This window comes from Heloderma suspectum, chromosome 15 (genome assembly GCF_057233095.1).
Source record: "Heloderma suspectum isolate Gila_16-S chromosome 15, 16-S_ref, whole genome shotgun sequence".
NCBI classification, from domain to species: Eukaryota; Metazoa; Chordata; class Lepidosauria; order Squamata; family Helodermatidae; genus Heloderma; species Heloderma suspectum.
The window spans coordinates 10846035-10990213 of NC_139472.1; the positions used below are offsets into that span (position 1 = coordinate 10846035).

The window sequence follows — 144179 nt, forward strand, 5'->3', positions numbered from 1 at the left end:
GTGCTGATTTACAGCAAATGCCAACTACGTTGCCCCGGCCACAGGACTCCAGTGAGGATATATTTATTCATTAAAACCAGGGGTGAGCAACTTGTGGTCCTCCAGATGTTTTGGCCTAAAATTGTCATCAGCCCTAGCCAATGGTGAGGAATCGTGACAGTAGTAGGCCAAACATCGGAGGACCACAAGCCCATCCGATAAAACTGTTGCCATTCTCTCATTCACACACACAGAGTCTCTGTTTTACTTCCCTTGTTTAGGTCAGGTCACAGAAGAACAGAGATAACTAACAATTACTATTCCATTTAATTCTTGACTCGGCTCCCACTTCCGTTTGACAAGGGAGAGCCATGTAGGGAAAGAAAGACCACACTGACCTAAAAAAAGACACTTCACCTACATCCAGGGCTACCCAGGTGCTAGATGACTCTGCAGGAGCTGGTGCTACCCACCAGCTGGCTATCTACAGCACTGAGAACGGCAGCATCAAATACAATCAAGGTGGAGTTGGAAATATTGCAGGGAAGGTCCTTAGTCTTCTGTGCCTTGTCCTTGGACAGTCACTGCCCCCAATTTTGTACCATCTAGGCCAGAGGGGCAGAACCTGTGGCCCTCCAGGTACTGTTGGATTCCTCCATCATCCCTGGCCATTGGCCATGCTGCCTGGGGCTGATAGGAGTTGTAGTTCAATATCTGGAGGGCCACAGGTTCCCCATCCCTGACCTAGGCCAGCCTTCTGCAGGCTGGTGCCCTCTAGGTGGGTCGGCCTACGATTCTTGTTACCACTAGCAATGAGTCCTGTATCCTCACCTTTCCTTGGATCCACTTGTCCCCAGGCTATTTTGTTCCCACACAAGCAAATGTCCTTCCGGCATGATATGCTGAATGTACTCTTTCCTTTGGTGTCAATTATATAACATCAAAGCCCTTTGGAGTCGCATTTAGAAGCTGGTGTGGAGAGTCAGAGATCCAAAGGCCATGTTGACTTTCACTTGGAAACCAATTTCATCTTGAATCCTTAGGTGAGGAACCTGTGGCCCTCCAGATGTTGTTGAACTACAACTCTCATCAGCCCTAGTCGACATGGCCAATCGTCAGGGATGAAGGAAGCTGGAGTTGAACAACCCTGTCTTAGACTGGCCTGCAGGTCCAAGGTCACCAGGACCCTGGCCAGAGCTTCCCCAACCCTGTCTTAGACTGACCTGCAGGTCCAAGGTCACCAAGACCCTGCATCCATTGGCATGAATTTGGAACCATCCTGCTCTGCAGAGCCATTTGCGATCACCAGCTCAGACCACCCCCCACGTACTGAGGTTCTGTTATTTATGCCACAGCAGGAACATCCTCCTTTCACTCTGGCTTCCTTCTTCCTCCTCTTCTTGGTATCTTCTCTGCCTTGTACACACATTCAAAGTATTTACAATACAATGCTCATAAACACGCTGTGAAGGTTTCAGGCCTACAAAGGGAAAAAATAGTCAGGTTTAGAGACCTGGAGTTTTCTTTTGGGAGGGGGTAACCCTGAGAGGAGTAGTCTCATTTCTCCAGTTAAGTGTCAGTTTCATTTCTCCATTTTTCATTTCTTCAGGTTTGAAGCAGTACTTTCGGTTTTGAGGGAGGAGCGTATATAAAGAGAGCGAGAGAGACAGCCAGAGCCTGAAGTGAGAGCAGAGTCTGAAGAGTGAGCAGGAAGAAGCAGCCTAGAAAAGTCTAAGGATAGTTAGGGTAAAGGAACTTGAGTTTTGCAACTTTTATTTTCTTTTAATGCCTTCTGTATCGCATGGCTCTACAGCTCTACACAACCTTTAGTTGTGATTTGCTGGTTTTCATTTACTAGTAAAGTGTTGTGGTTAAACCCTCTGTCTGACCCCATGTCTACAGCCTAAAAACCACATTACTGGGAAGGGGAAGTTTAAAAGAAGGAAGGTGGGACTCTTACAGAGGCAAGAGATCCTTAAGGAGCTGCTCAAGAGTCCAGGTCGTAAGGGAAACCTTGACGCATGTACTGCTTCTAAATCAGTGCTTTTCACAGAGCGTTTTCATACACATTCGGCACAGCCCAACAGTTGACCAGTACTTTGATAACGTACTACAGTACTACACCCTTCTCTGAGGAATCCCTTCCCTCCACTACCATGCAGCCCCCAATCTGCCCTGGGTCTTGTGTGCAGACATTTGGTTCAAGCTCATGAGCAGTTGGAACATTTATAAACCTGTTTATCTGTGGCCAAGTCACAGATAAGTCTTGAGCAGACTCCTTTCGATCTACTCCAAGGCAGGGCTCTTACAGACAATACCTACCCAGGCTTCAAAAAGTGCAGCCTGTATTTACCTCAGAGTTTATCTGATTTGTGGGCAAAGTGGCAAAACCATGATCTCTCCTTAAATCTATGTGTTCTGACCTCGCCTCAAATACTGTGTCCAGTTCTGGACACCACCCTTTAAGAAGGATTCAGATAAAACGGAACGTGTTTAGAGAAGGGCAACAAAGATGATTGCGGGACTAGAAATTATATGAGGAAGGGTTGAAGGAACTGGGGAGGTTTAGCCTTGAGAAGAGAAGACTGAGGGGGGATATGATAGAACTCTTCAAGTACCCAAAGGGTTGGCCCACAGAAGAAGGCCGCAACCTGTTCTCTATCATCCAAGACTGTAGGACATGAGATAGCAGGGTTAAGTTACAGATCAGGAAAAACTTCCCAGTGGTCAGAGCAGTCAGACAATGGAACCAACTGTTTAGGGAGGTGGTGGGCTCGTTGGAGATACTCAAATGGAGACTAAACAGCCATCTGTCAGGGATGCTTTAAACTGGATTCCTGCACTGAGCAGGGAGTTGGACTCGATGGACTAAATGGCCCCTTCCAACTCTATGATTCTATGATTAAGTGGATACTTCCAGTGGCAGCGCCAGGATTTGCAGGGGGCAGGGTGTGCTTAGGGAAGACACCCTCAGCTCACCACTGTCCCCTCTATCCATTTGCTTGCCTTCTCCCTCTGGGCTCGATCCGCACAACCATCCACAGGGAAAGTACAATGCAAGAGGATGCTGCTGCTTCATCTCCTCATTCTTGTCCCTGCTGGCATGCTCAGTGAGGATGCTGAATGGGCAGTGACAACAAGGAGGAGGGTTAGTAGTGGCCCCTACAGGGATGGTAGCCTTGCCCGGTGCCTGCTGATGCTGACCGCTGGCGCTGGCCCTGGATCCCTCATTTCTCTCTGAACCATGTCGCTCTAAAAGATTGATCTACGCACGCACACACAGTTGACCAAAGAGGTGTGATTTTCAGCGGGGCCAGCCTGGACACTGATGTAAACAGCCTGTCGGGTCTGCAAGTCTTTACATTACAAAATATTCCACGTAACACACATTTATTGTAATAACTGGGTGCTGACATGCATTTGCATGCAGAGGCCACATGCTGGGCAGTGCAGGCTCCTACAGTGTAATTAGTGTCTTTTCTAGCACCACCCGAGGTGTGCAATTACCACCCTGGAACAGCCCTCGTCGCTCAGTGGCGGGGATGGAATGTTCTGCCAGCTGATCAGCCCGCGAATATAAACAGCCATTATCTGCCTTTCGCCGTGATTGACATCTGTTTGCAAAAGGCCTGGAATAACTTCAGTCAACTGAACTTCTGCGAGTGCTGTTACCAAAGCAGCTAGAGGGTGTGCGTGGGGATCTGTGGGTCAAACCATGGATTTTATCAGCTCGGGCCTGGAACGTTGCCCTGGTGTGCTACTTGAGATGGTGTGAGCTCAGATGCCAGAGCCCTCTTCCGGCACAGCAGGAAAACAAGGGGTTTGCAGTGCCGTCTCCTGCGATGGACTGAAAGGCCACATGATGCAGCCTTTGGAATCTCCATCGGAAGAGAAGAAAAGGGACGTTTCTTCATCTTTCTTGAGAAGAGGCAGCTTGGAGTTTCAGCTCGGTGGGAGCTCACTTGGTCACAATCCTGCCCATGAAGTAGACACTGTAAACTTCCTTGACGTCTCCTTTGACGGTCAGTGCGGCTGACCCCGTCACAGGCTGATTGGGCTGCAGAGACAAGATGGAGGAAAGTGCCAGGCAGAATGGCCCGCTGAGCAAAAATGCTGGTCCTATCTGGCCACAGTTTCCTTTTGGGGCTCGATCCCAAATTATAAAGCGGAGGCATAAACTTTCTTGTCACCATCCTTCCCGCAACCATATTGAAATGCCCTTCTAGATAGATACTCACAGCCTGCCATAAGCCAGTACAGTTGCTTCTCATTAAAACTTAAACCAGCAATTTTCAAACTGTCAAACCAGCAATTTTCAAACTTCAAGGAACCCTTCTGACATTGATTTCTTGAGCTCCTGCACATCTGTCGCAGAATCTTTGAACGTTGCAGATGACTGGAGTGGTGTTCGAGGGGGCATACTCAGTCTATGTAGGGCGCTGGACCAGACCCGTTGCTTTCACCATAGCCCCACTTAATGGAGGATGCGCCCTACAACACACCCGTGCAGCAGCGCAGCTCCCCGGGTGTGCTGTAGGGCACATCCCCCATTAAGAGCAGTCACAGTGGATGGTTTGTCTTTCTAGAAAGCTCACCCATTGGGATTGATTATCTCCTCCCTGATATACAGTTTGAAAACAGTGTTAAAGCTTACTTCTGCTCTGCTTGCACCTGGGGCACCAGATTATTGGTTTGCCCTGAATCTGGACCGGAGGGCAACTTGCAGCACAACCTTGAGTAACATGAAGATCCTTACTGTCTTCTCAAAATATATGACTTTTATGGCTGTAGCTGACTACATCACGCAGAGCAAATAACAATGCAATCCTGCACATGTCTACTGAGAAGCAAGCCCCATTGAGTTCAATGGGGCTTACTCCCAGGAAGGTGAGCATAAGATTGCAGTCTTAAAACTCTTGTTGCAAGCATGCCATTTGGAACTGCAAAATGACCTTTTTCCCAAGGCTGTTTTATAGTTTGCTAGCTGAAGATGGTTGCCTGACATATGGCCTTTGATGGCTGGTGGCTAGTAGCTACAGTAATTTGGGAGACACTTTGGGAGTGCAAGAAAATAGTTTGGAAAGTAGCCAGAGGTGGGGGGGGGGCAAAGTTCTGCAGATAGCTGGGAAGAAGCAGATGGGGAGGGAGCAGGGTTTGCCTACTGTTGTTTTGAGATGCTGAGTTTGCTTGAAAGACTAGCACTGTATACTTCCCTTGGGCCAAACTTACATAGGAAGTTAAATAAATGGTTGCATTTAATGTACAGTTTTGAAATGCAGGTTGTATCAGCTGGGGGCAGATGCTAATTACTGGGATTGCAGTAGGTGTGGAAGGGAAATTTAACCCTTTCCTCCCCTGCTATATCCCCTCTTCTGAAGCTAGTACTGGCTGTGAGTGGGAGTGGCCCTTTGCATGTATATTTTTAAGCAAAGAGATATTTCAGAACTGCCATACAGCACTCTCTCATACAGACATGCAAAACTGCTTTATAGAGACAAGGCACTGTGGCCCATCTAGGCCATAAATCGTCTACTTTGACTCGCAGCTGCTCTCAAGGGTCTCAGGCAACGATTTATTCCCAGTCCTCCTAACTGGATACCTTCCTGAAATAAGACATCAAGGACTGAACCTCGGACTTCTGCAGGCAAAGCGCTGAGCTATGCCCCTTTCTCCTCAGAGGGAGACTGACCCTGCAAACCCCCCCCCCGCCCCCCATCAATAAACTAAACACTTTAAACCTGTGACATACATTTGAGCCAGCAGGGGGCACCCAAGAAACAGTGATGGATTTGGTCTGCCCGCGATCTACGGTTCCTTTCACAGGGTCGACAGAGAATCCTTTTAGCTGCAGAAGTTGTAGGCTTTCCCAGCTGAATTCTACATTCTGCAGAAACAAAAGGTTTGCGACAGTCAGTTACTGCTGCTAGTGAAACCTCGGGGGACAAAAATGCAACATTCCCCCAAGATCTGCTCTGCTGTGCTCCCATTCATAGGCCCTATTCAAAGTAGTCTTTTAAAAAACGGAAACTGACAGAAATTCATAAGGGAGGATCTCAGCCTTCCATATAAAGCCCATCTACACCACAGATTCAAACTGGTTTAACAGTAATTCCCCACTCCACAGAGCACCAGGCAGAGCAAGGATCTCTAAAAGAATTCTCGGGATTCTTGCAGCCAAACTACAATTCCCCAGATTCTTTGGGAGAAGCCATGCCAGTTAAACTGGTATGGATCCAATACAAGTTTGCAGGGAAGATGTGCCATTACACGTGCACACAGTTCAAGGGGCAGCTGGAGACAAGGATTTGCAGAACTGGAATTTGTGCGCCAATTTGTCAAGGTTTGGAGGAGTGCAAGGGATCTCTACAGATGTGTCTGACATCTCCCCCAACCCATTTTTCTCTTTCGCAGTTCGTGCAGGGAAGCTGTGTGAGGTGGGATTTTCCCCGGGGGGAAACATCCCAGGCTACTATCCTATTTATTTATGTATTACATTTCTATACCGCCCAATAGCCGAAGCTCTTTGGGCAGTTTTCACAAAAATTGAAACCACAATCTCTCTACCATCACCTGTCTTTCTGAGTGTAGCTCCCTCAACCACGCTAACAAAATGGTTTATGAGAAAGCGGACAAAAAGCACAAATAGAATAGCAAATAGAGAACATGACTGAGATTTTTGTCCCAATACTGTATCCCTTTGTCTCTGCCTACAACCACTCTGAACTCCATCCTTTCCAGTGTGAATGCTCCTTAGAATAGGGTGAAGGTTTCCCACAACCCACTGTACTCAGGGCTCATGAACGTTGTTGATACCAGGGCCATTTACAAATGCCTGCTCTTTAAGGTGACAGTACCTTCTTGGATGGAAACTGGGTGGTTCGTATTCCTCCAACTTTCAGCTCTCTTACAGCTGGGATAACGAAGGTCTCCGACTGAACAGACTCCAGGCTGAGAAGAATGGAGTTTGTGGCCTTGTCACTTTCTGCAGGAGACACAATTCATTCATTTGTGGTGGGACAGAAGAAGTGGGTAAAAAATCTGTATAAGCCGAGATCACACAGGGGTCATAGCTATGGCTATTGGAGAGTGCACCTGCAGTAACAATACAATCCACATCATGAATACACAGCTGCAGCCAAAGGAATATCAAATACAACTGTTTGCGTCCATTCTGTTTCGCATAATAAAAATGCAAACTTGAGAGGTAACTCAAGCTGAGGGGGGGAGAGAGAGAGAGAGAGAGAGAGAGGAGAGAGACAGAGAGAGAGAGCGCATGTGTGAGAATGGTGTGTGCCTGAGTAGGGTACATAGAGTACATAGAATCATAGGGTTGGAAGAGGCCTACAAGACCATCGAGTCCAACCCACTGCACAATGCAGGAAGGCTGATTCCCAGGCAGTCTCCCATCCAAATACTAACTACGGCAGACCCTGCTTAGCTTCAAGATCAGCGGAGATCAAGGGCATCCAGCCCTTTGCTAGCTCTGCTCAATTTAGGCTCTAGCCATGCCTAGTGTGGCATGCAGCCCACATGACATTTCCTAGGTGGCCATCCAGCTCTTGGGCCAAAAAAGTTCCCCATCCCTGTTCTAGGAGTTAAGATGGAGCCTTTCTCCCTTGAAGAAAGTGCCTCATGATATGTATAATAATCCACATTTACATGGCACCTTTTGACTGGTCACAGGGTTTTGCATACTTTGTCTTACAACAGGCTGTAAGGCAGATAAGCATTCTTATGCCCATGCTGCAGGTTGGGGTGGGGTGGGTGGGGAGGCATTGGGGCTGAGACAGCAACTTGCCTAAGATCAAGTGAGAAGCCACTATATAAGACTGTATTTCTTGAGCTCCTTGTCTTGCTCCACCTCTCTTTGGCTGGGTTCACACCACACGCTAACCCACACTCACTGGTTGAGTGTGGGTTGTTGTCAAACTGTGGGTTGTTGGTTGAACCGTGGGTTGGCATGTCATCTGAACCCAGGACATTTTCCACAGGGTGGTTCGTTAACCATGTAGCGTGGCTTATTTTTCTTGAACAAGCCACCTCGAGAACCCACGGTTTGTTGTTGGGTTGTTCAGGGTGGTTAACAAGCCACACTGCATGGATAACAAACATGTTCAGACAACACGCTAACCCGCAGTTCTACAAACAACCCAGGGTTCAACAACAACCCACACTCAGCCACTGAGTGAGGGTTAGTGTGTTGTGTGAACCCAGCTTGTGTGTGGTTGGTCACTGTTCTGCCTTGCTTTCCACATACTCCCTCCTTTCTTTCTGAAGTGTAACACACATCCTGCACCTTCTCCCAGTCCTGATACTCAGCCCAGTTTTCACTCACTGCTTGCCTTGCTCCCTTGTCCTCTGGAGATCTGTTGGCCTGTGTCCCTTGACACAGGGGTGGGCAGAACATAGGAAGCTGCCTTCCGCCAGTGTTTAGTTCATGGGATCCATTAGTTTAATGGCACCACCCAAAGTTACTATTTTGCACCTGGCTCCTACTCTTCACCATTAGTCTGCACCTGGCTCTGGCTGGTGGACCTCTGGGTTCTAGTAAAAAAACCCAAGCAGATGCCAAAAGACTCAAGTCAGCCCACACTTCCCTTGAAAGATGCCTCTGTGTGACCCTCCTGCTGGAGAAGGCTGTGTGTGTATTCCTGCCGTAACCCACAGGAGTCCAGCTCTTGGCACCCTTTGCTTTCAAGCCAAAGCACAGAAGATACAGATCTGGGGCTGCCTTACCTGATTTGGCCGATTCTTCAGCCACAGACGTTGTTACAGCCAACGACTCTATGGACACATCCAGCGGCTCACCTCCTTCCACAAACATCATGTGGTTCCTTGCCGCCCCCTTCACCTGGATCACACGGATGACTTCCTAAAAGGAATGTAATGTTTATACCGCCGTATCACAGCTGCCCACGGTTGTTTCGGAAGGAACACAACAAGTAACCCTACTCGGCCACACTAAACTTCCTGCCAAGCTGGCAAAAAGTGGATGGGAGTTAGGAGACTTCTTGGCAATCCAGCTGACAGTTGTGGGGGATCTGAGCGGGTCTGCAACTGGAAGAGGGTCTCTCACTGCTTTTCCAAGTGCCCTTGAGTGTGCTGTGCCCTTTGGCCTGGCAGACACCAGGTGGCACTCAGTGTTCATGCTCTTGGTTCATTGCTGGCAAAGGAAGGGGGCAAGGCAGGGAAAATCAGACTCTTTGTCCACCCAGCCCAGTGGCGTCTGCTCTGACTGGCAGCAACTCTCCAGGGGCTCAGGCAGAGAAGAATATTTCCCATCACCTGCTCCCTGGTCCTCTGTAAGTGGAGATGCCGGGAACAGGACCTTGGACTTTCTGCACACAAACTACATGCTCTGTCACTGAGCTATGACCTTCCGAGGTTCTGTTTTTAGGAAGCACCTTTGGGACCCTGGCTTTGCAGCCTCAGCAATCCCCGCTCTCACCCAAATTGCTACAGTTTGGAATACATTCCTGTGTGTAGATTTGTGTGAGTTTGACTTTCCTCATCCTCTCAGGATATGTGTGTGCGTGTGTGTGAGAGAGAGAGAGAGAGAGAGAGAGAGAGAGAGAGAAGTAGGGTAGGGGTCCATGTGTCCTCCCCCACCTCTGTATTGTGGAAGATATTAATTAATGTTATTATGTATGATTCTTTAGAGAGTCTTTAAAAATAAAAAAGGACAGGATCCTGCCCCAAGGTGCTTACAGTTTAAACTGGAAGGTGGGGAGGACAACAACAGAGGGAGCATAGGAATAGGTTAGGCTAGTACAATATGGATGCAAGCAAATGCAGATACATTTTGGGAGAAAGCACAACCCACTCTGTCGGTTCTGCTGGGACCAGCTTCCACTTGGCTCCTCTCCTCCCAGACTGTCCCCCCTCGTGGCCATTCCACCTGGCCACTGTATAACTGGAATGTTTGGGGACCTGAATGTACTTGTTTTCTGCTTCCCTCCTTGTATCTTTTCCCTTCTGTATTGTCTCTTCTAGACTGTAAACGCGAGGGGAGAGGCGGTGTCCTTTTAAAAATCTTTCTATGGATTCTAGAAAGCTTTAGGCACTTTAGCAACACTGTCAGGCACTCAAGCCCAGGGTGGGCAGAAGGCAAGCTGGGGGGCAGAGGCCCGGTGGCACAGAGGGAGAACTGGGCAGTCTCCCCCAGTGACAACTTGCTCAGACTGAGGAGGGCAACGGTCTGCAGTCTTCAATCAACAGCGTGCATCGTTATCTCCCTCAATAGCACCAGATCGGCCCTCTGGCATTACCTGACTGCCCAGGAAGATCATGGGATATAGTGGCAAACTCCCAACTTGAAAGGGCTACAGTTCATTCCTCTGAGCAGTAGGCCCAGTGGCTAGTGCCTGATCTGCAGAGCTCCCAGTCTGCGCCCCAGTGGGGTCGTGGAACATTTTGAAGTGCAGGCGGTCATCATGACAGTCTCCAAAGCCACGTCCCTAAGGAGAGTCCAAAATGGCAGACAGCTCTGCTGGTCCATATCAACAAACCAGTTCAAGGAGTTTTCACCTGCCAGGAGCAGGTCTTTTGTAAAAGTAATGAGTCTTAATTCAAGACCAAAGTACCCCCAAATACTCTGTTGTAAAATAAGTAACAATATATTATGGCTGGGAAATTCATCCCCCACCTCTCCCAGCTCCTGTGAGGACTGCAGCTAGGCTTTGAGGGAACAGGGAACTCCTAAAGAATTCCCTGTGCTGCTTCCTTGCAAGCCCAGGCTCCACTACCCCACTGCTGAGCCCTACAACCCCTGAAAGATATACTTTGGCTTCATTTCAGTTGGGGATGAAGACTAAAGGCTTCCCCTAGAAGCTGGGTTTAGGGGACAGATTTAAAGGAAGAGATCAAGACGGCACATCATGTCGGTGTCCCGGGAGGGCGTTCCCAGCACCAGCATCCTGCCCAGATCTCCAGCTGGAACTCCATTCTAGTATGACAGGCCTTGCACCAGCCTCACCTTGCCAAAGAGCAGGACCTGGATGCAGTCAGAATAATAGAGGCTCTCATGATCAGGGCTGAAGGTGACGGTGAACTCCTGGCACTTTCCAAGACCGATGGTGCCCTCCACAGGAGAGACGCTGAACACGCTCAAGCCGCTGTAGTTTTGTGTACCTGAGAAAGGAATGAGACAGACACGTGCTGGCAGGGGAAAAGTGGCAGAAGGGCCGTGTCTCCTTGGCTGACATTTTAAACTCTCCCCGTTCTACAGCAGAGCCAAAAAGTCCAACAGCGAAGGAGGAAAATCTGGAAATTACACATCTTAACTTGGAGCCTGCTGTCAGCCTGTAAGAGTTACAAAATAAGACGAGCACTATGAGGGGCCTAGTGGACCAAATATCATCAATCTCATCAAATTAAAAATAGTAGCACTGTCACCTGATTAAAGAAAGCTTTATTTATAGCATTTAAAATAATTGTGTCTCGGGGTGGGGGGAACTTCAATAAGCCTACCTCTATCCTAGATACCCATCACAAAAGTACTACCCTGCTGTTTCATGAATCTTTTTTTCTTCCTTAACCTCTAGGCCAAGGATGGGGAACCTCAGGCCTGTGGGCCAAATCCAACCCTCTTGGGGTCCTGATCCAGCCCTCTGGGATGCTCCAGATGGCCATGCTCCCTTTCCCAGGTGCTGGTCCCTTTCTCCAGCCACTGATGGTTGGGTGTGTTCCCAGGTTTTGCACTGCTCTCCCCCTGCCCTTCTAAAAAGCAGAAATGCCTCTCCTACGGGCAGTAAGAGCTTCAAGTTAAAATATGCAGGAGTTTTTGGCCCTGCCCCTTTTGCCTCCAGCCACGCCGAACACTAGGATGCAGCCCCCGAGAGCTTCTCTGAAATGGAATTCAGCTCTCGGGCGGAAAGAGGTTCCTCACCCCTACTCTCAGTTTGCCTTACCCCCACCCTGTCTAAGCACTGGAGTATGCATCTACCCTGTTTAATTTTAAACATGTAATGGAATAGGAGTATAGCAACCTTCCCCAACTTGGAGCCCTTCAGATGTGTTGGCCTACAACTCCCATCAGTGGAGAATGCTCAGCTTCTAAAACAGTCAGTATCCATTTTAGTTTATCAGGGCAAAATCCTATCAGATCCGCCCTGGTTACTTGTAAGCCTCTGAACTTGCCCATCTAGTGGAGGCTTTGGGGAGAGGAAGGGGAGGAGGTTGGGAATAGCTCAGATCCCCGCATCCCCAGTCTCCTCCCCTGCCCGCCCACCGGCTCGCTCCCTTTCACCCCCTGTGAGCTCATGTTTGTGAGCTCTGAGAAGCGGCCGGTGCAGTTCTCTCCATGCCAGTTGCGAGGGGGCGGGGAGCTTGGTTTCCTGGCTCCGAGGTCGGAGTGCTGTCTCCAGCCTTGGATCCAGGAATCCAAAATATCCTGTGTCCCTCAGATACTGTCTAGGGGACATGGGATTGCTCTCTTAATTGATTATCAGTTAAAGTTTCATAAATATTTTACCTCCTTGATGTTTTACCCGCTCTGTATTTTGTTGCTGTTTTATTGGATTTTATTATATTTAATTGTGCTTGCGTTACTTTAAGTTGAGCCTTGAGCACCATTTGGTGGAAAGGCAGGATAGAAATTAAACAAACAAACAAACAAACAACATACATATGAGAAAAACAATAGTTGTGAAGAAGGGAAAGGAGGAAAACACATTTTGCTTTTAGATGAACTATGTCTGTCTCACAGCAGGAACCATCTTAGAAGAGGCATCCCCTTTCTGTCTCACCCAGGAGAGAATGCCTCTTAAGATGGCTCTTGCCATCTGCAGTTTTTATTGAGTATTTGTATTTTTTAAAAATAATTTTAAAAACATTGGAAAATCTGCTGCTCAGTTAATCAGGGCCCCCTTTGTAGGTGATTAGGGCTGGATACAGTTACCTGTTAGAAAACCCCATTGAACTCCATGGGTAGACATGTATAGGATTGCTCTGCAGATATATCCATTTAACACCGCAGCCCTACTGGATATCATATATTTATTCTGTAACAGCTTTACTGAAGTCCAAATATTAGATACATATTCCTAACAATGCCTCAGTGGGAAGCCAGTCCTATTTCAGCTGAACATTTGATTTATGAAGATTGCACTGATATGTGACCAACTGAGGTAGAGAACAGTCTACTTCCCCGTAGCCTCATAAGTCACAATGGACCCTGGGGGGCTGGGGGAATAATGCAAGAAGTAATTTGCAGTGAGAATTCTACATGTCCACTGGGTATACTCTTAGAAGCGCTCACTCATAATATAAGGATATTGATCAACACAGGCATGCCTCAGGGAGGCCCACAATTATTCTCATCGCTCCCATGCATTCAAAACCATAAGCTCAATTAGTTACCAACTAAATCTGTTTTCCCTTGAGATGCGAGGAAAGGGGGAAGCTTCTGCTGCTCTTGGTCGCTGTTTGGCGAGAGGGATTCCAGGAAGATGGTGAATTTCAGGGGCAGGGACGAAGTGTTCTCTATCTGCAAGATCACCCAACCACAGAGTCAAATGGTGCGTCCCTACAAACTGGCTGTGTTCACTAGCCTTTTCCCATAGTTGTATTTCTATTCCCCCATACATGGGCACCTTTATATGAACAAGCAATCTCAGAAGAAACAACTGAACATTTATACAGCACTTGCAAGTATCCAAAGTACTTCACCTGCATTAACTAGTTGTAATCCTTACAACAACCCTGAAAAAGCTAACTCAGGAATACTATCTTGACAGAGAGAGAGAAAGAAAGAGATTGAGGATGAGAGAGAGAGAGAGAGAGAGAGGGAGGGAGGGAGAGAGAGAGAGAGGCTGAGGCTGAGAAAGGGAGAAAGATACTGATGCTGAGAGAGATGAGAGAGAGGGAAAGAAGGAGAGAGAGAGAGATGCTGAGGCGGGGCGGGGGGGCTTGCCCAAGGCTACCATGGCAAAGGCAAGATTCAAAATAGGGACTCCTTGATTCATAGCTCAGTCACTTATAGGGATTGTTCACCCTGTGGTGAGATTTCCCTGTAAACAAAGATCGCATAAACTCACACTGATTTTCCCCACCACCTTGGACTTCTAACCGCTTCGGAAACTGAACACTACCAAAGAAGCACATTTCTCCCTGGCATCTCACCATTTTGAGAAAGAAGGGCACCCAACACTGAAAGCAATACTTTTTCTTTATAGGGTGGTAATGATTACCTTGAAGGTAGCAGTGGTCGTTTCTTTGGCAACTACGTATCCCATATTGAACACATCTCCTTCCACCGAACAAGTGATTGAGGGGATCACTCCCTGGCCAATCAAGGTAAGGGTTAGGGTAGCTTTCTCACTTCGGATTTCCAGTGTTTCAAAGAACTACGGAGAAAACTTTCTTAGTCAGTAAGAATGCATGGAAAGCATGAAACCCATTGTTCTGAACTGTGTGAGCTTTGTATGGGGCTCAATAAAGGTTGGGTGCAGGGGATCATCCGAGTATTTAGGGGTCACTAATATTAAAGGCTCTATAGATACTGTATTTCTTTTTTATTTTACTTATTTGATTTATACCCAGCCTTTCTACAAAAATGGCACTCAGTATAGTATGTACTGGCTTTAAGAAAATTCATTGATTGGAACAGCTCCCCCTCAGTCTACGAGTTGACAAAGTTCCTTGGCTGTTCCTTGGGAGGTGTTTTGTACAGGCAGCTGTGCCTCATCAGCAGTTTCCTTGCTGCCCCAGCTGGGTAGCAGGTAATTCTCTGCCTCAGACCCTGGAGACCTGCTGCCAACCAAGAGTAGGCAAATAATGAGCAAAAAATCTGACCTGTTTTCTTCCTATGTGGCTCCTACCATGCACGTATCGAGTGTGCTGGCCCGTACATGCACAGAGTTAACATCCCAGATATAGGCAGATGTGATGTGCTAATGCTACTTGTCTATGGCCCAACCCATGTGGCACGCATATTTAAATGTGGAACACTTCCATGCGTAAGTACTTTCCCTGGGGCCTGCAGATAAAATGGGGCCACCGGAGGGACACCCAGGTATGCCATCCCAAGGTCCTTGAAGGAAACATCAGGAGCTGATGAAATAATCTAAATGAATTCCTTGTCCAGAGACTCACCCACTTTTTCTCCTCTGGACAGAATGAGATTATAAGATCACAGGATTCTTCTTCCCGAAGTGTACAGATGGGATTTACCAACAGGAAGGGTCCAAAGGGATTCAGGAGGGAAAATCCCAGCTGAAAAAGCCAGCTCAAGGAAACACGAGTTTAGTGGTAACCAAAGCAACCATTTCCAAAAAAAGTAAAGGAGAGAGCCACGGCAATCTGTTACCTAGAGACAATTATAGAAATGCGCAAGAAACAGGTTATGAGGGGGCTTCCTGTCATGGATTTCAATCTGTAGATTGCTCTGTGTCTGGGGTATTGCTGAAAGCGATCTACGCCTGGGCTTGGTTTGGTTGCCAGGTATTCACTAACTGGATGGCAAGAGGGACATTGAGTGGTGGGCAGCTGAGGTCCAAGTTTGGGCAAAGTGCCCTCTGGTGGGACCCCTGCAACACGGGTGCCCACACCTGGCAGGCTGACTTGCTCAGGCTGGCGGTGGCAGCAAAAGACACCAGCAGCAGCACCACGACCCGTGGCGGAGAGCTACCCGCTATGTCTGTTATATCTCAATACTCCAACACAATATTGTTCCGGGGCATTGTAGGAAATAAAAATGGCAGGCGACTCACAGACCCGGCCACACAGCATGGAGGCCCAAGGGCGGAACCAGCATTGGACCCTGATGGTGTCCAGCGGCTGCCCAAGAATACCGAGCGCTGACACCAGTCCTGAGGGAGTTCTACTTCTGTACTACCAAACTGCAATCTATTGGGCCTGAACATGTGAACTGAACAGTGGGTAAAATGTGTGTGAAGTCATCTCGAATATAGCCCCAATAGGATCTGTTATTCAAAACATTTCCATCTGTGGGTAGAAATTCCACCACAGATCTAAACAATTCCAATAGCAATTCTCAGCACCCTCACCAAGCTACAATTACCAGGATTCTCTGGGAAAAACCATAACAATTCACGGAGTATCAAATCCATATGCATTTGTAGTGTAGGTATGCCCATAACGGTGATTCTAATCTGTGTTTGTGCAAACAGAACTGGAGGTGGGTATCTGGAATATTCTGGAATATTTAATAATATTTAATTATTCTGGAATATATTTAATATTTAGTAGAAGAGGGTGACCTTGTGAACACCCTGTTAAGAGTCCAGCTGATATAGCTGTGAAGATGTCTCCTGGTGAGGAACAACTAATTTTGAGAAGGGAGGAGAGGGAATGATTCAATTAAAGGATACTGTCAGTTGCTCTTGGGATATATTCTGTATCTTGACTTCTTTTTTAATTCTGTGCCCTGGTGGATGAGAGAGAGAGAGTTCCACATTGCCAAACAACAACCAGATAATAAAACCAGTGGACGATTATTTTAAAAAGCCACCCAGAAGCCATGCTTACATTGCTACAGAAAACTAGGAAGGAAGGATCCTTCCAATAGAGCAGAAGAAAGGATTCTTCCAATACTGGATGTTTCCTATAAAGAAAAATGGCAGCCACAGAAGCCCAGCTAATCCTATCTGGCTGCCCAATGTTCCATGCCCTTTAGATTGGACTACATCAGGAGTCAGAGTGTGTGGTCCCTGCAGTCTGGAACTGAGAACCAGAACTGAGGACAGTTTCTCAAACATGCCCCTCATCTAAACTTATGCTATTCCCTAGCACCAGTCATCTCTTTTACAGTCAGAGATCCTTGCTCACAGTCATGTGGCTAAAGCCCGCTGCTGCTGCACACGAGGATCTGTGAGTAGGGCACGACACGCAATGGCTGCATCAGAAGAGGAAGAGAACCAGCGTTGTTCCTGACCCTCTCCCTAAAGCCACGCAGAGGGAAACAGCGGAAGAGCCAAGCAGCAGCTCTTTCTCAAGCCCATAATAATGCTTGACATCTGCGCAGTGCTTTCCAGTGCCTAAAGAGCTTCACATGCGTGATCTAGTTGTAATCCTTACAACAACCCTGTAAGGTAAGTCAATATAATTCTCCCTCATATTGCAGATTGGGGGGGGGGGGGGCTGAGGCTGAGAATGAGTGGCACCTCATGAATTCGTGGCAGAAGTGAGATTCAAACCAGGGATTTGTAGCTAAGAGACTGAGCTCACCAGCTCTCATGTTAGGAGGAAGCAGGGAAATGGCTTCCACAAACTCTGTATGGATCAGTGCAGGTCCTCTGCCAGGGGCACTTAATTCACCCAGGTCTTGGCTGGAGCAAGAGAAACGCACCACATGACTGTGGATCGTATTCCTTCCTGGCCAACCCACAATTTCAGACCCACCGGCCAGAACCTGGAGCGCAGCAGCTGGGAAGGGCAGAAGGACAGGCTGCCCGGTTTATACCAGGGCCTGGCGAATCCAAAGGCTTCATATCATATTGCTTACCAAGCTAAGGGGCTGATTTTGCAGACTGCTGTCCTCTTTAATGGCTGAGGAGGGTGCTGGCACCTGAGCGCACATAGTCCTGGGGAAGCTCATGAATGATGCTCCAGCCTCAGACAGTTGAGGTGTCTCATTCAAGCCCTGGCTCTCCCGAGTCCCGACAGAACGCGGCTAATTTTGCTCTCCCCAAAACACACATCATCCCATACTGTAAGCTACCATCTGGAGCTGTAGGCTGACTGTGGATTAGCCAGAAACAACCCGACTGCGAAAGAACAATCCCTAACCCATGAGCAATAAACGGATAAGGGCTGTTGTTTTTAAAGGGTCGATCCTGGCCATGTAAGTAGCGCCTTGCCAATTACCATGCAACGAAGGGCCAAAGTCCATGTTACAGATAAATGTGCAATACAATCAAACATGTCTGATGGCGTTTCTTAAATAGCATCCAAAGAGGGATCAGGATTGGGATAGCAGCTGTGTGGTGGGTGGGTTAATGCTTTCTCGCTGCATCGTAGTCCTGACAAAAATACCGCCCCCCCTCCAGCTGCTATTTTACCAGCACCATCAACCAGGAGGGAAGTTGCTATTGGTGCCAATTAATAATAATAATAATAATAATAATAATAATAATAATAATAATAATATTGTCCCACCTTTTCCCCAATACTGGGACTCAAGGCGGCTTTACAACATTAAAAACTTTTACAGTTAAAACATATAAATAGAAATATACAAAAGTTAAAAATATAATTAAATAATCAGTAATATCAACATTTTAAAAGACAGCAACAAATAAACAATAGTATCAATCCATCATATTCTCATATTGTGGGAGGGAAACTACATTTCCTTCCCACAATATGAGAATATGATGGATTGATACTATTGTTTAGTATTTAGGAAGCTACATTTCCTTCCCACGACAAATGGCAGCTTGGGATGGGAAGGATTTTCGTCGACACCATGGTAAAATAACCACCTCTCCATGTGCGATGTTCCTAGTCCTGATCGAGGTCTCCACAGCTGCAACGTAAAAACCAGCCACCAAATTAAATACAATCATGCATTTAATATAACATGTTTGGCCCGGAGAGTGACTTTGAATGGTTTTAGTGGTAACTCTCATAGTATCTTTTCTGTTGATATTCTGTTGATATAATGCCATCCTGTATAGATCTTTAGATTTTTAATGTCATTGTATTTCTTTTTACCAGATGTTCATAAGAGCATGCTTAAGAGAACATGCTTAACTATCGCAGCTTTGCTAATACAAAACTCCCCTGTTTCTCTTTACTTCTGTTCTCTATGTATCAAGAAACCCGTGCATTTCACTCAAGGCTTGAAACATTTCCGGGTAACTGCTGGATTTTATATTTTTAAAAAGAGAGGAACAGCCATTTTGTGTTTCCTCGGGTGCTTCCAGACAAGGCTTTTATTGAGCCATTGTTCTGCCTCATGTACAGAATTTTATGGGGGATCCATATGACGACATCTTCTACTTTTAGCTGCCCAGTGTCCCCCCCCGCATCTTCCATCTTTTCTCTTACCGTGGAAAATCGGTTAAGTAAGAAAACACATAAAAGCTGTACAACGCTTTCTGACTGAACCCTGTGTCTGGAAGCACTCTTTGTCCCAGCAGTACTGGGTGTCACCCGGAACCTACCTAACGTCTAGTTGAGCCGAACTCTGCTACATCCTCCTGCACTCCAGGTGAAAACTCACTGACCGTAGACTTCGCTGCTTTAAACATCAGAAGCCAGTTTTCCCAGCATGGGCAAGCCTGATTAAGATTTCTGGGGAACTTGAAAGCTTGCTCACAGTTTGGGGCATTTTGGTCAGCTCTAATAAAGTTATTGCTTGAACATGAATTTTGGGACTTTTCTTATGGAAAAACCAACTGGTGTGTGTGCGCACGTGCGCACTTAACTGGCGAGACAGTAAGAGAGTGTGTTCTGCTCACTGTCCTTCTTCTCTCAAGCACGCGCCACTCTTCCTCCACCAGCTTTAGCCCTGGTTAACAGTTACATCTTGTATTCAAAATCGTTGCAGTTAAAGCTAACCATGATTCCCTCTTAACCAGGACTTGAAAACACCTTGAAACCCTGTCCAAGTGAAACATTATTACACTGCTTTGGGCTCCTCCTTGGCCTGCTCCTGTCTGGACATTCTGTATGCACCAGCCCACGGTGAGATTAAAAAAAAAGATCAGTGAAATTTCACATATTTACAAGGAAGAGAGGGGCCTTTGCGAATTTTTTTTCTCCAATTAGAAACACATAAAAAACCCCGATCTTTACAAAGCAACTAAAGCCAGCAAAAGGGGGCAAAAGCTTGCCAAAAGTTTTAAGTTCCATACCTACTGCAACATCCCCGAAGTTGAACACAGTTTTCCCATTATTTGAAATTACCACTACAGCGGGTGCCACAGCCGGGCAATGCAGCTCTAGGTACAAGGTATTATAAGGGCTGTGGATACAAAGAAATAAAAATAAATAAAACGTTGCTTGTGATCATACCATAGATAGGGGTGAATGCTCCTTCCTTGTTCTCCTCGACCTCTCAGCAGCTTTTGATCCCGTTGACCATGGTATCCTCCTGGACCGCCTGGAGGGGTTGGGCATTTGTGGAGATACCGTATTGAGGTGGTTCTGGTCCTTCCTCTCCAGCAGGTACCAGAGGGTAGCACTGGGAGAGGAGGTTTCGGACCCATGGCCACTTACTTGTGGGGTGCCACAGGGTTCCATCCTCTCCCCGATGCTATTTAACATCTATGTGAAGCCGCTGGGGGCTATCATCAGGAGGTTTGGGGTGCAGTGTCATCAATATGCGGATGACATGCAGCTCTACCTCTCATTCAAATCTTCACCAAGGTTGGCCGTAGAATCCCTGTCCAAATGTCTGGAGATGGTGAGTGGCTAGATGGGGAGGAATAAGCTGAAGCTGAACCCTGACAAGACCGAGGTACTTTTGGTGGGAGACAAGAGGAGGCTAGGGGATGTTGACCTGGTGTTGAATGGGGTACGGCTACCCTTGAAAGACCAGGTCCGCAGCCTGGGGGTCATTTTGGACTTCCAGCTGTCCATGGAGGCTCAGGTGTCAGCTGTGAGCTGGACAGCACTATATCAACTCCATTTGATACGGCGGCTGCGCCCCTTCCTTCCCGACCATCTGCTCCCATCGGTAGTACATGCCCTGGTCTCCTCTCGTTTAGACTACTGTAATGCGCTCTACGTGGGGTTACCCTTGAAGACGGTTCGGAAACTGCAGCTGGTACAGAACGCGGCAGCACGCCTGATTAAAGGCAGCTGCCGGCGAGATCACATCACTCCAGTGCTGAAGGAGTTGCACTGGTTACCAGTTGTTTTCCGGGCCAAATTCAAGGTGTTGGTTTTGACCTTTAAAACCCTATATGGTTCCGGCCCAGCCTATCTTAAGGAGCGCCTCCAGCAGCACCAGACAGGCCGCTTAACAAGATCAGCCTCGGATGGCCTTCTCTCTGTCCCATCAGCCAGGACAGCTAGACTGGTGGGGACGAGGGAGAGGGCCTTTTCTGTGGTGGCCCCCACTCTGTGGAACTCCCTCCCTAGGGAACTCCGCCATGCCCCCTCTTTAATGAGCTTCCATCGTGCATTAAAAATGTGGTTGTTCAGGCAGGCATTTGGGGTGGGTTAGGGTATTTTAGAAAATGTTTTTATTGTAGAATTTTATTGTTTTAAATTGTTTTATTGTATGTTGTACATCGCCCAGAGTGGCTGGGTGACCAGCCAGATGGGCGATTAATAAATTTAATAATAAATAAATAATAAATGAATACCATTAAATGTAGTTGGCTATTCGGTATATGGACTGCGAGACACCTCAGCAGTTTTTCAAGTCTGTGTGAAGATGGCTAGAAAAAGGCTGGCGTTTGGGGCGTTACTGCATTTTGGGGGCAGGGACAATATCTAATTATTAGATAATCGAATTTCTTAGGAAGTGCCAGTGGGAGTTTTTCCCCCTGGGGCTAATAGCAGTGGAGATGGGAGGCGGGGTAGTTTTTGGGATCACTGCAAAGGAGAATAGGGCTAAAAACTCTCCCCCCTGCACTTTATGGGTCCCAATGTATACCCAGGCCCACACCCCTCAGCACCTGCTACTGCCTGCCAAAAGCCCTAACATCGTTCCTAATGACATGCTTAGCACCACGTTTCCTTGGGCCCTCAGTAATGCTTACAACAACTTCATGCCTGAATTAGTATGCTTTCGGGCTCCTCCCTACGCCTTCTTCTTTTTGTATTGCAGCTATCAGATTGTAAGCCTACGGGCAGGGCCATTGTTGTTTTCTTAATCTTTGTGCAAGGGCCTAGAAAACGAGGTGCTTTATGAATAAAGAACATTAATCGTCATCACCACCAACAGTATAATTTTCCCTGTGCTGCACATGGGGCTGAGGCTGAGAGAGAATGGCTCATCTAAGGCCGCTGAGTGAGTTCATGGAAGAGACAAGATTTGATCTGGAGCTGTTTGAGTCACAGCTCAGACATTTAATCCCACTATGCTACATTAGCTAACTGACATTTGTAAATAAGCAGATGACGATGAAGAAGATAATGATGATTACTACAAAGATACCATAAATCTCCAATGTGCGCGCTTTCTCTCTCCCTCTCTCCTCCTAGGTTCAGCTTTCACCTAAACCTACGCCTGTGCATGGAAAATGTGAAACGATATGTGACAAAGTACACTTGAAAGTAAGACAAGTCTAGCCTCTAATTATGTTGTGACGCAAAGTAGTCTGTGTCTATTGCAACCGAGACGCAGACTACCTACTAATTTTAGCAGCCACAGATGTAGCTGTAGCAACACAGAGACACAGCGCCACCACCCACGCCACATGAACTGTACGAGAGGCTATGGCTTCGTGGCAGAGCATGTTCAGCATCACATTTCGCTTGGCTCTCAGTAATCGTTACAACGTAGAGCATGAATTTCAATCCCTCGCATCTCCTAGCTCCAGATTCACAGTACCTGCAATGCAGATTTTCAGCCCCTCTCTTCTCATCTATATCGCCACTCGCAACAAAACAAGGTATGACGTATTTGTCGAATTGGTTGCTGAAGCTCCGAACCAGAGACAGGTGTGCTGCGATATACTCTTCGGAACTAGAGAGGGACAAAAGAGGACCATGACCGTCCAAAAGCAATGCATCTTGCGTGGCCAGTTGCAAGCAGGCTGGTGAGGAGTCAAGGCTCGCAATTTTCCAAGTTCATGGTGGAGGAGAAATCTACCAAGAGTTCTTAGCCATGACAGCTAAATGGAACCTCTATGTTCAGAGGCAGTCTGTCTCAATGAATATCAGTTATGGGGGCAGGGAGACAACAACAGGGGAGGTCTATGGCTTTCAGGTCCTGCTTCTGGGCCTCTTGGAGGCATCTGGTTGGCCACTCTTGGAAACAGGATGCTGGGTTAGATAAACCTTTGGTCCAAACCAGCAGGGTTCTTTTTGTGTTCCCAAAGGGTGATTGCAACCCCACTGGGATCCCTAAGGGGGAGGAGTCCCTGACTGCTGCAGGCACTGGGAGCTCAGACTGGAGCAGAGATGGCTGTACTGGCAGGATTTTTGGTACCATGAAGAGCAGGAGGGTGGGAGAGAGGCAGATTTGGCGTCAGGATGCTCTTTTGCATGCCCCACTGAAAGGAACAGGAGCTCTGGAGTGGCTCCTCTGCATTCCAAGGAGGCTCCTAAAAGAGATGTTCTCAGCAGGACCAGGGGCCAAGACAAGGAGGGTGTAACAGCTTGATGGACATTCCCAATGAAGGCTCGAGGTGTGGAGACAGAGAGGACCTAATCCATTTACAAGGAGGCTATGGAATGGATGGGTGTGGAATACTTGCAAAAGATTTCACCTACAAGAATATCAGGGATATATCATTCTGTGAACAGGTAACCCAACAGGTAACCCAAAATTACAGAAGAAGAAGCAAATTCTGCAACCTGAATAAATGAACCAAGCCATGTTTGCATGAGATTTCTCTTCCGTTGCAGGCATTATTTGACACTCTTTCAATTCCATGAAGGCATAAGCAGCCAGTAAAGGACCACTAGTTGGAGGGCTGGGTACACAGCAACACTCCCAGTTCCCGTATTGTGGTTTTGTTGGGAAAATGTTCCTGGTAGCTTTGGCTCTAATCTATATGCCCGCCTTTGCCAGTAGGTTGAGAAAGATCTCAAGATGAGTGTGTGTGTGTGTGTGGGGGGGGGGGGGGAATGCAACCTGTGGTCCTTCCCCATCCCAACTGGATTACTGGGTGGGGAAGAAAATTCCAACAGCCGTTAATCAGACTGATGCTTGCACTGACCCTGCATTTCACTAACCTTGCATGTAGCAAAGTGAAAGTAAACAAAGCATGCAGACTGAAAGTCTGAATAAAAAGCAATGTCGGGATAAAGGAGAAAAATCCATGCCCCAGCCTTCAGTGTCACCTGGAAAGCCAGATAAAACCAGAACAGCAAGAACTGCTTAGCACACTGACAACTAACCCTCATTGTTTTGCTATGTAGCAGTTACAAACCAATCAGAAGTATTATGCAACTTGTCCTGACTCTGTAGTGTCTTGTATCCAATCGGTGTTGGCCAAAGCTGTGACTTGTCATTGAATGTATAAAAGCTTTGTTTTAACTGTGTTAGAGGATAACCTCCTTTCAAGATTTTTATAGGAATCACCGCATATGTATGCTTCATTTTCTTTCTTTTGTTTTCTTTGAATAAAGAGGTGAACACTCAGAATAAACTGTGATGTTTTCTTCAACATGGGTGGTCTATAAGTGTAATAAATAAAAATAATAATAAACTGCTTTTACTCACTAGGTGAGAAATGTGGGTGCGGGGAGGATGAGATACAGTTGTTAAAATGAGGGTTTACACAGGAGAGGGTTAAAGGGCCAGAAAGACTGCTGGAGAGTCCTTCATGGTGAAAGGGAACAAAGGAGATAAGACTGAAGTATTGTTTTTTAGAGAAACAAAGAGATCAAGAAATGGGCTTGGGGAACTCTGTAAGCTAAGGGCTGCTGGCAAACAACAGCATCAGCGAATCCAGGGGTGCCTCTCTCTGGAGATCTGACGTGGGGCAGTAGATTTGGCTGTCTGTCAGAGGGTTTTAAGCTGTACCTCCTATGCCCAACCTGTACATTTGTAAATAAACTCAAATACTGCAAAATGCCAAAAGCCACCAGTGACTTCCTTCCAAAGGGAACTGAATTCAGTTAAGCCTTGGGTCCCTGGAAATTCTCAATGCTCAGAGAAGTGGATGAGAGCTATCACTATGTTTTCACAGAGTTTGAGAAATGCTGGCGTTAAGGATACCAAGAAGATGATCTCTTTTGCAATACTACTTCATTTGCTTTTTCTTCCTTGCTATGTATTAATCATTCATAGTATCAAAGGGAATGTTAGTGAGAATTCATTGCAGCTCACATCTCATAAGCCATGGATCTCACTCATCAGAAGGGAATGGATCGATAAGTGAAGAATAGAGAAGCAAAAGAATAATACATCTCCATGGCACAGAAATTTGAAGTTTCAATACAGAACATCACACTGGGACAGACAATTTGAGTCTCTGGTGCTAGATTGTTTATCAAAAAGATACACCTTAATGATGTTCCCGTTGCATTTTTATAGTTTAATAAGCAATCCCAAATCCCCTCTTTTTATGGCTGCAGGGCTAACAGGTGCTTCAAAGCACCTCAGAGTAACCCTTCTGTCTGGAATGAATCCAGAGAGACAATTTCAGATTAAAAGAGCTAACAAGTTCTGCGGATATTGAACGGTCTGCATGGATTTTCTAATTCTTGCTAAGAGCAATAAGGCACCTGCTCAATAAAACAATGAAAATAAATGCTTTAATGCCTGAGTAGCTGTGTGGCCTTCACTGGGACTCACATACGTGAGCTTGTTGCAAAATAAAAATATGCTGTATAAAATTGGGTGGCTGTGATCTGGAGACAGCACAGCTGGAGCCATGAATCACACCCTGGTAAACTTCAACGTAGGATTCCTGAAAGCCCGAGCACTACATGGGGCTGTCTTTGACGTTTGTTGAGAAATAGCAATTAGTCTATCATGCATTGTCCCGACTTCTAAACGAACAAGTTATAGGGAATCACATCATACCTATCCTAAAGAATCTGCAGAGGTTACCAGGTAGCATATTTGCTTTTGACCTTGAAAGCCCTAAATCAGGTGTGGGGAACTGTTCTGGTCCCAGAGGACAGATTGCCTCCCAGAACACCCCCCAGGGGCCAGATGACCTCAGGAGGTGGGCCAAAGCCTCCTGACATCACCAGGACTCCTTTCTCTGTGCACAGAGAGGCACAGAGGTGATTGCTCCGTGCTTCTCTGTGCACAGAGAAGGGGAATCCCTTTCCCTTGTCATCGATAAAGCCTCCCTTTCTCTGGTGCTGACAAGGAAAACCCTGTTCTTATCCCCCATCATGGAGATAAAAACAGGGCTTTCCTTATTAGCGCTAGAGAAAGGCCACCTTCTTCGGCACCAACCACTGGGTGGGGCTGGGGAGAGGAGGAGGGCCAGGGATCTGACGGGCTGGATTAAGAACCCCTGTGGGGCCAGAGATTCCCTATGTCTGCCCTAAATGGTTTGTGATCTGGATATGCATAGGAATGTCTCCTCCCATACAAAAATCCCTTGAGGAGGCCCTGGTGAAAAACTGCTGCGGGGCATTGCAGGATATTGGAAAAAGACGTTTTGTAGCTACCTACCACCAGATCAGCCTGTGGCAGAGAGGACTCATGTAGGAAGGGGCCCATGGAGCCAGCCTGGGTAATGCCATTCATACTGTGATTTGCACCCTGGTTATGCCAGTCATACCATGGTTTGCACCGTTCATACCCTGGTTTGCACAGGTATATTCTTAATTCAGAAATTCATCAACAGCAGGACATGCCTTGGATTAATAAACCAGAAGGTGCTTTTTCATACTCACTCTGGACATATGTCTTCTGGGGTGGGTGGCTCAAATAGCTTGCCGGCATGTCTGTCCTTTGAGAGCTGAGCAAGGAAAGAAGTGCTTGTCTGTTTCTTCCCATCTTTCCGACTTATCATGGCCTCCTCTTTCTTTCTCTGCCATGAAAAGAGAAGTTGGGAAGTAAAACCTTCCATCCAAATAGCTGAGGGAGGATGTCAGGGGCCACCCTCACTTTGCTGAAGCCCCCAGATTAGGGTGGCTATGTGTCTTCTTTTACAGAGGAACAGTCCTCTATTTGAAGGACTACCAGAGGACTCTCCTTTAGTTTGAAGATGGAGGGCTGTCCAGTCCAAGTCTGTTTTAAAGATAAAGAACCATCAGATGGGTCTTGAAGTTGCCCGTCAACAGCACCTGGACAGCAGACCCAGCAGGCACGCAGGTCGCAGTCTTCCACAGATGTTCTGTGTTTCTATTTCAATTATAATAATTCTTTCTAAATTCCATCTCTATGTATAAATTAGCTTATGCAAAGGTGATGCAAATTGGTGTCCCCTTTTGTGTTTTTTCTATGATGCATTTCCTCTTTTTTGGTGATTTTTGGTGATTTTGGTGATTAAGTGGTCACCCTACCCAAATGCAGGAATGGAGTCTACGACGAGCTAGTGGAGAAGGAGGAGAAGAAAGATGCAGGTCAGAGGAGAAACGGGAGCCATGGAGGCAGGCAATGCTCCCCTCGTTGGCCCATTTCCAATGGGAGAGAGCCCTCCTCACAAATGGCTCCTTATAAATAAGGGCCTATTCATGAGCAAGGCAAGAAAGACAGGAAATGAGCATGGCTGGACAGAGTCAAAAATAAAAAAGAAGTGGAAGGAGGAGAGTGATGAGAAAGGAGCTCTGTGGTGCTCAATAGTGAGGGAGAGAGAAAGAGAGAAAGAGAGCTGCCAGGAGTTTTGGAGGAGGTGGAGGCATTGGGTGAGAATAATCCTCTGACTGGAGCCAAATGGAGCCCTTCCTAACAGCGAGGAAGCTCAAAACCATCTAAGAGCCACGCTACACATCAGAAAAACAGAAGGGGCGGCCCGCCAAGACATTTTGCTGCCTAAGGCAGAACAGCAAATAGCACCGCTGTCTACATAAAGATTAATAGCACCCGAGGACAGCCGGGCTATTTTGGCACCTCAGGCAGAAAAAAATCCCATAAGCACCTCCCCTCCTTCCTGGCAGAACCCCCCCCCCCCCGCCAACAATAATAAATTATATAACCAACAGTTCGCTACCTTTCATGATATCCAAAGCCAGCTGCCTGAGGCAGCCGCCTCACTGCCAAATGGTAGGGCCGGCTCTGGACCTCCATATGCTTCCCTTAGGGTGTGTGTTGTGTATTTTTAGTAAGGTTTGAAGGAGAAGCCGAAAACCTTTCCGGGGGCAAGCCTGGCACAAATTAAGCTCTGCTTCAATCCCTCTCTGTCATTTAGGTCTTTCTTTCAAATCCTAGTTGCTTGGGAACTAGAGGTGGTTACTTAGTGATAAGACAAATGTGCTCTAAAGATGCCCTGAGGCACCTTCTTTTAATCAGACTCTGGAACTTCTAAAAAGTCTTTTAACTTCTGAAAAGAAAAAGTTCTGGGGCCTAAATGGCATGCCCTTTTCTCTGAAAACCCTTGTTCTTTATCATCTTCATCACTTCTTATCTTACTTACAAGGTGCCTATTACTATACTAGGCCTAAGAAGAGCCATGATGGATGAGACCAAAGGCCTATTTAGTTCAGCATTCTGTCTGCACAGTGGCCAACCAGTTGCTTCTAAGGAAGCCCACAGCAAGACATGAATGCAACAGCACACTCCCATTCATGTTCCCCCGCAACTGGTATACAGAGGCATCCTGCCTCTGATACTGATACTGAAGGTAATATGTGGCCATCATGACTAGTAGCCACTGATAGTTTCAATTCATGGAGGATAAGTCTATGTTTCAGATTATAGTTTTATGACAGGGAGGCAGGGAGGAAAGAGTGCAGACTGAACGGCACACAGGATGAGGAGAAATTTACTCTTACTGGACATGGAAAGACCAATGATAAGGATCAGAAGAACTCTTAGGCATGTGCAGGGTGCCTTTCCTTCACGCCTTAAACAAAATCTAATAATTGACTATGGAGATGTGATCGAGAATTGGGAAATTGCTTTCCAAGAGAAAGGTGGCAAACAATTTTGCTTCACAGATGGAGCACAGCTCAATACTACTGTTAAGATAACGAAGTCATTTCAACCTAGGTTAGAAAGATGCGTGTTTTTGTCTTTCATTGTGGGATGCAACTTCACTTACTCAGTAGAGCCATCTCCTCTGACTTGATTTATTCAGTTGCAACTTTTACATTAATATTCTAGGTTACCTGAAGAATCGTCTCCTCCCACATGTACCTACCTGGACACTAAGATCATCCTCAGCAGACCTTCTCTGGGAGCCCCTGCCAGAGGAAGTGAGGTGGGTGGCTACCAAGAAGAGGGCCTTTTCTGCTGTGGCATCTCAGCTGTGGAAATGAGCTTCCCAGAGAGGCTCGCCTGGCACCTGCGCTGTGGTCTTTCCAGCACCAGGTGAAGACCTTTTTTATTTTCCCAGGCATTTTAGTCTTTTAGTTCTGTTGTTTTAAAACTGTTACTGTATTTTAAATCTCTGCACTGCTGCTGGGTTTTATTTGGGATTTACTTTTATACTACAGTTTTAAACTTTTAAATTTGCTATTGGATTTTATGCTGTATGTTGTGGTTTTAATTGTTGTGAACTGTTCAGAGAGCTTCAGCTATTGGGCGGTATAGAAATGTAATAAATACATAAAATAAGGCATTTCATTCAGTCCTGCCTTCCTGCTTGTGACATGCTTGTATTCGGAACTATAGACTGTTCCGTCTGGGCTTTCAGGCCACATCTCCTGCATGTTCACAGCAATGCCTCTATTTTCATCTGTGAAATGGTAGAGGGAATGTAGGTGCATGTTCCTAGGCCTCATGAGAGGCAGGATGCTCTGTTAGAAGTCGCCTGCCCCCTGCATTTCACAGGGCTCTGGAATTTCTAGAGCGGCAACCTGCCTCTCTGTGCTTTATTCCACGGGTACAACAGATGTTCTTTGCAATGAGCAACACAAGGGAGGCATGATTCACTCCCCCACTGACCTGCAGTTCCAGTTCTCGGATCTTCTTCTCCATCTGCACCTTCATGTCAGCAGTCTGACATAGCAGGTGAACTGCCTCCAGTCTGATCAGCTGATCGCACAACACCGGGCGGAAGGAGACTTCAACCAAGCACTTCTAGCATTGAAAGGCAGCCAGCAAGAGAAAGAAAGAGAATGCGTTACAAACTTGGAGAAATGAGAGAATACAAGACCAACTGTGCAGAGTTCAGACCGATACTCTTTCTAGTCAAATAACCCAATAGAGAACGGAAGAAGAGCCTTGCTGGAGCAAACCAAAGGTCCATCTAACCCAGCATCCCGTTTCCATTAGTCATCAGCCAGATGAAGCCTATAAGCAAGGCATGAAAATGGCGGCCTTCCCACTTTGTTCATTCCCAGTGTTCAATATAGAGGGGTAAACTGCCTCTGAACAGGGAGGTTTCATTTCTGCATCTTGGCTAATGGAGATGATAGATGCAAAGCCACCAAATGAAAAAACTAAAGAGGTGCAAGGAAATGATCTGCACAACCCTGGGCCAGTGGCAACATCCTGGCTAGGTACACCTGGGCTGACACTGTGAAGGCAGTGACACCATTGCATGAATGGCGAAAGGTAAACATGTGCCCAAATCAAGATTTTTCAGCATGCAGTACACAGAGCTTCTGCTCTGGCATGGGCACAGGTTCAACAATACGAATAGCAATAACTATCTATATTGCTCCACCCATTCCCTGTTCTGTCTCCGTCCCTCTCTCACACCCAAGTCAGGCTATTTGTCCATCCAGCCCAGTATTGTCTATTCTGACTGGCAGCAGTTGTCCAAGGTCACAGGCAGAGGTCTTTTCCATAAACTGCTACTCGATCCTTCTAACTAGAGATGCCAAGGATTTCACCTGGGACCTTCTGCGTGTGAAGCAGGTGTTCTTTCCCTGAGCTATGTCCCCTCAGTTTAAAAATCCCTCTTCCTCAGAATGCCTTATACCTGGTCCCCAACACACCCCATGGCCTGTCAATTCCTTGCCTTCCTCCAGACCCACAAAGGATGCCGTTTAGGACCATCAAATTAGGTCAATCCCATTCATATCCACGTTACGTTCCGATTGCCAGAATTGGGGACTTTACCCTTGCAGGGTAGGTTTTCTTAATTGGGAAATTTGAACGATATCCGATGCAGAACAAGGGCATTTTTTTTTCCAAAATCTGCTTAAACCTGTGTGTATCCAACAGTCTGTTTTCTACTAGGAACACACATTGGGTTTCAGTGCTCCTTCGGGAACTGAGGACATTTGCCTTCAGATCTTTAATGTGCTCGAAGGGAGTTTACCTTTCCAGGCAGAACAGTTCCGACACATGGCATGATCGTTATAGGAGAGTCTTCAGGTACCAGGAACTGGAAGGATGTTGGCCCAACGGGGACAACTTCTCCCTCGCCAATTCTTGGGCCAAAGCGAGTGAACTGATTGAGGCTGACATGACTGTTGACAACAAAGAGCGTTGCTGTCGACACATCGTTCAGAGCGGTGGCGGAAAACTGAACCAAAGAATGAGAGAGCTCCAGAGGAGGGTGGACTCCAACCGCCTTGCACGACAGCTTGAATTGCCTAAAAATGGAAACATGGCTGAAATGGCCACAGCACAAAACCCAGCCTCTTGCCAAGTCTTTAAATAAATCTTATCATGAGTCTGGTACCATCACCCCATTTCCCAAATAACAGAATCCCCCTGCTGCCCATTCTAAGCTGGGTGTCCCCTCTGTGGCCCAGGATTAAAAGGAATTCAAACCTTGATGATGGAAGATGGAATGGAATCCTAGATTTCAAATGAAAGATGCAGTTAATGCTGCTTGGCTGCAGACATACTGAAAAAGTCAGAATGCTTGCTGGTGTTATTAGTAGCACTGCATATTCGCACTCAGAGAAAAACTAAGCACACAGTATCAAATGCAGGACTTCCCTGCAACAAGAAGGGAAAGGTCAGCCATCACCTCTCCCCCACTCACGACTTCTCCCCTCCAACTAGAAGAGGGCAACAGTTTATTGCCTGCTGCCCTAGAGGGCAGGAGTAGATCTAATGGGTTTCCGTTAGAGGAAGGACTGTTCTATATTCAGATAGAACATTCGGAGAAACGTTTGAACGGTAAGAGCAGTTCAACAGTAGAACCAATTACAGGGGTGGGGGAGCTCTCCCTTGCTGGAAGCCTTCAAGCAGATGGGGATGTTCTAGCTCTGGATTTCCTGCATCAAGGGGGAAGTTGGACTAGATGGCCTTACAAGCCCCCCTGCAACTCTATGATTTCATGAAATCACTTTGCCTATCAGAGGCTAGCACTGGATTCTGGGGAGAAACGTCCTGACTGTTAGAGCAATACGACAATGGAATCAATTACCTAGGGAGGTAGTGGGCTCTCCCACGCTGGAGGCATTCAAGATGAGGCTGGACAGCCACCTGTCAGGGATGCTCTAACTTGGATTCCTGAATTGAGCAGGGGGTTGGACTCGATGGTCTTGTAGGCCTCTTCCAACCCTACTATTCTATGGTTCTATGAATCACCTCCCTCCCTAGGTAATTGATATCTAGTTCCTGCCTCATTGTGAGAATACCCACTGACTTCAACTTCTGCACAGACCTGTTGATCTCAGTCTTGCAAGTTAGCTCAAAGCTGTATTCCTTCGCCTCCTTGGCTTTGAAAATTATGTCCAGGTTCAAGCTTTCAAGAGGCAGGAGTATTCCAAATCCATCATTGGGCTGAACTTCTACAAACTTTCCAAAGTAATTAAAATGAAAAAGAAAAATGACTGTATTAAGGAATACAACCGAAAGAAAGAAAGAAAGAAAGAAAGAAAGAAAGAAAGAAAGAAAGAAGCATATACAATATATCAAAGGTAGAGGATGGAACACATGGCCTAAACCACTGATCTGGAGTGGACATTAACTTGATCCTTGTCTATATGTATTGTTTTAATCAGGTCAGTGTGTTTGCTATTCTGAGGAAACGCAGAAAAAGTGTAGAATTTAGTACCGGGCACAGAATTCTGCTTCCTAACAATATGCATTTAAAATAGGCAAGTTCTTAACCCACATGACTATAAAAAAGCATGCTTGAAAGTGTTCTGTTGAAACCAACATATCTCCTTGCCATTTCTCCAAAATGAGTAAAAATGGAATAAATTAATAGTGAAACTGGCAGAACATATTATGCAAGGTAAGAGAAATTATAGACATTTTCTCGATTTGCATAATTAATAGAGGTTGCACAATGTTGATTTTTTTTTTTTAAGCATGGAATATACACAACGCTGATCATAAACCTCTGGGCACAATTATCTGGGCACAATTATCTCCTTGACTACAAATTCCCAAGGAACATTTACTGTGCTAGAAAATGAGAAGCAGCCATTTACCTCATGGAGTCCTACAAAGCCAAACTCCTGGGGAAGGATGGCTTTGTTTGTCACTGTGATTGTTGTCCGGACAGCTTCATAGATAGAGCAGTACCCAAAATCCACTTCTGCTGGGCTGATCTCCAAATCCGAGGTGGTGACAATTGCATGGACGGTAAACTCAACTGGCTTACTCTGAAACAAGAACATGAGCCAACGTGGTGTAATAGTTAGACTGTTGGACTAGGCAAACTCAGGTTCAAATCCCCCACTCAGCCAGGAAGCTCACTGGATGATTTGGGCTAGTCACTAGTCTCAGCCTAACCTCACAGGACTGCTGTGGGGATCAAATGGGGGAACACCATATACATTGCCTTGAGTTCCTTCAACATTTTTATTAATGACTTGGAGGAAGAGGTGATAGAAATGCTTATCAAATTTGCAGATGACACAAAATTGGGTGGGATAGCTTGGAAGACAGAAACAAAACTCAAAATGGTCTTGATAGGTTAGAAAACTGGCCAGAAAATAACAGAATGAAACTTAACAGAGACAAGTGCAAATGTTCTGTCATTTAGGAAAGATAAATCAAACGCACAGGTGTAAGATGGGGGATACCTAGTTTGACAATAGTACATCTGAAAAGGGTCTTGGAGTTGTAGTCAATCAGAAGCTGAATATGAGTCAGAAATATGATATGGCTGCAAAACAGGCAAATACAATTTCAGGATGAATCAATAGAAGCATGGTTTCTAAATCACAGGAAGTAATAGTTCCGTTTTACTCTGCTCTGCTCTGCTCAGACCTCACCTTGAATACTCTGTCCAGCTCTGGACATCAAGCTTTAAGAAGGATTCAGATAAATTGAAAAGAGTCAAAGAAGGGCAACAAAGATTATCAGAGGACTAGAAACGAAGTCATATGAGGAAAGACTGAAGAAACTGGGGAGGTTTCACCTTGAGAAGACTGAGGGGGCATATGATAGCACTCTTCAAGTCCCTAAAGGGTTGTCACATAGGAAAGGGCCGCAACCTGTTCTCTATCATCCAAGACAGGCTTAAGTTACAGGAAGGCAGATTTTGGCTGAACATCAGGAAAAACTTCCTAAGGGTCAGAGCAGTCAGACAATGGAACCAACTGATAGTGGGCTGTCTGATGCTGCAGGTATTCAAGCAGAGACTGGACAGCCATCTGTCAAAGATGCTTTAAAATGGATTCCTGCACTGAGCAGGGGTTTGGACTCAGCCTAAATGGCGCCTTCCAACTCTATAATTCTATGAATGAATGAATGAATGAGATGTGCTGGAGTGTGAGAGCCATTTTCAAGGTGCTTGCTGGTAAAAGCAATAGTTGATTTCAGAATGGACAGAGTTTAAGAGAAAATATACTTTGAAAGAGTCCTGAAAATAGTCAGTGCTGGGCTGTAAGCAGCCACAGAGTAAGGGATAAGAACCAGAAGCCAGGTCCAGGAATCATAAACAAGGAGTTAGACAATGTCGATAAGATTGCTCAGGGAAAGTGCCAGCCTGACCTGAAAGCCTCTATAGTCCTTCCAGGTCAGGGGGGACCAATGGCCAGTCAGGGTGGGTGAAGTCATCCCAGAGCATAGGAACATGGCACAACCGAGGGACTGCTACAACCTATAGCCCCCTGTGGCTCAGCAAATGGGGCAGCAGCACTACAGATCTGTGGCCTTCTACTTCTAACCCTGGTAGCATCTGACAGAAACTGCACTGCACTGTCATTACCTAACAGCATGTATTATACACTTATTTTGACCTACCTCTAGGGATACCTAGAACCTCAGGCCCAGGAGTCAAATCTGGGACTCTGGAGGGTCCTCAGAAGCCCCCCCTTCCCCTGACCCCCCTTTGCCCCAACCACTTGTCGTTTGGTAATCTCCCAGCTTTTGTGCAGTTTCCTCCCCGCATTCTTAAAGGTTGAAATGCTGCTCCTAAGGCTTAGTGACTGGCAGGAAGAACCTCAAGCTAAAATATGCTGGTATTTTGGCCCCTGCCTCTTTTGTCTTTAGTGCTGCCCACCTCTGGAATGCAACCCCCAAGGGCTTCTCTGAAACGGAATTCGGCCTTTGGACTGAAAGAAGTTCTGCACCTCTGGCCTATTGTGTGACGCGTCACCCCTGGTTGTGACCCCAACCTAGGGGGATCTCATAGCCCCTGAATCCACTGGACACAGAGTATGAGGGGAAGCCTTCAGAAGACCTCTCAGAGGAGAAACCAGTCTCTGACTTCATATGGTCAACTCCTGCCACCCCTAGGTCTTGAAGAACCACATTCTGACCCTCTCCCTGTTTCTTACTGTTGCCCCTCTGCTGACTGATCTCTCAGTATTCGAGTCATTTTCCCCAGGCCTTGCCCAGCTCCTAGCAGGTTCTCATCCTGCCTGGAATAGCAGAGTTCCCCGTTGTTCAACCACAGCAAGTAGCTGAATTTTGCACCACTGACCTGATCGGAAACTGTTATTGTCATTGGGACTTCCAGAACTCTGTTTTTTTCATCAAAGTACTTTCCTGCATCTTCCAGAAGAGACTGCCTGAAACAGGAAAGCATTGCATGCGTGTTAAAGACCTAAGAAGTCCAGTCTGAAAATGCATTTAAGCTCTTTATTGCTGAGAAGACTTATGTGAATCCTTGGATAGTCCTTAGGTGCTGTGAACATTAGAAGAAGAAAAGCAGAATAATTGTCTTTGAAGGAACATCCAGAAGAGGAAGATGCCCTTCATTTCCACAACATTTTCCTTCTCTAGGTACCTGAATACAGAAAACTAGATCCTGTGGTCAGTGACCAGGCAAGAAACACCATGAGAGAGAAGCAAGAGAACCAGCCCAAAGAAGAGGTGAAACGAGCAATCAAGGGACAGGGAACCAGTAACCAAAGTTTAAAGAGCCAGATGAGTCAGGCCCAGGAGTGGAGCTCAGACTTCAGGATATAAGCCAGTGGGTCACACCCAAGGGGAGGGAGTTTGGATGGGAGGAGGGAAAGTTTCTCAGGAAGGAGGAGGAGGAGTGGGCAGAAGAGGAGGAGGAAAGGAATTGTACAGAGGAGGAGGTGGTGGTGAAAGAAGCAGTGCAAGAGGTGTATGGACCAGGGAGTGGCACCAGAAGCAGAGGAGCACTTAGGCACAGGCTGGCCTGACAAGACTTTGCAGTTGGAAGTGGCAGGCGCAGGCCCTACAATATCCAGCAGACTACCAGAAGTGGAAGGACTTGGAAGCCCAAGAGGCGGCTTTCTCTTGATCCATCGGGGCCAGGGCTGCCCATTGCTTAAGGGGCTGGTGATACTCACAACAGAGGAGGAGTAGCAGGCTGAAGTAACCACAGCTCATGACTGTATGACTGTGGACAATAAAGGTTATTATTCCAGAAATCTCAGTTTCATGGGAAGGTCTCTGCGGGAAACTGAGAGTACACCTCCCTATGATGTGGACCTCCACCCCCAGTGGGCAACGGAGCCTTAAAAGAAGGCCCCTGATGTTGATCAACTGGTTAAGTGGAAAAAGCCAGATTTAAGTCTATTCAAAGTACCTAATTAAGCACCGCAATTTTCAGAAAATTCTGGACTTTCTAGTTATTAATACATTCATCAGCATGTTTAACTCTGAAGGAGTAAAATGGCCAAGATCAAACTATTGGGTGAATGTGTTTTCAGATGGCATGTCTTACAGACATTCAGCAAATGCTTGAGCACATCCATTACATTATATCTGACTTGAAAGAACCAAGAACATTGCAGGGTCTTCTCAAGGACATAAGGATTACTTCACCCTTCAGTTCATGGTTCATAATGATGTATACACTGTTGCTTGCATTGCAGCAACACTACATTTCATTACCTTGTACAACCATACCTTGTATGGTTTCATGAGGATGTGGTCTGTTTTAAGGACATCCACATCATCACACTTTGCATGATCAGGATGTTTTTCAAGAGATGGTGTATTTCCAACATTCTCTGGTCTACCAAATACAATCTCTGCAGCGGGGTGTGTTGGCATCCAAGTGTCATCTTGGATGTTGTCATTGTCTATAATTACAATCCCTTGAAAACCTTCTGCAAACTCTTGAGAGCAAATGGCACTTCTTTCAATATCAAACTTTCCCCATGTATTATACAAGTTGAGGATGTCTTGGCAGATTATCCCAAAGCCAAATTTCTTCATCAGCTCCATAATCCCATGACTCCTGGTCAATCTATGTCGATTCAGTGATAACTGAGATGATATTTTGTCTCCAAATCTTTAATAGCAGGGTTCCTCACCCATGTTAGAAATTTGTGTAGATCATTATATTCTTTTGGATCCTGCTGTTCTTCAATATGCGGTGGCCAGATCAGCCCTGCTTCATCAGCCAGAGTGTTATTCAGCAACAGTGGTGAATAACTGCACAAGTGATGCTTCTGGAACAAATTGCTTCTACTGTCAGAGTGGAAACTGAGCTGATAGAACCCCAGAGCAGTTCTGATTCTGAGGAGGATCAGCAATCTGTGGGAGAGGAGCCAGCTCATCCCTCACAGGCACAGCAGCTGGCAGAGATTCCTCCTGCTGGCATTCCTGGGAGAGATAGTGACCCTGGCAGTGAGAAAGTGTGGGAGGGGGGCTTGCTAGACACTCGACGCAGACACACGGAGCGACGAGTGATGGAGGGCACGGAAAGGAGGCGTAGCGCCCGTTTGGCGCGCAAGCAATGGCCGCGTCCCATGGACCCAAGGGAAAGAGGGAAGATCTCTCCCTAGCCCATAAGTTCAGGGTCTTCAAGTGATTCTCCTTCAAACGGGGACCAACTGCCTACCCAGAGCATAGGCTACTCTGCTGTTCATTGCTTAGTCGCTGGTGATTAGAATCTGAAAGAGTCATTAAGTTGTAAAAGGATTAAAGCCTTGAAAAGAATCCTTTCATCTGTGTCTTGAGTTGGCTATTGGAGTGTACTGAAAGAGGCCGCTAGGGTGCTCCTGACATCTACAATGCAACTCTCACCCACTGATTTTTCATACTATATTGTGCTGCTCTTGTTCTTGTGGAAATAGTCATGAAAGGCATGCATGTTGGGAAACACCCTTCGAAACATCTCATTTGTCATGGTTGATTTTGACCCATGTTTGTAGCCAAAGCTTATAAGAAGGTGGGAGTAGTCCCTGAGAAGACTTTGTTCTTTCAGCTCAAATATACAATGATGTAGATGTGCCTGAAGAACATTTGCTGAACCTCTGCAAGTTACATCATCTGGAAACACACTCACCCTTCTCTTTGATCTTGGCAATACACGGCTGAAACACATTTCACCTAGCACACAAGTGCTCATAAAAGTGTTTCACATGACATGTTTAAAACCTGTGAACTGAGTTCTGTGTTGCCCACCTCTTTCAAAGCATCAAGTAACAACAGCCCCTGCCTCCATGCTGTGGAGAAACCATTGCAATTGATTTCGACAATGCAGATAGTTCAAATCCAGGCCTATTTCGTGCTACGGCATATTTTTAAGTACCAATTCCATGTGGGAATTACAAAGTAGGACATTAAAAGTCCTTGTCTGCTGTGTCTTTCACTGTCATTCCCATTAATGCTCTCCTAAGTGTTTTCGGCTTGCATTATTAAAAGGAGCTGATTATGGGGCCGTGTTGTATTTACCGGCATTTTAAGCAAGTATTAACCAATGTATTTCTCTTCCCTAGCAAAATACTGAGGACTATAAATAGGGTTTTAGAAAGTTGCTTGGTAATCAGTATGTAAGCTTCCTCAGGCCCAGCTGTAGTCAGGAGCAGAGATGAGATACCCATCTTGGGCAATCTGTTCCTTTTGACATTGACGTTAATTAATTACCAGCTCCTCTGAGTCAGTATCAATGGGACGGCAATGCCACGCAGTTACAAAAATAAGAGCAGGCTGTGAGGAGAGCCTTAAAGACCAACCCCGTCTGTCTGATTACCCACTAAGGAGAGGGGATGTGTAGGTATTGCTTGCCAGAGCCTCTTGCTAACACAAGCCCAGTTTGTGAGTTTGAGCCAAATTAGTACAAACAGGGTATCATTTTCAGAGATCGCTCCCAATTCATAATCCCTGGGTCCTAAAACAAAGAGTGAATTTTCCCATCATCATGTCTCCAGGGAGACAATGTTCTAAGCCAGGAGTCTCCTACTTTAAATGAATGTGCCACCAGTCAGGCTAGACCAGGTCACAAAAAATTGTTTCCTCCCCATGCATAATATAGTGTGAAGTGGAGGCAAAATTTTGAAAATGCTGCAGAGGTGTGCTTTAGAGAAGAATCTTGAACAGCTTCCAAGGAACACATTTATTGACCGAGTTGCCTAACATGTTTTGATAAAATCTTTTTCTGGGGCAATTGTAAATATCATTGGAACGTAACAACAAATAAGAGAAGACATCAGCGTTCTGTAAAATACTTAAATAACACTTATTTTTAAAACAGGATAGAGTCAGTAACTGATAATCGGAATACACATGAAATCCTTTTTTGCAGAAACTATTAGCAACAGATTTAGTTTGCAAACCTATATATACTTGCCTGGGAGTAAGCTCTACTGAAAAAAAAGGGGCTTAGTTCTGAGTAGACAGACACAAATAGTATTGAACAACCTGTGTTCAAAGCCAGCCATTAAGTAAGTGCCTTAATGCAAACCACGAGAAAAAGTCATTTGGTATAACCGAAGAACACGTTTGCACCATTAGTATTAAGTTACACGATATCGGAGATAGGCAATCTGAACTACAACCCCAATCAGGCCCAGCCAGCATGGCCAATGGTCAAGGATTATGGGAGTTGTGGTCCAAAAACATCCGGAGGGCACCAGGTCACCTACCCCTGCCCTACATGACGCAGTCAAAAAAAGCCCTATCTTTTTGAGAAGAGAGTAAGGATCTGTTCCTTCTATTCAAACTTGTGCTGGAACTCAGGGCTTCTCCACATGGGGATTTTATCCTGCGATTGAGATTGGTTACTCATGGACATTTGTGGGTCCTTTACATGATGTCATCAACCTCCAACGCCTCTCCCATGGTTTCCAACCATTTCCGTGGCTTAATTTGAAACGGAAATAATGAGCTAATAAAAAGAAGGGCTTTGAATCGGGTTGAATTTGTCCGTGTAAAGAGGAAGTAGCGCTAGAACAACAGCTCCATCTAGTGGGTGTATAATGAAACATATAGAGCTCGCCGATAAAGGGAAAAAAGGGGGGAAGGGAAACGCATGTCAAGGGCCGAACTTAACCCCGTAAAGAATCCGGAAGTAGAAGCGCCGGTAAAGTCGCAGGATAAAAAGCCTCTGTGTGGAGAAGCCCTCAGTCACAAACCCAGTAGTAAAAGTGTGCTTCCACATGGATAAATGCTAGACAATGTGGTGTGGTGGAATAGGGACATAGGAAGCTGCCTTGTATGAAGTCAAACTGTTGGTCCATCTAGCTCAGTATTGTCTACACCGACAGGCAGCCATCCTTCAGGGTTTCAGACCGGGGTGTTTCCCAGCCCTACCTAAAGATGCTGTGTATTGAACTTTGGGACCTTCTGCATGCAAAGCAGGGGCTCTACCACTGAGCTACAGCCCTACCCCAGCACTGACTTAGTGCTCAATTAGAGCTTGACTGGGCCAGGAAATCAGGGGTGTTCAGTGTGACAATGGTGGGAAAGAAAGAGCAGTCTTCTTTATTTTTTTTCCAACCACATTACAGCTCCATAAAATCCCAGTGCCTTTCTTTTGATGTTGCTGCTGCTGTACGAAGGACAGTGCATAAGGAAGTCTCTCATCATTTATCTTTCATTTGGAGAGGACTGGAGAACAATTTTCTATGAAAAAAAAATTGAGGATCCTTCCCCCCCCCCCCCGGTAAAAAAAAAAATGCAGCCCCCAAAATCAGTTAAGCAAAAAAAAATTCTGGGGAAAAAATGGTATCCATAGAGGTTACGGAGTGCCCAAAGGGTCAAAATTAGCTTGCAAACAAGCTATTCTTGATCTGTTCAGTGCTCTGTAGCCACTCTGGATGTCAATTTATTTATTTATTTATTTAAACAAACAAACAAACAAACAAACAAACACACCTTGGGGAGTTTTTTGGCACCTGCAAGGGGAAGGAGGGCAAAATGGCCCCTGAATCTCCTGCATTTGCCTACCCCTGCTCCAAGCCTTTTACAGGGTTGGTTATTTGTGAGTACATGGTACAGGACATATGGTATTTTGGTTATAACTTCTTAATTTACAAATATAATGGGACTTGCTCCTAAGTAAGTTTGCACAGGATCATGATTGCTAACCTGCTTCTCTTCCCAAATTCAAAACTGCCAAGCCATTTGGCCTAATTCAGACATTAGCTAACTACAGTTAGTTTAAACAAACCAGGATCAAACTGTAGTTTGATATCCTGGTTTGTTAACTAGCCCCAGCTAGACCAAATTGCAGTTCTAAATTTGGACATCACAAAGAACTGGGATTCTGATCTAAAGTGGAAGATTTTTATCCCCTCTTCCCACGTACAAAGGATAAGGAGGGGACATTCAACCTGAGACCTACGCAGGCTCACTCCCATAATTCGAAACGGTAGTTTAGCATTACGTCTGAATTAGGCCTCTCATTCTTGCCAATAATGCACCTAGGCAGAACACTGGTTTCAGCCCCCTCTTGCTGTTGGTGTGACCTATACATTCTAAAAGCCACAAGCCAAAGGCCGTTAAGCATACGACCAACCTATATAAAAGCAAGATGGTCAACTGTTCACCTAAGGCAACAGTAGAGAGCATACTGTTATGAAAATACCGAAGTGTGGCCATTAAAAATGGTGCCACATTCTGCCATCGGAGCCAATCTAGCGTTTTCACTAAAATGGCACAAACTCAGCATTTTCAACATCAAGCTTTTGTAAACCCACTCAGTAGCCTTCCCTCTGCCTTCCAGCCCCACTCCTTTTTAGCTGATCTTTGTTTCGTGAACCAGTCTGGGGCTTATTTCGTGAGCCTGAACTGCCCTAATCTCATCCAATCTCCTTTTGAAGCTTTCTCCCACTTCTTTATTTTTTTTAATGCAGATTAACATTTTTAATCCAAGCTGTGTGCCTCTATCCACTTGACAAAACTGTAGCACTGTTTCACAACTCTTGAAGTGTAGGGACTGGGAACTGTCATAATAACAGTAAGTCTGTCTCTACAATGGGATAGGAATTTACTGTGTAATGAGGCATGCAGCATTTGTGTATTTCCTAAAGGAATACTGCAAAAGAGCTCGGGTAATTTATTCTGGTCAGGATCCAAGGGACAGATATGAACAGATGAAGCTGCCTTCAATCTTGATCCATGTAGCCCAGGATTTCCTGTTTCGACTGGCACCAGCTCTCTGAGTTCTCAAGCAGGGTCTTTCCCAGCCCCGGGCGCCTTCACACAGAGGGTGTTGTTTTCTTAACTGTGATTGTCATTCTTCAGTCATGGTTTTTCCTGCGCGCTTTACACAACGTCGTAGCCCTGCAGGCTGTTGTCCTGCCTCTTCCCCTGTTTCCCCATGTTATTTCTTAATGGGGGAAAAAACTGTATTTTCTCAGGTAGTGCCATCAAACCGCCACCTCCCATGTACTTCTGCCATGGCGCAATGAGCCACTTTTGTGTGGGCGGTTGTTGGGGGTGTGGGTCTCATGATGACACCTGTGACAACGATGGGGTGGGAGTGTCACCCCGCCGCGCCTGTGCCCTTTTGCCTCTTTGCCATTCCACTATTTGTTGCCTGCGGAGCGCAACGTGGCAGGAGTCTGTAACCCTGGCAGAGCGGCTTTGCTGCCTCTCCTCCATTTTTCCTTCTTGCCTGCTCTCACCGCCACCCCTGCAATGCTTTACAACGGGGTTGGGGGATTGCTTTGCTCTGCAAGTGCTGCTGGGAAAGCTTTTAACCCTTTCTATTAAATCCCCATGTACACACGAACGAGAGAAGTGTAACCTCTTTCCATTCAATCCCCTCTCCCAGCGTATACACAAAAGAGAAAAATGTTACTGTGTGCTTTTACAAGGACAATACTGACTTGTGCATGTGTGAGTGTGTGTGGCAGGGGGGGGGGGCAGACTTCCAAAGTTGCGAAATTTTGGTGCTTCACAATGGGATCGGAGGATTGTTTTGCTCTGCAAGTGCTGCACAGAAAGCTTTTAACTCTTTTTATTCAATCCCCATGTACACACAAACGAGAGAAGTGTAACCTCTTTCCATTCAATCCCCTCTCCAAAGCTGAGAAATTTCGGTGCTTCACAATGGGATCGGGGGATTGCTTTGCTCTGCAAGTGCTGCCTGGAAAACTCTTTCTATTCAATCCACACGTACACACAAACGAGAGAAATGCAACTGCTTGCTTTTTGAGGGGCGGGGGAGCGGACTTCCAGTGCTGCGAAAGTACTGTGGAATACAGTGGCCAAGGTAGGGATCGGAGGCAGCAGAAGTGAAAAGGGGAAGCAAGGAAGTTGAAATGAAAAAGTTTGTGTCGAGAGGGGGAAGGGGATACCCCAGAGGGAGAGGACAGCGGGGCGTACCGTGCTGCTGACATCCGAACACTTCCCACCAGACTCCACCTACCAGTGTAAATGGCAGGTAGCCTTATGAAATAAAGAAAAACCAGGTGTGTAAAGAGCCAATTTAAAATCCCGCAAAGAATCCAGAAGAAGGAGTGGTAAATCGCGAGAGAAAAGCCTCGTGTCAAGAAGCCCCCCATGACCTGAGGGTTTTTAACCAGAGGTTGGGACTGGAGTTTGCTGGAGCTTTTGTGCGCAATGCTTGTGCTCTGCCAGTGAGGCATAGGTCTTTTTCTGCACAACTAGTTCTGTATGTCTGGGAGAGGGGAGGGTGTTGCACCTGTGGTTCTCAAAAAGTGATCCCCCCCCCCCGCCAAACTGAGGGCATTTGGCAAGAGCCTTGCTCTCTGCGCTATCGTGTCAGCTTGCCAGAAGAGGTTGCCGCCAGTCTGCTATCCGTTGTGCTAATGCCACTGGCCAAAAGGATGCAGTGCTGCATACCGAATCGGGGCCGAACTAAACATGAGGTAGTCACACGTCTGGTCCTTGCCTTGTTTTTTTTCTTTACCAGAGAGCAGCTCTGTTTGTGGGGGCGATCCAGACTGGGACCGCGATGGGGGGGGGGCTTTAATCCTTTGCCACTGCCACAATGCCTATCTGGATTCCCCACCTGCCCCGCACAGCTGCCATTTGCCCTAGAAGGAAAGCTGCTGTTAGCACCAAATGCGAGCTCCCTCCCAATGCACAAAACAGCTGAAGGGAGGCCCCAACCCAGATTGGGACCACAGCAGGCAAAGGGTTAACACCCCCCTCTACTATGGTCCTGATCTGAATCACACACTCCTGTCCTATGGCTATTTAGTAAAGAGAAGAACAAACAAGTGTGAAAGGGCTACTCATTTGATTAACATCACATTTAAGAACATAAGAACATAAGAAGAGCCCTGCTGGATCAGACCATCTAGTCCAGCATTCTGTTCACACAGTGGCCAACCAGCTGCCCACAGGAAGCCCACAAGGAGGACATGAGTGCAACAGCACCCTCCCGCCCATGTTCCCCATCAACTGGTGTAGATAGGCTCACTGCCTCTGGTCCTGGAGGTAGCACATACCCATCAGGACTAGTAGCCTTTTCCTCCAGGAATCTGTCCAGCCCCCTTTTAAAGCCATCCAAACTGGTGGCCATCACTACTTCCTATGGTAGCGAATTCCATAGTTTAACTATGCTCCATGTGAAGAAGTACTTCATTTTATCTGTCCTTAGTTTGGCCCCCAGCAGTTGTCAGGTGACACAAAAGGCCAATGGGATTTCACCTGGCCCCATCAGGCCTGAGACTCCAAACTGCCTCCTCAATCTGTGCCATTTATCTTCAGAACGAAGACCCCATTGCTATCATACCATCTGTTTATCACTGTCCCAGCTTCCTCCCCCCAGTCTGCAGATTGGCTCTCTGCCCACGTTGGCCCTATGGCTGTGCCTCCAGACCATCAGCCCCTGACTAGGGCATAAATATCTAACATGTTTAGGAGGCGGCATGTCATTCCATAACATTTGAGAAAGCAGTTCTCTCATGTGCGCATTAGATTGGTTGCAGAAAGAGTTTTCATGCTACGAACGGCATCACAGGCAAAGCATCACTGCACAGGAAAGTAATTCAAGTCAATTTCCTTCCTGGGCACCTGGTAACTCATAATTATGTTACAAAAGGAAGAGACTCATGAGGGGAAAGAGCCATACACCTTTTAAGCTGCACAGTAATCAGAGGAGTACTCTTATGAACACAGGGGAAACAACTGCTATCTAAACTACAAACAACATAGTTCATATCTGTGTTGTTTACATGCTATAATTACATACTATAGTAAATGAATTAATCTTTCCTTCTAATGAATGAATTACTCTTTCCTTCTAATTAACCTGAACACAGGAAAGGTAGCACATGGCCCCCCTGCAAACTCTTAGCCAAAGTCATGCAGTTATAGACCAACAGCATAATTCTATTTATTTTTGAATCATCATTACTACTGTATTATTGCTGGTTTTGTCCTATTTAGCTTAATGGTCTGGGGCCAGGATAGCTGAAGGATCACCTTCTCCATATAAACCTGCATGCATGCAGACACCTTGGTAGAAAGTTCTTTTCTGGATGCCTCCTCCCCACACTTCGGAGGCAAGCTGGATGGCAACCAGGTGCAGTTGGGTAATCTAGAATCTGGACTTATGGACGGCAGGGGAGGGGGGGCTCTTTAGATGGTAATGTATACTACTTCATTTACTTCAAACTGCAGTCAGACAGCCCTGCTGCTCATTGTGCCGAATGAGGCCCTGGACATCTGCCCCAAAGTCTGGCCCTGAATGCACCAGTGACCAGAAACAGGGCCTTTTCTGTAGTGGTACCCTGCCTAGGGTTCACCCTCCCCAGAGATATCTGTTTGGCCTTTCAGTGGTATCTCAAAATGGTTGTATTCTCTTGAACCTTTGGTGAGCCATTACACTGGCTGAATTCTACTTTTAATTCATTTTTATTTTGAAGTATTTCGTTGATTGTTTTAAAACTTTTGTAAGCCTCTTTGGGGGCTCTACTGAAGTAGAACAGTGGGTTATAAGAAACGGAGTGACGGCTGAAGCCTACCTCGGCAGGAACTTCAGCTGCACGCTGAAGGATGACTGGGCTTGGATGTAGCCCGTCTTTGGAAGCAGCTCCATGTGGTTGGCCAGTTCTTTGCAAACATCAAATTTCAAGCGCAGGGCACTTGTCGCTCTGCAAAGAGAAAGAAGACAATCTGAGAAGGCTTGACCCAGTGTGCCCTCGCCAGCTCTGCTGACAGATTCAAGCTGGGACCTCAGCGACTTTTTCTCCTCCTATTGCATAAACAGAGATAAAGAGAGAGAGAAGAGAAAGCCAGGGACCATGAAACCCCACAGGCTGGTGAGTGCTGAGTTGGCTAGCACCAGGCACTGCACCCCAATCATTGCCACAGCTGCCCAAACACTCATAGTTCCTTTTCCTTGGAGGAACACAGCTTGAACGCATAGGGCAGAAACAAGCAAAATGCAGGCAAGAGCTCCAATGGAATTTCCTACAAAGAGTAGTAGAAGGCATTATTTCAGTGGTCACGGTTTTGTACCAGTGAAGCTATGCCCAGCATGGGAATGGAGAAATGGGGAACACAACGCCTGCTACTCTGCTGTCCGTCATGCACCTTTCAAGGGCACAGAACTGGAGCCCTGGTAGGACAAGGAGGTAGATCACCCCATGTAATATCTGCTTTGGTTACAGAGTGTAAGTGAGGAAAACAGGCACTCCTATCCGGCAGATACCAGAAGAGCAAAGGGCAGCTTCCAAAACTGCACCTGCAGTTCTTGATCCCTCCAAGACACGCTCAGCTCTTTTTTTCTGCCCCCAGCTGTCTCTCCTTCTTAAACACACACGCACACACACTCATACTCCTGCCCACCCCGCCTCAGCTGGAGTGGTGTCACCTTCTCCAAACTCCTTCTTCGCCCATTGATTAAGGGCCTCACCACACGAGGGTAAAATCCCGCATCCTTACTGGGGCTTCTGCCTCCGGATTCTTTGCGGGATTAAGCTCAGCTCCTTTACGCAGGTTGACATATGCTGTTTTTATTTCTCAGCAAGTTCTATACATTTCATTTTACAGCCACTAGGTGGCACTGCTGTTATAGCACCATTATGGAAGTACACCTAGCAAGTAAAGTGCTTCATAGTGCTTCCTAGAGAAAAATAGGAATTCCCCTGTGCTTTACAAAGGTGAGATAAAGATAATAAACCATGGGAGGGGCCCTGAAGGTTGACGACTCGTGTCAAGGACCCACAAACTTCCATGAGTAACCAATCTTGATCGCACGGTATAACCCCCATGTGGAGAAGCCCTAAATATCAACTGACTACCTTGAACTAATAACCGTCTGCCTAACAAAGGAGCACTTGACCAGCATCTGTAACACTATCATATCTCCTTCATCACTCTTATCTCACAAGTTTCAGCTTTGGCAAACCATGGGCTGAATGCATGTATTTTGACAGAATTATATAGGATGCTACCTTATACCGGCTCAGATCATTGATCCATCTAGGTCAGTATTATCTACTCTGTTAGTGGCTCTCCAGGGTTTCAGACAGTTTGCTTGGGGTTTGGACATGAGACCATCTGCATGCAAAGTATGTCCCCCAGCACTCAGTTATGGCCACTTCCCCAAAGGCTAAGTCAACACAGTTGCTGTACTGAAGAGTATGGTTCCAGAAATTACAAAGTCAATGCTTATGACAACAAAAGCATCCCATCGAAAGAGCTACTTGGAAGTTGGCAGGAGAGGTTTCATCCCGTCCAGGATGCTTTGCTTAGTGCAGTCAGTGGCATATTAAAAAAGTGAAAATTGAGTGGTGCATATCAGGTATTAGACTAAGCAACTTGCCAGCTATCAAACAGGAACCCCTCAAAACCTGGGATTTGCACTGGAAGGATGAATCAAATTGATCTCATAGAAAAGTTATTCTGCCTCTGTATTTATAATCCCATTTTTGGTAGTGGGGGTTATCGAGACCCAGGAAAAATCTCTTACATAACTCGACACTTGTCACATTTGTGAGCTGAATTTCTGAGATAACAGTTTTATTCATTTCCTTCCAACTGTGAAGAATCTCAGTGGTGTCTAATTCTAGTAAGCAGTTTAGAATGTATGCCTTCCAACAGAAATAGTAAAAAAGGAAGAAAGAAAAGAAACAAATAAAATCAATCCTATTTACTTGCATTTAAATAGAATGTAAAGCAGTGGGGAGAAAAGGGAAGTTAAAAATAGCAAGACTCAACATCTAGCTAGCAGAATCCATGGACTGAGAGAAAGGTGAGAGTCAGCAACTGCTAGTCAGAGGAGATGACATCAATCTTTCTAAAAAGCTAAAATTTTGCACACAGGCCTTGCCGGGGGGGGGGGGCAGGGGGGATGCTAACTTACAAAGAGACACCCCTTTTACATAAAAATAATGCCCAAACTTGTTGAGGGTTATATAGCAACATATGTCTGAGAATTGTTGTCTCTGTGTGCTTGTAAGAAGTCACAGTTAGATCTGCTTTGTTAGTGTGTGTGCGCATTGGTTGGCAAGTACTTTACATCTGCAGCCATATTTTGAACTTAAAAAAGGCTGTAGGACCAACTGACGCACACTCCTGCATGAGGCTGAGATACAGGCAAAGGGCTATTTCACCCCTAGTCAGAGCAGCAGAGGGTTTAACAGAGCTCTCCTCCCTTCCTATGGACTTCAGCTGCTTCTGCTGACACCCCTACATGAGTGATCAAAGGGCTTCCCTACACCAGGATTTTATCCTGCCCCTTTACTGGAGCTTCTGCCTCCGGAGTCTTTGTGGGATTAAAATCGGCTCCTTTACATATGCTTACACGTGCTTTTTTCGGAGATCTCCTTTCTCTGCAAGTTCTATGTTTCATTATACTGCCACTAGATGGTGCTGGGGTATAGCAGAATTGTGGAAGTACATGCAGCCATTGTAGCGCTACATTGCACTTCTAGAAAAAATGCTGGACTTGCCCCGATCTTAAAAAAAACGGGACATAGGTCATAAAGCATGGGAGAAGCCCTGGAGGTTGATGCTGTCGTATATAGGACCCGCAAACTTCCGTGAGTGACCAATCATGAGCACATGATAAAAGCCTCATGTAGAGATGCCCAAGGAGTAAGCAGCTCCAAAGGTCTCCAACAGACTGCTTGCCAAAACCTCTATTGCTATTTACATTGGGGAGAAGAGGGTTAAACAGGCCTTTGCCTATATTTCTGGAGAAAGCAAATTATGATAAGGATCCTAATAAGTGGGGGATGCTGTGGGATTGGGAAGCCCTACATCCATAGAGTAGTTTTGTTTACTGAAAAAGGTTGAATGTGTTCTTGGTAAAAAAAAAAAAAAATCAGTAGTGCTCCAAGCTTCTTTTTAAAGGTAGATCAATCAACTAAGCCTTTAATATTAACAAATGAAGGCAAATTTTAGAATTGGTGAGACTGCTAGTTAAGGACACACTAGTTTACATTTGAGGCTAGTTTATTTTTTGGTTCTGGTATGTTAACTCTGAGTAATAACACCCAGCATTTACATGTATTCATTTATTTAGTAAGATAGTTTATACCCCTCTTTCTCACTCAGAGAATCTTCAAGGCAGCTTAACAACAAAAAACACAATAAAATATTTTAAAAAATCAGTGAAAAACAGCATAAAACCCAAGTTGAATAAGTAAAGTAATCGAGCAGAAAAGAAACAATTGAGAACTGGACTGGATGAAGGTTAATAAACTGAAGCTCAATCCAGACAAAACTGAGATGCTGTTAATGGATGGTTCTTCTGACTGGATGGAGGGTGTTCCACCTGTTCTGGATGTGGTTGCACTCTCCCTGAAGGAGCAGGTTTGTAGCTTGCGGTCATCTTTGTCGCTTGAGGCTCAGGTGGCCTCAGTGGCACAGAATGCCTTCTATCAACTTTGGCTGGTGGCCCAGCTACACGCCTATCTGGATAGGGATAACCTGGCCTCAGTAGTCTAAGTTCTGGTAACCTCCAAGTTAGATTACTGCAATGCACTTTACAAGGGGCTGGCCCTGAAGACGATTCAGAAGCTGCAGCTTATGCAACATGCATCAGCCAGATTGACTACAGGGACTAGAAAGTCTGAGCATATAATATCAATTTTTGCCCACTTGCACTGGCTGTTTGTATGTTTCTAAGCACAATTCAAGGTGCTGCTTTTGCCCTATAAAGCCTTACACAGCTCAAGACCGCAAAACCTGACAAAGCACCTCTCCCAACATGGGCCTACCCACACACTACTATTGTCATCTCAGGCCCTCCTCCAAGGGAGGTTTGGAGGATGGCAACACAGGAGAGGGCCTTCTTGCTGGTTGTTGTTGTTCAGTCATTAAGTCGTGTCCGACTCTTCATGACCCCATGGACCATAGCACGCCAGGCCTTCCTGTCCTCCGCTCTCTCCCGGAGTGTGCTCAAGTTCATATTCATTGCATTGGTGATGCTATCTAGCCATCTCATCCTCTGCCGTCCCCTTCTCCTTTTGCCTTCAATCTTTCCCAGCATCAGGGTCTTTTCCAGTGAGTTTTCTCTTCGCATTAGGTGGCCAAAATTTTCCATGGGGTTTTCTTGGCAAGAATACTGGAGTGGGTTGCCATTTCCTTCTCCAGTGGACTACATTTTGTCAGAACTCTCCTCCATGACCTGTCCATCTTGGGTGGCCCTGCACAGCATAGCTTATGGCTTCACTGAGTTACGCAAGCCCCTTTGCCACAACAAGGCAGTGATCCATGAAGGAGTTCTTGATGGCAACCCCCCACAATTGTGGAACGCCCTCCCCACAGAGGTCCACTTGGCACCAACATTGTCAACCTTTCAGTACCAGGTTAAGACTTTCCTCTACTCTTAAGCATTTGATTGCATATGATAAGATTTTTCACTGGTCCTGGGATATTTATTGTTGAGCATTTTAAAGTGTTTGTAAGTAAATGGTTTTTATATTATATTTTATATTTTGTTTTTAAAGGTTTTAAACCTCTGTAAACTGCCCAGAGAGCTTTGGCCACTGGGTGGTATAGAAATGTTAATAATAATAATAATAATAATAATAATAATAATAATAATAATAATTTTAGCCACTACACTACATCAGCTCTGTGTTATGATTTTGAAATTATCTAAGTTGTAATAAAACAAGTCAATGCGAATAAACTGGGGAATCAGCTACGTTTCCAGGTTGCTCACCTGCTTTGAACAACAATGCAGTCCTGATAAAGCCTGTCATACATGCAGATTTTGAGGTCAACGTCTGGATTGGGCACCCACACCGGCACGGCCACAGAAACAGCAATGACATTGAAATGTAACTAAATATGAATAAATACAAACTAAAATTAGGAGGTGCCGGTCAGTCTTGGTAACTTAAAAATTGCCATTCCAAGCATTTGGGTTCATACTGTAGCTAGTGAGGGCTGCCCTGGGACTGCAGAGCAGAAGGATGCTGGCCAAGAACACTGGGAAGCTGCAGCTCCTGCCTTGCAGCAAGGGGAAGACCAGATCAGCCCCATCTGCTGGCCAGGGAAAGAGCAGGAGGGAACGTCCTTCCCACATCCCCAACCGAAAGACCACTTGGCTCCAAGGGCCAGTTGCCCCAGGGCTGAAGAAGTGGATGGAGGGGCCCTTTGGCCATTACCACTGATGAGAAGCACAAGGGCTGAAGAATCAGCTGCAGCACCTCTGTCCAAGCCGGACCACCAGCAAAGGGGGATCAGGCTAGTCCCAACGGGATATAAGTGCTTGTTTACAACTCACCCCTTGGTTCTGACATTATCAAACCAATCTCCCTCCTCTGCCTTTTCCCTCCACTCCCCTTCCTTTGTGTGTCATGACTGTACGGTTTGTACGACTGAGGACAGGACTTCTCTCGCTCTCTTTTTAACTGATGTGAACAGTTTTGGGAGACAATATTTGTCTGGAAAGCAGGATAAATATATAATAAGAAAATAAAGATGTTCTCACCCTGAATTCCTTTGAATTTTCTGGGTCAATAACACCTGCAGATCTTAGGGTGAAAATACACATCTGGAGGCAAGCCAGGGGACCAAAGGAAGAGCATGATTTACACTGGAGAAGAAGTGAGTAGGTGCTTAATGATTTCTTTGCCCACTGATTTCCCCCAGCCAGGTTTATGGATGTGTGTTTGCTACACCAGGAGAAAAAATGGCTTGGGAGTGGCACGGATTAGAAGAAGGAGATGCAGGGGAAAGAGGTAGGCAGGAAACCCATTAAGCCTGCTTCTTCCAGCTGCCACTTCTCCCTTTCAAAGCATGTCTTCCCTTGCTGCTTTACAGCTGTTTGGCAGAGACCGAGGTTCCCAGACTTGGGCAGGATATGCGTTTCTGCCAAATGTGCACTTCCAACCTTTGAGAAGAGGGTTTCAAACCCATTTTTTCTTGACCATATTTTTTCCAGAGCATTTCCTAGAATCAGCAAAACAACAACAACAAAAACCCAACAGCCACTCACTGGTTTGCAGTCTGGGTTGTCAAAGGTGATCTCGAAATCAGCCTGTACATCCCCAGGAATTGCTGGGGTGAAAATAATCTGAAGTTTGATGGAGCTGAAGGGTCCAATATCACCTTCTGTAATCTGAATGATAAGCAAAAGGAAAAGTGATAAAAGCTCAACGTTCTAAAGGGGGTTCACAATTACTGCTTCCCTTCAGTGTCTTTGTTTTGATTCTGTATCCTTTCTGACCACATTTTTAGAGTATTTCTTCCCTCCAGAATGAAAGAACTTTATGAAGACAATATTTAGGCAGGTGCATACTTTATGCAATCCAAGCCAATGGATCCTGCTTAATGGGTCTCACAGCCAGGTAAAGGACTACAACTTAATGGCCAGAGTGCACACTTTGCATGTAGATGCTCTCAGTTTCAGCCCCTGGCATCTCGGGTTAACAGGGTCAGGTACCAAGTGATGGAAAGCCTTCTCTCTGCCTGAGACCCTGGAGAACCACTGCTAGTCAAAGTACAGGGCCAGAAAGAGCAGTGACCTGACTTGGTAGTAGGCAGTTTCCTATGTTTCTAAGTGCACATACCAGTGAAACCTTAGAATGAAACATAAAATGAATTTTTCCTGGACTCCTGAAAAATGACAGAAAGCTATGAATCCTACAATACTGGGAATATTAGCAGATCTCTTCAATGAAATGCACTTCATGCACTTCTTCAATGCACTTCAATGAAAAAGTTTCATATGTCATTTAAGTTGAGTGCAAGGGAGGTAGAAATCCCTTGCTTCTAAAGAAGAGAACATACAAAAGTACAGCTATCCAGCTAGGTAAGTCCATTCCATTCCTTCAGTCGGTCAGTCATTCCAGGAGTGGGGTGCATACACAGGATTAGGCCTAAGGGTTTGCATACAGGATCAGGACCAGGGAACCTACCCTGGATCTGGGGTCAGGCTTATAAAAGGGTTTGGAGAATCAAGATTTTGAACACTAGCTGTCGCTGAATATTCCAGGGGCACAGGCACCAGAGTATTGCTGAAGGTAAGCAGGGCAGACCTGATCAGAAACCTGGGAGCCCCATGCAAGAGTACCATAATTGAAAACAAATCTCCTACAGTGGAGGAGTTGTCATTCAAGGCAAACTGTTAACTTTCCTTAGAGGCGATTCATTCAGCTGTATTTTTCAACAGAGGCTGGTGATAAATTAATGTGTAGCTCATTAACTGTTGAGTAACCATCTGAGGAGACAGCAAGTGACACAAACATGCATTGTTGGGGAATACCTAGAACATTTTGGGAGGATTCTTAGCAAAAGCTTGTCTTGCTGTGGCAAGGAGATCACGATTAAGCCTTGCTGATTTGTTATACCAAGGACAGCTCCTTTTTAGAACTACAAATGTCTCCTCCAACTGAGTCAAAATTTTGCCCATACAGAAATTTGTTCCCATCAGTTCTCAGTGACATAATAAAGCCCAAGCAAAGGGGCTTCAGAAGGTCAGTTAATAAACTCTGATATTTGGGGTTTATCATATTATTCGTGATACCATACACAGGGCTGGTGCAGATGGAACACTAAACCATGGTTGACAAACTAGGATATCAAAGTATACTTTGCTTTAATCAGCAATAGTTAGAACAAACCACAGTTCCCCAAGTTCAAATGTCATAGGAAACTGTGATTAGTTCTAAAGCAGATGCATAAGCTTTCAATCTCCTCATGCACACAAAAGAGGAAAAGAGTGGAGGGGAAGTGTCTGAGCCAAAGGCTCATGAAGGCTCATTACTATAATGACAAAACATGGTTGAGCAATATGTCTGAACTAGGCCAAAGAGTCAAAAATGGACAATAAATAGAACTCTCAGTACTATAGAGTTACCAACCAAGTATTTGGGCCAATAAAACCAGCATTCAAAATACTGTGAGGCAGCCACTCTTGAGGATGTCTTCCTTGTGGCCCACTCTTCTCAAGCTTTTCCAACATCTAGGTAAAAGATGGCTACCAAATTTGCTCACCACAGATTCTGATGTTTCTAAACTTTCAGGCTGTAGTCCTATGTCCACATACCTGGAGTAAACCCCACTTAATACAATGAAACTTACATCTGGGTAGACACGTACAGGATTATGCTGTAAATCTTCTTTGCTGGTTTCTTAAGGATACCTTCTATGTACTTGTTAGTAACTATCTGACTCATTTATTTGTTTAGCTAAGGGCACAATCCTATGGACTGTGCTATCACTGCTCAGAGGCCCCCGAATGTGATTCCAAGCTCAAGATTCTCATGCCCTGCCAGGCTGAAGCCAGCAGGGTGGGAGGAACAATGGAGGTGATCTTTGCCTCCCAGTCCTCCTAGCAACTTTATTTTCACTAGACAGACTTTTGAGCTTGTCTAGCAAGGGCTCTTGGGAAGGAGGATGGAGTAGCCTCAGGATAAATCATATCCTGGTCTCTCCTGTCTCCTCCCCACCTACTGGAATGTCCCCTTTTCCCCCTCTCAGAGGTCGATTTTCTGACCTCAGAGAGGCAGCTGGCATGATTCTCTCCATGCCAGCTGCAAAGGGTTGGGGGTTGGATCTCCAACTCCCCACTGTCTCTGACCTCAGAAGGGGTTTTCCAAGGCATCCCACAGTCCCTGGGATGCTCCCCCATAGGGTTACTCTCTAAGTCACTTAAAACTCTGTTGTGTCATTTAAATCAATTTACCATCTACTTATTACTTTGTGTGGCTTTGATTTATATTGGACTATTTATTGTTTTTCTTAGTTGTTAAGTAAACCTTGGAAAACCTCAGAGTCCATGTTTCATTTTTGACATCACTACCTGGAGGGAAACAAGAAACTAGAGGGCTCACACAGAACCTAGACAAAACGGAGTATCAGTACACCCCACATCAATACTGTGAATCAGCCCTAAGAGTAAGTGAGACATTCATGGTAAGAGGGTTCCACTTTCATGTACCCACTATATCAGGGATGGGAAATCTGTGGCTCTAGGCCTAATTTCAAAAGCTCTCTGCAAGCAATCATTTCACATCTCTGGCAAGAATGATCTGTTCTTTCCCTAGCAGGCCACTGGCCAGGGAAGAATAGGGAGAGAAAGAAAAGGGGGTGGCAGAATGAGAGAAAGGGGGGCAGAAAGAGAGAGAGAAAAGGGGTAGCAGAGAGAGAGAGAGAGAGAGAGAAAGGGGAGTGGCAGAAAGGAGAGAGAGAAAGGGGGTGGCAGAAAGGGGGGGTGACAGAGAGAAAAGCCCAGTCTACCACCAGAATGTAACACAAACCCTGACACATTACCCCAAGGGGATGCAGCTCTTGATGGAAAAAAGGTTCCCCACCCCTGCCCTACGTACGTGCAGATATCACACCTAAGACATGGCAGGGATTTTGTGGTATGTGTGTGCTTGCATGCATGCACACACAAGAGTGATGCCTACCCATGTCATGCACTGGCATGCTCCTACTGTTTCTTCATCAATTAGTTACCTTGCCCAAAGTAATTTCTTCCTTACACTGGTGTTCCAGAGAGCATATTTCCAGAGAGCTTAGGGGGCTTCTTCCAATTGCATCCATCGTGGAAGCCACATGATGGAATTGCTCTGGAAAACAGACAAATGAGAATCTGTGACACTATTAACCATTTTTCACCAAGGGCTTCGCAATTCTTTTCACACATCTCTATAGAGCAAAACATGACTCTTAGATAAAAATATCAGAACCAACAGCCTGATGAGCTCTGCAAAATTATCTGAAGCACATTTGCTTCTTGCTGGTGTTTTGCAGAGAAACCTGATGAGTAGGAACAAGTTCTCTTGGTAATAAAGGAGCACTCCTGCTGTTCATTTCCGACTTCCAGAAACAAGCTTTCTCTCCACATTTTCTAGTCAAACAATTGCTCCCGTGAGCATTTGCCTGTGCCTGGATGCCAATGGGAATGTAACCTCTCAACATGTCATGTACATGAACAGCTCCTTGTAATAATGACTTAGCATTTCAACTGAGTGTTGAAAAAAGAGCTTCCCATACAGAATCTTCCTGTAATCTTTCCACTAACCCTGTTAGCAAATCCATATTATCATCTCCACAGAGTGAACGGGGCATGTGTGGACGCTATGAGATAGATTAGGTGAAGAAGTCACCCAGTTAACCAGCCACCTGAACAGGGATTTGAGCCCAGGTTTCCCCACTCTAGATCTGACACTCTAAGCCAGGGGTGTACAACCTGGTGCCATCCAGATGATTTAGACTACAAATCCCATCAGCCCCAGACAGCATGGCCCAAAGTCAGGGAAGATGGGAGTTAGTTATAGTCCAAAACATCTGGAGGGCACCAGGTTGCCTGCCTCTGCTCTAACCACCATACCATGCTGACTCTCCGTCCGGCATTAAGAATCACTCGCAAAAGTGAGGAGTGGAAAAGACAACAGGAAGAGGAAGATCACAAGGCAGGGAAGGGGGGAAGGATGTGAGGAGATGTGGGGGAGCCACAGGTGGAAGTGATAAGGGGAGGGCATATGTGAGGAATGTGGCAGTGTTGCCAGACTGGTGAAGGCATGGATGAGTACGAATTGTTCCATTTAGGGTGCTGGTGTCAGGAGCCCCCTAGCGGCCTCTTTCAGTACACTCCAATAGCCAACTCAAGACACAGACAAAAGGATTCTTTTCAAGGCTTTAATCCTTTTACAACTTAATGACTCTTTCAGATGCTAATCACCAGTGACTAAGCAATGAACAGCAGAGTAGCCTATGCTCCGGGTAGGCAGTTGGTCCCCGTTTGAAGGAGAATCACTTGAAGACTCTGAACTTATGGGCTAGGGAGAGATCCTCCCTCTTTCCCTTGGGTCCACGGGAGGCGGCTGTTGCTTGCACGCCAAACAGGCGCTACGCCTCCTTTCCACCCCCTCCATCGCTCGTCGCTCCCTGCATCGAGCGTCTAGCAAGCCCCCCTCCCACACTTTCTCACTGCCAGGATCACTATCTATCTCAGGAATGCCAGCAGGAGGAATCTCTGCCAGCTGCTGTGGCTGTGAGGGATGAGCTGGCTCCTCTCCCACGGATTGCTGATCCTCCTCAGAATCCGAACTGCTTAGAGGTTCTATCGGCTCAGTTTCCACCCTGACAGCTGGCTCCAGTTCACTATCACTACCCTGTAGACCAGCAGGAACCCAGGCAGGGGCATAGAAGATGAGGTGGTGCTGACCAAGGAGGTACTCGGCCTGAGTCCCAACAATTAGGGGCCCTCTGCACCCATTTCCATTGAGTGGCCAGCACTCACCCCCAAAAGGCCTCACATTCCATCAGACCGGCTCACCAACACAGACAGCAAGCCTGACCTGTGGTCATGGAGAGGCGATGGGATGCTAGGTTCAGGGCCCGAGGCCTGCCCCTTTAAGGGCCTGCGTTTCTAAGCAAGGGGGTGAAACCTGAGAGGTCCAAAGGGGTCTGTTCCCTGGGCTCTGTCCATGGTCATGAAGGACCAACTGCCGGCCATCCTTGCTTTGGGAGATCCTGATGCAGACTGTCCTCACCAGCTGCCCTGCAGCCTCCTGACCCAACCAGGGACTCCACTGTTACCAAGACTGGCCAATATCTGGCAGGCCTCAGTTAATTTTTGTGAACCGCCCAGAGAGCTTTGGCTATTGGGCGGTATAGAAATGAAATAAATACAAGTAAATAAATAAGTGGGACCCCTAAAAATATGATGTCCCCCACAATACACCCAACCCCCTGTCACAAGGGGTGCCCGCTCCATTAGGGGGGATGCACCACTTCCGCTGCTTTCCACCAAAAGGAATGACATGACAACGTAAATACAGCAACTCTAGATTTCACTACCCCTTGTTATAGCACAGGATCTCTCAGGTTAATAGCTGCAACAGCAGAATTCCTTATGAATGTAAGAAGAGCCTTGCTAGATCAGACCAAAGGCCCATCTAGTCCAGCATTCTGTTCACCCAGTGGCCAGCCAGCTGTCGATGGGAGACCCACAAGCAGGAAATGAGTATAACAGCACCCTCCCATCCATGTTCCCCAGCAACTGGTGTACACAGACATACTGACTCTGGTCGCTGGAGGTAGCATATAGTCATCAGGACTAGTAGCCACTGATAACCTTATCCTCCATGAATTTGTCCAATCCCCTTTTAAAGCCCTTTTAATTGGTGGCCATCACTACATTTTGTGGTAGCGAATTCCATGGTTTGACTATGCACTGTGTGAAGAAGTCCTTCCATTTATCTGTCCTAAATCTTCCACTGATCAGCTTCATGGGATGATGCCACTGGGTTCTAGTATTAGGAGAGGGGGAGAAAAATGTCTCCCTATCCACTTACTCCACACCATACACAATTTTGTACACCTCTATCACATCCCCCTTACTCACCCTTTTTTCTAAGCCAAACAATCCCAGCTGCTGTAACCTTCCCTCACAGGGGACTTGCCCCAGCCCCTTGACCATTTTAGTTGCACTTTTCCCTACTCTACAATATCCTATTTTAGGTGTGGTGACCAGAACGGTACATAGTATTCCATAGCTGCACCACAGATTTGCATGAGGGGAGAATAATCTTGGCAGTTTTATTTTCAATTCCTTTTCTAATTACACCTAACATAGAATTTGCCTTTTTCACAGCCACCACACAGTGGGTTGACATTTTCATTGAAGTGTCCACCACAACTCAAAGATCTCTTTCTTGGTCGGCCACCGCTAGCTCAGATCCCATCAGCTTATATTTGAAGTTCAGATGTTTTCCCTCAATGTGCATCACTTTACACTTGCTTACTTTAAACTGCATTTGCCATTTTGATGCCCATTCTGCTCGTTTGGAGTAATCCTTTTGGAGCTCTTCGCAATCCCATTTTGTTTTCACCACCCTAAATAATTTGCTGTCATCAGCAAACATGGCCACCTCACTGTTCTCCTAATTCCAAATCGTTTATGAATAAGTTGAAAAGCATTGGTCCCAATACAGATCCCCGTGCGACCCCACTGTTTATATCCCTCCATTGGGGGAATTTACCATTTATTCCTACTCTCTACTTTCTATTCTTTAACCAGTTATTGATCTTCTTAGGGTCTGAAGTAAGTAGCTGCAGGATAAGGAGGAATGCCCCCAGCACAATACTAGTAAGCAGCTGCAGGACCAGGATGAGTATGTCTGGAGAAAGGTAAGTAGCTGCAGTACCAGGAGGAATGTCAACACAGCAAGACAGGTAAGTATCTGCAGGATCAGAAAGAATGCCTAAGTAGTAAGCCTTTGTGGCAGGGACCTGCTGTTTTATTCTTATTATGTACAGTACATCAGTGGTGCTAAACAAATAAATAAAGCAGTGGTACAAGCTGTAGGTAAGTACGTGAGGGGTCAGGACAATCTGAGTTTGCTGTGGAAGTGGGAACGTCTGTTCTCGTCCTCTTGTGCTTGTATTTTCCTGTCTAGTCCTGTCGGTACTGGAAGGTGTCTTTTACCCCTTCTAGTATCCAGCCTGCTGATTCAGCTCCTTCTTCTGGTCTTTGTTCCTTGTCTGGTGCTCCTTCCAGCCCCTCCGCCCGAGCCTCTTTGCCACTGCTTTGTCTTTCTTCTGCATGCCCTGAGCTTCCAGTCTTCGGTCCTGTGCTTCTCCCCTGCCTCCTCCTCCTCGCTCAAAGTCTTTGAGCCATTGATTTAAAGCGCACTTGTCCTGATTCCCTTTCCTTCTGTTTACCCAGCCTTACCTGTGACTGGGTACTGTTGCTGGGAAACCTGAGGGATTATATGGTGACTCCCTGATGGTTCCTCAAACCACCCATGGCAAGGAAGCAGTTGTTCCTACCACTTCTCCTTAACATTTGCTGCCGCCATCCCACAACAATGAGAGATGGAGGGCAAGTGGGTGGGTGCACAGTGGTGAGGAAGATGAGCAGCAGCCTCTGCCAACTCTTGCTCATCCTTTCCCTCTAGGTAGGCAGACCTGTGGATCGGGCCCAGAGGAAGAGAGTGGGGGGTGATGAAAGCAAGGAGCTAAAGCTGCAGAGGGCTCCAGTCCATGGCAGGCCTGTATCCAGGGCTGGCCCTGCTGATCCTGTATGCATCTGACAACTTACTTTACCTTGTACAAAATTCAAAATCCAGGCTGGTGTTTTGTGTGAAAACAGCACAACACTGAAACTATATCACAGTCTAATATTTCCAGAGTGAAAGGCTTCATTCTCCCCAAAACCAATCTATGATGCTTTCTGGAACATTAAAAGCTGGGGGGGGGGGGGAATAATTCTTACGCGTTTTATCTTTGCGTCACTTCGTTTGTAAAATTACAGGTTATAAAAATAAACTTGCCATGTGGCTCTCTCTTTTGAAAGGTGGGTGTTTCAGATAACGAGAGGTGAGAATATTGAAAATTCTGTAGCCTTGAGAATAAAATCCAAATAGGTTTTGGAGAGTTGTGTTTCTGAGGTAAGGCTACCACTGTATAATTTTAGCTGATTTCAGTGTCTATGGTTCATGGCCTATTATGGTGCCAAAGCCTGCAAACTGGGAAAGGAAAACATGGACTAAGACCAAGTTTTATTATATCATTATTGCGCACATGTGGCATTTAGGACATATCTGCAGTACAGCTTTAAACCAGTTTAAGGTCAGCAAGGAGGGAGCTAGCAAGGAGGTTCAGCAAGGAGGGAGCTAGAAATCTCTAACAGGTAGAGATCCTAGCGCCAACAAACTATAGTCCCAAGGATTCTCTAGAAAGGAGCCACACAAAAGGTGAACTGAGAGAAAACCAATACACATTTCTAGCACGCACGCATACGCGCGCGTGCGCGCACACACACACACACACACACACACACAGCAAGGCTAGCAACATGGGAAAAAGATAACTCTCAGAAGACAAGAAGCATATTTGGAGAAACAAGGTTCTTCATCTGAGGTTCTAGCAGTTGGCAGTACACAGGACTTTGAGAGAAGGCTAATTCTCTTCAATTAAACTTCTTTTGAACTGATTTAACAAGGGATCTTGCAAAGCTGTCATTCTGTGAGCTGAAGAAAACTACCTACAAGGGCCAGGCCAAAGTGTTTTTTTACCGGCCTGGCAGGAAGAATTAAAATTTTGCCTCTCCACCCTCTACTACTGACCTGTGTCTTATATAAAAAGGTAAAGGTGTCCCCAACCAGTCGTGTCCGACTCTAGGGTGTGGTGCTCATCTCCATTTCTAAGCCGAAGAGCCAGTGCTGTCCGAAGACGCTTCCGTGGTCATGTGGCCGGCATGACTGAACACCGAGGTGCACGGAACGCTGTTACCTTTCCCGCCGAAGCGGTACCTATTTATCTACTTGCAATTTCTTGCTTTCGAACTAATAGGTTGGCAGGAGCTGGGACTGAAGATGGGAGCTCACTCCGTCACGCGGCACTCGGGTCTCAAACTGCTGTCCTGCTGACCTTCCGGTCTGCAATTCAGCATCTTAACCACTAAGCCACCATGGCCCATGTGTCTTATATGCTGAGCAGCATAACAATAGCACATTGACAGCGCAATCCTATATATGTATACTCAGAAGTAACCCCATTGAGTTCAATGGAACTTACTCCCAGGTAACTGAGTAAAGGATTACAACCTAGAACATCAAGACTTGAGTGAAGGTATTTTTTCCTTCTTCGCATTTTGTAATGCTTGTCTATTCTTTACTTCCTCCCCTTTACAACTGGTTCATACATTTAAAAATCCCCTTTGTCTAATCCAGGGAAGGGAGAGTAGAAAATATCTGGCTTTGTTTTATTATTTCCCCACATTTTTTATTAATATAAAAAGGGAAACATTTGTACAAAAACAAGCCACAATCTACTTAAACGAAGGAATAAGTACTGAATGTAGGATGACCAGAGCATGAGGTACAACTGGTGTGGAAGATATGCCAATAGATCATTCTAGAAGGACTGATGAATGTGCAGTGGGTACGGAGGCACAGTCGACACATTGAAAAATAGGCTACCGCACTGTATAACATGAGTCTGTTTCAGTCTGTTCTTGTGCTAACAGGGCTATACGCCTCACTCCTTGATACTAATGTTTGAGAGTGATTTGGCCAGACTCTTTCTGTCTGTTGGCTGTTTCCTGTCAAGCAGCCACAAATAAGAATATGACAAGCTCTTTGTAAAGCAAGTTCAAATAAGCCACCATAAAATAAAAACAGAAGATCTGGAGTCTGGAGACAAAGTTTGTTTTGCCGTTTTTGATGCTTCAACAAAATCCCTTTTCCAGACGTTGCATGCAGAACATGAGACATAAGCTGCCGAAAAACCCAACTGCTGAGAAGCCGGCAGGACCGGAACTGGGTGGAGTCCCCTCTGACACAGGCTTTACCATCTGCATGGACTGAAATGGCCCTGCCTGTGGAGCAAGGAGAAGGAGTAACCCATCTCACGAGAATCTGCTCCATTGTGGGAGAAAAATCACCCACACAGTGCAGTCCCATAGCTGCAGCTGTGTGGGAAGGAATGTATAAGCTGGGTAATTTGCAGCCATGCCCTAGCCCTGAGAGGCCCTGCTCACAGTTTCCTCCCTGCATCCTGCAGCCCCTTAAATTTTTTTCAAGGACAGGAATCACACAAGCAGGGCTTCAAGACCATCTGCCAACAACCCTTCCTGCAGGAGGCTACAGTGGCAGGACTGGCTCTATGCCCTGGGTGGCCAGTGGAAACTGAATGGTCATGGATTGCATGGCTTGGAATACAGGGGTTCTCAACCCAGCCAATGAGCTGCTAAACTGCTTCTCTGTATCTTCACCAAGCTTCTGAAGGAGTTAGCTGTGACTGCAAAAACTGGCTTTAAACAACAGTCTTATTTGCTCTGTGGTATGGTATACAGACGCTCCAGACAGAAGTAATCTAACTTTCTCTGGCACGGGGGGGGGGGGGGGGAATGGTGTGCTTCCCTTCCCCCCTCGTGCATCTTGATACCAACTGCAGGATGAGAAACAGAGAATCTGCATAGTTAAGATTCACTGGTTCCATGATGAGAATTTCATCTTTTGAACCGATTCTTGAGTTAAGGGCCATAATTATGGTTTCTATTTTTTCCCACTGATGAAGACTTGTCAGGTGGAAACACGTTTGAGATTGGATATTTTGTATCAGTATAGCCTTTTTTGGAAACTAGTATTGTTCTCGCTAAGTTTGTACATAAAATTCGTTGCTCTTTTATAATTTTATATGATGTATTAGTTATTTTTAAAATGCCCTTAAACTTTGTAAGTTATATTAGTCATTGTATTAACATTTGTCTAATTGTGGTTACATTTTTTAATTCTTAAGAGCATCCTTAAACCTATTTTGCCTCTCCGTCCTTATGGAGGAAGCCATGACATTTAACAGGAACAAACCTGCAAGAGGTTTTTTCGTTCTTTCTTCTTCTACTACTGGAATTCAGCTTACATTTTTTTAAACCAGAAACCGTACCAAAATTGGTGATGGCTGTGATCATTTCAGACCTCTGCTTCTCAGGCGTCAGAGAGGTGTGCTGGATAACTTCTTCGGAGCGGGAAAGAGACACCGTTTCCTTGTCAACAACAGAGCCTGCCAGACTGTAGGTGCTGCCTTTCTCATGGCTGATTATTCCAAGCACAGGGGTGCAGACCTAATTTGGAGATTTAGAGGACACATTTTTAACCAGCTGAATTTCGATTATTTTCAGATGGACTAACCAGGCCTACGGCCATCTAACTCTAGATCAGACCCCTCCTAACCCCTGTGAAAAGAGAATGCGCATTTCCATTTACAGAGTTCCTAATACTGGCAACCCACTTCGTGCCAAGAGATCTTTTTAGAAAAAGAATATGTTGCCCTTGCCTTGGACATGTTTGCTGACTGGTTGGGAGATAGCACCAGGGGTCTCGGGGCTGCTAAGATGAGGGAGAGAACACACGCTCAAGTAGAGGAAAGATACGGACAGGCAGAGGTGTACAAGGATGCATTTTTTGTTTCTTAACCCCGAGTTTGGCAGACATTCCTCCCCCACCCCCCGAATATCCCAGACATTGTGTAATTCCGGGGCACTCTGGCAATAAAAAAAGTTGGCTGCTACACAGAAGTGGCAGCACAGCCACCATGCCCACCCCCATGTCCCAGAACTATACAACAGCCAGGAAACTCTGGAGAAAAAATGGCCATAACAAACAGTGGCCGCCAAAGATACCACTCCTGCCACTGGCATAATTACATACCCACCCCCTTCATACAGACCCTTGAATACTATGAATAGGGAAAAATGGGCCCCATTTGGTCTGATTTTTCATTTGCCCCAAATTGAATGTGCACACATGTAAGGCCTTGGGCCTGTAACCTGAGTAACCAGTAGTTTTAGAGAGACTTAGGGAGCAATCCTATGGCCACTAGACACTGTCTAGAGGGCCATAGGATATGCTCTTTTCCGGGAACTGACCTCGGAGCCCGCGCTCAGAGGTTGGTTTACGGAAATCTGACCTCCCCACTCGTCCGTGGTGCCTCGGAGGCAGCATGGAGAAGCCCTGTCCTCTGCACTCGGAAGACAAGCATGGCGTGACTGAAAAGGGGTGGGGCTGGGGGCGTTCCGGGGCAAGGAGAGCAGAGCTGCGCGTACAACACATCCTATGTGTCATACGGCAGCTTCCTCTCCCAGTCGGCCCCCCCGCCGCTAGACAGCCGAAAATGGCTGTCTAGCGAAAAAGAGCAAGGCAGGAGAGGCGTGCAAGGAATGATCCCCCTGTGCCTCTCCTGCCTTGCTTTGGATAGGTGGTCGCCTCCGAGGTTGGGGGTGGCCATCTATCTACTTAGGACTGCGCCCTTAGAGATCCATAATGCTCTTTGCTCTGGTTCGTTATTAAGTGCAATTTCCTTGCTAGTGGGCCTCTGAGCTTGTGAGATGAGTCAAAGGTTGATATCGCCGCCTCAGCACATTCCATGCTAACAAGTTCTGAACCGTTTATCTTATCAGGGCCTAGGATGCGCCTGAGAACTGAGGCTCTGTTTACAGGTGTCTGTGCTGGGAAAGTTGTGGATGAATGCTAGTTAACATTTGCTGCTGTCATGCTCCTCATTGCTAATGTGTATGGTATAGAACCCATTGTACCCCTTGGCTCTGGGTTTAGAGAAGCTGTAAGATCCAACCATGGGGTACGTCTGTGTGCTGTAAGTACTCAATAAAGTCTCCTTGTAAGAAAACCTGGATATGGCTTATCATTATCTTGGCACCTCCAAACGTTAGCAGCCCACAGCTGGGGCATACAACACATGATGAGAGGAAGGGCTACTGTTCCAGGGGATGGACTTGTACAGTGGTGAGAAACACACACACACACACACACGCACTTAGCTAGTCTTATTAAAAAAAAAACTTTTGGCTTCTCTCAAAAATCCCTTTTGATATTTCACCTGAAAAAGAACCTGCAAATGCACGTCCAATTTTGATTTGTTAAAACTTTGGGGCAAAGAAGGGATGTGCCACCTGCTGCCTGCACCCCCCAACAACCCCCCCAGATGCCAGAATCTTATCAGAATGCTTTTTAGTTCCCACAAAACTCTTGCCCAAGAAGGAGTACCTAACTCTGCTTTGAATTTTTAGTGAAAAGTTGGTGCCAACTCCAGGCTGGGAAACAGCATTGCTGGGCTAGAGTTTCCAACACCAGCAAGTAGCAAATCTAAAGTGAAAGGCACTCCTTCCATCAAGAGATTTTTAAACGCAATCTTGTCAAGAAAGAATTCCTTCTTCCTCTTTCCAAGCAGGCATGAGGGAAATAATAGAATCATAGAGTTGGAAGGGCCATTTAGGCCACTGAGTCCAACCCACTTGTGAAGGTTTGAGGCCTACAGAGGAAAGTAAAAGTAAAAGGTCAGGCCTAGAGACGTGGAGTTTTTGTTAGGGTCCCTGACAGTATCCTTGAGAGTAGTTTCATTTCCTCTGTTAAGTTTCATTTCTTCAGGTTTGAAACAGTACTTTTGGTTTTGGGGGAGGAGTATATAAAAAGAAAGCAAGAGATCCAGTAAGAGCAGAGTCAGGAGACCAGAGCCTGAAGAGGGTGCAGGAAGAAGCAGCCTGGAGAAGTCTAAGTACAGCTAAGGTAAAGGAACTTGCATTTTGCAACTTTTATTTTCTCTTAATGCCTTTTGTATCACTCAGCTCTATTGTGTAAATACCTATAGTTGTTATTTGCTTGCTTTAATTTACCAGTAAACTGTTGTGGTTAACACTCAGGTGTCTGAAGTGTCAATCACCCCAGCCCTACAGCCTAAGCCCCACATTATTGGAAAGGTAAAGGTAAAAGGAGGAAGGTGGGACTCTTAAAGAGGCAAGAGATCCTTAAGGAGTTGCTCAGGGGGTCCAGGTCATAAGGGGAACCCTGACACCTCACCTTAGTGCAGGAATCCAGTTTAAACACCCATGACAGATGGCCGTCCAGTCTCTGCTTGAATATCTCCAGCAATGGAGAGCCCACCACCTTCCTAGGCAGTTGGCTCTATTGTCTGACTGTTAGGAAGTTTCTCCTGACATTCAACCAAAGTGTGCCTTCCTGTAACTTGTAACTTAAGCCTATTATTTCATGTCCTACAGCCTTGGATGATAGAAAACAGGTTACAGCCCTCTTCTGTGTGACAGTCCTTTGGGTAATTGAAGTGTCCTATCATGTCCCCTTCTCTTCTCAAGGATAAATATCCCCAGTTCCTTCAATCTTTCTTCACAGGACTTACTTTCTAGTCCCCTGACCATATTTGTTGCCCTTCTCTGAACTTGTTCCAATTTATCTGAATCCTTCTTAAAGTTTGGTGGGCAGAACTGGACACAGTATTCGAGGTGAGGTCTGACCAGCACAGAGTAGAATGGAACTATTACTTCCTGTGATTTTGAAACCATACTTCTGTTGATGCAACCTAAAACTGCATTTGCTTTCTTTGCAGCCTCGTCACACTGCTGACTCATATTCAGCTTGTGATTGACTACAACTCCAAGATCCTTTTCACACATGCTGTTACCAAGACAGATGAGCCCCATCTTATGCTGACTGTTTCCCCTGGGGAGAGAGAACCTAGGGCGATCAAGGGCTTTTTAAAGATATGCTGATCTATGCCATTTAGAGCTCCAAAGTCCACCTGAGGAAGTTTATACACACTAACCATCCTCTCGGCGGAAGGCAGTGGCATCACAGCATGCGTAGCATCAGTGCCGGCTGATTTGCGGAGCTGGAACCGCGTTCCCAAGGCACCACAGTTCGTCAAGGTGATGGTCCGTGAAATTGTCTCTCCCACCACATGAGTGCCAAAGTCAATGAGCTCTTTATCTAGTGCCAGCTGAAAAAGAGGGAGGGGGGAGAACATAATTACTACCATCCTATATAGGCAGCAGCATCCGTTAAATGAACCTCTAGCATTTCAAGCACGACACCTTAAAATCCTTATTTCCACTTCAAAACAAGGCAATGGCACACAGCGACTCTCCCTCCTGTTGACTTTTGTATAGAAACTACCTTAATTCAACAATGAAAAGGCTCCCCACCACACACATACACACACACACACACAGCACAGAGTCAGTCTCTCTGGAACCACTTCTGTGCATGCATGAACGTTGCTAATGCGGGGGGGGGGGAATGCAAAGAAGAAAAGAAACAAGATCTGTTTGAAAATTTAAAAAACACAGTGTAGCCAACGTAGGCTTCACACTCACATTATGAAAAGGCATAAAAAGGCCAAAAAAAAAAAAAAGGCAAAAGGCAAAAGAAAAAAAGGCAAAAAAAGGCCAAAAAAAAAAAGAATTTTCAAATGCCTCTCTGGAGGGGCGCCGATTTCTTCTCCCCAACCAACGGCTCTGCCTAGCTTCTTTGTTAGAGCCCAGAAACCATGCAACATGAGGATGTTCCCTGAAGCCAGAAGCGCAGGATGCGGCAAGAAGTCAGCATGCCAATGTCGAAACACAGGAGGTGTGCGTCACTTTGCTTGACTCCACCCCATCTTACTGTGATAAGCCTTTTCTGTCCCTATGCAACAAAGGCAGGGCCAAAATACCAAAAATATAAAAAAAATATATTTGAGCTTAAAGCTCTTGCTACCAGTACTAAGCCTTAGGAGAGGCGTTTCAAGCTTTTAGAGTGGGGGAAAAATACACAAAAGCCAGGAAGCCCCCAAACCGTTGATGGCTGGTGGAAAGGGGGTGAGGTCAAGGGAGAGGGCGTGGCTATCTGGGGAACCCCAAAGGGCCGGTTTGGGGCCCCCCAGGGCTAAAGTTCTGCACCCCTGGTATACAAACTTTGCCTTCCTGTTAGGTTTTATGCAACAAGCGCTTTGCGCACGCAGTTCACAGTCTCTGCTCCACGCCTTGCTGGTTTCTGCTTTGCTCCTGAATCCTTCACACTGTTCTGTCCAGCTTGGTTCAAGGCACCCAGAGGGGCTAAAACCAGCTAAAATCCATACAGGCAAGGACCTGGCAAGTCAGGCTGGCTCAAGGAGAGGCAAGGCCAGTCCGGTTTAAGGGTGCAGAATAACCAGGCACGTTCGACCAGGCAGGGTCTTCCAGGACCTTGGCTAGCTCCCAGTTAGCTGAGATTCAAGCAAGGCAAACTGTTGACTTGGTGACAGACAAAGGCTTCCTGAAGCCTTACAAAGGCCAGCAGCTCAAGCCCTGCAGTTAACTCCACCCCCTTGGAGAAGGAATTTGTTTCTTGAAGGGCTACTGCCTAATTTGTAGCCGCTGGCTCCTACGGAGTGGGGGCGGTGAAGGCTGTAATGGGGGAGTGTCTTCTGCATCAGAGGAGTCAAGCAGAAGCACCTCCTCTGGTCTGGGAGGCCCTGGCCTAGTGGGGACTGGATTAATGGAGGGCGTCTCCTCTGCCTCTGAGTCCTCTTCAGAGCCAGAGGACAGGTCAAGGCTAGGGAACATGACACACACTCCCATGGTTTTGTGGCCTGGATGGACCCCACCACCACCTTCAGTCCCTGCCAGCACCTGCTCCATCTTCTTGAAGTGCCTGTCTGGAATTGACCTCAGCCAGCCTCTTTGTAGCTTGCCCCTTTGACAAGAGGAAAGGGCTAACCCTGGGAACAGACCAATCTGTGTGCTGCTGCCCCATGTGGTGTTGTAGCAGGGGTTGTCATGTTCTGGAGTGACTAGACCCGGCCTGCCCGACCACTGGCACCACCTGACCCAGAAGGGCTATTTATTTATTAATTACATTTATATTTATTTATTTATTGCCTTTATATCCTGCCTTTCTTCCCCCTGAAGGAGTCCAAGGTGGTGTACATAACCCTCCTCCTCCATTTTATCCTCACAACAACAACAACCCTGTGAGGTGGGTTGGGCTGAGAGGCTGTGACTGGCCCAAACTCACCCAGTGAACTTCCATGGCCTAGTGGGGCCTGGAATCTGGATCTCCCGACTCCCAGTACAACACTCTAGCTACTACACCACACTGGCTCTCAAGGCTATTATGGCTTCCAGGTTAGATGGGGACTTTCCTTGGCAACAGAATGATTCATTGCATAGCTTCCATTTGGTGACTGCCTTGGATAACACGTTGACCTACAATTTTGTCTCGCCTTCAGGTCTGACGGTTTGGACAGACTACCTCACTTGTCTACTTCACACCTTGAGGGTTCCTGACCCTGGGTGTGGGGCAGCGCGCAGAATCCCTCCACCATGTGAGAGACTGTCCTGCATTTATTACTCCTACATTCCACAACTGGGACTCCAAATTCATACAAAGTTCCTTGTTCTGCTAATTAAGCACAGGACAGAATGGGAGAGAACCTTTCACGATACGGTAGGGATGGTGCTTTTTATTCAACTTCTGGCATTTGGATATCAAGCCTTTCATTGGTCTCTAGCACTTGACCCTCTAATGCTGTATTCCTAGGATTGGGCATTTAGCAAAGTAGCTGAATTTTCATAATTCAGCTATTTTGGTATTTAGACATGTTTGTTGTGCTGCTAAGTTTGACATTTAGTGACAAATAAGAGATCCAAGAAACTGATTTATTAAGCAATTTGTTTCCTGCCGATTTGCTGCCAAGTCAGGGGGCAGATTTCTAAACTTGGCAACATTGCCTCCAAAAGCCAGCAAGAAGCAATTCAAGCCAAGCATTGACAACTCATCATGGTTTATTTGAAAGGAAGAGATGATTAGAAGAAACACCTGATAAGGAAAAGAAGAACATCCCCAAAGATGGCCCCCGAACTGCAAATCCCCGAGTGGTCCCATTCACTTACCACTCCAGTCGTACTTGGGGAGTGTCACGGCGATTGAAAATATTCATATTGGAACCAATGCTGGAATAATTTGGCTCCTGCCAAGTTTGGGCGGAGGGGAGAGGCGCTCAGTGCAAGGCAAGGCTTGGCACAGTGGGTCAGAGGTGAGCCATGTCTGTGGCAGGGAAGAAGCAGCAGCACACAGAGTCCCTTTGTTGCTCTGACCAGCGAGCAACCTGGACCTGAAAGCTTTTGTAAGGGGTAAGGGTGATCACATGATCAGCTCTGGCCTATTGCTGTTAAGGGCCTTCTTTATTGGTCTGGCTAGTCTCCCTGCTTTACCCAGAGATGAATGGCAGTTCACATGGGCTGAATCCCAAAAACCCTCCAGGCCAAAGTTCATGGCCTGCCGTTCAAAATATCCCTGCGATTCTGGTTTGTGAAGTTTTGATGCACGTTTTAGTTCCTTTCTCCCCACAGCAAATGTGAAGCATTGGATTTCAAAGGTATGGTACCCAAATCGCTTAGGAAAAATCCAGAGGGTGGCTTTGATGGAAAATATGTATGGCAGTGTGGGACTCCAATGGGGACTCAGGTAGCAGGGCCCTGGCGCCTTACCCCCTGTGCCCCTGAGGCAGTTTGCAGTTAGGGATGTCCTTTGGGGGCTCGATGGACTTCCGCTGCCCACCTGACTCGGTTTGCATTTGTGAGCGGAGTCACAGGTTTTCCCTGAACTCTGGGGCCTTTTCCATACTTTTTTTAAATGTTGGGCACAATTTATGCAAATAGAGATTTGCACATATTGCAGCCAAAATGTGCAAATTTGCACAAATTGCAGCCAAAATGTGTGTAATTGGCGGCTGAAATTTGCATAAATTGAGCAAATTGTAGCCATACGTTGCGCAATTTACACAAATTTGCTCATAAAAAACATGGAAAGCTCACTACCTGGCCTGACTCATTACAGAGGAGCTTGACTCCACTGCAGTGGAAAATGGACCAAAGTCCAGGGGGCCAAACTGATGAAAACTTGTTGAGCTCCACCCCCAAAACAGATTCCTCCAACATCCTTACTTGCAGGCTGAAGGAGTTGCCGGCCTGAACTTTCCTGTGCTGCAGTGCCACCTTTATCATGGCCAAAGAGGGTACTGTGGTTCATTAGCTGTCAGGAATGATTCTGAGCATGTGGAGATAGTTAGCAGCTCAGACTCAGAATGGGAACAGCCAGAACTGGGGGAGGCTCCCTCCGTAGTTAGCTCAGATATGGATAGGCGTTCTTCTCAGGACCTTGGCACACGGATGGCTTGACCTGAAGCCCCCCCCCCCCCCGTTTCCTCCTCCATGAGAACTCAGGTCTTGGGGGAGGAGGAGAGTGTGGGGTGTGACTTGAGGGATGCTAGAGTCCGGTGCAGAACTAAGCAGGAAAAGTTAGAGGCAGAGCTCAGACGTTCCACCTGGTTGGCTATGCATGATAGCCTACGTAGGAGGGCACAACTGTAAGGGAGGGGCATCCCCACTAAGTTATTCTGGCCAGCAAGTTCTTGTTTCAAACTGCCGGCAACGTCTCTAATTCCCATTTGGCTCCTGTATTGATATTTGTAATTGTGTGGAGTAGCTGTTTTCCTTTGTAGCCTGAGAGTATCCGAGGATTCGCATTTGTAAAGAACCTGGTTGTTAATGAATGAAGTAGTGAGCCTGACGCCTGGTATCCTGGAGTGTGTGAATTGAGAGGGGAGAGAACCAAGGGACTTGACATCAGCCCAGCTAGACCTGAGGTACCAAATAGGAACCTGGCTGGATTTATCAAACTGTTGCTTCAGGCTTGCCTCCCTCTGAGCAGCTTATCTCACTGAGTAGCCATACAGACTGCTTGATCCAAAACCTGACCACCAGCCTGTCTGTGACACGTCTTCTGCCTCTGGCCATTTTGCTCATGCAGACACACGCACACCAAGTGTGGATGCAGTGTCAAGTTTACTGCCCCACATCCCCAATCTGTCATTTGATTGCTTGGAGCACAGCTGGCTAGCCCAGCCCATGTGGTTTACACAGTAAAGTTGCCCATTTAGAGGTACTAGCCTTGCTGGCTTCCTACGCTTCGCATTTAAAAAAAAACACAACAGCTGCCACTTTACAATACGTTGAGAGCAACTACGTGTCACAGAACTAATTATGTACTGGGTGGTCCATAAGCTAATAACAGCTTGTAGGGTGTAAGTGTCTGCATTTAATAAAAACAACTGTCCTTGGTGGAACTGTGCATCTAATGCCTAAAAATAATGCACTGACGTCTTTTTCCTTGAATATCTGGCTCAAAAATTTCTTGAAAAACTGCTAACAATGGATTAGCAAAAATGGTTCATAAACTTTTATTGCAAGCTGCTGGTAAGATGAAGTTGTTTTCAACTGCCATGGCTAATTTTAGGAGCAAATTCTCTGAAGTAGTTGTCTTCCAGCATTTATACTCAAGCTCACTTTTAAATGGATCCACCTACATGCATTTTTGTAAAGCTGGCTCCTGTAGTCTTTTTAAAAAACCAAAACCAAAAAATAAATCAGCAACCACAGCAATATAGTTTCAATGGAAAATAGCCAGCTTCTGTACTCCTGGGGCCACTCTGTGCTTCATTCTACACATCTGAGGCATTCCTCTGGGCCAAATGAAGTGGCGCGCACACACATTAGGAGCCGGGCGTGTTCAACAGCAGTGCCAACTGTGCGGAATGCCCTTCCCAGATAAGCGTGCCAGCAGCTAGATGTACTCCTTTTGGTACCAGGCAAAGAGCTGGTTCTTCTGGAGGACTTTGGGCTAATTGTTTTTTGGCTATCTAAGTTGTTGCATATTATTTATTATTTTGCTGCGTGATAGAGTCTCCTGGTGAAAATGAAGGTGTGGTTGTATCCTAAACTACTTTTATACTGGCTGGGGAATGCTGGGAATTGTAGGACTTCTTTCTGTTTAAACACACATAGGATTGTGCCCTAAGATTGTGTTTCTATATTTGATTATTGTACTTTCCATTGTGGCTTGATGTTTTATCTGATTCTTGTGAACTGCTTTGGGTTCATGTTTGATGGGGAAATGTGGGATATGGTTTTTTAAAAAGCTTTTAAGTGTATAGCGCTTATAAAAACTGCAAATTAAGCAGAGAACTGAAAGGGATAAGAAACACTGAAATGTGGAATATCTATTTCCCCACAGCTTTTGAAAGCAGTATTTTTCTTCTCCACAAGTGAAACCATCAACAACATTTTACTAACCCTGGATTAAAACTGCTTCACAAGCTGGATCTGGCCCACATGTGCCCAACTCCAATTTAAATAACAGTAAAGTAACTCAATAATGATGCATAGATATTGAGTTTAGTTCACTCAGAATCTTATAAAGGGAAGACTCTGGAAGGAAGCAAATCGAACAAAACTAGTGTGCCATTTCACAAAAATGTTATTGAAGCCAATGAGTAACTGCAGTGTTTGCTCCAAACTGAATAAATAGCTTGTGGATTTACTGCTAGAGAGAAAAGATACATTTTTTTATATTTCCAGCTAATATATTTATTTTTATTGTTATATTCTGAAACAGGGTCATTGCCTCTAATTCAGCAATAAACCTTTGACTTACCACACATTTCTTGGTTGAACATTTTAGCGGGATTGAAAAGGAGCCAATCTGAGACAAAAATGTGACTTCTCCTTCAAGATCTTCATTTATCTGATAGGAAACAGAAAATGCCATTAAGAATCGAGTGACGTTTGTCAGCAAATTAAACGTTGTTTTAGCTTATTTACAGAATTGATAAAGAGTGTGTAAGAGTGTGTAAGGCTGGCTGGAGGGACACTGGGACTTTTTTTCTGTCTAAATGTGAATAGGATTGCCCCCTAAGTCATTCTTAGACTCTGAGATCCTAATGATATAGCGTGGGATACAAATGTTTTAAATAAAATAAATAAATAAATCCAGTCCTTAGCTGCATATGCATTTAACGGCAATGAATATCAGCTGGCCATAAGTGCTTCTTGTTGTCAGCTGCACAGCTGTATGCCTGCATGGTTTACTTGGGTTTTAGTTTCTTTGTTGCCAATTACTTATTGTTGTTACTTTGTATGGTTTTATTTGTATACCACCTTGGGATACAAGATAGAAATCTTTTAAATGGAAACACTGAGGGCCAAGCCAGACGAGTCACCATTCATACTTCAACCCTTTATTTACTTAAAATATTTCTTGGCTGCCTTTCAGGACAGAAGCCCTCCCAAGGCGGCTTACAGCAATAAAATACATAAAAACAGTTAAAATATTAAAAAACAGAAAAACAATGAAAACAGCAATAAAAAACAACAATAAAATCAGCAACAGTGATAACAGCAGTAACAGCAACAATAGCAGTCATATCAAGAGAAGGCCAAGGTAAAATAATGTTTTCAAGGCCTTCTTAGAAGTTTGCAATGACGGAGCATGGCGGAACTCTGATGGCAGCCTTTTCCGCCTGCTGTGGCCCCAACCGGACCCCTTGAGCCTGCTATTTACAGTAGGAAGAACTAATGAGTAAATGGCTCTGACTATGGTGAGCCCGCCCTCTCGTCCACCTGGCCCACTGGCACCAGCTGCCACTGGAAACATCTGGCCCTCAACCACGTGAAGACCATTCACCACTCAGTAAGCATCTCAGCCATGCTTTGGTCTCTATTGAGATTCGTTTATTGGAAGGGCTATAACTCAGTGGAAGAATACATGCTTTGAATGTGGAAGGGCCCACGTCCAATCCCTGCCATATCCAGTTAAAAGGGTCAGGTAGCAGTGCAAGCAAATGACCTCTGCCTGTGACTCTAGAGAGTTGAGCCAGTCAGAGTAGACTATACTGAACTAGACGGATAAATACTGTGAAGTGGTATGGCAGCTTCCTATGTGCCTATCTTTTTCTCATTTTAACAAGGAAGCATTTTAAAATGTTGACTCTATGCCTAGCACAGTTATAAAAAGAGAGTGATGGAATTTCACGGTTTAAAATGCATATCAACCTTGCGCAGCTTTTCATTTAATCCTTTTGCTATCATGAAATCTGCAAGCACCGTTTAATCAGGATGATTGTATATTACTCCTACCATAGGTTTAAAGGTCACCCCTACTTCACAAGACATTCCAGCAGACATTGGGCCAGGAGGATCAAAGCTACAATGGGAAATAAAAGACAGAATTAGATCACCATTTTAAAGCTTATTCACACAGGTCTCCTAACAACAGTAGGCAAAGAATATGACTTAATCATTTTAACCCTCACGATCTTTTTGAAAAATTCAATATATTTTGTATATTACTGAAACTTCTGTACAGCAGCTTTTTGAGATACTGAAGATAGCACTTTTGCACTTTGAGAGGTACTCCATCACTCGTGCTTGCCAACCTCACTGATCTTATCAGCAGGCACACAAGAGCAGAGCTCTGAAGCAGATCTTAGTTTTATCTAGGTCTTAGATTTAAGGAAAGTGTTCAATAAAAGTGGGCAAAAGCATCTACATTTTAAAATAATTGTTCTCCTTCAACTTACATATTTTTGATAGTAACATAATACATAAGACACTAGAGCTTGATGACAGGGCTATAGAAGTTTATGTTACTTATGAGGAAATCCCTTTTTCCCATTTATTTCTTTGAAGTCCCACCTGGAAAGGCGGCAGGTATCTCCACCTATGGAGAAAGGCTGGCTCTGGAATTGCCCTGATGCCTGTTTCTTGTCCAGAAAGAAATTCCAGGATAGCTATTGGTATATGTCAATGCCTTTAGAAGAGAGTTTTGTCTTAAAAGGACATATTCTTATGAACAGCAGCAACAAAAAGATAAGAGCTGTGATAATGAAGTGGCTGGAGAATGAAGCAGGAAGTTGCCAGTTTGAATTCTGCCTTTGCAACAAACTCATTAGGTGTCCCTGGCAAGCCCCCCCTGTCTCAGGACACCACAGATCAGTGGTAGAACATCTCCTGGGGCTTCTCCACATGAGCAATTTATTGCATGCCCATGACTGGCCACTCACGGAAGTTTGCAGGTCCTTTACACATCATCATCAACCTCCAGAACATCTCCCGCGCCTTACCCTGGTAATCTCGCTTTAAAAAAGATCAGAGATAACACACTATTTAAAATTATCATGGGATAGCCCCAGTGTGTAAAGTCGGCAGTGTGCTATAATACAGCCACTAGATGGCGTTGTTTCATTGAACATTATGGAGCATTGCCCAGAGGGGAAGTTTTCAATTACAAATCACATGGTTGCCGTTGGTCACCAGCTAAAGGAGCCTGCAGTGAACACAGAAAGACTCTAGAAGAAGAAAGCCTGGTACAGGTATTGGTTTTTTCCTTAATGCAGAGACGTCCCTGGTTTGGTCCCCGGCATTTCCAGGTAGGGCTGGGAAAAAATCCTGCCTGAAATCCTGGGGAGCCACTACCAGACAGTGTAAAGTCAAGATGGACCAAGGGTCTGACTTGGTATAACTTCCTATGACGGGCTTTAGTTCAGTGACAAAGCATCTGCTTTGCCTGTGGCTGGTTTCACCCCTGGCATCTCCAATTAACCTGATCAGGAAGCAAATGATGGGGAAGGCACTTCTCTGCCTGAAACTCTGGAAAGCTGCAGCCAGAGTAGACAATACTGGGCTGTTCAGAATAATGCAGTTTCCTATGTTTCTGCCTCAGCCCTCAATAACAGGATAAGAATACTGAACTCTGGTACAAGGTTGTTGAAAGAATTACAACAAGATACAATGCATGCAGAGTGCTTTGAACACTCTAAGGTGCTGTGTACTTTTTAAACATTTACTATGATGGCTGTCCTGAATTTGATCTTTGATGACTGACTCCAGTGTGGCAGTGCTTTGCATTCTTAGCATGAGAAAAGAAAGCCATGACACACAACCGGGGGGGGGGGGGGAACAGACGGACTATTTTTAAGCATGCCTCACATATGGGCTCCTGCCTTTTGGGTGGGGAGGTGGGGGCAGAGGGAAGTAATCTAGCATTGCAAGACAATCCCTGATTGAGACTCGTAAAGGATCATTAAAGTAAGATGAGGCCAAGTTGCCACTTGATTTACAGCATAATTTCTGAGAGCTTGGGCTAAAACCAGCCAGTGTAATAAGCTGTTAATTTACAGCTTTCAACTTGAGATGAGAGTATTAGGGAGCCCGAGTCCAATCCAAACAGATCTGTTCTGTACATGAGCCACCCCAGCAGCAAATCTGCTACAGCATGTAATCTTGTCGAGAAAAGGAAGCAGAGTTGAGCTTGGTTAATATGCATCGAGAGAGGGCTGTTCTGTTTTAACCATATGAATTCACTAATCAATGGCACATGTTTTGTACTTAAGGTTAAGATACCAAAGTAAATAATATAAGCCTGCCAAATCAGTCATGCAGAGCACTCTGTACAATAAAAAGACCTTGCCCATCCCATGCTTTGAGGCTTTATCTACAACACAAGTAAGAATTTGGATGAATATCTCAGGGTGCTCTACTTGGAGCCAACAATCTTTGTCCAAGGGTGCTTCCACATGAGGTTTTTATCGTGCAATTGCCCTGACTCGTTTACAGAATTTTACCCTGGGTGGAAGACAGGATGGGACAAATTCTTCCATTTGTAACCTTTCCATGTTTTCCCACCGCTTCCTCTGCCCTTTTTTCGTACCAAAAAAAAACCTGTTAGAGAGCAATCCTATGGGGATAGACAGCCGCCTCCGAACTCGGAGGTGACCACCTATCCAATGCAAGGCAGGAGGAGCGCAGAGGAATGTGTCTCCTCCGTGCTCCAGCCACCCTGCAATCATGGCTAGACAGCCAATTTCGTCTGTCTAGCTGCGGGAAGGTGGAGCGGGCAGTGGGAGGCTGGACAACACATAGGAAATGTCATACCGGCACTTCTGAACTCTGCCCCCCGCCCCGAGGAACGCCCAGTTTTCCCCTGGGGAGGGGATGGAGGGCAGTTCTCCAGGAACTGACCACAGAGCACGGTTTTCTAGCAGCCATAGGATTGAACCCTTAAGGAGGGAGAGACAGAATGGCTGCACAATGCCTTTTGATGGGCAGCGCTACGAACCCTCTGCCCGGAAGCACCCTAGATGAAGGGATTTCAACATCTCTGAGCTAGAGCCCCTCAGATACTATCTTGCTTGCACCTTATTTCTATGCAGCAATCTCAAGTGGGGAAGGGTTGGGCTGCTGTATGCCCCTCCCCAAGAGAAGAATGCTAGCAAGTGAATTAGCTGCCTGATCTATCCCCTGAAAGAATAAGGGAGATACCGTGTTCATAAACAAACAGTAATAATTACCAACTCATGTTTTGCCTTCTCCCCACTGGGAGGGGGAGTGGTGCTGCACAACTCACTGGGCTGAAATTTCTCCTTTGCAAGTAATGATGGAAGAGGTCCTTTGTGCCTGTATGGCAACTCTGCTCTCTGCCCAGCTTTGCATCCCAGGGATAAGTGGTCAGTGGTCCTTCGAGGACCACTAGATCAGTGGTCCTCGAAGGACAGACAAGCTTCCCTGAAAAAAGACAGGTCACCCACCCCTATTGATCTTGTGTGCATAAAATAACTCCAACTGGACACCAGCCCAAACTCTGCCCTCAAGAACTAGTGGCCAGCCAGATCACAAGGACTAGCAGCACAAGCCACAGAGGTGCTGGACCCAGACCCTGGCCCTGACAATGAGCCTGTCAGCTGGGAACCCTTTGAGCTAGAGACACCCCCCGCAAACTTGGACCCCCAGAGGGATGATGTTTTCACACCCAGACCATCTTACTGAGCTGGCTCCTGCCCAAAACACACATGTCCTTTGTTAGAAATCGGCCGCAAGCTGTGAACGTCATCTTTTGGAGTATGAAATCAGGAAAATGCAATGATTTGCTGACTTTTAGCGGGGAATACATGGTGTAATTTCACTGGGGCATGACAGAAAACATCAAAGTCAGGAGTGGCTGCTTCAGGGTGGAAAATGCTGGGTTTAATCGCTATGCAAGAACAGAGTTTGGTTAAACAGTCTTTGTTTATGCAGAGACATGTTAGAGGTCCAGAAGAAATCATATTGGGGGCGGGGGGGAGATAAACGTTGCAGAAATTCAACCACCACTCCCCGTACTATAGAATTATGCAACAGCATCACAGTGGACAGGTTTTGGGGAGGAGGGTGGCAGCCATCCCTGAATCTTCTGGTACAGCATGTGCCGGGGTGTTGGGGGGGGGGCTGAACTCCCCTCCCTGGGCTTAAAAAAGGACCCCTCTAGGATCTTTTAAGCTGTTAGGGAGTCTTTTGTGGGGGTCTACTTGGATAGGAGAATGGCTTTCTCCTCCAATCCCAGCTGACCACTCACAAATAAATCTTTAATCTGTGATGGGGGCAGACCTCCTTACAGCTTAAAGGATCAGGGGGGGGGGGAGATTGGGGATGTGTCACACATCCCTAGCCTAAATTTCCCTTTCCCTGCTTGCATCCCTTCAGCCTAATGGTCACACACAGCACTGAGAACTTGCACCTGTGCTCTGAACCATGCTGCAAGAGTTCTGCTACAACATAGAATCATAGAATCGTAGGGCTGGAAGGGGCCTACAAGGCCATCGAGTCCAACCCCCTACTCAATGCAGGAATCTAAGTCAGAGCATCCCTGACAGATGGCTGTCCAGCCTCGTCTTGAACGCCTCCAGTGTGGGAGAGCCCACCACCTCCCTAGGTCGTTGGTTCCATTGTCATCTTGCTCCAACAGTCAGGAAGTTTTTCCTGATGTTCAGCCAGAATCTGGGTTCCTGTCACTTGAGCCCATTATCCATGTCCTGCACTCTGGGATGATCGAGAAGAGATCCTGGCCTTCCTCTCTGCGACCTCTCAAGTACTTGAAGAGCGCCATCTTATCTTCCCTCACTCTTCTCTTCTCAAGGCTAAACATGCGCAGTTCTCTCAAAAATTGAGCCATGTATCCCCCATCTTGTAACTGTCATTTGGTTTCTTTTTCCTAGGTGCAGAACTTGGCATTTATCCCTATTAAATGTCATTCTGTTGTTTTCTGCCCAGCACTCCAGTCTATCCAGATCACTTTGAATTTTGTTTCTGTCTTCCAAAGTATTAGCTATCCCGCCCAATTTTGTGTCATCTGCAAATTTGATCAGCATTCCCTACACCTCCTCCTCCAAGTCATTAATAAAAATGTTGAAGAGCACTGGGCCCAAACATCTGGGCAGCAAACATGTGCAGCCCTTGGTCCATCTGGTCCCCCCCCCTTTTTCTACCCTGCATAGACCCATCCTTCAACCCATATTCTTTTGGGTCCAATTCAAGGTGCTAGTGATGACTTATAAGAACACTCTAAAATGGCCAGGGCCCTTCACCAACTCCACCCCTATGTCCCATCACCACCTATAACTTCAACTGGAAATGCCACCTTAAGTTTACTGTCTGTACGAATTCCCTCTCTTTGGACAAGTTGCCCAACCCTGAGTGTCTTCCAGAAGTGTTGCAAGACCTTTTAATTAAATTGGCATTTGGTGTTTGAGGGACAAGATGGGATAAGACAAGACAAGGCTCATTCCATGCAATCACGTGTTTTGTGATTAATGTAGTTAATCACTATTGGATGTGGCAGGCTACGAAATGAACAAAATAAATAACGCAATTCTTCACACAGCCACACAGTACTGGCTTTTCTGAATTGGTCAGTGCAGGGTTGCATCAGCCATGTTTGTATGAGGCTATAAAAGACCCACAGGATGCAGTGCAAGGCCCTGCTCCTTTGCTGCCCCTGTCATTGCTGGATCAGTGGCCTTGCAGGAGAATTAGCAGGGGTTGGACCACCCAAGTGAGAAACTGTGGTGCCTTAGAAACACCACAGCTCACTTTCCTCACCCCGCTGCCAAGCCCAAATGACTACCACGTTTACTTACAGAACAGTGAAAAAATCTTTCAGGTGTTCACTGACTCCAACCAGCTTGCAGAAGTTAATGCTGTAGAAAGCATTGATCAAAACCATCTTCTTTTTATACGTTTTGCCAATATCAAAGTCCTGGAATGGATCAAAACACATGTTATCACACAGTAAGAAGTTTTATGGTGGCAGTAAAACCCTTGGCGGTGATTGGCCAAGCTGCTGTCATGTCACAGAGAGTCTGGGCATGCCAAATTGATCAATACAATGGTATTTCCCCAAACCAAACTGCTGAACTTGAGCACCTAATGGTGTAAAGAAAGCACACCCAAGTAGGCATGATTCTTACACTGGGTTAAAAGCAGGGTAGTACTGTTTAGTGATTAACAGCACAATCCTATGCATGTTTACTCAGAAGTAAATTCCACTGATTTCAAGGAGTCTTACTGTCATGTAAGTACATAGGCTTGCAGCCTACATCAATTAAAAACCTACTTTTGATAGACTAAAAGGATGCTCATTATTACTCACAACTATTTTTGAATATGTTGCGAATTTCTTAAATATTTTTGTGTCAATATACTATGTGCCTTGTAAAATATCTGAGCCTTGTTCCCCTCCTTTTTTAAAGGAAAGTATGTTTTTAAAACAAGCATTGCTCCACTCACATAATACGCACACAGTATGCAAATATATGCATATTTAGCGTCGACTAAGTAAGATTTCTTTAACTGAGTGACAGCCCAAAATATTTATTTAAGTCTTCTTAAGATTAATGGATAAAATTGGAGAGACAATGTGGTGTAGTGGTTAGAGTGTCACACCATGACTGCAGAGACCCAGTTTCAAATCCCACACTCTTGTCGTCATGCTCACTGGGTGACCTTAGACCACTCTGCCTAAACTACCGCACATTATTGCTGCGGGGATACTGTGTAGGAGAGGGCCATGTGTTCTGCCTTGAGTTCCTTGGAAGAGAGGCAGGATACAAATGTAAACAATAATGATAACAACTAGTTGTTGTTGTTGTTGTTATCTGGATGGGGTTGCACTCCCCCTGAAGAAGCAAGATCATAGCTTGAGGGTGCTTCTTGACCCACCCCTGTTCCTGGCACCTGTCAGGAATGATTCTGAGTGTGTGGAGATACCTAGCAGCTCAGACTCAGAATGGGATCAGCCAGAACTGGGACAGGCTGACTCCCTAGTGAGCTCAGATATGGATAGGCGTTCTTCTCAAGACCTTGGTGCACAGATGGCTCGCCCTGAAGGGGCCCCCCTCTCCTCCTCCATGAGAACCCACATCTTGGGGGAGGAGGAGAGTGTGGGGCATGACTTGAGGGATGCTAGGGTCCGTTGCAGAGTGGGAAAAGTTAGAGGCAGAGCTCAGACGCTCCACCAGGTTGGCTATGCGTGAAAGCCTATGTAGGACAGAGCCACTGTAAGGGAGGGGCGTCCCCCCTAAGCCAGTCTGGCTGGGAAGTTCTTGTTCAGACTGCTGGCAGCTTCTCTAACTTCTACTTCGGCCTCCTCTACTGGTATTCGTAATTGTGTGGAGTAGCTGTTTTCCCTTGTAGCCTGAGAGTCTCGGAGGATTTGCATTTGTAAAGAACCTGGTCCTTAACTAATAAAGTAGTGAGCCTGAAGCCTGGTATGCTGGAGTGTGTGAATGGGAAGGGAGAGGACCAAGGGACCTGACAGCACCTCAGGTGGAGGCAACGGTGAGAAGTGCCTGTTATCAGCTTCGGCCGATACGCCAGCTACGCCCATTCCTGGAACATGTGGGCCTGGTAACAGTGGTGCACATGCTGGTAACCCCTAGGCTTGGTTTCCGGAATGTGCTGTACTGGGGCTGCCTGTATATTTACTTCAGAAACTTCAACTGGTACAAAATATGGCAGCAGGGTTGGTCTCTGGGACATCCCATGGAGGCCATATTACACCTGCTTTAAAATCTTTACACCGACTCCCAGTTTGTTTCTGAGCAGCATATAAAGTGCTGGTTCTTACCTTCAAAGCCTCACATGGTCTAGGTCCAAGGTACCTTAAGGAGCGCCTTCTCCCCTTCATCCCAGTCTGCCACTGAGGGCTCTCTGCTGTGGCTGCCCAATGTGAGATTAGCAGCTGCACACAAGAGGACCTTTTCCTTTGCCGCCCCTCAGTTGTGGAATGACCTGCCGGCTGAAATGTGCCTGCTGACCTCGTTGAAGGTTTTAAAGCAGGAATTAAAGACTCTCTTATTCCGGCAGGCCTTCCCTTTTTAGAACTCTTGTTCCTTTTGCTGACTCTTGTATACTGTTTTTAAGCTGTGTTGTTTTTATTGCTGGATTTTTTTGTTAAATTGTTTTTAATTTGTACGCTGCCTAGAGTACTCGTATATAGGTGGGTTAAAAATTGAATGAATAAATAAAATTATTTCTTACAAAACTGAACTTTGTCCAAATAGGAGGTCCCAATTCATACCTATTTTAAGAGCATGAATTCAAGTAACCAGAAGGAACAAACATTTTAAATTATTTCTAGAGCACTGAGCTTGAAGTCTTTTTTAAAAAAAAATAGATCCTGGTTCATTTTTTTCCATTTTAAATCCACACCAACCTTGAAATGAACGAGGCTCGGCTTGCTATAAAAAGGGCACCCCTTAAATTCACGTCCACAGACCCTATGTTTATGAATGACTCCACTACGCAGCTTCTCCAAGTTTTGAGCAAAAATCTCCTTTTCCAGTTTAGTTGCACCAAGGGGTTTGGAGTCTATTCTGTCGTCTGGCACCTGAGGAGCGTGAAACATGATAGAGTGGGAGAGAAATACGCTGAGAATTTCAGAGAGGTGGAATATCTATTTTCTGCTTTGGATGTTCATCCTTTTTAGGTCTTTCGTTAAGTTTGCAGAGAGACGGATCAGATTAAAGCATCAGAACATACAGATATGCAGGGAAATGGTGGCTTTGCTAACTTACCTCTCCACCCCAAATCTGGTAAATATGGCAAAACTTTAAAACAAACCAACAAAAGAAACACACCCGCAGGCCACATTTTTTGAAACGTCTGTTGCTATTGGATGTGATGGCACTGACTTGACTTGCTTGAAATTAGGCCAGAGTCACAACTGGCTCAGCTGCTGAGGTGTTATAGAATGTTTAAAAACATTCTGACTGCTCGCAAGTTTAAAAAACTGCTGGCTCATAAGGCCTAAGGGAAGATGAAATGGAGTAGTCTTGGAGGGAAGGCATGCAAGCAGATAAGTATGTAGGCAATGCTATTATAGTGTCAGTTAAGAGCTGTTAGTCTGTTTGAGTATGATGTGTGTATGTGAATGGTGTTCGTAAGCACGTATGCATTTATTTAATAGATTTATATTCCACCTTTCCACCACTTAGATCTTAAATACAGCTTATAAACATATTTGAATAAAGTTGTTTATAACCTCTGCACAGACGGGCTAAGTTTTCACACAACCTCCACCTTAGAACAAAGGAACAGACTCCCTCTCCCTATGCATGATGTCTACTCTGTTTCTGGATGTATTGGCCTTGGCGGTGTGGCAAAAAGCAGGCCCTCCCTGGAAGCACCCACCACCCAAGACCAAATCTGGGAGCAAAACAGAGAACTATGTCCAGGTTAGGAACATAGGAAGCTGACTGATACTGAGTCAGCTCACAGGTCCATCTAGCCCAGTATTGTCAATGCTGCCTGGAAGCAATGGCTCTCCAGGGTTTCAGGCAGGGGTCTTTCCCATCGCTGCCTGGAGGTACCGGGGACTGAACCTGCGACCTTCTGCATGCAAAGCAGGTGCTTTACAACTCAGCTATGGCCCCTTCTCAAAAGGCTGTTAGAGCTGCTCCAGCCACACAGTTTTTCCTACATACAGCCGGTTTAAAGGCAATTAGATTCCTCACAAGATGGGACTCTGTAGAGTTAAAAACATAAGAGCAGCCCTGCTGGATCAGACCAAAGGCCTATAGTCCAGCATCCTGTTTCCCACAGTGGCCAACCTCACAAAGCCCACAAGCAGGGTATGGAGAATATCTTCCTGTCCCGCTCCTGCTTTCCAGTGGTTGGTACTCAGTGTCAGGGTTGGATCTGGGCCCATAGAGTCCCAAAGCAGCTCTGATTCTGAGGAAGAGATACAATCCATGGGAGAAGAACCAGCCTGCTTTTCAGAGGCACAGCTGGAGGGAGAGCACCCCCCCCCCCGCTCACATTCCTGGGAGCGACAGTGACCCTGGCATGGAGAGGGAGGGACAACTTGAGCTTCTAGACACGAGGCGCAGGTGCAGAGACAAGCGAGAGGTTGCAGGTGCTGAGAGGAGGCGCTCAGCCCGACTGGCGCGACGACAACACCTGCGCCCTGAGGCCCACGGGATCGGGGGGACTCTCCCCTCCTACTCCTTAAGTTCAGAGACTTGCTGCGCCTTTCTCCAAACGGAGACCAACTGATGTCCTACTCTTAGATTCCCCTGGTAGGCTGCTCCTTTGCATTTCCACTTAGTCTCAGGCAATTAGCATCTGTAAGCATCATTAGGTTGAATGGAAATAAAGCCTTGGAAAGGAGCCCTTTTGTCTGCGTGTTGATTCTGGCTACTAGAGGATTTCAGAAGGCAGCAGGGGCACTCCTGACACTCAGGGACAAACTGCCTCTGGTCCTAAAGGCAGCATATAGCCATCGTGACTTGAAGCTGTAGCCATGGATATCGTTATCCCCCATGCATTTGTCTAACCCTCTTCAAAAGCCATCTAAGCCATCACCACACCTTGTGGCAGTGAATCCCGTGTTATCTATGTGCTGTATGAAGTATGATGTCCTTCTGTCTGTCCTGAATCAGTTGCCCTTCTCCCTTAACAATTCGGTGGCAGTTCTGGTTGTCTCAGCATCAGGGCAAAGCACAACCTAATATATAAGTATTCTGTATCAATAGTGTGTGTGTGTGTGTGTGTGTGTGTGTGTGTGTGAGAGAGAGAGAGAGAGAGAGAATATATATAAGAGAGAGAGAAAGATAGTGATAACATGGGGGAGTGTGTAAGAGTGAAAAGGGTCTGAAGGTATGACACTGTAAAAAAAACTCTACACCTGCAAATTTCTAGTTATTTTTAAAAAATCTTTTAAACGCTTGGCACATTTTTTTTTAATCTTTTCAATGTTTGGTACATTTCTAAATAATACCACACTTTCCTCGATCTAAAAAAACCCCAGGGAAATGGTTGCAAAGAGTGCAAACTACCGTGAGTGAGCCATCATGAGTGTACAATAAAAGCCTTGTGTAGAAAGGCTTGAAATGTTTGTGTGTTTTATCTTTGCCTCCAGATGAATTGAAATGAATCTTTTCTTGTCTATTAAACTCCCTTTTCCCTCTAATATGCAAGGCTATATAGGACATGGGGGTGGGGATGCTGTTTCAGTTTGACCATGGCACTGGAAGGGAAGAGGTTAAAATCATTTCCTGAAGGTACAGATCATCTTGGGGGTAAAACATACAGGAGTGTTCTCCCCACCCTATCCCTGGCATGGATTTTAACCAGGAAAGGGTTAATCTCCCCCCTCCAACCCTGTGATTTCAATCCAAATTTTGGGGATGGGTAGTTGCTGTCATTAACCCTTAAAAAAAAAAAAAAGGTAAACTCTGTTTTTGGATCAATAGAGTTTGGCCCACAACTGGCTCCCAAGGTCACACAAGACTCAAAAGAATAGAGAACACACCGATTCTTAACTATGGAATGAAACAGGGGTTTCCACTTTGAAGGTACATTATTCATTGGTGATCCAAACCTTTTAACACTAATTCTGTACAATACCCTAAAGAGCCAGCCACTATGTTGTCACTCCAGGATGGGATGAAAAAAGCATGCCTTTTTTCCACATGAAATCATCTTTATCACCAACTCAACAGAATGTCATGTTCAGCTGTAACAGTCAGACAAGCCAGCAAACGTGAAGTGATATGTGTCTTCACAAATCTCCGAACCAAGACTAAGCCAGATAATTTTTCCTCTAGTTAAGAGCACAAATGGTTTGAGAATAGTGTCAGACTTCAGCTCCACTGACTAATTGCATTCGAATGAGAGTTTCAGCAGCCTCTTCTCCAAGCAGAGTGGGAAAAATGGAGACAGGTTCAAAAAAGCACAAGACAAATATAATTCCTGGAAGATACACAACACAACTTTTCAACTTCCTATAACTGGAGCTTTGGGATGCCAGCAGAGGATGGTGTCTGCCTCATATTGGAAGAAAGAAGGCTAATCACAACACTCCAGCTCAAGGAACCATCTCATTCTGGATGATCTTGCCAGCCCCCTGAGGTCAGTGGAAGAGATGGTTGAAATCATCTTAGCTATTTGTTGGTCTTCTGCTGTAGGCAAAAGACCTTTGTGTTTCATTTAACATTTGGTCTCCCTCCAAAATTTTATTTGCTCCCTTTGATGTATTATTGTATTGTTTGCCACCGTTTTGTGGCTTCTGTGATGTGTTTTAATTCTTTTTAATGAATGATGCATTCTTAAAATTGACATTATCTGCCCTCAGTGATTCCTGTTTAGAGCAGAAAGATGGGATTAAAAACATCATCATAACAGAAGTTTTAAAACCAGCTCTTTCTGCTTGCCATTGGCCACAGTTACACTCCCTTTGGTTTCTGAAAGAGTTGTATATGTTCTTTCCTGTTTGCCCTGTGACACACCTCTTTCTTCTGCAAGGATGGGGCCTTGCCCATTACCAAGGGAACACCACTGCACCTTTCCCCAAACAGCACTCCTTCCCATCTACTTATCCAAGTATGCTACGCTTCCCAAGTCTCTGGTACTTTTCCTCCTTCTGTGTTCTATATATCCGAGATGGTGCTATCTTTCCATTTGGTTTGATAAATTTCCATGGAAGAGTTGCTAAAGTTGAAGGGTTGCTAAATATTATGATACTGGAAGGACAGCTAAATACTACTAAATTAGTCCCAAGCAATCCACCCTCTGTTGCTGTGGAGCAGGCAGGACCAATACTGAGTGGGGTCTCCTCTAACAAAGGGCTCAGATTCTACAATGATTGACATGGCCCCACAGGTGGGGCAGGTGAGTGGGGTAACCCATCTCACAATAGCCTCCTCTGTTGAGGGAGGATTGGCGTGCTTCCTGTTCTGTCAAACCATCAGGGAATCAACAAAAGAAACATTGGGAATGATGGAATTTTAACCTTGGATATGCTGCACTCTTGATTCCAAATTCCTGTAAACTCTGGCTCAGCTAGAGTCTCATTCCCATCTTCCTCCTCCTCCTCTTTGTCTTTAATTTCTGGGATCATCAGCTGAGATCCTTCCAAAATGTAACTTCTGTCTTCAAGTGAGTCGCAAGGTGAAGGAGGGCGCCAAGTCTTCTACAGCAAAATAAAAAATACAAGGGATGGACTACCCTGATGAATGACATTTTGAAACAGAGGTTTTGTCCATTAAAATGACATAAATGTCTAAAAGTGGTGTGCAATGCTAACTGGCCTAGAGGTCTTTGACAATATGACAAACATCACAGATATCAGCAGAAACTGGGAACTACAGTGGGGAGATAGAAAAGTGTGCACTGCATGGTGCTGCTGAAGAACTCAGAAAACTTAAGAGCGTAAGAGAAACTTAAGAGCGTAAGAGAAAACTTAAGAGCAGCCCTGCTGGATCAGACTAAAACTTCATCTAGTCCAGCATTGCATTTGCCACAGTGGCCAGCTAGATGCTTCTGGGAGGCTCATATACAGGGCATGAGCACTAAGACAACAGCCATCCCTAACTGATATTTGGTGGCATATTATCCCTGAACCTGGATGTTCTATTTAGCTTAGCTACCAACACCAGCAGCCAACCACTGATAGGCATTCTCCATTCACTTGTCTGTTCCCGTTCTAAAACCAAAGACCCAGGCTGGATGACGCCTTCCTATGTGATCATCTACCCAGGGCTTGTTTTACTTTTAGAAAAAGCAGCTGTGGAGGGGGAACATCTGGAACAGGACTGCGGCACACAGGAGGGGGGCTTACCCTTCCCTCCTCACCATCACAGTAACTGGCTCCTTTGGGGACGAATAGTGGTGATGGAGAGGCAATTTTCAAGGGAAAATGGTGAGGGCAGAAGGGGTCAACACCCCTCCCTGCACGCCACAGCCCTGAACCATATTGCCTCCCCCCCCATCCCCGCCCATATCCGCTATTTCTAAAAGGTAACCCAGTTTGGGATAGACGATGGTCAATCATCTAGTGTAGGTCGAAACTAGTGGCCAGCATCACACCTTTGGACAATGAATTCCAAATCTGGTGACACTCAGATGAGGAGCCCTGCAGGTCTGGCACCACTTCCATGTCATCAAGCGTTTTGTGATTAATGCATTTCATCGGTACTGGATGTGGCCGGCTACGAAATGAACAAAATAAATAACTCAATTCTTCACACAGCCACACAGTACTGGCTTTTCTAAGGTGGTCAGTGCAGGGTTGCATCAGCCATGTTTGTACGAGGCTATAAAAGGCCCACAGGACACCATGCAAGGCCCTGCTCCTTTCCTACCTCTGTCACTGCTGCACAGGTGGCCTTGCAGGAGAATCAGCAGTGATCTGACACCACTGCCCTCCTCCTGTCCCACCAGGGCCAGTAATTCTAGGAAGGAACTGGAGACATTTCAAGCTAGGACACGGACACCACCAATTTACCAGTTCTTGGAGGGTAGCCAGCTCCCTGTATTTCTGCTCACCTGTGTAACAGTTGCCACGGAATCATCACATGCCTCCTCTATGTACTGCCAAGTTTTCATGCGCCATCGTAAAGCATCAGAAAGCTGATTGCTGCTCTTCTGTGTCCGTGGGCGCGACTGTTTTCTCACTTTCTCCAGCTGAGCGTCTTCTTTCAAAATCCGAGCGACAATTTCAATTTTTCTTGCTTTCTGTTGTTCCATAAATTCCCTGGATTTAAAGCAATGACATGAAAACTATGAGAAGCAATAGCACTAAGAAACAGTTGAATGGCTGAAATGTTATCTTTTTTTTAAGAGCATAGAACAGAAAAAAGAATGCATAAATTGTTGCACATTCCTTATATTCTTCCTTTCAAAGCTTTTGTATGGTTTGCTACCTGAATAACATCCAAGGGTGCCTGGATCTTGTCAGCAACCACCCACTCAAGGACCTTGCCAAGGAAAGGAATCTGCACAGCCAGTGTAAAATTATTCAGATCTTCCAGATCCAGGGAGGGCTTCTTAAGGTGTGGTCCTACCTCTTTCAGGTGGCCTGGGGCCATTCCTTCTCATAAGGAGGCATCTACCACCTCAGGAGCAATCATGTCAACCACCCTGGCCATCTTCATATTCCACAGGTTGACTGGAGCTTCAACAGGAGCACCAGTTTTGTCAGCTGGAAAGACCCCAGAGTCATCTGGAAACCAGCTGGATCCATCAGCCTCCATGGGTGAGCTGTCTTAATGGGTCCCCAGCCTCTGCAGAGAGGAAAAGCCACTGGCTGTCTAAAGCTCACCAAGAGATGATCTGACCACAACAAGGGAATGGTGGAAAGCTCCCCTAACTTTAGCTCACCTCCTGCTGCCACACCAAGAAAACCAAGTTAAAAAAAAAAATCCGCAGAGATACTTCATAAAAAGTAGCAGCTCACTTCTTCCGTCTGTCAAACTCCACCTGTCGTTTATGGAGAAAAGCCTCCCTGGTGACATTGTGTCCTTGGGCCTGGATGGCTTCCTGCATTTTCTGGTCTTGTTGTTGAGCAGCAAGGGCATTGGCTTCATCCCAGACCCGGAGAGTTCGGAGTTTTTCCTACATGGTTATAAGAGGCACCACTCATTTCTCGATCTACGACAAAGAAACTCAAGAAGCCAGGAGCCGCCAAGCATTCGAAGAGCATAGCCACACTACAGATTTCAACTGGCTTAACAGTGATTCCCTTTTCCCAGGGAAACCTAGGTAGGAGTAAAACTGACAGTTGTCACAATGGAAGGAAAAAAGTAACAAGATCCCCCAAGGGACTCGTGCTATTTAACTTATTCAAAAATGACTGAGTAAGGGAAGAGCAGTAAAGTAGCCAAATTTGCTTGTAATAAGGGATGGGCAAATACTCATCTGTTCACCCCAGAAAGCAACAGGGGTTTGATCCCTGAGGCATGAAGAGTCCTCAGTAGTGGGCTGAAGTTTTGTGAATGCAGCCTGTTTAACTTGGCCTACTGAAATCAGTTGAACTTACAATTATTGTAATATGGAGGGTTAAACAGGCTACACAGAGTGTGCTCCATCTTAGAATCATAGAACAGTAGGGTTGGAAGGGGTCTATAAGACCATCGAGTCCAACCCCCTGCTCAATGCAGGGATCCAAGTCAAAGCATCCCTGACAGATCTCGAATCCAGCTGAGCTGCGAATGAGTCTACCCTGGACACTACATGGATCACAAACATTTTTTTTAAAAGCTCACTCTGTTCTTATTTGGGACACTCATGCATCTTTCTGTCACACACTGATGGTAATAGCAATAATGGTGTTTAGTAGAGGGGGAATTATATCCGCTGGTTTATTACATTTATACTTTGCCTTTCCTCCAAGGAGCTCAAGACAATGTGCATGGTTTCCCATACTTTTTCCTCATAACAGTCCTGTGAGGTAAGTCCAAATCCAACACTCCAACTATTCTACCCCACTGTTAGTCCTGCCAGAGGGAGCTAGAACTCTCTAACAGAAAATTTCAAGCACTTCACTTTTATTTTTTAATGTCTACCCTGCCTGCCCACACAACTACCACCCCCTGTCCATGCAAGGAGGCTTAAAAAACAATAACAAAAAACAAGCAAATTGACAATAAAACAGTTAATTAGCTTCATTAAACTACAAAAAACTCCCAGGATTCTTTTGGGCAGCCATGAGTCAGCTGCTGTTCAGTGTGGAGGTAAGGCAAAGGCAGTGAAGGAGTTAAAGGCATAGGGCTGCACTGAGACTAGAATCTCCTAGCAGTTTTTTCCACTTAACCAAAGTCAGGTTGTAGAGCATACATAGATTGAATCCCTTCCTCATACCCCTCAGGTAGCCATTGTGGCTTTGAGTACTGATTCCACAACAGTTAAAATGGCACACAACTGATTTAAATCTGTAGTGGAGAATTAGGGGTGAACTGAACCCCCCATGAAATTGCTGGTTACATCGAAGGGCTAATAACTCCCCCACCAAACCCTCAAAACAAAACAACGGGACAACGTTGGTGGGGCTGGAGGCCTGAAATATTTGGGGGTGCTTACTGTAGTAGTGGTAATAGCCTTCTGTCAACATTTCTTTTTTCTTTTTAAGCAGTTTAAAAGCTGCTGGTATCTTTGGTAGTAGGAGCAGAGCTCCGGCCTCTGCCATGCTTCCTCCTGAGAGTGCCTGAGAAATGATGCTGGAAGGTGTGACTGCTGCCACAATCATCACCCCTCCACCCACAACCATTTTGAGGGTTCAGAACTGGGACCCCCAAAATGTCAAAACAGACACCCAATTTGCCGCCTGTGAACAGGGGTGGCGAATTGAGGCAGCCTTTTCCAATTGGCTCAAGTGTACAGATTGGCTCAAGTGTACAGATTGGCTCAAGTGTACAGATATTACATGTCCTGCAGCACTCAAACTGCAGTATGTCGTTGCTGTAAAAACGTGACCCCTCTCCCCAGCAAACAGTGAAGGTGGCTGCACAAGCATCAGAGGCAAACTTGGCTACTTTGCTTCTCACCACTGCTTACTGAATAAGCTAAAAGGCTCGAGGTCTGTCCTGGCCCTTTTTCATTGGAAAAACTGTTTCTTTATTCCTACCCTCTGCTCTCCTTTGTTGTTGTTTTTAAGTAGTTACCAGTCTATAAGCAGTCCTGCCCTATTCCTTGTCAGTTTATGGTCATGATGTCCCTGATCTAACTCAGGCATAGGCAGATTTCAGGTTTGGGATGCCAGGTGAAAAACAGTGGCTCAGGGGACAGAGACAGATGCAAAATGGTGGCTCAGTGAGTGGAGACATATTCTGGAATGACCCTTCAGATACAGATATAAATCTACAACTTCGTTGCTACAGATCAGAGATTCTAACAACCTAATTTGGGTGGGAGGGGGGATTATGTTGTTGTTGCGGTTGTCAGAAAAATGGAAGCCAGAAACCCTTGCAGGGATCTACGAGTAGACCCCAGCCCATTTTCTCTCCACCTCTGGATAAGGCAATGAGAGGTCTCAAAATAATAGGACACTAGAAATGTGAAGCTCAAAAAGGTCATATAATCTAGCCATCTGCAATGAAACAAATGGATCCTTCACTTTCAACAGATGCACATACATTTCAACAGGAGCTAGTTCAGCAAACCTATCTGTCAGGTCAGGACACGTTCAAGATCTGCTTAGAATAGGAAGAGTTCACTATTCTTTTCTTTCTTACACTTGTGAAGCTGCGGTGCCAAGAGCATCAAAATAAGGGAGATACCCGACTGGCAGTGATGTTGTTCTTCAGGGACAATACAGTGTCCATCCTTCTTTGCATGTATTCCTGCTGTTCTTCTTCCTCACTTGCTTCTTTCTCACGGACCCTGTCAGAAGGACACAACCAGTCAAGTTCACGGCCATTCGCAATGCAATCAGCAGTGGAAGAGCTGATGGCCTTGAACAGTGGTTCCTAACCACCCAAACCTAATCAACTGAAAAGTCTGAAGTCCTTACTATGCCATCTATAATGAACCTAGATCAGAACTAGACTTGGTTGTGTTTTTTAATTTGTTCCTTTGATCCAGCATGGAGAGACATGCTCAGCCTCTAGGAACTGGCTATTTGTTGCTGGAGGAGAGAACAGGGTCTCCCATCCATCAGCAAGAATCTTTGATTGCTCATTTGACGTAGAACAGCATAAAGTTGGGTGTGCAGAGTGGAACCTGCCTGTGGACGAATAAGAGCTTAAAAGCTATTAGTTAGAAGAATTCAGTGAGAGGCCTGGGTTCAAATCCACATTCAACCATGGGCTCACTGAGAGTATTGGCAAGGTCACTTTTACAGCCTTGCAAACCATTTCTCAAGAGAGGTTGCCCACCCATCCACTCCAGGCTACGCTCTTTCCTGCTCCCTTCTCTCTAGTTGCCTGAAGTGAAAGTGAGCGTTCCTCATTGCGCATCATATTTTGGCATTGGCAAAACCCTAGCTGCTCTCCAAATATAGAAATGTGTCAAAAGGTACGAGCAGGTAGAACAAAGCTAGCAGGGAAAGGTGGGACAGCTTGCAAAACAGGATTATGTAGGCTGTGTGAACATAGGGAAGCCAGCGTGGTGTAGCGGTGAGAGTGTTGGACTGGGAGCCGGGAGATCCGGATTCTAGTCCCCACTCAGCCATGGAGGCTCGCTGGGTGACTTTGGGCCAGTCACAGACTCTCAGCCCAACCCACCTTTCAGGGTTGTTGTTGTGGGGATAAAATGGAGAGGAGGAGGATAATGTATGCCACCTTGAGTTCCTTGCAGGAGGAAAAAAGGTGGGGTATAAATGCAATAAATAAGTAAATAAATAGGGAACATCAGAAGCTGATTTACACAGATCAGACTATTTGTCCATCTATCTGCTCTGATTGGCAGCAGCTCTCCAGGGTCTCAGGCAGAGAAGGGTCTTTCCCATCACCTGTTCCCTGATCCTTTCCAACTGGAGATGCTGAGGATTAAACCTGGGACCTCCAGCATTCAAAGACTATTGTGTTATACTACTGGCATTAGTTTGTTTTTAAAGTTTTCGGGCAATCCAAAATCTTTCTATTCAATGAGTGATGGAAATATATACATTCTGAGGCTTTCCGTATTTCCCTGTTCGCTATTTTGTAAACAAGGTCTAGGTATGCCATGATACATCCTCTTAGCATGCGGTGCGTGGAAAATATTTTAAATGCCTACATGCCGCCATATGTAAAAGCAGCTGTTTATAAAAGCTACCTTTCCCGGGAGGAGCCCTTGAGAGTTTCCTATGAAGACCCACTCAAAAGGCCACATCCCTCATTTCAGGTACGGTTCTTTAAAAGTGTAAATGACAAACCTTCCGAGACTGTTCTTCAGAAACCGCACTGCCTTTTGGTGGTTCCTCTGAGCATCTTCCATCGCTTTGGAAAGACTTTGCTCGTAATCCTCGCTACTTCGTTTTATTTTCCTGGAGAGAAGCAAAACATAGATTAAAAAAAACAATGGGCTTGGCTTTTGTTCTTGAGTTAGCAGGACCGGGGCTGGTGTTGGGGATCAGCAGCATCGAGCACCTGCCAAGGCCCACACCCTAGTAGGAGGCCCACTCCCAGTCCTTGGAGTCTCCTAGCACTACTGCTCCCTGCTCACCTGCCCCTCTCCAAGTAAACGAGTCAGAAGAAACAATAACCCTTGAACAAGAGCACTCCAGACTGCATTACACACACGCACGCAGTCTCTCTCTCTCTCTCTCCAAGAGATTGTGCTTATTGGGCCCAGAGGGAGAGGAAAGTAATTAGGGCAGCAGCGACAGAAGTGAAGAAGAGAAAGAGGTGAGCCCATTGAGGACAACTTGCCTACGGCCCCCCACAAACTGGACCGAGCCCTGACAGGACTGCTTCAGACTGAGGACTGGCAGTTAATGACACCACCCTGACATTTTTAGGTATATTTCCCTGCCTTTCTCCTTTTCTCTCTGCCTAGAGACTGTTGACATCAAGCTGTTCACTCTCTGAGGGATTCCCCACTGGAGAAGGCAGAGGACACCATCTGAAGACACTGAGTGTCACTACAGTGCACAGCTCCAAGTCACAGCATGGTTCCTTTAAATTCCTGCCAGGGTTCTGGAAGCCAGTGGGCTCTGCTTGGGAATGAAGATAAGGGCCCAGCTGAGCAATGAACCTTGTCAAAGAACACAGAAAGCTACTGTATACCAAGTCAAACTATGGGTGCTTCCAGACGGAGGGGTCCCACCGAGCACTAGCAATCAGAAGGTATTGCGCAGCCAGTTTTTTCTCTTTTTTTCTTAACAGATTTTCTGTGGTAAGAAAAAAAAGACAGAAGAGGCGGAAAACCATGGGAGGGTTACAAGTGGGAGACGACATCATCTTCAATAAAAGGACATCCATAAAAGCCAGGGATGCTCTGCATGAGCTCTACAGTATTTGCTTTGGTCCCTTCCCATCTGTCTTCACTGGAAGCTCTCCCAGGTCCTACAGGGCCCACCCCAGCAACCTGAAGCTTGTTGTCCCAAATGTGCTTCCTGCCGCTGAATGACTCCTGCTTGAAGGCCATCCCCTCCAGTCCCCGCAGGCTCATACAAGGAGTTTGTCATACACATCAAGCCTCCCCAGTGTCCTCTATGCAACAGTCCCAATCTGGCAAATGCCTGTCCTGTGTCCACCACAGTCAGAAAGAGAAAGCGCCCTATGAACTGAATGACACATGAGCTCTTGAAATTGGATACGTCTGGTTTACACAGTACTCCCTTTGCACGATCAGGGGTGCGTAGGAGCTGGAGGATGGGGACGTACAAGCCTGACGTCACTGCAATGTGGATGAAATTTGCCAGAGCAATCCATGCTGTCAAGCACCACAAGACAAAAACCAGTTCCTTAGTGCCACTAGGGAAGCTGGCCAGAGGAAGGAGCCATTGGCAGTTCCAGCTGGAAAACTAACACCAGCATGGTCCTGGGAATCAGGTGATCCCAGAGACCCAGTCCCATGCCTGAACCTGCTATATAGCTCCAGCGTCTGCTGCACTGACTCAGTATGGGTGATCTGTTCCCAAGTGGAACCAGTGAATTATTTCTTGGTGCCCCTTGACTGCCTGCTTGCCTCCTATGGTCCAGCCATTGGAGCAGGAACTTGCCAGACTGAGGCATGGACATCTCTCACACACACCCTATCTCTGTGTGTGTGTGTGTGTACACAGACAGAGACATGGATGGAACGGGCCTAGGGACAAATGGTTTTCCACTATTCCATTCCTTTGTTTTCAAATTTCACTCTTTTAATTCTGGTTTAATTAGGAGAATTTTTAAAATGAATTTTGGAACTGGAGCATCTGCAGTTTGCCAGAGCTTTCGCTTAAATTGTGACTTTCCTTCTCTCCCCCTCCTTTCTCTCTCTCTCGCCAGTGTGGCACACACATTGCTAGGACACTGCAAAAAATCAAATATGATTGTACGCATGACTTCCTCAAGATTCTTCTGTGCTGTGTTTTGCTGACGTGCACATGCGCTCCTGTGTATATGTCAAATACCACATAAAAAGAATCTTGCAATCAGACAGACGATCACATCAGTTGCTTTTCTGTAGTGATTTATCAAAGCACACGTGCATGTAACTATAGGGAAAAGACACGAGCCAAAGAAAGACACAGCTACAGTAACGTGGGCTCTGCAATATTTGGAGACCAAAATAAAAGAAGGAGGATTCCTAAAACTAAGTGTTTCCACTTTGTAAATAAGGAGAGACCATTTAGAACTCCAAAATCCAGGGGGAAACTTGGATGAGGAGAAATTTGGAAGCATCTCTACAACGGCCCTCTGCACCCAGCTTACCTCTCTGTGGTCAGCCACCTCTGGCTCAACAGCCGCGCTCTGTCCTCCTGCTTCTGGAGTCGCTCTTCCGCTTGCTCTTGGCGCTGCTGATCAAGCTCTTCCTCGTCCTGTTTGATCTGCCTGCGCAGCTCCGAAAAGTTGCCTTGTTCAATTTCAATCTTCCACATCTCGAGCCTTGTCCATGCAAGAGAGAAGAGTGTCATTAGCAAGGCTGTCAACCAACGTGCTTTTGAACAATTCATCCGCTCACCAAAGGAAGGTGTTCATGAGAACATTTGCCCCGCTCACGTCCCAGAGAAATCGTCACAGCTTACAATAAAAGCAGAACTTGCAAGTCACAGACAAAAATATTGCCGGCATGCAAACAAAACCAGACGTTACAGTATATCAATACCATGAAAGCAAAGCTCATTTACTAAAGGCAACTGTTTTTCTTGACTAATAAATGTAGAAAATGGCCTTCAGCACATGAGCTGGGATCCAACAGCTGAGTTCCACGAATGCAGCTGGGAGGAACACAGTCTCCAGTATGAGCCTTCCCCATTAAGATCTGCAGAAGAGACTCTACTGAGAATTCCATGCCTGCATGAGGTTTCATCTGTGGGTGTACGCAAAAGGGCCTTTTCTCTTGTATTACCACAACTACGGAACGGGCTTCTGAGGGAGGACTTCCTGGTTACAGCCTTGTTCATCATTAGACATCTAGTGAAGACATCTCCCTGTTGCACCAAGCTCTCTCACTGACTTGTTATGCTCACTTAGATCGCAAGCTCCTTGGAGTAAGGAGCTGTCTTTTTGTAAGTGTCTTAAAAAAAAACTTAGGGTGCAATCTTGTGTCGGTTTAGACAGAAAAAATCCTACAACTAAACCTACACTATGTAGCTGGCTGGGGAATGCTGGGAATTGTAGGACTTTTTTCTGTCTAAACCTACATAGGATTGCATGCTTAGTTATTCTCTAAACTTATTTAACGCTGAAAGCACCATTATATATTAATATCATATAAATATATAATGATTCACTACTGTCTGATATTCTGTTATATTATTATTATCTACTGTATTTACATTCAGCCATTACCCCAAGGAGCTCAAGGGGCATACACAACTCTCTCCACAATTTTATCTTCACAATGACCCTGTGAGCTAGGTAGGGCAGCTCACCCAATGCGCTTCGTGGCGGGATGAAGATTTGAACCTGGGTCTCCTCGGTCCTAGTCCAACACTCTAAACATTACACCACACTGGCTCTTTATTCTGGAAAGTTTTTTTAAATTATTTTACTGGTGGTTTGTTGGGTTTTACAACTCTGATACAGGTGTGCCTATTTTGCAGTCATCCTATCTACCAACAGCATTCTCCAGATGTGAATACGTGTCTAAAATGGCACCATCTATACACACAAGACACACATACACACATTGGGAGGCTTGGGAGCACTCCAAGGTTCATAGAAGTACAAAAATATTTACGGAAAAGAACACTGAGGGAAGGGACCCCAAAACAGCCCAAGTAGACTGAAAGTGCTCAGTGGACACAGAATGCTGACTGGGGTTTTTTAGGGGGCCATTATTTTGACAATTCAGTCCTCTAAAACGGGGGAGGGGGACCTTTTTGGTCCTGAGGTCCTCACATGGAGTTGGCTAGGTGGTTGGGGGCTGTGCGTGCATACATGCGTGTGCACGCACACACACACACACTCCGTCCCACCCCATCTTAATCCAGATTGCTGGAAGAAGCCTCACCTACCTCCCTGCAATCCTACTGGGAAACAAGGTGCACTGGGATTACTCTCCTCACGTACCCTTTCCCCGGCACCATCAGGCTCCCAAGAGCCTGCCAAACAGTGAATTCCACAGATTAACTGCGCATGCTGCTACGCGAATGCTTTGGCTATCTGTCTGTCTTTTTAATTAGGCTACAGTTTGTTTATTTCATGTATATCCCTGCCTTTCCTCCAAGGAGTTCAAGGTGCAGCGCAGTACATGGTTTCCCCCTCGCCCCACTTCATCCTCACAACAACCCTGTGAGATGGGTTGGGCCGAGAGATAAGTGGGGCTGTTCAGACAACAGGCTAACGGTGGTTGAGTGTAGGTTGTTGAACCATGGGTTGTTTGTTGAACTGTGGGTTAGCGTGTTGCCTGAATGCAGCCAGGTGTCGGGAGGTCGCCCCTGCCGCCTTCTGAAATCCTCAGGTAGCCAGAATCAACACGCAGACAATAGGGCTCTTTTCCAAGGCTTTATTCCCATTCAACCTAATGATGCTTACAGATGCTAATTGCTTGATCCTACGAGTGAGACTTAAGAGAGCTGCCAACTCAGGGTTCTAACCTCAGGAATCAGTTGATCTCCGTTTGGGGGGAAAGGTGGGAAACCTCTGTACTTATGGGCTAGGAGGAGAGAGTCCACCTTTTTCCCGTGGGGTATCGGGGAGCCGCTGTTGCCGTCGCGCCAAGCGGGCTGAGCGCCTCCTCTCAGCACCAGCCATCTCCCACTTGATGCTGTGCCAGCGCCTAGCGTCCAGAAACTGCTGTTGCATCTCCCTTTCCCTGCCAGGGTCACTATCACTCTCAGGAACGTGTACCAGGAGGGGCTCTCCCCCTGGCTGCTCCTCTGAACAGCGCACGGGTTCCTCTCCCGTGGTGTCTATCTCTTCCTCAGAATCAGAACTGCTTTGGGGCTCTCTGGGCTCCAATCCAACCCTGACACCAGGGTGCCTTGTTAAACATGCAGCGTGGCTTATTTTATGACTTATTTTTATGAGGCTCACAGACCCGGTCCTTTTCACAGGAGTCAGAGATGGGCCCTGGGGCCCTGGCAGCTGCCCACAGTGCCACATACTGATGTCAGGCCAGCAGGGGAGAAAGTTACGTAAAGCTATGGAGTCCAGTGAGGTAAGGCAGGGGAGAGGGGCAGGTTTTGTTCCTATGCTCCATGGACCCAGTTTTGTTGACCTCCCTACCCCACCCTTCTTCTGTGCTCTTCTTCTCTCTGGAGGGGGGACAGTGAGGGTGGCGCATCAGGGAACTCCTCCACTGTGTCACAGCTAGAACAAATCAACATGGCATGAAGGCATATTGCCAGGCATCTCAATGTTATCAATAGCGGAAAAAGACAGAAAATGCTCCCTCAGTGCAGCTCAACCTTTCTTAACAGGGCAGCTGTCTTTCCCATTTTCCATCCATCCAACTGTTAGACCTTAACACATTTGCATACTTATTGATTAATTCACACACATAGTTTAAAAAGCAGAACACATTATCCAGCCTAAATTGCTAGGTTGCATTAACAGAAAAGCATAACAATGCATCTTTTCGCCATCTCTTTCGTGCTCTTTAACTTACACATTTTCGTTCAGCATCGCAGCAATTTTTGACTCTAGGTCCTTCTCATTTCCCAGTTCACCACACAACCGTCGATGTGTTGCCTGTAGGCGGAACATGGCAGCACTGTTACATTAAAGGGGGGGGGGGCAAGGAAGGAGAAGAAAATTGGAAATAATGAATGTTAAAACCTGGTACATAAAAAAGAAACAATTATGGTGCCTCGAGGGATAAAGGCTTATGTTTTCAGAATTCTGCTGGTTTATATTAACGGAATGTCTTTCCATTACATTCCTAAAGTGTCCAATTCTCCTTTCAGTCTCTTTAAAACCCTCTACACCGACTGATTGACAATAACTAAAGCAAGAGCATTTTTGCAGGCATTACAGCCTATTCTGAAGTGGTCTATAATTTAAAAAAAGAAAACGATAGAACCAATACCACTTTTTTAAGTAATGTTACCAATAAAGAAATAAAAACTACTCGAGGCCCTGCCACCATACCAGTTTCTGGGCCACATGGTTCAGCTGACCCTCTGCCTTGACATTTCTGCTTTTCACCTGCCCTCTCTGAACAAGCAAGCAGTGCCAGGGGCAATGGGGAGCAATAACTTCCTCATTTATGTATTTATTAGATTTATTAGCCACCCATCTGGCCGGCTACCTGGCCACTCTCATGCTTTGTCTTCACCCTGTGGGAGGTGGTGCCGACTGGGGCGGTGAGCAAATGGGCCACACCAATGGTGACCAGCAGGAGGAGGGTGCACATGATGAGGAAGGGCCCACTGAGGGCTTCTTCTCCCCCCCCCCACGCCAAAAACCCCCACCCTTGGAATCAGCATTGGAATTACCTTTCTAGGAACCAGGCCTGAATAATATGTTCTCTAACCATGGGTCACTGTAACCAGCAGGAGCTGGGGATAAACAGCTTGCTCATTACCAGGGGTTGGCAAGATGCAGTGCACCCACTCCAGAAGGGAGAATGCACACTTATAAGGCCAAGAAGAGGAGCAGCACTGTCATCCTGAGACGAAAGGAACGGTCCACCTGCCCTTGAAGTACCTGGCCACCGTTGGTCTGACAGCCTGGAGGATTTGGTTATCCTCCTCAGCCGTAGGTGTCCTAGTCCTAAATAGGGCTGCTTGCACTGTCCACTGAGGAACTATGCCTGGAAGGCAGCTTTGACTCTACTAAAGCTTCTGGTGGTTTAATATCGGACTCAGGGAGGAAGAATCTGAGCCCTTCTCCCTGCTGCTAAGGCAGTGTTCTAATTATTGGTGACGGGGCAGGGGGGGAGATAGGGGGCTCTTAATGAAATCCCTACATGCCAACATTTGATTTCCCCCAATTTAAGTCAAATTATGCCCTCCTATAGCATAAGATGGTCATAACAGGGCAGCTAAGACAGTTTTCATCAAAAGTATGGAAGCCTCCCCCTTCTTTCCCCCTTCCCTCATAACCTGAGCACAGAACTGAGGCCAGAAAGAATATATTCCCACAGAAAAGGGGACAAGGGGGTTCAGGGACACCTGGTGAAATTTTCTCTGCTGTGAAACTACTGAAGGTACAAGAAGAGGACCTGGCAACCTTATTAAGTAAGGCTTCTTCTGCCCAAAGAAGACAGCAGTGTTTATTAACAGTATATGCTAAGGAACCAATGTTGTGTTAGATTTGTATACTTTGCAAACATTAGGAGAGAGAGAGAGAAAACAAACATCACACAAGTTGCTTTTAATCAGAACAGAAAACTATAGATGCTACCCAAATCTGTGATATTCATTTTGGGAAATGAAAAATTGTATATTCATAATTACAGATAAGTATCCCGAATATTCCTAAAGGAAATCAACCCTGAGTGCTCATTAGAAGGACAGATACTGAAGCTGAAGCTCAAATATTTTGGCCACCTAATGCGGAGAGAAAACTCTCTGGAAAAGACCCTGGTGCTGAGAAAGACTGAAGGCAAAAGGAGAAGGGGACGACAGAGGATGAGATGGCCAGATAGCATCACCGATGCAATGAATATGGACTTAAGCACGCTTCGGGAGAGAGTGCAGGACAGGAAGGCCTGGAGTGCTATGGTCCTTGGGGTCATGAAGAGTTGGACATGACTTAACGACTGAACAACAACAAATCCCGAATATAGTAACAAATTTCTAAGTAGCTACCATAGATCAGAAAGAAAGATGCACTGGCTTGTAACACAACATGTTGAGAAATGAGACTAAATTGCACAGATTGGAGAAGGATGTACCACAACCTGGCACTATGCTCAAGGGGTCAGATAAGGGAATAAGAGAACTCCGATGAGCAACAGACCAAACTAGTCACCCTATGCTTTAGCTATTACTGAACAGACCCTTTAGAAAATCCAATCTTCACAAAAATTAGATAACTGCTTTCTTGGTGATGAGACCAATGTGCTTTTTTGGTGAGCTGGAAATATTAATGGAAATAACTGAGGAGGTCCATGCAACTCTAGCAATTTGGCAGCCCAAACTCTATAGAAACTATCCTTAACTGGGAACAAAGCAGACTGAAAAAATGTGAAGTTCAAATGAAGTCCATTGTTTTCATCTATAAAATGCATTTGACTTCACATTTTTTCCAGTTTTTTCATCCCCAGTTAAGGAAAGTTTCTATAGAGTTTGTTGGGCTAGGGTTGTGTGGACCTCCCCAGCTATTTCCATCACTAGGGCATCATGAGGGGTTGGGAAAAGCAAAACAAACATTTCCTGTAACCTCGGTGCTGTTTTACAGAACCAGTGCTGGGGGGAGGGGCCAGAAGAAGTTTCTAGAACAAAATAGTATTCCTTCAGGTTTGGACCGAGAACAAATTTACATGTTGCACTTGCTAAATTAATCAAAGGCCACCTCATAGCTAAAAACATTTGATGCCCCTTGATATTGTTCTCTTCCATGCGTATAGAGCCATTAAAGATACATCAACCCTATTACCCTCAAATTTTAATTAGCCCCATGAGGAAAGGTTTGATTGCAACATAGTCCCCTCTTGCCCTCTTCCCCTTAGCAAACAGAAGTAGTGAGGGAACACTGGAAAACAGTATTATTATTATTATTATTGAAGCAGTCTCGTCTTTGATTTGCAAAGTATTTTCTGTTGACAAATCTAGGCCCAAGCACAGAACTACCCCATCTCTCCCTACCTTTCCTTGTTGTTGGACAACAAAGACAAAGACAGTTCAGTAACTGGCTATCAGCCACCTTATATACATTCTAACTGTCCTACCGGAATCTTACCTCCAAGCTAGACACAGAGGAGAAGATCAAGCATTTCCAAAGCGGCTGCATGAACCTAACTCCGGGTATGACTGGTGTGTGGTACAGAAAGAGGCTAACTTGGGCTCCATCTGTTTCCCAGCATACAACAAAAGGGGAATGTTTCCCGACACACGCTGTGGCCCTCTGAGATAACCGCATTTCACTTGTTTGGCACATGTTTCAATCACTGACTCATCAAGCATCATTTGACAAAGAGAATCAAAAAGATGAGGGTCAGCACTATTGAGCACTTCCAGCACCAGCAGCAAGAGCCTGGAGACGGTAATAAAGTTCAGCTTATGCTGTTACGTCTTATGAATAAATACTGGAAACGCTAGCAATCTGTTACAAGAAGGTACCGCTACGTACGTATTCCCAGCCTCCTTCTCACTCTCCATTTCTCTCTCCACGCTCCTTTGTTGTGTCGTTAGCATCTCGATCCGGGAATGGCAGCCATTCAATTCCTCCCTGAAAATGAGTGTGCACCATTACACAAGTTTCTTAGGGTTTGTTTGGGGTGCAGGAGGGGAGGTGTTTTACGAATTACAACCCCTTTCTCTGACATTTTCGCCTTAATTAATATCATTATAAAGCACCTAAATGTTTCTAAGTCTTCTACAGAGATTCAAAGGTGACAGTCCCTGCCTGCAAGCTCCCAATCTAACAGAAACGATCCAAAAGGAAAAAGGAATCGGGGGAAAAGAGAAAAACAAGCATTGGAGCAGCTGAACTTTCTCTGTCTGATAGACAGGGCCAGGTTAGGAACAAAAGAAGCTGCCTTATACTGAGTTTGGTCCATCTAGTCCAGTATCGTCAACACTGATTGGCAATGGCTCCCCAGGGTTTCAGGCAGGATATTTTTCAGCCTGGGATTGAACCTGGGACGAGTCAGCCTTCCCCTAGGAGGCAGGGGGTACAGCCTCCCAATGTTCCTCCTGGGAGGCAGGGGGTACAGCTCCCCTGTGGCCTTTGGTCTCCTAGCTGGTGACAGAGGCCAGTGTGTGCCTCTCTTCAGCTCTGCAGTCCCAGGGCAAGTGGCACCTGGAGCCAAGTGTCTAAAAGGGACCAACGCTTCCTTTGGAGGCTGCAGGAGAGCTTCAAGAGAGAAGGCTCTTCGGATGAATTTAGAAAAAAAGGAGTCAGCTTCTGGAAAAATATCAGGCTAATCTCTGGAGGAGAGAGCACCATCTGTAGCAGGTAAGGAGTAAGAATTGCTTCTAGGCAACCAAGAAGAAATGCTTTTGTAAATTGGAAAAAAAAAACCCTCTTTTCAGATTGAAAATCACTTATATTGGTAGTATGAGGAGAGCTAGTAAGCGTCGTGAAATTGTTAAGATCTAGTTCACACAAACAGAGGATGAGGTGCTGGACTGTAACACTTCCAACTGCAGGCCAGTTGGGTTGCATACTTGAACATTCTTCATGGAAAACAACAACCCTGAACATAGAAAACTAGCATATGGGGAAGAAGGCTAGAGTAGAACTCTAGCACCTGACATCTAGTCCAAACTAGCAACGGTCCTACCACCTTAGTACTGTGGTATGAAGTAAAGTATTTTCGAACATGAGATTCTTGCTTCAGCTGGTTTACAATGTGAATATAAAACCAACTCTGATCAGAACGTTTGCAAATGATGAGCCCAAAGTTTAGAGAATTAAGAAGTGTCTGAAAAAATGCTGTAACCTACAGGATATGGGGAGCTATAAGTCTGATAAATACAAAGGGAAATAAATGCCTCTCCTCACCTTCCTTTTCTGCATCAAGGACTATGAAACATTAACATAAAGGTACAATAGGGGATCAAAGATGGTTTAAGATTCACATGGGAATGTGCCCCATTTTGATGTCAGCTCAAGACTCTTAATAACAATTCTTAGCATTTACATAAAGCTTTGAAAGTGTTCAAGATGCTTCAGCTACGTTATCTTGTAATCTTTGCAACAGCCCTGCAAGGTAGGTCGGTATTATTTCCATGTTGCAGACGGAGGTGGGGCTTGCTTGGTGGATTTATGGGCAGGGTGAAATTTGAAAGTCTGAACAAGAGATTTCCTGATCTGTAGCTCAGTTTCCTGGCCACTATGCTATGCCAGTTCTTGGACGGGGGGGGGGGGGGGGTGCTCAATCCTGTATCCAGGAGCTCAGGAGCTTTTTGAAGCAAAAACAGATTGTTTTTAAAAATGACAATGGACAAGCCCTTTCAGCATAACAAGAACTTAGTGTGGTTTAGCACTGTGCAAGCTCCACAAACAACTTTTACTCCACTGCAGAAAGAGATATGAGGGAAACTAACCTGGTTTTTCGAATAATCATCTCCTTTTCTTTAGCTAGGTTGTCGAGCTGATTCAGGTTCCTGCGCAAGTTGAGGATGCGAACTCTGTCTGCGTAGTTCATGGTTCTTTTGCCAGTCTGGGTCATGGGCCGTTCAACATTTTCCCTTTTGGTTAGAAGGGGGAAAATAGGCTTTTTTCACATATATGTACTTAAATGTACTTAAAGAGAAGACTGAGGGAAGATATGATAGCGCTCTTCATATCATGTACGTGAAAGGCTGTCACAGAGAGGAAGGCCAGGATCTCTTCTTGATCATCCCAGAGGGCAAGACACGGAATAATGGGCTCAAGTTGCAGGAAGCCAGATCCCGGCTGAACATCAGGAAAAAACTTCCTGACTATTAGAGCAGTATGGCAATGGAATCAATGACCTAGGGAGGTGGTGGGCTCTCCCACACTGGAGGCATTCAAGATGAAGCTGGACAGTCATCTGTCAGGGATGCTCTGACTTGGATTCCTGCAGTGAGCAGGCGGTTGGACTCGATGGTCTTGTAGGCCCCTTCCAACCCTACTATTCTATTATTCTAATCTATGATTCTATGAAATGTTAAGATAAGAGTCACAGAATCAGAGGGGATGGGCATCAAATCTAACCCCTGCTCAATGCAGGAAATTCAGAGACAGAACAGTCCCAAAGACCTCTAGTGAGGGACAGCTCACTCACCCCAGATAGTTGGTTGCATTGTCAAACTTTCTCCTAATGTTCAACTGAAATGTACCTTCCTGTAACTTAATTCCATTAGATCTACTTCTGCCCTCTAGGGCAGCAGAGAACATGTTTTTGCGCTCTCTGTGACAGCCCTTTAATTATTTGAAAAGAATGGTAGCTTTTATGGCAAATAGCTGTTGACAGATCTGCCCGCTGTGAAAATATTTGCTGAAGTTATTGCCCTCTTTTATCAGCTTGTGCACTAACAGTGCTTCAGAAATAATTATTTTTAAAAGCAGGGTAAACATACACCAATACAGAGCTGTCACCAGAATATTTTTGAATAAAAAAGGTCAATTTACTGATTATATTTGCTCAGGGTGACCTCAAGCTCAGGCAAGGTGCTGGGGCCTGGGCTGATATCCAGCAGCTCTGCCCCTGGTGCCACTGGTCCAAAGGACCTGGCTGGCCCCTTCTCACCTGATTTGATGCCAGAGTCTGAGCGGCTGCTCAAGGTGGGGCACATAAGAGATAGCAACTGTTTTTAAAAGCATTTTCATAGAGGATATGAAAACCTGATGGAGCGCCTCTCCTGGCATGAACACTACATTCAGCATCTAAGACCCTCCTCCAGCTGCCTCCTTCAGGGGAGGCTCAGAGGACAGCAACGAGAGGGCCTTCTTGGTAGTGGCTCCCCAATTATGGAATGATCTGCCTGACGAGGCCTGCCTGGTGCCAACATTGTTATCTTCCCGGTGCCAGGTTAAAACAGCCCTCTTCTCTCAGGCATTTGGCAGCATATCATGAGTTTTTAGTTAGGTCCTGGATTGCCTTTGACTGATCATTTAAACATTGTTTCTGGATATATGTTGTGTGTGTGTGTGTGTGTGTGTGTGTGTGCGCGCGCGCGCGCACTATCTGTCTATATGTTTTTACGTAAATGCTTTTTTGTACTTTGTATAATATATTTTTAATGGTTTTTAATTTTTGTGAACTGCCCAGAGAGCTCCGGCTATGGGGCAGTATAGAAATATAATAAATGGATAAATTAATGAATGATATATGTATCAACAGCTATTAGCTGTGAAAGCTAAATAGAAGCTCCATGTATAGGAGCAGCACCAATTCCCTCTATTTCTGATGGTCTGGCTGCCACTGCTTATGTAGCCACCACACACAGCCCAGTGAGGACTGAGCATGCTCAGCAGTCATGGAATGCTGACTGGCTGTTGGGGTGGGGCGGGGCAGGGATGGTTTATGGATGTGTTGTCGGAGGCCGGGGGAAGAATGGAACGTAGTAGTGGAAATCCCAAACAGCAACACTCCATACTGCAATGTTTTCTTGGGGGTCCCATTTGTACCTCTGAATAGCAGAAGCAGGGGGCCAACAACAGGAGGGCATGTATCACATTTATGCCCTGCTTGTGAGTTTCCTGTCTCATATATGGCTGGACACTATTGGAAACAGGATGCTGGATAAGATGCGCAGACCTTGGACTGATCAAGCAAAAACATTCTTATGAAGAAAACCAGTAGATTTCTTTTTTAATTGCAAAAAGCATATCTCCTCAGGCCCAGACCAAATGAGCAATAGGCAAAACGGATGAATCAAACCAAGACTCACCTACTAGAAACAGAATACTCTCCAGCTTCTTCCGAAGTACCTTTACCACCTGTCTGGGCCTCCTCTCTGTAGTCTTCTTCAAGTCCGAGTCCTGACAGATATTAAAGAGGTTTTGCCCGTTAATAGATGCACAGCTTTGATACCTCTTCTTGTCAAGTCGGTGCAAAGTTTGGTCACGGGGATGACGTGCTAAATGCTTTACTGCTGTGCATAACTGGGGGAGGGGGAATCTTGTCAGAAAATATATACAAAGACAATTTTGCACCCAGGGACTTTAAGCAGACAAACGCTCTCTACCTTGGCGACAGACCTGTCATGAGCAATCAGCCTTAAGCACTGTACAGAGGAACTCTACAATAGCCAAATGCGAATACAGGGTTTACTGTCCTTTGATGGGTTGTGTCAGACAGCAAATGCACTGATGTGTATGATTGGTCATAGAATTATAGAGCTGGAGGGAATGTTGGAGGTCATCTAGGCCAACCTGCCCCCCGCATCAGCTCAATGCAGGATGCAACTGGCCCAGCCCCAACAAATGGCAGTTCAGCCTCTGCTGAATACCTCCATTTGCCCGGCTATTTCCACGAGCTTGCCTCAACAATGGCCAAATACATCGTCTCACTAAATGTTTATATAGCCTCCATCTTCCCAGGTCATAATAAAAGAAAATAAATGGTTGGCCAAGGAATGGGATCAGCTCAAAGACAGCATAATTATTTGGAAGTTAAGTCTCACCAGGAGCGTTCACATATAACAATAAGCCAGAATCGCTGGCTTATCTTCATTTACTGTGAAATGAGCAGCATGCTGGTGAAAACACTCATTCACTCCCGCTTCATTTTATTTATTTATTGTTACATTTATATCCTGCCTTTTCTCCTCCGAGGAACCCAAGGCAACTTACACAATCTTCTTCTCCATTTTATCCTCACAACAGAAGTCTATGAAGTAGATTAGGCTGAGAGCCAATCACTGGCCCGAAGTTGGCCAATGAGTGTCATGGTCAAGTGGGGACTAGAACTCGGATCTCCCAAGTCCCAGCCCAATGTTCTAACCACTACACCACACTGGTTTTATTCCTCCCTTAGCGTGAGCAGCTAAAACAAACCAGAAATGGAAAGCGTTGCGTGACATCCAAACCTGGGTGCTGGGTTTGTTGCTCCCAAACAAGCCAGGATTCGTAAACCAACAAGAAACCCTGGCTTATTCCTGGCTTATGAGCCTAGCTTGTTTGGGAGCAACAGACCAAGAGCCTGGGTTCAAACATCATGCAAAATTTTCTATTTCTGGCTCGTTTCACTCGCTCGCACAAAGGGAGAAGCCAGCAAGCCACATGTCCTGACTGCAACTTCCCCCCTGCCCCTTTTCATCCCTCAGAATATTCACTGAAATGTGGGCCCTTTTAAGGAAATGCAAAAACGTTTGTGAAACTCAGCCCGGACCCTGGCTCCCCCTTTTATCTCAGCTCTAAATTCCTGGCCAAACCAACAACTTTCTTCCCCCACAGGCACTGGGCTGCAACGGTTCTGACAGTTTTATTCCCTTAGAAATGGGAACATTTATGAACGTTCCATGTCCTCACAGCAGCTTGACCAGTTGGTGTCAGGGCTTCACAACCACAAACACAGTAGAATTAGTACATTTGCAAAATATCACAGTATTTTAATATCTTAACCTTCCCAACTTTTCTTCTCTTGCATATGTTGCTCAGTTATGCTTGTTGTTTCTTCATTCTCCTCTCCCACAAAACGTAAGTCAGGGATCAGGTTCTCTTCTGAAATACCAGGGGACTCCATATCATTCATTTCTGCAAGCTTTTCTGTCCTCCTTTCCTCTCAGATGTGCTTAGCTACCAAATACAACAATTAATGTTAGTGCAAAAATCTTATTTCCAGCCACAATATACCATGAAATTTGAAAGAAAAAAAAACAATGAATGGGTTTCTTCCTGTTCTGTGACTAAAAGAAAGAGTATGACTATTAGTCCACCTTTCAAAAACAGGTATTTTGCTTCCAAATTATACAAAAAGCCGCTATTTTCAGATTTAGCACTGGCCAAAATGCAGCTGAATTTTGTTAATGCCCCTGTAGGTGACCATGAGCTCCATCAATGTATGTTGACAACTTCTGATGAAGCAGGGTTGCTCTGTAGCAATTGTAGGCATTTTGATTTGATGTATGAGCCCATGTAGCTCGATGACACCGCCAAACGGAACTCCATAGGTTTTCCTCCTGTTGTTGTTTTTATGGACGTCTTTCTTTTTTATGCTGATCCATTTTTGTTACAGCTTATGCCTGAACCAAAGAAATTAAACTGAGTCAAACCTCCCATTATCTAAACTTCATTAACTAAACCTCCAGTGCATTGGTAGCTCCTGGAGGAGGAGGAGGAAAAAGAAGAAGAACCAAGGTCATAAGAATCGCTACAGAGAAGTGACCACTCAGTACGCACATTACAGCTTTCCATGACAAAAGTATTATTGGGCCCCTCACACAGAACCCCAGGGATGGAATTCAGGGTAGGCCCCCCATATTTATTATTTATTGGATATATTTCTATACCACTTTTCATTTGCACAGATCCCAAAACAGTTTACAATACCACTATAAAATAATAAAACAATCCAATAAAAACACAATATTAGAGAGAGATCTAAATAGCTCATGGCTGAGGGAAAGCCAAAGTAAAAAAGATAAGTTTTCAATAAATGGCTAAAACACACCAGGCTTGGGGCCTCATGTACCACAGTCAGGTACACTGGTTCCACCCCATCTCCAAGTCACTGCCAAACAAAAATCCACAGACTTGCGGGACAAACAAAACAGGCTTTCCCGTGAAGATGTAGCGGCCTGAGAGGTTGGTATAGAGGAGACATTCCTTGCAGTAACCTGGTCCCAAGTTGCATACAGCTCATATCTAGTTATTATTATCTTGAGGTCTCAGTACTTAACCTTTTACTTGTGTGAAGTTCTCAGTATTTAACTTTCTATTTGTGTTAGCTTAAAAGAAAATATAAATATTTGGGAAATTAATTTTCAGTTTATCCTTTTATTTTAATCAAAAGTGTGTGTGTGTGTGTGTGTGTGTGTGTTTGTATGTTTGTTCAGCAGCCCTCTCAGCCTCAGTTCTTAACACTGAATGACGGGCCACAAGGAACCACAACTTCACATAAAGTGTTGGTTAAATTTCTGAATCAGCAGTCTGTTCACTTTGATGAAGTGTAGGCAAGCAAGTTGTTTAATGGAGAGGGAGGAACATTTTATCATAGCATTTGTGGTGGCATACCTTCTTCTGGAGTTAGAATTTCACCCCATGTAGCCCTTATGTAATGTGTGAACAGGTCTACACAGTCTCTACCAACCAACTTATTTGATATATTACAAGTAACAAACAGACATCAAAACCACCAGATCTTAGACAGTCATTGTAACATGTGCACCTTATATTTTTCTTTTTTAACCGCCGAGTACTTTAAAATACTGTAAGTCACCTTTTGATCTTGAGGGATAGGAAAGGTAATACATACAAATAAACATGTTGTAGCTTACAAGAGAAGGCCTCCTAGGGATAGCAAGCCAGGATGATAACTTTAGGTCTCCCCCCCCCCCCCCATACCCATGTTGGTTTCAAAACAATGCTGCCAAGAACTATAGTAGGAAGAAACCCAGAGACAGAATCTGATGGGTCAAGAGTGGAGCAAGGATGATACCTGGTTAGTTTTGGGTAGAGTTTTGTAGAACTTGCAAGGTAGGCTTGCAAGGGCCCAGAATATATGCTATGCTTATTACATGACAATCTATCCCAGTCGTGATTTTTAAAAAGAAAGAAAAGAAATTGCCACAGAAAGCTCAATCCAGACTGGAACTACGGTGCATGGTGAAGAGGATCTAACCCTTTAACCAGTGCCATATTCCCAAATAACATCAGCCGATATCTCACACCTGCTGTTTGCCCCAAAGCACGCACCACAGTCGCCAGCACCCTTATCTCCCATAGCTGCAATTACATTTTTTCCCCTCAGCTTTTGTTATTTAATTTATTCCTCTCCATTTTGTTACTGTTTTAAGAGATGTTTTCATTTGTAAACCCTTTCCGAGGGCCAAAAGTCACTATATAAATATTTCTGTAACGATATAAACGCCTGGGATAGACGTTCATGGAGTAAACAAATCGTCTCTTCCAGCCCAACTCTTGAAATGGAAAAAAAAAAAAAAAAACTGGTTATTTATTCATTCATTCATTCATTTCATTTCTATACCGCCCAATAGCCGAAGCTGTCTGGATTGATGACAGGGCCCCAAATCAGGTCCGGGCACGGAATTGGGGGACACACGACCCAGAATGAATCTGAAGGCAAAGTCCAGCCGTTTTTGGATAGGCCAAGAGCCAGAATTGAATACAAAAACTGTTTTTGTATTCTATTTGGCCTATTTACCAATTTGGTCTGTTTTACCAAGAGGTGCGTATTTTTGAGCCTAGCGACGTAATAAATATATATATATATATATATATATATTTATATATATATATAAAACGGACGTCACGTATTTAAACATCGCCTGCCTTCCAAACGAAACGCTCGACGCAGCTTAAAAATAAAATCAGGGCACCGTTCGAAACCTTAACCGGTATACCGCGTACGCCTTCAGCAGGCGCAGAACTAGAAACTCCGCTGCTTTCCCCTCAGCCCTGCCCACAACTTTTATACTGTGGTTTTCAGCTTTCATATTGATGCTGCTTTATGCTGTCTTTTGCAGTTTTAACTTTTCTGTGAGCCGCCCAGAGAGCGTCGGCTCTTGGGCGGCGTAGAAATAAATAAGAATCCAGCACCACCTGTTGGATTTCTGCCTGTTGGGCAAGCTATCAAGAGCTTTGGAGCTCCTAAGGGGGGGGGGAATTAAAGGGAGGTGGCAAGCCACGTTCTACTAACTTTGGGCATCCTAAATGCTCCTAAATTCAAAATACTACCTCAATAAAACTTCCCTCTCAGTTCCTTCATCTCTCCCCCCCCCCTTCCCGCTAATGGTATCGCCCAACCGCCACGAGAAAGACTTAAAATAAACCGGCCCCGAAGGGAGGACGCGAAAGACACAACCAGCCTCACCTCCCGAGCGGGGTCGAATCGTCCGTTTGGGGCGGCTTCTAAGGCAACGGCGCGAACCAACTTCGGGGAAAGGGGGGGTGACGACACCTTTTTTAAAAAAGGGGGGGCGAAATATGGCGCTCCCCGCCCTTCTCGGCCGAAGGCCTTTAAAATAAATGAGGGCTGTAAATCGAAGAGCATTGTTCTGTAGCTCGTGAAGGGCTGGGGGGAGACGGAGGGGACGTGGTTGTTCCCTTTCTCTAGTGAGGGGATGGTACATGCCAACAGAGCCTGGTTTCCCTTTTCCTGGGTTAGCTGCTGTAGCTTTAATAATTGCACAGAGGGGGCAACCCTTGACCAGGGTTAGCGGTGAGGGGAAACGCAGCCCCTGGTCAAATGTTGCCTTCTGCGAGACTCTTAAAGGCAGGGGTGATCATTTTTAGGCATCAGCATCCATTTGGGGGGCTTTTCGGGCATGTCCGCCCATGCTGGCCCTAATCAATCATTATCGCCAATTTTTATTTATTTATTTATTTATTTCGTTTCTATACCGCCCAATAGCCGAAGCTCTCTGGGCGGTTCACAAAAATTAAAACCAAACAACACACAATAAAACAATTTAAAATATACAGAACATTAAAACCACAATATAACAATACAACCGCAATAAAACCTAGCAGCAGTGCAGGAGTTTAAAATACAGATTTAAAACAGCAAAGATAAAAATTTAGAAAGCTAAAAAGCCTGGGAAGATAAAAAGGTCTTCACCTGGCGCTGAAAGGAGTACAATGTAGGCGCCAGGCGAACCTCACTAGGGAGCTCGTTCCAGAGCCGGGGTGCCACAACAGAAAAAGCCCTCCTCCTAGTAGCCACCCGCCTCACTTCCTTTGGCAGGGGCTCATGGAGAAGGGCCGCTGATGATGATCTTAAATGCCAGATCTTAATTTCTGGCATTTGGCGCACTTTTAGGCATTTCCCTCCATTTTGAGCACGTTCCTTTCTCACACACGTTTCTTGAAAATATTGCAACAACGTGACGTATACGCGTGCAGATAGATAAAACGGAAACGTGTATATATAAACACAATGCACTCAGCAAAATCTAGTACAAAGAGAGACGTTGTTATTATTAATTGCATTTTCTCCTTCCTCATATTATGATCTTCACCATCACACCCTTCCACCATGGAGCTTAATGCAGAATACATGGTTCTCCTGCGCCTCCATTTTTTTTTTTATCTTCAGTGCAGCCCTGCAAGATAGACTAGGCTGAGAGTGTGCGACTGGCCCAAAGCACAAACCTATGCACGTCTATTCAGAAGTAAGCCCCACTGAGTTCAATAAGGCTTACTCCCAGGTAAGTGTGCATAGGATTGCAGCCCTAGTGAGCTTCTTGGCTGAGTGGACGCTTAAACCAGAGTCTCTCTGGTCCTACTCTGACACTAACCACTACTTTAACTGGTTCAGAATGCAGCTGCTGGATTAATAACAGCAAGCAACTCCCAAGACATACCTTCCAAATGATCCTGTTTAACCCCGGAGACAGGAAAGAGTCCTTGTTTTCTGGAGCCAGTCCCTGGTAATTCATTGTTCTTATTTTGCACAGGTCACCAAGGTCTCAAGGTGCTCAGTCTCTTAAGTAGGGGGTAACACTCAGATATAAGCACAGGCAGGGTGCTCCGGCAGACCGTTGTGGCAGATGTTGGGCGGCCAAAAAAATTACAAATTGTCAAAAAAGAGGAAATGCATCACCAGAAAAGAGGACAAATGAGACCAACTTGCATAAAGTTTGCATTTGCTAATTTATATATAGAGATGCACATTTAGAAATAATTATTATCCTTTAAATAGAAAAACAGTTCATCTCACGACAGTGTGAAAGACTATGACCAAGTCACCTTGCTGAGTTTGCTGTCCGGGTGCTGTTGATAGACAACTTGAAGGCCCAGCTGTTCCTTCTGTCAGTTCTTTATCTTTAAACTGGACTTGGACTTCAAATAGAGGACACCTTCAAAATAGAGCAGAGTTCTCTGGCAACCCTTCAAACAGAGGACTGTCCTCTGTAAAAGAGGGCACATGGCCACCCTACGAGCAGAGATGGTCATATAGCCACCCGCCTAACTTCCCAAAGGTGAAACAGCCGAAGTTCTCAGCAACACTTATTTTACTTATGTCTTACCCTAAGCAGCTCAGGGGTGTGTGTATGGTCCCCCACTTTATCATCACAACAGCCCTGTGAGGTAGGCAAGGCTAAAAGAGTGATAGGCCTCAAATCACTCAGTGCATTTCATGGCTGATCTGGGCCTCTCCCCTCCCCACACCGAACCGTAGTCTGGCACTCTAACCACTATACTGTGCTGGCAGATTCGTAGAGAAGACAGTTCTTTTAATGCTAGTAAACTGCGTTCAACATGGCAGGTCCCAATTAATAACTTGATCGCCAGTCGTGTTTTCCAGTATTACACTAGAACAGCTTAGTGTAATACTTAGAACGGTTTGCCAGCTAGCTGGCAATGGGGGGAAACAACACTGACGATTGCCAGAAAATACAACTGACTCAAAACGCTCAGCCAAATCCTTATTAAGAGGTCTCCAGATTTTCTATATATACACATATCTCCAAGCAGCCCTTTTTGGCTCCCTTTTCTCCCCATTCTGTTTTTAGAATTGGCAGCAAGAACGTAGGCTATAAAATTAATTCTCCTGCGACATTTGAGTGACAATTTCTTTGTTACCATTTTGAATTTGTATTTCACATTTCCCTGCTCCCCCTGCCCCCGCCCCAGCTGCCATTGAGGGATTTTTTTTTTCTTACACCGTATTCAAGTTGGTAAGATCTAAGCTGTTTTGTACACATGTAGCACTAAACAAAGCTATTTTAAATGACTGAAGTTACCTTCTCAGGCTATAAGTACTGACAGTCTAATTAGTTTACATTTTATTTTATTTCCACAAGATGCTTATTAAAATGCAACTATGGTTTTATTTACTTTCCCTCATTATGTCATTTTTAGGGCTGTTTTTTGCTTCAGGGTCTGTTGCTGCCACTATATGGAGCGTGAGAGCATTTTCTGACAACAGTTAATTATCTTTAAAATTACACTGTTCTTAACCTTAAACAAATGCTTGGATATAGCAGCGAAGAGCATTTTTCAGTTTAAACCTCAAACAAGAGTGAGCCTCCTTTATAAAAAATTCTTGCATCCAGATATTTCTACTTGTAGTAAAGCCTTACCCCAGTTACCTTAAATATCTGCCTACCTATTCTCCTTTCATTACGTGGTGTTATAAGCTTACCTGAGCAGCATTCGCCACAGTTCAAAGTTCAGCTTATCCAGATGTCACAGTTACCCGAAAATACATTACACTATAATGTACAGATGCTTGCTTTGAGGTTTTTCAGAATGGAAGTAACATTGAATAAAATGTTGCTTGTTTACGTATATTCTGAATACACCGTTATCTTTCTCCCTAGCATGATTCCTTTATGGAATTTCTTGGCCCGCTAGCATATCGTAATCCAACAAAGACTTGGACGAGACACATCCAGCAGAATGAAAGGGTAGAAGAGAGTGGACTGCAGATTGTAGGTTCTGGATGCCTTTTAATTTTTTTAATGCTCCCTCACATTTTTTTTCAAAATCCCTGCAAGTGTAAAAACTAGCAAATCAGAGGGATCTGCTTTGGCTCAGCCTGCTCCCTGCTATGCTAGTTTTCTACTTGCAGGGAGTTTCTTCTTCTTCACACAGAAGAACACCTCATTAAAGTGTGGCATACTGTGTCACACACACATCCTCCCCTGTTCTGAAGTGTTACAATCCATTCCACCTCCTCATTCCCCTGCATGTGTAGACCAGACCAGAAGAAGCTGCCTGGCAAATGTTTACAAATAGCAAAAGCAGAGACCAGCACCTGGTCTCCCTGGGCAGTTGCCAGCATCCTAGCAGGGTCCCCTGCCTTAAATGTATTTATTTTTATTTTGTTTTGGCCTGCTAGCCCCTATTAACTTCCCAAAATGCCCCTGACTGAATACTGCTCTGGGGCATTGTGGGAAATCAAAGACCCAGCCATCCAGTACAGCTTAGGGCAGGGATGGGCACCCTGGGTTCCTCCAAACGTTTTGCATTACAACTCCCAGAAGCCCTAGCCAGCATGGCCAATGTCAGGGATTCTGGGAGCTGTCATCCAGAACATCTGGAGGGCGCCAGGCTGGCTACCCCTGGCTTAGGGCGCTGTCTTCCTCGAACCTGAAGCCAGCCCAGGCAGAAGCCCTGGACAATGTTGCTGTCCGTCCACTGCCTGAAAGTCTAGATAGCAAAGAGGCAGGAGATTAATGCTTAAAAATAGACACCATAGCTGCTCCCAAAGCATCCTTAGTTACAAGCAACCAACATACTCTCTCTGTGTGTGAGAGAGTGAGAGAGAGAGAGAGAGAGAGAGATGTCATGACACTAACAGATCCAGTTCACAACATCAGAGGCTGTAGAGATGAAAGGCTGAACATGATGCTTTGATGCATCCACAGTGTTCAGCAGGGCTCTTCTCTCACGGAAACACCAGGAAGCAAAAGCACCGGCAGCAATGGAACGAGCTGCAACTGACTCCTGTTTTCTGCATGAGACTTAGACTTTGTTTTAGCAAAGTTCTTCTGGGCAAGGAGGACTTTGCCTTTGTATTTATTGCACAGCGTGATCCTGTCTGTGGACTATTGCAATGCATCCATCAGCCCAGGGAAGGAGGTTGTACACCCCACCCCCTGCCTTCCAGGGAGACCATCATTGCAGGGGGAAGACCAGCCTGGCACAAGCCCTCAGCCAGAGAAGGAGCAATTGCAGGGAGCTGGCCGGCCGCTCCACTCCCTGCCAGAAAGAACACTCTGCTCCACGTGCCAGCTGCCCTGAGACTGCACAACTGAAGGGAAGTATATTCTGACCCCGTTCACCAGCCAAAAGGCCAAGGGAACAGAGGAAACTATGCCATTCTGAGTTAGATCATTGGTGTATCCAGCTCTCTGTGATCTGTCAGAGGTCCTCCCTAGTCCTACCTGAAATTGCCACTGCCTGAATCTGGGGCCTGCTGCATGCAAAGCATATGCTCTCCACCCCTGAACTACATCCCTTCTCCATCTACTGTGGTGTGTGTTTTATGACTTCCATCTGTAGTAAGCCCTTGCAAGGATAATACAATGGAAAGGTGAGATATACAACTGAAAAATACATGAAATGCTATTTATGTCAGGGTGCCTTTAAAGGTAGTTTAGAAATGACGATTGCTACAAAATGTGGCTGCCAGGATATCAGTTGGTTTGGGGGCAATTGGATCATATGACATCAATCCTGGATCATCTGCAATTCAGGCTCAGTTTAAATTGATGGCAGTAGCTTAATTAAAAGCCACATCTAGCATGGGGCCAGGCTACCTTAAGAGCCACCTTTGACCATATGAACCCCGCCCAAGCCTTGAGATTGGCTTTGGGCCCGTTTTGGTTGGTACCAAGGGCAGGGCCTTCTTGGTGGTGGTGGTGCAGTTCTGGAAGTGCAGTTCAGGGACATGTCAGGCTCCCTTCTTGCCCGCTTTGAGATGGGGCCAGAAAACCTGTTTATTCCAACAAGCTTCGAATATATGCTTTTGCTGCTGTTTTAATCGCTTCTCGTCATCTTTACCACCCATTTATTTGTATACTGCTTTTCACTGGTAAAGCTCAGAGCGGCTTCCAGCAATGTCAGAAAACAATTGCACAATTAAATACGGCAACATTTCCAAACAATTCTTTAACTCCTACAAGTCACAACAAGATTTAAATAGTCATAAACATAAGCTAATCAAAACATCTCACATTAATATCCACTAAGATTAATTGATTAGATAATGATTCACACTAAGCCCAAGCAGAGAAATAAAAAAGCAAAATAAAAATCCAAGCAGCAGTAAAAATAACACCAAGAGCTGCAACCTTTGCGACTGGAATGAGGGCCCCATCCTCCCAGGTCAGATGGAATGAGCCAGCCCAGGGCTTTCTCCGGTGTTTTTATTATTGCTAAAGAAAAAAAATATGGATTGATTTGCTGCTGGTTGGAGAATATTATATTAACTTTGATTTTTTTGTTGTTCACTGCTCTGTGTGTATAGGAAGAAAACTGGGATAAAAATTAACAGATGTCTACTCAGAACTAAGTTCCACTGAGTTCAATGGGACTGGCAGCATAATCCTGTATGTGTCTACTCAGAAGTAAGCCCCATTGAGTTTAGGTGTGTAAAGGACTGCAGCCTTACTCTGAGTTTGTAAAAGAAAATGCAGCTTGTGATGCCACTGCTTTAATTCTTCCTGTACCGTTTAAACATACCATACCTGAGAATCTTCATTGCAACTGCTTCTACATTCACAAGTAATTTTCTGGTTATTTCAAAAGTCAGGGACAATTTTCATATGGTGATTAATCACTAGCTACAGTCCTTTTTGTCAGCCCAGTTGGTTTAAAGACAAGATTGTGACAGAGGTGCCATTTCAGATTTCAGTGTGGGAAGGACAGAGAGATTCACACAGCAAGATTTTCAAATGCCCACTCTTGGACATATTCAAGATTAACAGTACATCCTATGTCATATATTACCTATAATATACATGGGAGGAGGAAAGGAAGGAGGACTTTTTAAATTGTAAGACACTTTAAAACTTCTCAAACTTTAAAAACAAAAGATTGGTAGTACAATCCTATGCATGTTTACTCAAAAGTAAACCCCACTAATAATGAGATGGCTAGATAGCATCACCGATGCAATGAATATGAACTTGAGCACACTCCAGGAGAGTGCGCAGGACAGGAAGGCTTGGCGTGCTATGGTCCATGGGGTCACGAAGAGTCGGACACGACTGAACGACTGAACAACAACAAAACCCCACTAATACTTCTGGAGCACCTAAGGCTACCATCCTATACTCACCTGGGAGTAAGTGCCATTGAACTCAACGAAGCTTTACTTCTGAGTAGACATTTAGAAGATTGCACTGCAAATCTCTGTTCAGCTTACTGGTTCTAGATGCCAACCATGCAAACCAATACATGTCTACTTAGAAATAAGCCCATTCAGTGGGGCTTATTCCCAGGTAAGTGTGTGCAGGATTGCAACCTGAATGACAATTGTTACAAACAATTATATGGTCCCTGGTATGCATGTGAAAGGCACAGAGTAGGTACTAAGGACATTGAACAAACTGGCTCTTACTTCTGAGTAGACAGTTGTACACGGGATTGCACTGTAAATTGCAGAAGGAGCAGTGTATTTTTAAGAATAGGAGTTATTTTCTTTTTTATATATCACACTAACTATAGCAATATTAACAATGTCCTTTTTCTTTTGTAAGTTAAAGGATCTGTGCCTTTGGCATGCAGACCCACTACATCTATTCCCATTATGTTTATAACAGTGTCAAGAACCAGTGAGACAGGCAAGGATTTAGGGTGCAATCCCATACTCACTCACCTGGGAGTCTGAAACGGGGAGGCAAGCGGAGAGATGGGGAATGGCTCCCTTCATAACCGGCACACTTCACAAGACAAATCAAATATTTCCCCATGTTTGGGGCCGCAACTGGCCAGAAGCATGAATCACACAGCTCTGGACCAAAGGCATAAGTCACCAGATACTTCACACTGCCATAATTCTTTGAATCATGCAGTTGTAATCCCACCCTCTCCAGAAACACTGTTCCAGAGTACGAGAAATATCAATGAACAGGCTTTGCCCCAGATTTAACTTTCTTAGTGGAAGAAGCACAGCTCTGGAAGAAGTGGTTTCTGGCTTGCATTCTACTTCTTTCTAAAAAGACTAGAAGAGGATGAAGTTATTTATTTCTATTTGTTTGTTTGCTACATCTCCTCCTCTTCCTCTCCATTTTATCTTCACAACAGTCCTGTGAGGTAGGTTAAGCTGAGAGTTAGCCTGTGATCTGGTTCAATGATCAAAACAAGCCACTGGGGCGTGAGCCATGGCACATGCTGGGTGCGATTTGCACAATCACCACCGGGACAGCATGGCTTGTTGGGGGGTTAAACAACCCTCAAACAGTCCTACAACAGCCCATGGGTTATGTGAGGATTGTTTAGCCCTCCAATAAGCCATGCTGTCCAGTTTGGACCACACAATAAGCTGTGGTCGGACGGTGGTTATGCAAATCACGCCCAGCACGGACCGCAGCTCACAACAAGCCTCTGTGGTTTATTCGGATCATGTGAACTGGCCCACTAACCCAAAGTCACCAAGTGAGCTTCATGGCCAAATGGGGACTAGAACCTAGAGTTTACAACAGATCCATCAAAGAGCTGCGAAAGAGGAAAATAAGCCAAGAAACCGCCCCTCTCCAAGTACATTAATGAGGAACAACCAGCAGACAAGTTTATTCGAGGATGGTAAAATCTGAAGAGCTTTTGGATCTATTGTTGGAATTGACATGTAGTAGATTTCCCAGGAGATTTAAAAGAGTGAAGCAGCTATTACAAGGAGTATTGGGTGGGAGGCAGGCAGGAAGGGGGGAAAATAATTGAAACTATATAAAGAGTGTTTTCTTCTGCTTGCTGGGATGAGGACCGCGTTGTGTGTGAGCACACAAGAGGCTAGCTGCGCCTGCAGGAAGGGCTGTAGCTAGACAGTAGAGCAAATGCTCTGCACGCAGGCGGCTGCAAATTTAAACCCTGGCATCTTCAAGTAGGGCTAGGAAAGACTCCTGTGGCCCTGGAACTTCATGGGGTCCTTTGCTCAGTTTCTTGTGGTCCTCTAGCAAAAGTATCTGTCCCCTGAGGTAGACAATACTGAGCTAGATGGTCAAATGGCCTGACTTAGTGCGAGGGAGCTCCCTAAGCTCCTGTCCTGTCTAGCTTGGCTCAAGGTTCCCAATCTGAAGGAGTTGCACTTTTACTAGAAGGTAGAGGGAGAATCAAGTCCAATGAAGCAGAGTCAAGTCTGGCTATGCAGGGTAGGATGGCCAGACCTTTCAGGACCCTGGAGCAGCTGGAACTCACTGAAGAAGAGCTGTTGTCTCAGCAAAATGTAGAGGCCTTCTGAAGGTTGGCAGTCTGGACTTGCTGTTCCTCCACCCCTCTGAGGAGCTGTCTACTTCTCCATTGTCTGATTCTGCAGCCACTGGCTCCTATGGCATGGAGGTGTTGAGGACTACATCTGAGGGGTGCCCTGTGAGTGCGAGGAATCTGGGAAAGCCACGTCCTCCAGCCTGGAAGGCCCCGCAGTAGCAGATGATGGGTTACCAGCTGAAGCCTCCCACACACATCTCTAAGCCCTCCTTTGAGCCATATTCCATCTGCAATATGTGAGGATCTTAATAATATGTATTTTTTATTTATTTACAAGATTTATATCCTGTTCTATATCCAGCAGGATTCCTGAGCAGTGACCAATAAAGCAATACTGAGTTACCTTGCAGGGTTGTTGGAAGGAATATAATTATTTCATCCATTTAGGGTGGCCACTTACACATCGCCAAAAAAGAAGACATCAGTTTGCATAATGTTTGTATATGATAATTTATATGTGCAGGTGCAAATTTAGAAATAACAACTATCATTTAAATAGAAATATAGAACATCTCACTATAGAGGGGAAGACTGTGACCAGGTGACCTGTATGTCTGCTGCTCTGTTTGTTGTCCAGGTGTTACTAACCCTTTAGTAACTAACCCTGTCCAGGTGTTGGTAACCCTGGATGGGCAATTTCAAGGCCCCTCGTCTTCCTCATCAGGGTTCTTTTCTCTTTAAACTGGGCTTGGATAGGACAGGCCTTCAAACAGAGGCTGTCTCTGTAAAGTAGAACACCTGGCCACTCTATGAAGTGTTTTTGACACTTGGAAGCACTCTACAAATGTTAGGTATTATCATTACTGCTTGAAACTCCTGCACAAGCGTTTGTGGAAGAGTGCTGGCTGCTATAACCCTGATACAGCCCTTTGGCTCCAGTCCAAGGTATATAAATCGTACTACCAACTTTTACACATGGCTCTCTGTATAAATTGTGCATGCGTGCAAGGGCTGATATAAGTATGCATAATCTACAAATCATGGTTTTTCTTCATAATGTATAATTTCATTCTCAGCTGCGTTTTATCTCCTGGAACCGCAAAGTATTAGAAGCATTACTACTACACTTAATCTGCCTCTGTTGTAAAATGCTAACTACTATAAGTGTTATTGTTGTTTAATTTACCTCAAGATTTTTTTGAAGACCCTGGTTTCCTCTCATGTCTTCCAGATTCTCTTTTGCTCTGAGTCTCATAAGTCTCTGTAGTGTGCCAATATCTAGTTTTAAAGAGAAGTTTCAGGAAGTGTTGGCTGTGCTGTAGAATGCAGCCCCCCCCCCCCGGGTATTCCTATCATTATTACCCACCCTGGGGGCAAAAAGGATGACATGGCTCTTTATTGCAAACTCCCTTCCCCACTCTTTTTGCCAGGGATGGAAATTTTTAGTTTATTTGAGAACCTGTCACCTTGGAAACGCTCAAAGGAAGAGACAACCTATATCTGTAAACAGCAGCACTGTATATATCGTATACCCAAGGACAGTCACTCATTTTTATTGTATTTAATTCAAAAGTATTCATATGGCACTTAAAAAAACTTGCAGCCTTTATTGTCTTCACAACAACCCTGCGGGTTAGGCCAGTGTCTTACAGAGATGGTTATGTGCTCAACATGCGGCCAGTTGTTATGTGGTTCCAGTGGCCAGTGGAGAATGCTGGGAGCGGTAGCCCCAATACCTTACCCAACCTGCAGGGCAAAAGCTTGGGTAAGGCTGATCTACACAAACATAAGTGGCTAGTCCTCTATGGGTGCAACTCTATACATATTTAGACAGAAGTCCTACAACTCCCAGCATTCCCCAGCCAGCCAGCTGGCTGGGGGATGCTGGGAATTACAGGACTTCTTCTAAGTTACAGACATGACAGGACTTCTTCTAAGTATGCATAGGGTTGCACCCTAAAGGGATTATCCAGGACAGTGGGCCTTTTGCACAGTTCACAGACATGTGTGCCGCCAAATGCATACATAACACTGTCCCCTCCCCCTGCCCCAAATCCAGTCTGGAGGAACATGAGTTCAACAGAGCCAGAAGGGGCTCCATTGAGTCTTCCTACAGTTACTCAAACGTTCCTCCTGTGGCATTTTTACAAGGGTAGCAGAAGAGGTTATGGGGCCACCCTTCTCTAAAGAGGAATTCGCCCTTTCTAGTCCTTCCTCGTGTAAACTAATGTAAGTTAAAACAAAAATAAAAGCCAGGATAAAGCACTTGCTAAATTGCAGCAAGTGGGGCAGAGAGCTTTTCTACACGAGGCTTTTAATCTGCTGTATCTTCTTTCAGCTTCATCACAGAATTGAGATCTGAGTGCTACACGGAGAGCGTTTCCTTTCCTGCTTTTCCACTACCACCTTGGATGTCTTTAAAACGGGATTAGACAAATTCCTGGAGAAGGCTGTCAATGGCTACGAGTCCTGGTGGTTATGGCTACCTCCAGTATCGGAGGCAGCGCGCCTGTGTGCACCAGTTGCTGGGGAACATGGGTGGGAGGGCGCTGTTGCACTTGTGAACTGCGGGTGGTTTCCTGGTGGACAGCTGGTTGGAAGGAAGGACTTCTCCACACAGCGCAGTTAAACTATGGAATTCGCTACCACAGGATGTTGCGATGGCCACCAATTTGGATGGGTTTAAAAAGGGGTTGGACAAATTCCTGGAGGAGAAGGCTACCCATGGCTATTAGTCCTGATGGCTATGTGCTCCCGCCATTACCAGAAGCAGTGGGCCTATGTACCCCCAGAAGCTGGGGAACATGGGTGGGAGGGTGCTGTTGTGCTCATGCCCTGCTTGTGGGTTCCTGGTTGACAGCTGGTCGGCCTCTGTGTGAACGGAAGGGTGGACTAGATGGACCCTTGGTCTCATCCAGCAGGGCTCTTGTTATGTATGCTCCTGTCCAGTTTCCAGCCAGCTCTGTCCACGTCCCACCCCACCCCCTGCTGCCCCCACTCCAGGTTCCAATAAACTATCAGGAACTCAAGCAGGGCATTCTACCCCCCCCCCCCGCTTTTTCAAATGACTCTTTGCGTGTATGGGGGGGTTGCCCCTTTAGGGTTGTGGGGGGGGTACATCTACAAACCTCAGAGTTCCCTCAAGCATATTGATAACTCCCTCAGTGCCCCTATTTATTAATTTCTAATACTTTTATAACACTGAGACTTAGAGAGCAATCCTATGGCCATAGACAGCATGGCGGGGCGGGGGGAATGGGACAGTTTGGATTCCTGGATCTGAGGTCGGGGACAGCACTCTGACCTTAGACCCAGGAGTTCGAGCTCCCTGCCCCCTCCCCCTCGTGGAGAGAACCGCGCCAGCTGCCTCCCCAAACTCGCTACAGTGAACTCGGAGAGAACAGAAAGGGGCATTTCTGCGGGCAGGGAAGGGACTGGCGAAGCGGGGATATGAGCTCTCCTGTCCTCCCCCCTCCACAGAGCCCTAGCTAAATGAGCAAAAATGCCCGTCTAGCAAAAATGCAGAGTGGGAGAAGCGCAGCAGCGACAATCATCTCCAGGCTCCTCGTGCTGTCCGAGGCTGACGGGCATCCAGATAGGATTGCGCCCTTAATATGCAATATAACAATAAGATTAAAAAATAATTTAAAACATTACAACAAGATAACAATAGAGTAGAACAGTAACATAATCCTTTCCAGGTCAGGGCAAACCAGTGTGAATAGATGTTTTCAAGAGGCACTTAAAACTTGCCACTATTTCTGCCTCTAGGACCACACGTGGGAGAGTGTTCCAAAGTTTTGGCTACAATCCAGTCGGCACTCGCTACTTGAGCTTGCTATTAGAGGGAGTGCCATACAGAACTATTGCTCAAGTGGTCATGATCCCCAGCTGTAGACGATCCCTGGGTAAGCTTACCCCAAACGGGATCTAAATATTCCTGCTGAGAGATGGTTATTGATATCTCCAGCTCTGCTTGTAAAAATAGGAACAAGTGTGCAATTATACATTCAGAGACAAGATGCTGCCATACAACAGGTTTTTTTTTTTCCCCCTTAGGTGTTCATGTGGAGTTTGTGGGAGAGAATGAAACTAATTATCAATGCAGTGCATGGTGGGTGGTGGGTAGGTGGGAGGTTGTTTTATTTATTTATTGCCTCTGGAAATTGTATGAGGCCATTAGCTGTGCTTGGCTGACAGATGGCAATGAAGTCACCTGTCATTCTTTGAAAATGATCCATTAGGAAAGCCTGAAACAATGCAGGTGCATCTTTGAAAACTTTAAAAAAGGGGGGGGGGGTGGAAAAACACCAAGATCTGTCTAAAAAATCCTCATCCTGTGGAGATAGTTTTCTCATACAGAGAGAAACACTGGGTACATTTTCTCCAGTGCAATGTAGCTCTAACAGTGCCATGCTACCAACACTTAGGGCCAAATTACATGTTACATTTAACTGTTGTTGTTTTTTTTAAAAAAAACAGCCTGCTTAGAAAACTGCTGTGCCTCTTTCTTAACAAAAAGCAGCCATGGGGAAGCCAATGTAAATCAGAACCACAGCGTGAGATTAACTCTCCGCTGTACTATTTTTATTATTTATTTAATTAATTAACTGCATTTATATCCCACCCTTTTTCCTCCAAGGAACCCAAGGTAGCATACATAATCCTCCTCCTCTCCATTTTATCCTCACAACAACCCTGTGAGGTAGGCTGGGCTGAGAGTCTGTGACTGGCCCAAAGTCACCCAGTGAGCTTCCATGGCTGAGTGGGGCCTAGAACCTGGATCTGCCAACTCCCAGTCCAACACTCTAACCACTACACCACACTGGCTTTTCTGCTGAAGATCCCCCCAATCTAAAGTTGCTATTTGCCCTAGAAATAATATTTCAAGCAAAGAGCACCTTCTGGGGCTTACAGTAACTTTACAGAAAATTGCATAGGGGAAATCCCCCCCCCCCATGAATTGGTCCCTGTTTTCTGTTAAAAGGCAATGTGGAAGTGTGTAAAAAATGTGACGTGTGTAACAAAGCATGCTATTGGGGAGAAGATATATTTAACTTAGCGTGCAATCCTATGCGTGTTTAGACAGAAAAAAGTCCTACAACTCCCAGCATTCCCCAGCCAGCCATGCTTGCTGGGGAATGCTGGGAGTTGTAGGACTTTTTTTCTGTCTAAGGGTGCAATCCTATGCGTGTTTAATGTGGTAGCTCAACCTGCAGTTTGGAATAAACCCCATTGAACTCTGGTGGAGTTAGGATGGCTGCTTATGCTCTGCAAAAATAAGAGGATAAAAGAGGACATACGTAGATTTGCATCAAATATACATAGGCTAATATATATCTACAGATGTATAAAGGGCATTTTCAAACAGAGGTCTGTCCTCTGAGAGCCCTTCAAACAGAGAACCCTCCTCTGCAAAGTAGCACACATGGCCATCTGCTCAGAAGAAAAGGCTGGGACTTCTCCAGCTGCTTGGGGGCGCAGAGCAGAAAGAACTGAAAGGCATTTTGCTCTGGGGACACAAAAACGACACATGAGGTGTGACTCCTGTTTACCTGGCTGAAACAAAAAACACACAAGGGATAAATAAGCAACCCCCAGCTTCTGCAGGATGTAATTCAATGTTCTTGTGAATTTCTTTTCTCCTGCAAGCTCATGTCTGTACTGAATTCCCCAAAGTTCTAGGTTGATGCCATTTTTCTCACCTCTGCCAAACCATGACAGGTCAGGACAAGTGGCAACAGTAAAATAATTGCCCTCTTCTAAATGTCAGCCCTGTCTTTTATTATGGTCTGTCCAGTGATATTTATCTGTCTAAGGAGTTTCTAACCTGCCCTTGAGCGCACTCTGCATTCACAGGGAATTTTAGAATGCATTAGAACACAACACTGGTTTGAAACTCAACATTAAAAAAAACTAAGATCATGGCATCTGGCCCCATCACTTCTTGGCATATAGAAGGGGAAGAAATGGAAGCAGTGACAGATTTTATTTTCTTGGGCTCCAAGATCACCACAGATGTGACTGTAGCCATGAAATTAAAAGACGCTTGCTCCTTGGGAGGAAAGCAATGCACACCTAGACAGCATAGTAAGAAGCAGAGACATCACCTTGCCGACAAAGGTCCGTATAATCAAAGCTATGGTTTTCCCAGTAGTAACATATGGCTGTGAGAGCTGGACTATAAGGAAGGCTGAGCGCCGAAGAATTGATGCTTTTGAACTGTGGTGCTGGAGAAGACTCTTACGAGTCCCCTGGACTGCAAGGAGGTCAAATCAGTCAATCCTAAAGGAAATCAACCCTGACTGCCCATTGGAAGGACAGATACTGAAGCTCAAATATTTTGGCCACCTAATGCGAAGAGAAAACTCCCTGGAAAAGACCCTGATGCTGAGAAAGATTGAAGGCAAAAGGAGAAGGGGACGGCAGAGGATGAGATGGCTAAATAGCATCACCAATGCAGTGAATATGAACTTGAGCACACTCCGGGAGAGAGCGCAGGACAGGAAGGCCTGGCGTGCTATGGTCCATGGGGTCACGAAGAGTCAGACATGACTGAACGACTGAACAACAACAAGAATACAACAGTTACAATATAAGAACCTTCCAGAGAGCTCAGCTATTGGGCGATATAGAAATGGAATGGAATGAATGAATGAATGAATGAATGAGACCATGAGTAAAAACCAGCAGCTGCTAAAAGATTTCTTTCCATGCATGGCACATTAACCAACTGCAGTCTGGAATAAAAGTCTTCAGGGTGTTCTTAAAAACCAGGGGTGACGAGGTCATATGTCTCTCCTGGGCAGGGAGTTCTAAAGGCGTGAGGCCCCATCACTGAAACCTAAAGAGGTTTCCCCATTCAGAGGTGCAATCCTATGTATGTTTAGGCAGAACAAAGTCCTATAACTCCCAGCAACTCCCGATTCAAAGTGCTGGTTTTGATCTATAAAGCCTTACACACGTTGGAACCACATTACCTGATGGAATGTCTCTCCTGGCATGAATCAAGCCATACACTATGTTCAGCCTCCAAGGCCCTCCTTTCAGTGCCTACTCCAAGGGAGGCTCAGAGGGTGGCAACAAGGGAGAGGGCCTTTTCAGCGGTGTCCCCCCCCCAATTATGGAATTATCTCCCCAATGAGGCCCACCTGGCACCAACGCTGTTATCTTTTCAGCACCAGGTTAAAAATACCCTCTTCTCTTGGGCCTCTGACAGCATGTAATGAGGTTTTAATCAGGTCCTGGATTGTCTTTGGTTGATGGTTTAAAAATTATTTTTAGATATATGTTGTCTGAGTGTGTCCTATCTGTCTATATGTTTTTATGTAAATGGTTTTTGTACTTTGTATAGTGTATTTTGAATGGTTTTTAATGTTTGTAAACCACCCAGAGAGCTTCGACTGTGGAGCAGTAGAGGAAATATAATAAATGAAATGAAAATGCCCCAATCAGCAATGCATAGGATTGCACCCTAAATCAAGCAGCATATTTTGGGGAGGGTGGGGGATGCATATTATTTCTAATCTATGTAAGAACTCCCAGTGGCATGCACTTTCTGAAGCATTATTTCCCCTACACAAAGAGTGCACAACTTCTGGCTCTCCAGATGTTTGGGTCTACAACTCTACTCTTGCTAAAATGGTACCTGCTGTGAGTTTGAGAGGCATACATACATCATCTCAGAAAACGTATGGGTGGTTTTTTTTTTACTTTAAAGCAATTGTTTCAGGTCAATAAAGGAATGCTATTACAAGTTACTTCAGTGAATATTAATTAATCAATGGGGAAAGTTGCATGATTCATCGGCAGATATTTCTTTAACTGAGTGACAGGTCTGGAAACTAAGTAGCTGTGTCGGGGAGCCTGGCGTTCCCATTAATAATTCACATAACTGGTTATGTTGCTTTGGATTTTGCAAGGACTGGATTGCCCTGGGCGGGTTAACATATCTTTCCCTGGTTTAAAGGACAGATTTACATCTCTGAGACAAGCAATTCCAGAGATTATCCAGCTGAAGACTTCTGCAGGGTTTGTCATCTTGCTCCCTTTTTCCTTAGCATCAATTTAAAATACTAGCACTAAAAAAAACCCCTCTAAAAATAAGCATAATGGGAAGGGCAGGCAGATAAAACAACTTTCTCCCCTGTGTCTTCCTCCCCCTCCCTGTCCTTTCATTTCCTCGGAAAAATAAATCCAAAGAAAAAGCAATTCATTGGTCTGCCTAGCGAATTGTGCTTTGGAAGTATTTCCTCCCCAGTTTGGGGAATGAAAGAAAACACACACATACATGAATCCGTCCTGTTGGTTAATTGCAGTTTCATGATGAAGGCAGGGGGATGATATTCTCTAAAGACAACTGAGCTTCATGTCAAGTAAAGGAGGACTTAGATCAGCCTTGCCCTCCTGATGTTTTGGACTACAACTCCTAGCAGCCCCAGGCTACAGAGCCAATGGTTAGTGATGATGAGAGGTGCCCTCCATATCCGGTGCTCTCTCTTTCCCAGGAATTTGCTCTGAAAGAGGAGCAGGTTCCAGTTACAGACACCAAGCATCACATCAATTGGACAATATTTTCTGCCTGTGTGTCTCTAGATCAAAGCATTAAAACAACGTCATATAAAATTCAAGGGCAACCAAAAAGCACAGTAAGGCTAGTCTGTGAGGCACTGGGATGCTTCCCATCCCCCCCCCCCCATACACACACAATCCTATGGATGCTTACTTAGAGGTAAATTCATTGACTTTATTCCCTAGCCTGGTCAGTGTGTTTGGGATTGCAGTCCACTAACTAATCTGTTCACATGTAGAACATATAGCAGGTTTCCCCATCCTACCATTCCCACCACCCCAGCGATGATCCTGTTCTTTGGACGGTTCCCCCAAAACAGCCCAGAATAGCATACCTAGTGCTCATGAAAGGCTGTTGCAGGGAGAACTGGAAAACCAAATAGGAGGAGGAATGGAATAGCTTATTGTGGAGCAGGTCATGGAACCCTGAACTGGAGCACACCAGTGCAATATTTTGTTACTAGTCTCATTAGTTCAGATTAGAATCCTAATTTCGCCTATCCACAGGAGAATGCAGACAAGCATTTGCCAAGTCGTAAGTGCCCACGACTGTGCATACAATGCCATCATTTGAATTGCCCTGCCATGTGGCAAGGAGCACCTAACCACACTTTTGCATCCAGGGGCAGCCTGCCCATATAGGCGAGCTAGGTGGTTGCCTAGGACGCCAAGTTAAGTGGGGCACCAAAGTTGAGGGGAAAATACTAATTTTAAAAACACAAATAAAATAACGAAGAGGTCATTATTTCACGTTATGTTTATGGTGTACTGAATATCATGGGCATCCACAGCATAAAAAAAATACTTGCTTCGCTGTATATCTTGGCTGAAAGGATGTAACAATTATTTTATCTGATCTCAGAAACATTGGTTGGACAGACGGATGGAAAAACCATATTATTATGTCTCTGTTTAAATAAATATGCTTTAAAACATTAAACAGAAAATAGGGACAAAATATTTCCCAGTTTACCAAAAACCTCAGCCTAGATCTGCCCTTGGGCGGGGTTTAGAGGTGGAGGCACTGATTGCATGGTTCACCTTAGTTGCTGTCAGCTAATCTAGAGACAGCCTTGTCTGCACCCGATCAGGTACATCTAGAGAAGTAAGCAAGGAGTAACATTGTTCTCGCTTCCTGGCAGAATGACACAGATGACTAATATCTCAAGCGACAACATTCACCATGTCGTAAGTTGTTCTGCCTAAACTGGGGTTGTGCATGAAGTAGAACAAAGCAGACACACAGCACACTGTAGTACTTCAAATGGCAAGGGGCGGGGGAGTCTTGCTTTGAAAAAGCTTTCCACATTATTTGAAAAGAACAGAAACTACCCGCATGTAAACATCTAGCATACCAGGGAGAAAAGATCTAGCCAGCATTTTGTGTGCTGTGCTGTGCTGGCTTTTTATCTGCAGGGCTTTTTTCAACAAAGGCTGCTGTTCAACATTAGCATTCCCCACTGGCAGTCTGACATTTTACTGTCTCATTCTTCTGGGTCCATAGACCTTAGTAAATGGTCATCTGGATTCATCCAGTTTATGCAAAGGAAAGACACTCTCCCCCTCCCGCCCCCAAATTACCCTAATGTGAATAGAGGAGGGTGATTAGAACATGTTATCAAGCAATTAAATCTGCATTAAGTCTGGAATCCTAAACACAAATACTTGGAAAGAAGCCCTATTTCAGGGCTGCAGAGCTTCAGGCCCAGGGCCCAAACCCAGCCTTCGGAGGTTTCCCAGATGGCCACGCCCCTTCCCTAGCCACACCCTTTCCCCTAACCACCCATTGTTTCGTGTGTTCCCAGCTTCTGTGAAGTTTTTCCTGCATTCTGAAACGTTGAAATGCCTCTTCTAAGGCTTATTTACTGGCAGAAAGAGCTTTTAGTTAAAATAGGCAGGTTGTTCCGGTATTTTGGCCATGCTCCTTTTTGCCTTTGGCCCCGCCCACTACTGGAATGCAGCCCCCAAGAGCTTCCCTGGAATAGAATTTGGCCCTCCGGCTTACAGAGGTTCAACACCCCTGCTCTTTTGAAATCAATGGGATTAGCTTCAGAGGGTTGTTAGGAAGGAAGGGAGAGAGAGAGAGAGAGAGAGAGAGAGAGAGAGAGAGAAAGAAAGAAAGAAAGAATTTAGCTGTAAGCAGGGGAAATCTCACGGAGATGAGAGCTATGTTGTGCAGTCCTAAACATTTACTCCCTGGTGTGTTGGATCACAGCCTAATCCTTCTCACAGTGTGGGCTCTCCAGGGTTTCAGGCAGAAAAGGGCCTTTCCCCATCACTGCCCCCTGATTCTTTTCACTGGAGCATGCATGCCTTAAAGGGGCCTTCTGTGGGCAAAGCGGGGACTCGACCTCTGACCTGCAATCCCTGCCCTAAACCTGACTCCAAAGTCAGCTCATTCCAATGAGACTTACTCCCAAGTAAGCACGCTTAGGATTTCTGCCACCCCAATCCCCACGCACATTGAGGGAGAGGTCTGTCCCGCTTGGCTCAGTAGTAAAACTGCTTCCCAACCCTGGGTTCATAGGCTTATAAACCTTCGCCTGCAGTTTTTCTTACCAGGGAGTAAACCCATCACTGAACTTCTGCGTAGACACATTTAGGAGTGCATTGTTCATTTCTATGATAAAGGAACAGGGTTAGAGCAAAGAAGGGGGCAGCCTGATCATTTCAGTGGTCCAGTGAGGAAACCCTAGACTTTGGCCTTGTGGTCTTCAGGGTCTTTAGATGGACATGTCTCTTGCGGACTTCAAAACAGACTTCAAAATCAGGCATGCCAGCCCTTCTGCTGGGCCCTGCACTCTGCCCCAAAGTCCTACCCTGCGGGCACCACTTGGTGACTTGTGCCAAACAGATCTGGCAGAAAGCAGTGCCTCCGCTTCTTCGAGACCGGCGTTTGAGCTGATTCTGGTTCTCCTCCTTCCCTCTCGCTCGCCTTCGGAGTTGCAACTGAAGGGCGCGGGGGAGAGGCGCTTCTAACACCCACCCACCCACCGCGCCTGAAGCTGGCAGCTTGTTTCGCCGAGGAGGAGGAGGAAAGGAAAACTCGCCTCCCCGCCCCGCTTTACTTTGCGAGATCTGCCCTCCCAAGAATTGCTGTTCGTCCTTCTCTCGCCTAACCCAGGCTTCCCCACCCCTTCTCTCCCTTTCTTTTTAAATCTAGGCTGTAAATGAACACGTGTAAACGAGCTTCCTTCTCCTCCAGCTGCGCTCGTTGGTAACGCTCAAAATCTGTAATTTTCAGAGAGGGTTTATTTTCGGCCGCCAGCTTTGCACGGATCTGCTTACTATTATTATTATTTTTATTTTTATTATTATTATTATTATTATTATTATTATTATTAATTAATCTAAAGAAAGAGCCCGGCTTTCTCGGGGTAAGCTGGCCCAAAGGAGGGGGGCAGGATGCCACATTTGGGGGGCGGGATGCCTGGCGCCCTTGGGCCGCGACGGGGCCGCGACCGAGCGGCGCGCAGCAGGCTCTAGAGCGCGCAGGAAGGAGAGGTAAGGCGGGGGAGGATTGCTCCGGAGTAGATCTCCCTCCTTCCCTCCCTCCCCCCCTCCTTCCGTACCCCGACTCGGTTCCAGCTTTCGGAGGCGGCGGCTTGACGAGGGATCTCCCTGAACTTCCCGCCGCAGCAGGAGGAGAAAGAAAGAGGAATTCTCGGGCATGGCAACGCCGCACCACCGCCCGCTCCGGATTCGCCGCGGCTACCCCCGGACTGGGATTTGGCGACTCGTCGTCGTCTGAACGGCGCCGGGGACTTCGACAACTCTCTCCCCGAAGATGGACTGTCTCACGTGGATTGTGCCGTCGCTGCTGGTGTTCTGCGCCCAACAGCACACCTGTACCAGGTGAGAAGCGGCGCGGGGGGAGCGCGCTTCCTCTCTTCCTTTTCCCCACGGGAGCTTTCCTCTGGCCGTCACGGGCGTCTGACACCAGCGTGTAAAGGCTGGGACCCCGGCCGGCTTGAAGGAAGCCGGCGGAACTCCTTTCCGCGGGAGCGTGTGCCGGGCGATGGGCCGCCATCCTGCGCGCTGCTACTTGGGAGCAAGCCGCACTGAGCGGAGCGGGGCTTGCTCCCCAGGAAGCATGGCGCAGGACCGGGCTGCGCGGCTGCGAGCCTCGGCCCGCTTCCAGCGCAGCCCTGGCCGTGGCTCCTCGGAAGCAAGCCCCACTGGACTCAGGGAAGGATGTCTTGGATCTCAGCCTAAGCCTCGTTCAACGGAGGGGCGTCTCAAGCCCGCATTATGGGCTGCTCATTTCACTTCTTCAGCCCTGGAGTCTTTTTTCTTCTTTTTTTCCCCCAGGGCCAAAGCATCTTCCTATAACAGGGTGCCTCTGCGTATGTGCAAAGTGCTTCTCTTCTATATGCGTCTGTCTTTCATATATATGCAGACAGATGCACACGTGTGAGTTTAGAGGAAAGGGTTTTACTTCCTGGCAGGTAGGAGTGTTGCTAGGCGCTTCAAAGATGGGGCGGCGGGGGGGGGGGAGGCGACTCAAGTCTGCATATGCGGATATACGAATTGACAAGGAATTACTCTGATTTCTTTATATTTATATTGTTTCTATATCACAGGAGGCAAAATGAGCCAATTAATTTCTCACCCAAATCATCTCAAATAATACAAAAAAAAACACCTTCAGTTAATTTGAACGCCTACTCCAGATCATCCCAAACCAATGGAAAAAGTTTATCTCCGCCCGCCCTCAGCTTAATAGGCATGCAAAGGAAGGAGGGGGGTTGCAACTGCAATCCCCCTTGAAAATTTCCCCTTGAATGGCAATTAAACTGAGAGGGAAAAACCTCCCAGGGCTCTGTGGAATAGACGCAGCAGGGGCCTAAGAAATAGATTCAGGGTCAGAGCCTGAGGAGCCCAGGCCTAGCTTTGCATCCCCTCTCTCTTCTGGTCTCCCTTGGATGGGTTTTGCTGGTGTCAATGTGTCTGTGTTCTATTTACATGCATCTGATCATCCGTGGTTTGCAAGTTTTAAAAAGGTAAAGGTAAAGGTGTCCCCAACCAGTCGTGTCCGACTCTAGGCTGCGGTGCTCATCCCCGTTTCTAAGCCGAAGAGCCATCGCTGTCCGAAGACGCTTCCGTGGTCATGTGGCCGGCATGACTGAACACCGAGGTGCACGGAACGCTGTTACCTTTCCCGCCGAGGCGGCACCTATTTATCTACTTGCAATTTCTTGCTTTCGAACTGCTAGGTTGGCAGGAGCTGGGACTGAAGATGTCACGCGGCACTCCATTACGCGGCACTCGGGTCTCGAACTGCTGTCCTGCCGACCTTCCAGTCTGCAGTTCAGCGTCTTAACCACTAAGCCACCGCGGCCCTTTGCAAGTTTTAGTTGCACGCAAATTAACGGGGACTGAGGATCCCACACAACCTGCTTTGCCAAGGAAGATATAAAGTGCCAGAAGGAGAGAGAAACTGTGTCTCTGCTCAGCTGTACCAAACCCTGTGGTGGGTTTTCATTGGTAAACTCAAATTTGAACTCAAGACTTCCAGGTCTGGAAGGTTTGGCTTCCACCCTGAAATGGATGCCCTCTTTGCTATATGATTCTGAGTCTTTCCAAGGGCAGCAAATTAAGGTTAAGATCAGGAAACAAGGGAGAGGAGGGAGGGAGGGAGAGAGAATTTCCTCCTATAGAAGAGGAGCATTAAGAACCATAGAATAGTAGGGTTGGAAGGGGCCTATAAGACCATCGAGTTCAACCTCCTGTTCAATGCAGGAATCCAGGTCAGAGCATCCCTGACAGGTGGCTGTCCAGCCTTGTCTTGAATGCCTCCAGTGTGGGCGAGCTCACCGCCTCCCTAGGTAACTGGTTCCATTGTCGTATTGCTCTAACAGTCAGGAAGTTTTTCCTGATGTTCAGCCGGGATCTGGCTTCCTGTAACTTGAGCCCATGATTCCGTGTCCTGCGCTCTGGGATGATTGAGAAGAGATCCTGGCCTTCCTCTCTGTGACAACCTTTCCAGTACTTGAAGAGTGCTATCATATCTCCCCTCAGTCTTCTCTTCTCAAGGCTAAACATGCCCAGCTCTTTCAGTCTCTCTTCATAGGGCTTTGTTTCCAGTCCCTTGATCATCTTTGTTGCCCTCCTCTGAACCCTCTCCAGCTTGTCTGCATCCTTCTTAAAGAGGTGCCCTATTTGCTACTCAGGAGAGAACCAGTCCCTTCCCAGAAACCCACACACAAACATTGGGGCATTCCTAAAGGACTAAGATGGGTGTTGCCTTAAGGGGAGGTTGGCATGGATCATAAAGTCTTTTTTGTTCCAAAATTTTCTTTTGGAGACAACCTCTTTTTCTGAGCTTCTCTGTGGCAACCCCAGGCATTAGGGTGACCAAATGCCAAAGGCAGATGTGTTTTTCTCCTCCTTTTCAAAAGGTGCCATCCTACTCTACATTTTCCTTGGAGTAAATCTCTATCGAAGTCGGCGGGGACTTGCGTCTGAATAAACCTGTACAGGATTGGGGCTTTCATAGGAATTTCAGTAGAGTTGGGCTTTCTCTCCTAATGACAAGCTAATGATGTTGTTTTTAGTCGTTAAGTCGTGTCCGACTCTTTGTGACCCCATGGACCATAGCACGCTAGGCCTTCCTGTCCTCCGCTCTCTCCCGGAGTGTGCTCAAGTTCATATTCATTGCATTGGTGATGCTATCTAGCCATCTCATCCTCTGCCATCCCCTTCTCCTTTTGCCTTCAATCTTTCCCAGCATCAGGGTCTTTTCCAGGGAGTTTTCTCTTTGCATTAGGTGGCCAAAATATTTGAGCTTCGAGCTAATGATAACCCATAACTATTAAAGGCACCTCCTCTTTTTCATTTGTCCATGCGGTCAGGGGATTGTCATGGCAAATACTTTTGTAAGTTCCTAGGGGTGGGATATAGCTGTTCCAGTTTAAACAGAACAGCAGCCCTCTTCCCTTTACTAATTACCTTTGAGCCATTCATCATACATGGCCCATATTTTACACTTCCAGCTATATGCAATGATGCAACATTCAAACAAATAATGTATTTTTATTTTTTATTTTTTTTAAATAGCCTGTTTATATGTAATAATCAATTTGCATGCATGATCTGAATTTTACCTGTACTATAGGTTATGGAAAGAAAGGTAAAAAGATTGGCAGGCAGTTTGTAATGGCTGGTGGCACCGATGTGAGTGGGGTGATGAATGTGCTCTGGGTTTCAGTCAGAACCAGTCAGAACTTCAGAGTTCTGACTGAAATGCAGAGCGGATTCACTGCCTCACTCACATCAGAGCCACCAGCCTTCACTGGCAGTTTGAACAAAGTAGTAACATAGAATGTTAGCTTTTGGGGTCCCTTAGAGGTCATCTAGTCCAACTCTTGTTCAGTGCAGGACTCTTGAAGCTACAGCATCCAAGTCAGATGGCTACCCAGCCTCTCCTTAAATACCTCCAGAGAAGGAGGAATGGATCAATTTTGTCTCTCATGTTTGTGTATATTGTCTGTGTGCTTTTATGTAAATGGCTTTTAAAAATTGTATTTTAATGTTTTAACTTCTGTAAACAGCCCAGAGAGCTTCAGCTATGGGGCAGTATAGAAATGTTAATAATAATAATAATAATAATAATAATGATATAATTTATACCCATGCATGTGATTCTCTTGTCTCCCACTGCTGGCTGCAATGCATCGGAAGCTGTTAACTAGGCAACAGCCACTGCACCTTTCCTAAACCCTTTATGAAGAACTAGAGCCAGAAAAAAAATCTGGTTATGCAACGACAATTGGGGTCGGGGAGGGCTTCAGTGCATCTTTAAGCAGCCTTCCAGAGCTCCGATCACAGTATAGAAGATTATTATTTGGGGGAGGGGGGAATTATTAATTGACTGATGTTTCTTGGCAATTCGAGGTTTATAATGGAGAGGGAAAGACTCTTGAGTGGTGGTCTAATTCCCCCTCCCCCAGTTCTTACATGATCGAAGCAGCAGAAGACCACAGATGCAACTTACTTTGAATGCACAGTCTCAGGGCTGTCCCTATGATGAGGCAAAGTGAAGCGGTTGTCTCAGGCAGCAAATACTGGGAGGCAGCAGCAAAATGTTGCAGGAGAGACCTGTGTGCCAGGGGGCCTGCTCTGTGCCCCTTAAGCTAGCCTGCTGCCTTCAGATTTGGTGACGGATGTTGTCCCATCATCAGCGTTGAAGAAAGATTCTGCCAGTCCAGTTGGTCTCTGTACATGTCATACTTGTTCTTTGTCTCAGGCAGCAAAGTATCTTCCGCTGGCCCTGCGCAGTCTTACACAGGTTTGCAAAAACAGGTCAAACTTGAGTAGCCATCATACTCAAGACGAGTAGCCATTTTCTCTCCTCTCCCTGCTCCCCCCCGCAATGCAGTTGAGCGCTAGCCGCCATTTTTGTGTGTGTGTGTGTGTGTGTGTGTGGTATTTTGGTTTTAGAGAAGGGTGCAGAGAGAGTGATCAAACGCACAGGTCTCCCCATGCCTTTTAAGCATTGTGTAGAAAGGGGGGGATTTTGGTATGCACTATTTTTCCCTGCTCTTGTGTGCCAAGATGCATCTACTAAAATTCCCTTTTCTATTAAAGGTCCAGGAGACAATTCCTTTAGGACCAGTAGCTGTGTTATAAGAATACTTTGCAGCACAATCCGGTGTGCATCTGCTCATAAGGAAGTCCTACTGAGTTCGAAGGGACTTGCTCCTAGAGCGTGCATAGGATTGCCCCCTTAGATTATGATTGAATTCTTACTACAACAGGAGAGATCAGTGTGCTTTTATTAAGTACTGTTACATTCCAAAGAGTTTCCCAATGGAACTCCCAACCCCAATTCAGGGAAGTTTTGATAAAGTTTTGGGACATGCTAGTAAACAGATACCTCTTCCCTGATCCTTCATACATACGTGATATTTTTTAAAAGAAAAATGCCTTCTCCGTAGCTCTGTTGATTCTGTCCTTTGCAGAAGACCAAGCTCTATATTTATTAATGGCCATTCTTTTTACTGTTCTTTATGACATCATCATTTTTACTGTGTGTGTTTGGCTTTTCTTTTGCATAATATCTCCCTGTCCTGATGTGAATGATAGCAGTAGTTGATTTCAGATTCCAGACTTAATGATCTTTCACCCCCGCCCCACGCATTTAGATGATGTGGTGCAGAGGTGGTTCTATATTGGTGGCAAGTGGGCCAGTGACCCTACAGCTGTCCTCCCACCCAGTTGTGGCAGAGAGATCCCCCCACAACCAGGTACGTGTACAGCTACGAAGTGCCACGTGTGATCTTCTCCTGTTCTCCTCTGGCAGTCTCCATAGAATATTGACCCTGTCCTCTGCTCTACCAGCTCCAACAGGTATGAACTGCCACTGATGATGTGTATTATATCACTTTAAAATGTGGTACGCCAGGCCGGCTAGTTTGCTCATTCTGTTGAGTGGGCAGGGCCAGCCCTACCATGAGGCAGAGTGAGGCAGTTGCATTGCTTCAAGCAACACAGTTTGGCCATCATAAAAGGGCAGCAAATCATTAGTTATTTACCTTGTTGTTGTATTTCTATTGACATGGAGCGGGGAGAGGTGCTGATGGCATTTTCGGCCACATGTACCAAAATAATTCAGCTAACTTCGGGTACTATGAACCTTGACTTGGGGGGGGCAGGGGCATTTGATGCTCTGCCTCAGGCAGCAAAATGTCTTGGTCCAGCCCTATGATTGGGGATTTGGACAACAGCCCCAAAGTCCTGTCCTGGTGGCACCACTGAGCGGCTGAGTGGTATACGTAGTTCATTTAACTGGGACCCAGCCCCCTTCGTCGTATCTTTTGCCTAAATCTGGTCTCAAAGATTTTTAGGGTGCAATCCCATGCCTGTTTAGACAGAAAGTGCTGGCTGGGGAATGCTGGGAATTGTAGGATTTTTTTCTGTCTAAACCAGCATAGGATCACACCTTTCGTGTGTTTCCTCCTTCCCGCCTGCTTTTACATTCACTTCCTTCCTCCTATAACAGCTTTCTTCTCTTGTCCCCTTACTCTTTAGTCCCAGTTTTAAAAAATTATTGTGATGAAATTGTTAGCCTGCTCTCTGACTAACTCCCGCTCCCACATGTGCCTATGCGGTGTGCGTGGCGCATCCATGGCGCAGGGCGGTCAAGCCAAGAGGTGCCAGGCAGTCTGAAGCACTGAGACCCACCTCACAGTTGGCTGAGATGCACCAGTAAGTCCCAGCCCACAGTTTGAGAAACACTGCACTGACTGTTTGATACCAGCCTTCTCCAACCTGGTACCCTCAAGATGTTTTAGACTACAGCTCCCACCATTTCTGTCAGCATGTGGAAAATTGGGCACCAAATTGGGAAAGGCTGTACGTTGTAAGCCACCTTGGGTCTGCTTTACAGACATCTATAATTCTATTCATACCCCGCCTTTCTACCCAAAAATGGAACTCAAGGCAGCTTACAGAAAGAATTAAAATTGATTAAAACAATAAACAATACATTACGGGCCAGGATAGCTCATATCCTGGCCTCTCCAGGCTCCTTCCCTCCTCGGCCAACAGAACACCGCCTTTTCCTTGTCTCCCAGGTCATTTTACCGATCTGTACTGCTACCACGATTCTCTCTGTAATGGCTGCGAGGGGTAGAGGGAGGTCGATTGGATCTGACAGCTTATGTTTTTCTTTGTTTTTAAGAATGGGGTATTTAATAACTGGGTGTTCTACAAATCTAATATTTTGAGTGGAATTGAAGTGGGTCCCAACTTATTATACTCAACAGGAGGAATGTGACATGGGTATTCCCACTTCCATTGGAGGAATCCGTTCATTGTCCCCCACTGCATATTAGCAAGGAGTTTCTGCACTAGTCTGGCCAGATGTGAACTTCTACTATAGGCAGGATAGAAATATAATAAATCAGTTGAAGCTGAAGTCAATAGACAAGCAGAGTCCATCCTGTGCATGTTTATTCGGAGGTAAACCCAACCCTATTCAGGCAATCTTAATCACAAGTGAGAGTGCACAGGGTCTCAACCTGATGCTCTAGTAAACATTTCCAGGCCCAATTCGAAGTTCTGGTTTTGATCTTTAAGACCCTTCTAATCTTGGGAGCTCAGGATCTGAATACTTACAGACCCAAATCTTGAGATCATCAACTGAGCCTGTTCTCCGAGTGCCTCCATCAACAGAGATATGGCAGGTAGCTTTGGGAGAAAGGGCTTTTTCAGCAGTGGTTTGATCCTGGTTTTCAGAGAGCACTTAAACAGCAGTTTCCCATGGCAGATGTCCCAGGAAACAGTGGTGTAACAAACCAGGAAGTTTCCTCGGAAACCTGTTGCTGGAAGGAAGGAAGGAAAGAAGGAAGGAAGGAAGGAAGGTGTATTCAACCACATATTTCATGTCCGCTGCAACAAACCTGGTTTATTGGGCCAGCAATATGGCATATGAACCAGGCTAGCAGTGTCTCTTCCTCTACTGTGTGGAAATGTCAGCCTGGCCGGTTCCACACCCTGCGCTATTCCACAGACTGAAAAAAGAGACACACTTGTAACGCTCCACTTCTCATACCAAGATCTCTTCATCAGCCTCACGCCACAATTATGCATTGTTAAAGACTCTTTGCCCCCTGCTGTATTCAGTTACACTGCCACAGCCTGTCCTCACCTCAGCTGATGTTAAACACCAAGAAAGTGTTTGCTTGTTTGTGTTAAAGACCGAGTGGGGCAGCGGGGTCAGGGAGGGGGACGACACATAATATGTCATCCTCCTGCATTATCAGCAGTTCAAAATAGAGCTGCAAAATGTGAGAAACCCAGGCTGGGTAGTGCATGGGGTGCCTTTAGGGTTCATGCGTACACATTTGCCTACATGAACACTAGAGAGAAGTTGCCTCTATCCACCCACTCAGATTTCTTAAAGGTCTCAACGTCCTGGGAAGGGAGCTGAAGCTTGTAGAATGATGATGCCAACAGTCCACACGAATGCCACTTTAACAACAAATCCCACAAATGTAAAACTAGGGTCAATGATCTGTCTGGGAGAGGTGCTGGAAAATAGGGCCTCATGGAGCATAGTCTGCTTATGGGGTTTTGACAGCAGTTAAAAGCCCTTGGGCTTTTTAATCTGCAAGCACCGACTGCAAGCACTTTTTCCGCAGGGTGGCTTGTTAATGATGCAGTGTGGCTTATTTTCCTCTCGAACAAGCCACCTTGA

At 45.7% G+C, this 144179-nt stretch overlaps 1 protein-coding gene across 1 annotated transcript; it reads right to left on the minus strand.

Annotated features, from left to right (window-relative positions):
- Nucleotides 1-3264: 3264 nt before the first annotated feature.
- On the minus strand, nucleotides 3265-114324 carry CFAP74 (cilia and flagella associated protein 74). The gene is made up of 39 exons (XM_084822065.1): nucleotides 114266-114324; nucleotides 110972-111145; nucleotides 109297-109387; nucleotides 106984-107127; nucleotides 105062-105160; nucleotides 101433-101537; nucleotides 98090-98263; nucleotides 95605-95715; nucleotides 94028-94130; nucleotides 91210-91367; nucleotides 90300-90507; nucleotides 88765-88944; nucleotides 84187-84360; nucleotides 81611-81729; nucleotides 75798-75864; nucleotides 74317-74406; nucleotides 67628-67801; nucleotides 63941-64118; nucleotides 56000-56112; nucleotides 52533-52655; nucleotides 51252-51373; nucleotides 46096-46224; nucleotides 35427-35514; nucleotides 32983-33156; nucleotides 32208-32341; nucleotides 30906-31182; nucleotides 29582-29716; nucleotides 26428-26564; nucleotides 22451-22585; nucleotides 19800-19909; nucleotides 16311-16366; nucleotides 15073-15192; nucleotides 14169-14324; nucleotides 13339-13465; nucleotides 10955-11109; nucleotides 8716-8851; nucleotides 6834-6961; nucleotides 5729-5863; nucleotides 3265-4036 (listed from the first exon to the last, which is right to left on the minus strand). Exons 2-39 carry the CDS (start codon nucleotides 111099-111101, stop codon nucleotides 3938-3940), a joined length of 5094 nt encoding a protein of 1697 aa, XP_084678191.1. The 5' UTR covers nucleotides 111102-111145; nucleotides 114266-114324; the 3' UTR covers nucleotides 3265-3937.
- Between the last annotated feature and the right edge of the window lie 29855 nt (nucleotides 114325-144179).

Coding starts and splice junctions, on each gene's coding strand:
- CFAP74 (XM_084822065.1), bottom strand. CDS start 111,101: ATGAATGATATGGAGTCCCCTGGTATTTCAGAAGAGAACCTGATCCCT. Junction 91,368..94,027: donor ACAACATCACTGCCAGTCGG/GTATCTCCCTTA, acceptor ATAACCATGTAG/GAAAAACTCCGAACTCTCCG. Junction 67,802..74,316: donor GTTCAACCAAGAAATGTGTG/GTAAGTCAAAGG, acceptor CCTCTTTTTCAG/CTGGCACTAGATAAAGAGCT.